At 32.0% G+C, this 144,179-nt stretch overlaps 11 protein-coding genes, 1 long non-coding RNA gene and 1 pseudogene across 14 annotated transcripts; 8 read left to right on the forward strand and 5 right to left on the reverse strand.

Moving 5' to 3' along the window:
- Positions 1-57,251: 57,251 nt before the first annotated feature.
- LOC114712779 (cationic peroxidase 2-like) lies at positions 57,252-59,514 on the forward strand. The gene is made up of 3 exons (XM_028897315.1): positions 57,252-57,692; positions 57,781-57,943; positions 59,012-59,514. Exons 1-3 carry the CDS (start codon positions 57,288-57,290, stop codon positions 59,413-59,415), a joined length of 972 nt encoding a protein of 323 aa, XP_028753148.1. The 5' UTR covers positions 57,252-57,287; the 3' UTR covers positions 59,416-59,514.
- A 2,268-nt stretch (positions 59,515-61,782) lies between these two features.
- Positions 61,783-63,632, reverse strand: LOC114712784 (uncharacterized; annotated as a pseudogene).
- A 1,896-nt stretch (positions 63,633-65,528) lies between these two features.
- LOC114712786 (3-hydroxyacyl-[acyl-carrier-protein] dehydratase FabZ-like) lies at positions 65,529-68,659 on the forward strand. The gene is made up of 4 exons (XM_028897320.1): positions 65,529-65,914; positions 66,012-66,072; positions 66,445-66,589; positions 68,161-68,659. The coding sequence occupies exons 1-4, from the start codon at positions 65,686-65,688 to the stop codon at positions 68,416-68,418; spliced, it is 693 nt and encodes a 230-aa protein (XP_028753153.1). The 5' UTR covers positions 65,529-65,685; the 3' UTR covers positions 68,419-68,659.
- A 2,089-nt stretch (positions 68,660-70,748) lies between these two features.
- On the forward strand, positions 70,749-79,215 carry LOC114712783 (probable protein phosphatase 2C 71). Its single transcript, XM_028897319.1, has 11 exons — positions 70,749-71,198; positions 72,099-73,734; positions 73,853-74,019; positions 74,207-74,337; positions 75,421-75,487; positions 76,159-76,246; positions 76,584-76,753; positions 77,390-77,533; positions 77,676-77,804; positions 78,815-78,968; positions 79,131-79,215. Exons 2-11 carry the CDS (start codon positions 73,335-73,337, stop codon positions 79,178-79,180), a joined length of 1,500 nt encoding a protein of 499 aa, XP_028753152.1. The 5' UTR covers positions 70,749-71,198; positions 72,099-73,334; the 3' UTR covers positions 79,181-79,215.
- Positions 71,120-73,321, forward strand: LOC114712756 (probable protein phosphatase 2C 62). Its single transcript, XM_028897297.1, has 4 exons — positions 71,120-71,198; positions 72,099-72,692; positions 72,781-73,218; positions 73,314-73,321. The coding sequence occupies exons 1-4, from the start codon at positions 71,120-71,122 to the stop codon at positions 73,319-73,321; spliced, it is 1,119 nt and encodes a 372-aa protein (XP_028753130.1).
- A 6,080-nt stretch (positions 79,216-85,295) lies between the features above and the next one.
- LOC114712787 (non-specific lipid-transfer protein-like protein At5g64080) lies at positions 85,296-87,925 on the forward strand. Its single transcript, XM_028897321.1, has 3 exons — positions 85,296-85,710; positions 86,417-86,446; positions 87,538-87,925. The coding sequence occupies exons 1-3, from the start codon at positions 85,374-85,376 to the stop codon at positions 87,747-87,749; spliced, it is 579 nt and encodes a 192-aa protein (XP_028753154.1). The 5' UTR covers positions 85,296-85,373; the 3' UTR covers positions 87,750-87,925.
- An 8,269-nt stretch (positions 87,926-96,194) lies between these two features.
- LOC114712757 (chaperone protein dnaJ 20, chloroplastic-like) lies at positions 96,195-96,749 on the forward strand. Its single transcript, XM_028897298.1, has one exon. The coding sequence runs from the start codon at positions 96,195-96,197 to the stop codon at positions 96,747-96,749; it is 555 nt and encodes a 184-aa protein (XP_028753131.1).
- A 2,050-nt stretch (positions 96,750-98,799) lies between these two features.
- On the forward strand, positions 98,800-99,336 carry LOC114712758 (chaperone protein dnaJ 20, chloroplastic-like). The gene has a single exon (XM_028897299.1). It carries the CDS (start codon positions 98,800-98,802, stop codon positions 99,334-99,336), a length of 537 nt encoding a protein of 178 aa, XP_028753132.1.
- A 1,508-nt stretch (positions 99,337-100,844) lies between these two features.
- On the reverse strand, positions 100,845-105,938 carry LOC114712798 (high affinity sulfate transporter 2-like). Its single transcript, XM_028897340.1, has 14 exons — positions 105,904-105,938; positions 105,377-105,739; positions 105,236-105,284; positions 104,765-104,969; positions 103,985-104,159; positions 103,813-103,878; positions 103,613-103,726; positions 103,407-103,523; positions 103,186-103,312; positions 102,540-102,826; positions 102,266-102,456; positions 101,876-101,961; positions 101,697-101,773; positions 100,845-101,490 (listed from the first exon to the last, which is right to left on the reverse strand). Exons 2-14 carry the CDS (start codon positions 105,713-105,715, stop codon positions 101,350-101,352), a joined length of 1,974 nt encoding a protein of 657 aa, XP_028753173.1. The 5' UTR covers positions 105,716-105,739; positions 105,904-105,938; the 3' UTR covers positions 100,845-101,349.
- A 6,354-nt stretch (positions 105,939-112,292) lies between these two features.
- Positions 112,293-116,474, reverse strand: LOC114712759 (high affinity sulfate transporter 2-like). The gene is made up of 14 exons (XM_028897300.1): positions 116,455-116,474; positions 116,030-116,351; positions 115,894-115,942; positions 115,592-115,796; positions 115,307-115,481; positions 115,142-115,207; positions 114,949-115,062; positions 114,753-114,869; positions 114,532-114,658; positions 114,126-114,412; positions 113,855-114,045; positions 113,365-113,450; positions 113,199-113,275; positions 112,293-112,837 (listed from the first exon to the last, which is right to left on the reverse strand). The coding sequence occupies exons 1-14, from the start codon at positions 116,472-116,474 to the stop codon at positions 112,697-112,699; spliced, it is 1,977 nt and encodes a 658-aa protein (XP_028753133.1). The 3' UTR covers positions 112,293-112,696.
- Positions 116,475-116,597: 123 nt separating this feature from the next.
- On the reverse strand, positions 116,598-117,594 carry LOC114712799 (uncharacterized). Its single transcript, XR_003737280.1, has 3 exons — positions 117,471-117,594; positions 117,256-117,369; positions 116,598-116,630 (listed from the first exon to the last, which is right to left on the reverse strand). It is a non-coding gene; the product is annotated as an uncharacterized LOC114712799 (long non-coding RNA).
- Positions 117,595-132,932: 15,338 nt separating this feature from the next.
- LOC114712815 (F-box/kelch-repeat protein At1g22040-like) lies at positions 132,933-135,783 on the forward strand. 3 transcript variants are annotated; one of them, XM_028897364.1, is made up of 2 exons: positions 132,933-133,124; positions 134,008-135,783. In XM_028897364.1, exon 2 carries the CDS (start codon positions 134,063-134,065, stop codon positions 135,494-135,496), a length of 1,434 nt encoding a protein of 477 aa, XP_028753197.1. In that variant the 5' UTR covers positions 132,933-133,124; positions 134,008-134,062; the 3' UTR covers positions 135,497-135,783. The 3 variants fall into 3 exon arrangements, with proteins under 3 accessions (XP_028753197.1, XP_028753196.1, XP_028753195.1); XM_028897363.1 differs by having other exon boundaries at positions 134,058-135,783; XM_028897362.1 differs by lacking the exon at positions 132,933-133,124 and adding an exon at positions 133,329-133,572 and having other exon boundaries at positions 134,058-135,783.
- A 970-nt stretch (positions 135,784-136,753) lies between these two features.
- On the reverse strand, positions 136,754-141,205 carry LOC114712760 (aminotransferase ALD1, chloroplastic-like). Its single transcript, XM_028897301.1, is given in 11 exon segments — positions 136,754-136,825; positions 136,827-137,048; positions 137,811-138,017; positions 138,320-138,566; positions 138,568-138,635; positions 139,281-139,331; positions 139,656-139,760; positions 139,934-139,996; positions 140,452-140,568; positions 140,978-141,045; positions 141,154-141,205. Coding segments are annotated over 11 exon segments (1,272 nt in total).
- Between the last annotated feature and the right edge of the window lie 2,974 nt (positions 141,206-144,179).

A 144,179-nucleotide genomic window follows, 5' to 3' on the forward strand; every position in this document is an offset into this window, starting at 1 on the left:
TAAGGGTGAGAAAGAAGATGATCACACTGTATCAGTGAAAATGATAACTAAAAAGGCAATAATCTTTAGGCTTAACTATTGAATCATAACAAAAGAATTTGTAATAGCCTTATGATTAATATGATAAAATTATGAACAAATGTTATAATATGACCAAAAGTCATATAGACAAATATGTATCAATTTATTGAAAGTAAATGTTAAAAAAAAAAGGTTGTGAAGCTGAAAAGACCATGTGATATTAAGAAAATATCGAAAGTAATTCTAATACTCGAAGGAAATAAGTTATAAAGAAAGATACCTAAAGTATTTATAAAAATAGAAGAGATACAATCATATGCCTAGAAAGCTATATATATAATGGGTAACTTTTTTAAAATTTATTGTGATTTGTAAGAAACAAATTGTTATAAGAATTTGATATTGTGATATTGATAAGTGTGATATAAAATTAAATAGATCAAATAGATTTAAAGGTTATTAGTTATGTTTTGTTTATTTATATCTTATTAATATGATCTGATTCAATATTAGTTTTGAATATTTTAAATGTCTATAGTACCTCGATCAGTATTGAGAAGTTTTGAACATTGATTTTGATTTTGATTTGTACTTTATTTTTAAAAGTTCATTTTAAATGTTCTTCTACATTTTCGTGTTTTCCCTATGTGTATTGCAAATTAAATATATGATACTCATAGTTATTTGTTATTATGTTAATGATATATTGAAATACAGTTGTCTTTCACATTCCTCTTAAATTATATAGTTTTTGAAGAACTATTCATAATAGCATTAATATGATTCTAGAAAAACTAATACTGATTTTTCTTTATAAATAGACAAATTATTGATAGTGAAAAATATGACCTATACATTTACATCACAACTTTGGTTGTCCAAAGGATGTAAATGTGATAGCATAATTGGATTAAAATCCATAATTATCTAGGAGGAAGTACTTGGGCTTCTAAGTAAAAAGTAGGTTATTATCCTTAGCCTATTGTATGCGAGCAATTGTTTATGAAATATATGAATAAAGAAATTATGTTTGAATGACTCACACTTAAGAGAGAGACTATTAGAATACAAGTATAAGTTGATATTGGATATATTTCTCATATGGCTCAATTAATCTCATTAAAAGGTTTATCGTTGGTAAAGACACATAGAATGGTAAACCAGAAGTTTACTGATCTAATTAGATTTATTATTGGCATGACTTGTTTGACCATCTTGAATCATATGATGCAACAAATCATTGAGGATAATGTATTGATATCCATTAAAGAACCACAAGATTCTTTCTAATAGCCAACACATTTAAAAAATCATATGTGCTATTTGTTCTAAAAAAATTGATTATAAAAATATCACTAGTTATATTTTGTTTGGAATGGATCTCTACATTTCTGAAAATATATTAAATTTATATATATATGGGCCCATTTAGAAGCACATGAGACATACAAGTATTTAGTATTTGATAGATGCATCTATATATAATAGATTCACATTAGTTTGCAACCCGAAGTTTGCAAGATTGTTTAGATAAATATTTTTGGACTATGTGATCCTAAAAACTTGATTTTAAAGATATTAGTGAACTTACATATTAGGCTTTTAATGTTGAAAAGTTTGCTTAACAAATTGATCTAGCAAAATCATTTGTTAATGCCTTCGTGAATAGCTGGATCAATATTCATAAAAACAATTTTTTCATTTTAGTGTTAGCATATTTAATTTAATATATTACAGTACTTATACACATCAAGGCCACAAAATTCTTCCAATAAAATTGATTTTTGGTTAGGAGCCAAATATTTTTCATCTAAAAACTGAAATGTACAATATTTATTCTTGCTAATCCACCACAATGCACATAGATGGATATTTAAAGAAAGTTGAAACATATGTTGTGTAAAAATCTCCTCCTTCTTGTTTATCTCTAAATGAAACAAAATAATGTTCCTAAAAGAAGCAAATGGATTTAGGAGACTTATACTATATAATTAGTTGATTGTTATTTGACAAAGTTTTCTTAACATGAGGGGGAAAAATTAAGTAGCTGGAAAAGAGAATGCATGAAATGCATTATTACTATCAAATATAGATCCTCAAATATATCAATATGGACTAGAAGTTCATCGAACATTGCATTCATGAAATGCTACAAAATATTTTACTCATTTGAATGAAAATTGTTAAATCTCTTATTCTAGCTAAAAATTCTCCAATTAGTATAAAAAAAATGAGACATGCTGAAAGCATGAGAGGTTAATCAATTCTAATATAAATATATTGAATAAAGAGGAGCATACAACTTAAAAGTTATATTGAGGAGGCATGTACTCTAGAAGAGTGTCAAGACATAACTAATTGTAAAACCCCATAAGACATTCAAGTATCTAAAAAAATAAGAAAGAGATCTCAATAAGTTATGTTACAGATCTATCATACAAAGTAGACATAAATTTGGCCAAGAAGAAAAGTAAATGGGAAAAGACGTGATAAAAATATTATTTCGATGTGTGAAAATGGGCTTGCAGTCCAAACACATGAAACATAAAGTTTCTATAGAATATATAAACGTTTATGTGACAATAAAGATTTTCACAAATAATTATGATGAGACATATTACTTTATGGTATATGTAATTTTGCATATCTGAATAGTCTGGTAGTTATAAAACATGTTTGTTACATATTATTATGACCCATGCATAAGGATCATTAAATAGTAAAATTTACATGATAATCCTTCAAAGATCCAAAATATGCTAGGAGCATATACAAGAAAATCTTTCAGTATATGAAATATTATGAAGATTAAAATAATTTCAGTATGTATCATCAATTTTATAGTGTTGGATCAAATATATGAAATTTCCTAAAGGATTTCATTTGCCAAAAGCATACAATTCAAGTTCTTGAGAACAATATTTAATTAAATTAAATAAGTTTCTAAAAGAATTGAAGCCATTAGGGTGTATGTGGTATAACCGACTCAGTAAATATTTGTTCAAGGAATGATACAAAAATGATTTAATTTGCCCATATATTTTTCTGAAAAGTTCTTGAAATGAGTTTGTTATGATTTTTGTTTATATTGATGACATAAATATCATCAAAACTCCTAAAAGCCTCATAAAAGCTATAAATTGCTTACAAGAAAGAATTCGAAATGAAGGACTTGGGAAGAACAAAGTTTTTCTTCGGATTACAAATTGAATACTTGAGAAATGAAAATTTTTATGTGCCAAATAATTGATACAACAAAAGTCTTAAAGTGTTTTTATACAGATAAATCACATCCATTATGCACTTTGGTGGTTGTGAGATCTGTGGAGGTGAATAAAGATCCTTTTAGACCTCGAGAATGTGACGAAGAACTATTTGGTTCAAAAGTACCATATGTTAGTACAATTGGTGTACTTATATATCTTGCTAGTGGCATACGACTTGATATATCATTTGTTGTTAACTTACTGGTAAGATATAGTTCTTCACAAACACAAAGACACTAAAATAAACATTATAAATTCTTTTCTGATCCATATGTTGGTGATTCTAGATAGAGCATCTCATAATATTCAAAAAATGGTGAAATATATATCTAGAAAATCTGTTCAAATAAAAGTATAGCAGATTTGTTTACCAAGTCACTTCTTATTACAATATTTGAAAAGCTTGTTCATGATATCGGATGTCATAGACTGAGGGATATCAATTGATGTTATCAAGAGGGGGAGTTAATACCCACTGTACTCTTTTTTTTCTTGTCTGTGGTTTTTTTTCTCACTGGGTTTTCCTAGCAAGGTTTTTAATGGGGCAGTATCGAATAGTGTATCAATAAATGTGTACTCTTTTTCTTCCGCTAGGTTTTTGTCCCATAGGGTTTTTCCTAGTTAAAGTTTTTTAATGAGGCACATCCTTAGATAATGGACATCCAAGGGGAGTGTTATAAATATTATCAAATGTGGATGTCCATCTCCACTTTTTTCTCAACTTCATCAACTCCCACTACTTCCACTAGGCATTAATCTTCCACTACTCCATTACTCCTTTACTATGCTTTTAATCTTATAACTCACCCCACTCATATTCATGTGATTTATTGTCCATTATCTGTTCTTTAAGTATAAGAGTAACCTGTGTGTAAGACTATGCCTATAAATAGGGCATGCCATTATATTGTGATGGAAGTGAAGCAAGTGAAGGAATACAATATCATGCTCTCATTTATTTGTCTACATCTCTTCTCTAATCTACTTTCTTTGTTGGTTAATTTCATCACACAAATTGATATTTGAGATTTATGATTTATATAATCGAATAGCCATGGGCCATGGATCATTATCGATCAACTCTATTTAGTACCCATTCTTTTCATGAAATTTACAATTCTATTACAAGTTTAACAAAGTTCTATGGTGTAAGGGACTAATTGCAACACATTAACCATTAACCACAATTTAATGGCTATTGACCACAACAAATTAGCAACTATTCGCTCTTTTCATCAAGTTTATAATTCTTTTGCAAGTTTAACAAAGTTTTTGTATAAGAAATTGACTCCAGAACATTAGCCATTAATTAACTACAATCTTATGGCTATTGATCATAGCAATTACTTACTCCTTTTATCCAATGTAATTAATTAACAAGGTTCTGGTGTAAGGGATTGACCATAACACATTGGCCACTGAGCACAATGCAGTGGCTTTTGACGATAACATATAAATAATTATCAATTATTTTCACCAAGTTTACGGTTATGTTACAAGTTTGATCAAGTTTTGATGCAAGGACTGAATACAATTAATATATCAACCTTTAACTTAGTGCAACCTTGTTGCTATAGTTTTTTGATTTAACTAAAACTCATTTTCTGAATTTTAACTTGTTGCAAATTATTCCTATAGTTTAGTCTCTATGCTTCATGAAATATATAATTTTATTTCCTACATATAGACTAATTTTTTAAATGATTAAATTATATAGATTGATATTTAAGTTGTATTGAGCTGTATCAAGTCAAAGTTTATGGCTGAGTTGCAATCAAGCTAAAAGATATACAAGGATTGAGTTGTACCAAAAGCTAAAGTTTGAAGATTGAATTACGAGTCAAAATTATAAGAACTAAAAGACATATATGTTCTAAAAAAATAATTTATTTCAATCTGTGTAAGGATATCATACTTGAGGGTGCTTTCAATAATATTTAATATTGATTTATGTGTGCATTGATATTTATGATTGCATTAAATAACTTATTCCGCCTCAATTCTAACCAATATGATTTTTTTTCATTATTTAACGAAACCAAAATGAAAGGACTCGCCATGCTTTTAGAAATTGAGAATTAGCAATTCCAAAGAGGTGACATTAATTATTAATTAACAAAATACGTAAGCCAAGTAAATCAGAGATTCCTGACAACTATATATACTCCTCCTATCCTAGATATAAGACCTTTATACTAGTGTATATAAGGGTCTTATATTTAAGACCGGAGGAGTATATGTTAATAGACATATAATCATTATTTTTGGCCAAAATTATTAATTTGTGTGTTAATTGACTTAGGTTAACGTCCCTTAACTTTTTATTTGGGCCAGTTTTATATATATATATATATATATAAGGATAAACACATTTGTCCTCTCAAGCTTATGTATAAATAGCCTTTCAGCAAGCTGATTAATCAAGATTTGTAATTAATTATATCGATAAATAGAGTAAATTACATTGACTTCACTCAACTCTACCTCAATTTATGAAAATCTCTCCTCTATTTTTAAAACCTATGCAAGTATATCCTAGAATCAATAGTTAAATAACACTGACCTCCATTCTACTTTTAATATAAATATTGTATTGTTTCAAAATTAATCACAAAAAAATTAATACATTTATTTTAACATTTTAAATAATTTTTAAACTTTAATTACATAAATTGGCTGAAATAATGTTTCAAACATGTATGTAAAAGATTTAATGAAATAGGGATTTTATATGATGATTGATAAGTTAATCAAGATAATTTATGTTTAATTAATTTTAATACAATATAATTAAAAATAATTATTTAAATTTTATATTCATTAATTATTTAAAATTTTAAAGACATTGACAGAGAGAGAGTAGAATATTAGACTACAAGGGTATATTAATAATTTTAAAATTTTCAACAGATTTAAAAATGATAAAATTGATTATTTTAAAATCTCTAATAGCATATTAATGGTGTTAAAAATAGGACTGAAGTGTAAGTTTTGAAAACATGTGGGAGGTCTCTGCGATTAATATTTAATTACTCTACTCTATAAATTACACTATTGATCACAAACTTAGCCATCCTTTCCAAGAGCCATGACAACAAGAAGGTTAATTGGAAGTTTCTCTCGCATGGTTTTCTTTACACTTCTCTTCTTCACTGTTCATTCTGAAGGTATGTATTGTATTTCAGACAAGAATTAACTTTTGGATTTACTCATCAATAAAATTTTCGGTACTGTTTTTATTAATTTAAATATTTTTATTTTTTTTAAAATTTTGGAAGACAACTTTTTAGATTGTTTGGTGCATGATTTCTAAACGCCATTCATATAGTTTGATGCTTAACACTTGACATTATTTTTTCCTCTGTCATTATTTTTCTAGGACTCTATAATGTATGTTCTCATGCCTTCTCAACCTTTCTGTTGATTGAATAAAGTCATCATACTGCCTCTAATTATTAATGCAAGAATTATATAACTAATTTTAAAATATTTAAAAAATTAGTCAAATTAGTTATTTGTAGTAAATATGTAATGATTTTCCTAAACAATCTTCTTTAATCATATAATTAAAACTACTATTGGTAGAAATTCCTTACAATTAATGAAAAATTTTGAGAGAAAAAACTACGACCAAATTTAATACCCAACTAACTCTTATATTAAGGATTGGAAGTAGTATTTCATATTTTCCTTTTTGTTCTTACCTCTAATTACATCACAATCTGAATTCATGTAATATATATATATATATATATATATGGTTTGCAATTATTGATGTAATGCATAATGAATGAACAGGAAAAATATGTTATGAGACAAGAGGGTTTACCTTCTGCTCGGCCATAACATCTTGTCATTCACTCTGTTCCGGTCTCGGGCTCCAATGTTCCAAATATTCAACGCCAAGAAGAGCTTTGTGCAGCTGCCCTTATAGTTGCTAGTGCTAGTATTGAAAAAAATCACAGAGAAATCTAGTTTAAAAAGTTTAATTGAATAAATAGATCTTCTTTATATATAGAGTTATAGGTCTGTTTTTTTGGGAAGTATTTTTAAAGTTACTGTGGGTATCCGATTTTTTGTTGGGGTTCAATATTGTCTTTTTAATTAAAAATTCATGTTAACTATTAAAAAAATGTCGTCAATAGTTAATATTATTTTTAAGAAAAAGGGCAATAATGTTTCTCCTATTTAAAAAAAATTTCGGGCTACTGGCCTCAACTTTTCCATCAATGCTTTCAAGACAAAAAATATTATTAACCCTTGTATATGTCACAATGTGGTATCTATGACCACCTTTGTGACATTTTGTCACATAGAAGATCTATCAGTAATCAGATTCTTGAGCTCAAACTTCTCTGTGATTTTAATTTTCTTTAGCGGTATTATATAAAGGTTGTAAGAATAAAATATTAAGAGTGTCTTTGTTGTGGGTATAAGAATAAAATAAAGAGTGTCTTTGCGTGTTACAACCTTGTATATGTGGTTGTGATTAGTCATCCACTCAGATGTTGGTTTTAGTTTATCTATATGTACTGGTTGTGTTTGTTTGTTATATAAAATAAATGTTTTTTTTTGGGGTATTGTTCAGATTGACTAATTAATAGTACATGTTATGATCGATTATGTGTGTGTGTGTGTGTGTGTGTATGATTTATATTATAGGATTTGGTATATTGGAGGGGGAAATTGTCTTTTTTTTTTTAATATGAAAATGAGATATTTAATATTTACTATAAAGTTATTATTCTATGATAATTATATATTTTACGTTTCGTTTAAAAACATGGGAAAGAAAGTTCTTTAGAAAATTATTTCTCATATTAACTTTATTCTACATATCGAACTCATTATCTATTACATAAAAGCCGCAAACTCATCAGTCACCATCGTTGTCTTGTCTCGTTGACAATTCATTTGGGCCACAATTTGTACATCTGAAAACTTATCATTTGATATCTTGTGGTACAAGTAAAGCAGCTATAAGGTCAGTTTCTTTACACGATCATATCATAAGAATCAATCTTATATTTAATTAATCACAAATTAACAAGGCGGAAGCCACCTTGGTTGAATATATCCAACATTAATTCAGCATGATTAATTAGCAACAAGCAAGTATATATTAGCTACCATGTGTTTATATTTAAGATGTTTTATATGGAATTTGAAAATTAATCAATTAAAATGGATAATATACTCCCCCGATTCTTAATGTAAGACCTATTTAACTAATTTGATTAGATTAAGAAAGTTAAGTAAGTTAGAAGTACTGAAATGATTAAAAAAAAAAATTCATATCTCAAAAGACTATACAATGTCTTACCCTGTATTGAATGGTGCAATATGTTGCTTTTGTAGAGAAGTATTAACTTCGGTAGGATCCTCCAAGACGCCTTGTGGTTGAATAAACCGAACAATATTGTAGTGTATCTGCAGGATGCGGATCGTGTTCACTTGTTCGAGCCTAAAAGAAACAATTCTAAGTTAGTGACCATCAAAACTGACAACAAAAAAAGGATCCGGGGTTTTGCTTTTTTCTACAAAACTACTTTTTCAAAATAATAATAAAAGACTAGAATATACTTGTTTTTGGATATTTTTTGCCAAAAGAGGTCATTAATGTGGGAATGAATATGCAAAAGACTAAAATTAGCTATGATATGCAAATGAAATGATGTTCTCCCTTGGCGATTGAAACTACACCCCCATAACATGTAACATTCAAGAACTTCCCTTCTCCTTTCCCGTGTAGCTCGCTGTGGCAGGCTGTCAAGAATAAGGGGTCGCGTCTTTGTAATGCAACACCTACGAAAATGGTGTTTAACCCGACGAGTGTGCAATAGGAGGCAATGCTCTCTACGTAATACGCCACTACGAATGACACATTTCTCCCTTACAAACGGGCAAAATGTATAAATAGAGGGGATCGGATTTCAGTTGCATGTTCCTTAATTTTGAAAAGCCAAAGGATTCTTTCCAGTAAGGCATGAATTCTGGAGCACTGGGAGATGACCCAACATCTTTCTAACACTCCGGTAAGCCTCTTTAGTCTAATCTAAGCTTCTAACTCTACGAAATCTGGGAAAATCACAAATTCTGAGGCAGCTTAAAACATCACTTTGGGGATTTTACAGAAACACTATATGTTATATATTTTTGAAGGGGGTGGGCTCTTTTTAGTTTCATTTTCCCCTTACTTTTTATTTCCATTTCTGCTGTTTTTTTTATTATATGATCATCTTTATTATTCCTATAAATAATCCTTTTTTGCAAATTTTATTTATTTAATAGTTATATAGTAAAATTCTGTTCACCACAAAATAATTTTCTTTCTAAACATACATAATCCTAGAAATAAAAACTAGGATGTTATGCTAACCCTAAAAAACGATGAGCAGTCAAATGGTTGTTTCAGGGAGGATAGCACAAGGTCTTGAAAGACGAGAGGACATGGACTAATCAAATTGGTGAGTGGTATGTATAACATCCTGAATTTTGAGCCTAGAAGTGTAAGAAATAGTCTAAAATTGGCAAGCTACTAGATTTTTTTTTAATAAAGGTCCTAGAAGTTCTCTGAAATGATAGAAGGATTCTCATGGATCAAATTGCAAAGTGAAGATTTTCTAAGACCAAGAAATAAGGAAGATAGAGACTTTGATGAAATCTCGAAAGTCGAATATGAAAAATTGAGATGAATAGAAGTCAAAGATTATGTTAGGAACTTCAATGAGATTATTTCTAAGGTCAAGTCGGAGTAGGGACCAAATTGCAAAGTTGAAACGTTTCAGGCCAAAAAGGGCAATGAATGAAAGTAGGCCTAAAAATTACAAAAAATCCTAAAAAATGGAAAATGGATTTTAAAGGCCTTTTTAAGAAGGAAAATGGTGAAAGTACTTCTGAGATGAATTTAATAGAATTTCTAAGTTTGTGGCTCATTTTAAGCTATACAACTAGATTTAATTATTTGAGCTATGAGGAGGTCTCAAAAAATTAAGTTAAAATAGGAATTAATTATTTGACAAATTATGTGAGTTTATAACTTTGGTTTGGTTCCTGAAGGTTGATTTTAAAAATATTTAAAACCTAATTATGCCAATTAGGGGCATTTTACGGGAAATTTGAAAAGACATACATATAGGCTGAGTTATGGTTTGAGAATATATATTCTGAGAATTTTTCAAAAATCAAGTTAAGTTTATGGTATGGATGGATAAATTTTTGAAGCTATGGATTGAATAAAATGCTCCAGTAAAATATTAAATAATTATTGTCCCCTAAATAGGAGACAAAATCAAATAAAATATCCAAGTGCAGTTTTAAGGGCACTGAGTTAGCATGCTAAGTTGCCAAAACACATTTATGAAGGTGCTAAGTCATCTTATGAGTCACCGAAAGATGTTTATGGATAGTAGTAAAATCAGAACATAGTATGGGTAGGTTTTAGACAACCCTTCATCTACTCGATACAGTGAAATCTGTACTGCATGACTAAGTGGAGTTGGCTAGCTTGTCAATGGAGCTAACTATTTTCTCTCTTCTCCTATTAGATGCTGCCATATGGAAGCTCTTCTATTGGCTAAAAATTGCAAGTAGGCTTAGGCACTAAGAGGCTTAGCATATGGCATGAAGAGAGACATGTGCAAGTTGTCTTATGAGCTAAGCAAGATCACATGGGGATTAATGTTTCTAGAGGCCAAGACACTTGTCATCTTTGATGGACTTGAGAAGATCATATGGAGGGTGGTTTAAGCAAATGACATGTGTTATGGTAAAGGTAAATTAGGTTAACAAGGTAAATGGTAATTTTGTTATTTTAAATACCCCTCCCCTCCCATTTGTATAGAGTTTTGACCAAAGAGAGAAATAGGGGGAGGAGGCCAAATTCACCAATGGGAGAAGGAAGGAGAAGAAGATCATGAGGTTCCATGTAAGATCAAGCTCTAAGACAATGTATAGTTATGGTTTTCAGTGTAGTTTATCTTGCTATTTGTCTTGTTAAGGTTAGCCATGGTTTTGATAGATTTTGAAGCTTGAAATCCTAGGTGGAGATGCTGTCCAAATCCATTTAAGTAAGGAAAATGACTAATTGATGCTAGAATAATGTTTAAAGACTTAAAAGGAATAATAATCAAGTGATTGTATGATGGAAATTGATTGAAATCAACTTCCCCTAACTCGTGGTATGTTTTGGCCACTATGTGTGTTAGGATTATAGTTTTGATGATAACAAGTCAGAATATCAGGGTTAAGTATTTTGATCGATCAACTAATCGAACAATCAGTTATCGCTAAGATTTCAGATAAATGATCAAGTGTAAATCAGGTCTATAGTAGTCTTTTTGATCGAAGAACTATTCGATGAATAGTTTATCGATAAAGGGATCGATAATCGCTAGTGTAAAAATCACATAAGAGTATGAAAATTATCGATAAGCTGATCGATAATATCAGGTAAGCAATCGAGTTACTGATAAGAAACCGAGTGCATTTATCGATCAAGTTATCGATAAATCAGTCATCAATAACGACTTCGATAAAAGGTAACACTCTCTACTTGTTCTGCACATTAGTTCAGTTACAAATTTATCGATCATATTTTCGATCATTTGTTTATCGATTACGTACTCGAACTTTATGCTCTAACTCTCTGAATGCAGGAGATCAAATTCACTGATAGATCGATAATTTTATTGATCACAAAATTATCGATTACATGATCGATAATCAATGTTCTTTTTAACTCTTACTCAGTTTTGCTACAGCTAAATTATCGATAACATTATCGATAATTTTAACTTGTTTGCTTAAATAAGTTTTTCACATAACGTGTTCGATAAAGAGTCTGAGAATTGACATATTAGCATTAAGTTATGATGAACTAATTTTCGATCAAGTTATCGATCACTGGATTTTCGATAAAATGATCGATCATTCATTTCCCCGAACTTCATGTTTTCACAAAACGTGATCGATAATCATTTTCCTTACCTTACAGGATCAAACTTCTTTCTTCACTATTATCGATCACTTGTTCGAATAGTTAATGATCGATCAGCTGTTCGATCATTTCAAATAGCATGTGTCTTCCTTTGATTATTTACATAACCATGTTTTATCGATAATATTATCTATCATATATTTATCGATAAGATGTTCGATCATCAATGACTGAAGCTTCATTTTAATAACATCTAAATTATCGATAATCTGTTCGGTCAATTATGTGATCGATCACTTGTTCGATCATGCAATGATTTCCTCTTTCTATGAAAATTCTTGGAGCCGATGATCCAACACTTGATCGATAACTTTAGTGATCTATTTCGAAAAGTCTTCATTCCGTTTATCGATAACTTGATCTATCATCAAGTAATCGATCATCTTTTCGATCAAACCAAACCGGAATGACACTCTGTTCTTGTTACTGATAAATGATCTCGTCACAAATCTTGAATGATAAATTAGCCCTCCTTCTGTATTCAAGGTTAAAGCACTCACCACAAAATTCTCACTTGTTCTAAGTTTGATATATGCAGATTAATGAAAACGAGTGCAACGGCTCTTCAATGGGATTACGTAGACTGCGACCTACAGTGTCAGAAACTCAGACGCATTAATGGCGGAGCTGTTAAAACCAGTGAAACACGCAAACGAAGTCACAACGGCTAGAAGCCTTCCGTCTAACGGCTATTTAACGATATCAACTATAAAAGGCGCGAAGAGGCATTAATGAAGCGAATTGAATACCGGAGCTACCATCTGCTATTATTTAGTTACGCATTCAATACTCTGTTTTTCACTTCACTACTGAGCATCAGTGTTTATCATTGAATTCACTCTGTAAGAGAGCCATTCACTACTTTCATTAAAAACTTGAGAGACACTCAAGAGTGTGGACTCTTGAGAGGGGTTGTATCCTTACGGGAGTAAGGGGGAGTGATTGAGCGATTCAATTACTGTACCGAGGCACCAAGAGCCCTGTCGATCTTGGAAGATAGTGAAATACTCAGAGGTGTTCTGGGGACTGGAAGTAGGTCACGTGGTTGAGACCGAACCAGTATAAATCTTGTGTCCCTTCTCTGCGGTTAAATTTCTCCTTACTCTGACTCTCTGTTTCATTCAATACTTGCACGCTTTTAATTCTTAAATTTTTGTAACTCACCCAATTCACCCCCCTCTTGGGTGAGATTGATTCTAACAATGTGTTCTTAAGAATAGGGTTGGATTTTGATGATTTTGATACTTTCAATGAGTTTAGAATGAAAAATTATATAGGATTATATGGGGAAAAAAAAGTGTTTGGAAGCCTTAAAATTGAAAATAGAATTTGAACCCTAAATCCTAAGCAATTTGGCCAAACTGGTTCAAATATGGAGGAGTTTGACTTTGATAATTTTGAGCTAGAAAATTGATTCTGCATGCAAAATTGTATGGAAATAGCATATAAAATTGATTTTAGAAAGATTGAAAATCAAGCTTAAAAGTTCGAAGTCGATGTAGTTTAAAAAGAGCAAAGTGTTGATATCAATTGTAACCATGGCTCTACTGAGTGAATCTCATTGTGTGTTAATGTATTTACGGCCACAAGATATCACGGAAGATGAATAAAAACGTTGAGCAAGCAACCTAAATGGTTGGAAGCAAGAGAAAGCAAAGAAAAAGCTTAAAAATACAAAGTAGGTATGAAGTTGGGATAAAATGTTTGCTATTACGATTCCCCAAAATGTCACTCTCCCTTAACCAACCCTAATAGGTATGATGTGTAAGCAAAGAAGAATGCATGAAAAGAATTAATTATTCATTCTTAATGCAAGGGGATAAATTGTCCCTAAATGAGCTATGAATTTGTGATAAAATGAAATCGAGCCAAATGATTGAATTTGCCCATGAAATTTGGTAAGCAATTAGAGAACATCCTAAGCTTTAAAATGATATTAGATCACTTAGAATGGATGTCAGGGCTAAAACGTATAAATATTCAAAGTTAGAGTAGAGAAACTAGAAAATACAGTTTCTGCCAATTTGAATGGTAAACTTCCATGAATTAATTGTATGAATTGAGAAGGATTAAGCTCATATTTATTTATTTTTCCTTGTAGAGAAGTAAAAGAGCTTTAAATAGAAAATTGAATCATCTCAATAGAATTTTCTCATGATTAGTTATGAATTTTCAAAATTGGATCAAAAATCTAAAATTTATAGTGAATAGTAACCTAAGGACTTATATGTTAATTTTCAATTTATGGGCTTGAAACATAATCCACTTGAACTGTAATACTTCTGAAGGTGTACTAAAGGGGTAAATAGAAGGATCTTTCATTTTGGAATCACAGCAAAAGTTCTCGCTTACTGTAGTATGTTTGGATTATGTGGTAAGTTTGTTATAAGAAAAGGCTTAAACAAAGTACTAGTTCAAGTAAAGGTTTAAGTAAAGGTTTAGGTAAACCCAGTATGAGAGACACATCTAGCTAAGTAAGTAATGAGTTACTAGGATTAGTCTATCTAAAGCTAAGAGGTTGAGGTGATGTCTTTAGAAAAATTATGTATTGCGAAATGTCAAGAGATTGTAGTAAATACCTAGTGAGTAACAGGGTAAAAAGGATAATAATAAGATCGTAATGGAAAGTACCGTGAGAGATAGGCAATCAGAGTTTAAGGATAAGAGACTCTCCCTTGAGAGAGGAATAATTCGGGCTGAGTAAGTAGATTGTTTTAGCTAAGCTTTAGGTGATTTATATTAGATGCCTAACTGGAATACTATACAATAGAGATGTTTGAATGATTTATACCTTCTATGTAATATGGTCAGTTTATGATGACCAATGTATGACCATAGGAATGAATGGTCAAAAAATAAGAGAAGTTACAAAGTGTAAGAGTCAGATAGTATCCTTAAAGGATAAAGATGAAGAGAAATAGATGAGAAATGTTATAGATGATGGTTGTAATAGGAACTGGTATAGATGGAAGAGTATTTTTCCAATGACACCTAGAGGTACAGTAACATTGGGCCTGAAGAGCACCCTTTATGTCCTTGAGACATCTATGAGGAGACTATAGCACTCAAGCCAATAAGAAATATAAGAGATAAGATTTCTATAGATGAATATCACTACCTAAATAATTAAAGGACTCAGGTAGAGAGGCTCTCTCTAATAGAGATATGATAAAGGTAGAATGTGCCATGACAAAGATTAAGGAAGTAGAAGGTCTTGGCCATAGAATACTTCTCTAAAAATTAGGGAGTGGTCCTCTGACTTAGAGTTCATGCTGCTTTGCCAAGAGAGTTGTCCTCTGAAGGAAAGAAAGAGAAACAACTATGACGGAGTTAAAACAACACAAATTTCTACCTATTTTCTTTCTATTTTGATGCAAATTTGATGAAGGGAAAAGGTTGGAATTATGCCTTTTGTTCAGGGCAAAATTGGAAGGAAATGAATAAATAAATAATTTATATTCTTTCACATAGGTGATTAGGTGGCATATGAGATGTCCTATTCAAGAAGGCAACATTGAATGGGAATGACACCTAAAGGGATTCAGTTGGAAAAATCATAAGGGGATTATGAGTAACCTGACGCCATGTGTTAAGTAGGGTAAATGGTAACTTGGAAGACTTACCGGGAGGCATTTTATAAATACCCTACTCCCTCCCACATGGCCAAAATTTTTAGCCATCTTAAGAGCAAGGGGAGGAGAGGAAATCCGAGCCAAGGAAAAAGAAGGATGAGGAAAAGAAGATCAAGCCAAACCTGGGTGAAATCTAGTGCTAATCAAGGTAAGAGCATGGATTTTCTCCTAGTGTATGATGCTTTATGAATTAATGATTTTAAATATGGTTTTGATGGATTTTGGAGGTTTAAAACCCTAAGAGAGATACTGTCCAAATGTGTTTAAGCCCTGCAAAAGATTGTTTGATTTAAGATTAATGATTAAGAGGAAGAAAGGAGTTGTAATCAAGTTGTTTTGTGATGAAATTGAAAAAAAATCTAACTTTTCTTATTTGTGCAATATTTTGGCCAGACCTAAGGTTCTTTATAGAGTTGGATTTTGATGATTTTGATGCTTTCAATGTGTTTAAAATGAAAAATTATGTGAGGTAAAGGTAAGAAAGCAAGTTTGGAAGTATTAGAATTGAAAATGAAAATTTTTCCTAAAATCCTATAGTGTTCAGCCAAGTAGAGTTCATGGCAAAGGAGTTGAACTTTGTTTGATTGGAGCCTCGAAATTGATTCTACATACAAAATTATATGAAAATAGCATGTGAAATTAATTTTAGATAAATTAAAAATCAAGCTCAAAAGTTAGAAGTCAATGTGACTTAAAGAGAGCAAAATGTTGATATTGATTGTGAATATGGCTCTAATATTAAGTGAATGGCATTGTGTGTTAATGTATCTAGGGCCTTGAGACACCAAGGAAGATGAATGGAAAAGGCTAAGCAAGCAACTTGAATGGTTAGAGGCTAAGGGATAACAAAGAAAAGGCTTAAAGATACAAGGTAGTAAATTTACCCTTATTGTATACCTAAGATGTATGCCTGTGTGTTGATGTTGCTTGATGATGACTTAGAATTTGAAAGATTGAATGCTTCTCTATTTTTTGTTTCTTTCATGGCTACATGTGAATGAAGCATTGAGTTTTAGAACATGTCATTTTATAAGCATCAAAGCATACAACCAAGCATATCATACGCTTAGCATTTACCTTCCATGCATATGGGTAATATTTGCTGCTAGGATTCTTCCAAATCTCATCCTACCTTAACTAATCATAATAGGTATGATGTGCTAGGGAAGAAGAATGCATAAAGAAAAGCAAAGAAAGAAGAGAAGGAAGTGATATTTATGCTTATATAGTTAATGTGAGACTTTTATGATGATATATATATGGATATCCCTTTCAATACTATGCATGTTAAATAATGATGATGGCATATATAATTGGCTATGATGACGTATGAAAATAGCTAGTGCAATGATGGGATGATAGCATGCATGAAAGGAATTAATTATGCACGGTTAATGCAAGTTAGAGGGATAAAATATCCCTAAATGAGCCACGAATTTGTGATAGAGTGGAAGTGAGGCAAACGATTGAATCTGCCTGTGAAATTTAGCAAGCTTATAGTACATATATTTAGCTTTAAAACAAGTGGTAGACTATTTAAAATGGATATGTGTATTAAGAGATATAATTTCTCAAAATTACGCCCCAAAAATTGGACCAGTTTGAACTATAAAGTTTCACGAATTAACTGTAGAATTGAGAAGGGTTAAGCTCATTTATATTTTTTTCCGGGTAGAATTTCATCGTAGATGGGTTGGTGCTTTGGCTATCAACATATAGATTAGGTACTTTATCATTCTTATTTTGTCATTCAATGTTATTGGTTTTAATCTATTTTTTTTTTATATGAAAGCACTTATACCATGACGTGTTAATAGACTTTGAGAGAGTGCGATTCTCATTTATCAACCCTATTTGCTAGGTCAATGTTAAGGGGAAAAGGACATTGATTTTCAATTTTTAAACTTGGTTTTGATGGAGTTTGATGGTTAAAAATCCTAAGGATTAGTGCTGCACAAATTGTTTCTTGATGGTTTATGATTGATGTTAAGTTCATACATGGATTAAAGGATAGGAAATGGTTGTTACCTTGCAAATTTTGTGTAACTAAACTTACCCAAAACTCATCAATATAAACATATAATTTATTTCACATTATAATTCAGCAAATGTTAAAAATAAATTAATAAAGAGAATTTATAATCAAACCCCTAACATAAAATACAATTGGTTAAATTAAGCATAAAATAATATGGCATTAAATAAATTTTAAACAAAACATTTAAAAAAGCGGGCTAGCCATCGGACCACGGGTTAGGGAGGGTAGACAAAGAGGAGCCATGCCATGATAGGATCCTGTTTTGCTTATCCAAACCATCACTTTTTTTTTTTTAATCTTTGTTTAGGCATAAGCTTGAGGCGCTAAAAAAATGTTTTTGAGACTAATGGAAATGGCAAGGTCATATTTATATTTTATTGCATCTTTTGTTGGGCCATTACATGGAACCACAATATCTCACTTTCATTTTGTTAATATGATGTTGTAAGATAGAAAAAACACAAAGTAAGAAGATTATTCCGCTCGTGCAGTTAACAAGGGTGTTGGCAAGTACAAATCTTCAGACTGTCTTGACACATGCCTTTTGCTTGTGCTTCGTACTCACCTTTATAGTGACTATCGCACTGATCATTATTCACTACTACAAAAAGATCCATTTTCGTCTGTTCTGGAGGCCTTTTTTCATCTGTTTAAAGGGGAGCGTAGATAAAGGAAACGTAGATAGAAGTTAGATATTCATCTGTTTTGTAACAGATGAATATGCAAGGCACATATTTGTCTGTTCAGGCACCATATTCATCTAGTGTGCCATACCAGACAAATATGTGGCACCATATTCGTCTGTTTTGGTGAGAACAGACGAAAATAGTGGCCTTTTTTTTATAAAAAAAAATGTAATTATTTGCACCGTCAGTTTTTACTATAACTTGTAATTCTAAAGTGTATAAAACAAAACCAAAACAAAGCAACAATAGTAGTAATTCAGCAAAACCAAATTATGTTACACTTTCCATACAAATCATAATTTTAAGAGTAACAACAATAACATCTAAATTAGCTTAGTTTAAAAACAAAAACACCTTAATTCAGTCACATAACATAAGAAAGTTTAAAACTAGAAAATCTAATGACATCCTAACTTTTTTAATTAGATATTTTAACTTTTAGAATCCCAAACTTTTCTAAAATATAACATGAAGATTAAACATTGAGGATACTTAATTAACTATCATATTCCAATAGATTCTCTCTTGGACGTTTTCACAAACACCTTATGTGCATTAATATTTAAACAAGTTTAATATGCTTTTAATCTTAATATACTTTTCCAATCACTATCATTACTTTCCAAAAGCTATTGTTCACCAACACTAAATTTAAAGAGAAAATTTTCAACACCAAAACACCCAAACAATCACTTTTAACAAACATATAATAGGCTCATATAGCCAAAACATTCAACACTAAATCACAAAACTTCCCTTGCTTCTTGCAAAGCTAAAATGGTGGAAAAAGAAGAAGAGAGTGTTGTTAAATACACAAGAGAAGAGAGGAGGAGCTATCCGCCATCAAAAAGAGAGGCTGACCGTGGAGTCCATTGTGTCGTTGAGCTTTAGCATCGCTAAGAAAAAGAAGAGAAGAGGAGCTATTGTCGGTCAAGAAGGAGAAGATAGAAGAACACTGGTTATCGTATGAGAAGAGAGGAAGAGGAAAAAGAGGAAGCTTGCGGTGAAGGAGAAGAGGAGGAAAAGAGAAATCGCTGCTAGGATTTATTTTGATTTGATAAAAAAAATGGCACTGTGTTTTGAAAATTCAAAATTTAAAGTAAAAAGTTTTTCGTCTACATACTCGTCTGTTACAGCACAATAGACGAGTATGAATCACACATACTCGTCTGTTAGACCATAACAGACGAGTATGAACACACATACTCGTTTGTTAGAGTGTAACAGACGAGTATGTGTGTACATACTCGTCTATTCTGCTATAACAGACGAGTATAGTGGCCTTTTTTCTTTTGTTTTGAAAAACATACAAATATAAGAGATGAAAATAACTTTTTTTGTAGTAGTGATTACAATCTTCCATATAGCTACGAGCCTCACAAATTTTCCTTGGCTGTCCCATTGCTTCCTTACTACCTGCGACATGCACAAAATTTTTATTTAATTTGCTGGCTTGAAACATTTATTTGAATAAGAAAACCAATCCCTTTGACAATGGATTTATAGACTTCTAACCTCAAGCCATATGTGCCTATCCATCTAATTCATCAAAAACAGAAAAAAGCCCTCTGCTTTTTCGTACGCATACCTGATATGAGAAGAAGGAGAAGGAATGCTTGAATAATAGGAAATACTTTGGTACTCTTCATGATTTCAAATTCTTGATTTCCTCACTTTTAGTTTCTGTTGTATGTTTATGACCGTCACTACAAAAAATTGAACTTTCAGTGACGACTTTCAGCGGCGACAAAAGAAGTCACCGCTGAAAGTCAGGTCCTTTTGAGTGATAGTTACGACGGTGACTTTTTATTGTCACCGCTGTAGCTGCAACTTTCAGTGGCGACAAAAGTTGTCGCCGCTGAATGTCTTTTTAGCGGCGACTTTTAGTCACCGCTGAATCTTCTTCCAGTGGCAACAATTTATATCACCACTGAAGTAGCTTTCAGTGGCGACATTTTGTCGCCGCTAAATCTCCTTTCAGCGGCGACACATTGTGTCGCCACTGAAGCATGCTTTCAGCGGCAACTTTGAATCTTTTTTCAGCGGCGACACTTTGTGTCGCCACTGAAGCATGAAAAGTCGCCGCTGAAAGTTTTTGTACATTTTTTTTATTTTAAATTTTTTGTAAAAAGTTTATATTATAATCTTTTATTTGTGTAATTAACTAACTTTGATAATTAATGTTTTTTTATGTATTTTTGTGTTAGAGAGAGACTAAAAGGAAGATAATGTGGTGTTTGAGAGACAAAAGGGAGAGGAAGAAAGTTTGGAGTTTGTATAAAACGCATATACCATATCCAAATATTTGAGAGATGGAATAGAAAAACATTGTGCATGGGAGAGAAATGAGATGGAGGTATGCATGAGAAAGTAAGCAAGTTTGAGTGATGGGAAAAGTAGTGAAGGATAAAGTGTGTGTGAGAGGTAGATGTAAATATTATTGGAAGAGAGATAGTGTGTGTGTGTGTGAGAGAGAGAGAGAGAGAGACGGATATTATAATTGAAAGAGATAACATAATTAAATATATGAGAGAGATTATTATAATTAAATTAGTGTGAGCATACTTAATTGACATAATCATATTTGATGATGAACATATGTATGAGAGGATTGAGAAATAAAATTATTGAAGGAGATAATATAATTAATTAAAAATGTGTGAGAGATATAGATAATAAAATCATGTATATAGTTAATTAAATATTATTACTATTTATATTTTTTATTTAAAATGTGATTAATTAAATTTTGTATAACATATACGATTGCATATTATATGTATATATATTTTCTGTTGGCTAATGGCTTCAATCAAATTCGTTGTCCTGGCTGGCCAGGTCTATTTATTCTAATCTGGAGGTCCTGTGTTTGAATCTAACAAATCCCCATTTTTGATTTTTCACACTTTCATTTTGGCTCAAAAAGGTTAAAAAAAATTTGTCATCTGGCTGGTTCGAACAGGGGACCTGGTGGAAGTTAATATCCCCCCCGGCCAATGAAGCCACGTGCGTATTTCGCAAGGGTGGCGAATTGTTTTTATATATAAACTTTCTCAGTTTGAAACCCAAAACAATTTAACCTGCCCCAATCTTCTGAAAATTTTACCTTTCCCTCTCGATCCCCAGCGCCGCGCAGCAAAAGCTTTGAGTGTCTGACTTAGCTTCCAACGTCCATCTTTGTGTTTATTCCATCACTTCCAGCGTTCTTTCTTGCTGTCATCCTTGTAAGTGTGCCGATCTTCTTCTTCGCTTTTGAAGTCTTTTGGTGCTGTAATTTTTTTTCCTTCTTCGCTATCAATATACTGGTTTAATCATAGTTTAAACGCACACCAATCAATATGCTCGTGCTTTTCCTGCTACATGTTATTGGTCTTGATCAGTTGCTGTTTTACACGGTTAGGGAAAAACATTGCTGTTTTACCATACCAAAACGCCAGCCTTTTCTTGTTTGTCTTGCGTCCCCTTATGTCGTCCTATCAGGTTAGATCTCTTCAGCATTCCAAAACAATTTAAAACCTACCAATTTTTTTTAATTGAACAATTTTTTTTTAGTTAAAGACATAAAAACACTTTGATGGTTATATAAATCTTATTATTTAATATATTATATTTGTGTGTTAATTACTTTATTTTTATTAAACCTTTTGATAATATTTATCAAGAATATAAATAAAATTTTTTGCATAATTAATATATTATAAAAATAATTAAAATCACAAAAAAAGGGTAATCAGCGGCGACATTAGGTTGCCATTGAAAATATAATCAGCGGCGACACTATTGTCGTCGCTGAAAAAGGATTCAGCGACAACAAAAGTGTCGCCGCTAAAAAAGGATTTAGTGGCGACAAAAGAGTCGCCGCTGAAGCCACAATCAGCGGCGACATTAGTCGCCGCCGATTCTCATGTTTCAGTGGCGACACTTTCCGGGTGGCAAACTCATCACCTTTCAGCGGCGATGAAAAGTCGCCGCTGAAACGACTTTCAGCGGCAACTATTTTTGTCGCCGCTGATAAGTTTCAGCCACTGCCGCTACGGCAACGACCTGGTGGCGACAAAATGTCGCCGCTGAAGGTCAAATTTTTCGTAGTGCGTGTTGGGTTGTATTTATAATGCTTGGTGGTGGACCTTTATTGATAGGCAGCCCAATCTTAATTGCTTATTTAACAAGTTCATTGTATCTCTATGAGTTCAATGTACCCTTACTACACTTTCAAAAGCATTCATGTGTAGAAAGAAAAAAAATAAATAGCCAAGACTTTACAACAAATGCATTTATTAGGTTGATTTATGAATACTATAATTAGAATCCTTGAGTTCAATGTATCCACAGGTAATGGAAAATTGTATAAGATAATAGTGCTTTCACCACTCAGATATTGAAGCTCATAGTAAAAAGGGTACTCTAAAAAACCGAGCACATATTCTTTTTACAAAAAATATTGTATTTATTTTTTTAATTAATGCAAATTAGTTATCTAGCTCCCCTGTTTTGAAAAGAAGATAAGTCGCCTGAAATCACAAGTGTCTTTAACCCACATCGGCTCTTTAGACTTCAGCAAAGTAAATGTCCAAAATGATATAGTCAAGTTGTGATATTGGAGAGTAATCCTCAAAAAGGACATAACAAAATACTCACCAAGTTGGCTAGTCCACGTCCTTTCGTCCTTCAAGACCATGTTCCATCCTCCTCAAAACAACAACTACAACAAAAAAGAGCTTTAATAACGCCATTTTACGGTGATTAAATGAAAAAACATTGTGAGAAAAAGACAGTGATAATCTTATAATTATTTGATGGTAAGCATTACTTTTCATGGGGGCTACTTAAAAAATTGCCATGAGCCTTCCACTAAAAAAATGGAAGATGACATTTGGATTTACCATAATGTTTGTAAAAGTGCCATGGTAAGTTCTTTTAATGGTAGTTATTTCTTAAAAAGCCACCGTTATTATAAAGAATTTTTTTTTTAAGAAAAAACTCTGCACAATTTCTTCTTATTTTTTCATAGTCACTGTGGTTCCCCCTCCTCTACCCCACCACTCAAACTCCCTCCTAAGGTGTTTTTCGGTCAAACCCAACCATTCTCTATCAATTTTAGCTGGTCGTTCATCATGTTCCATTGCCGTGGTGGTCTCACCATTCATACGCCTCTTTTCGTGTTTTTCCTTGTCTCCTACACTGTGAGTTTGCGTTTCATTTTTTCTAATTATTTTAGATGTTTGATGATAGAAATTTGTTAGATATCAAATAGGTTTATTGATTTTATATTTGGGACGTTTTACATTGTTTGTTTTGAATATCCTACATGCCTGGAGGGTTGGTTTGTGACATTAGAATATGAAAACTACAATTGCTTCCTATACACGATATTAGTTACATGTTGAAACCTTCATAGTTGATTAATTTTCTAGTTTACAATTTTTTTTGATAATTTATTTATATTTATTTTAAATTTTTGTCAAATTTTTTTATGAATAATTTGTTGAGTGTTTGGCCAATTTTTTTCCGACTATGAACTTTGATTGATAATGAAGTGTTGTTTAAAATTTTATGGCAAATGGATATCATTTGTACTCATGTTTTGAATTTAGAAGTTTTAGCTTTCATTCAAAAAAAAAGAAATTTTAACTCTGAGAATCTTTATTTATTGCTTTGAGATAGTTTTTTTTTTATTAGTCATAATTGTTCAAATTTTCCTTTTATTTGTTCTTTATATTGTTAGTTGGTTGATTGGTTGATTTGTCCATCATATAAATTATTTGAGATTCTTTATATTTAATTTAAGGGGAAACTCTACCAAAATTTTTATAAAATAAAAGAAGCATTCTTTTTAATTTGTAATTAAGTATTAGTCAATTTTATTTATTGACTAACACTTAATTAGTTGATTTATTTGAATATTCGAATTAAGTGTCTAGAATTGAGCTTGACAATTATACTCCCTGACTACATAGAAAAATGGATTGTAGTTGGATAAAAGCTAGGAGAATTAGCAAAGAATATGAAGATAAGGTTGAAAAGTTTTTTTGAGTTTGCTCAGAAAAATACTTCTAACAAAAGTGATGACTTGTATTGTTGTCCTTATATCGAGTGCTTAGACAATAGGCGGTGAAGTATTCCCCAGCTGAGAGAGCATCTTATCCACAATAGGATAAATTTAAAGTACACAAATTGCATATAGCATGATGAAATTAGAAAGAGTTCCATGATTGGAAACGAGAAGGTTGTGAATGATGACTTTATTGATAGAATTTCATATACGTTCTGTGATATAAGGTCCGAGTCTTTTGCATAGTTCTTTCTAACATGTGAAAGCTTGCGTAGTGATTCAAATATGCCTTTGTACCAAGGTGTAAAGATGATTACACAAGGTTAACAACCGTGTTAAAATTGATGAACTTGAAGGTAATAAATGGTTGGACTGATGTTAGTTTCACGAAATTGCTTGAGTTCTTGAGTGATATGCTTTCTAAAGGGAATTCACTTCCAAAAAGAACATACGAGGCAAAGAAAATTTTGTATCCGATAGATTTAGAATATAAGAAGATACTTGCTTACCTTAATGATTGTATATTGTTTAGAAATGAGTATGAAGGGTTAAATAAGTACCCTAAATGTGGCACTTCAAAATATAAAGAAGAAAGACGGTCGTGATTGTGATGAGATGACCAAAGGTCCTTCTTTAAAGGTATTGTGGTGTCTTCCAATAATACCACAGTTTAAGTGTTTGATTGCTAATGCTACAAAGGTAAAGAACTTGAGATGGCATTCAAATTACAAAATATATGGTGGAAAACTTCATTAGTCAGTGGATTCTCCTCAATAGAATGTAATAGATCAAAAATTTTCTCAATTTGATAGTGAGCCAAGAAACCTTGGGCTTTGTCCAGACAGGATCAATCCATATGATAATCTCAGTAGCACATGTATTGCTTGGTCAATTCTTCTTGTGATTTAAAACTTGCCTTCTTAGTTATGTATAAAAAGATAGCTTATCATGTTGTTTTTGATGATCTCGAGGCCAATACAGTTAAGAAACCATATCGATGTGTATTTGGCACCTATGATTGAGGACTTAAAGAAACTATGGGAGGAAGGTGTTGATGTGTTCGATGCATATAAACAAGAGAGCTTCAAACTACACATCATGATCTTCATAATGATAAATGACTTCCCGATATATGAAAATTTGTCAGGATACAATGTTAAGGGGTATAAAGCATGTCTGATATGTGATGAAGGCACTCACTATGCAACTCAAACATGGAAAGAAGATGGTCCACCTTATTCACATGTGTCTTAGTCAATACTACCCTTACTGCCAGTTGAATAAGGCATTTAATGACTCACAATTATATCAAATCGCTCCAATACCATTAATTGGGAAAGAAGTTTATCAATAGGTGGAGGAAGTTAATGTCATCTTCGGTACAGAAAAAAACAAACTATAAGTGAGAGGAATATATTAGAGAAGAGGTCTATCTTCTTTGATCTTCCATATTAGTGGAGTCTTGAAGGGAGACACAGTTTAGATGTCATACATGTGGAGAAAAAGGTATGTGAAAGCTTTTTTGGTATGATTTTGCACATAATTGGAAAGGCCTAGGATAGAATCAATGCAAGGTGGGACTTGGTTGAAATTGAAATAAGAAAACTACTACACCCACAAGAAAGAGAGGGTAAGAGGGCTTATTTACATTTAGTAATATACACATTGTTAAAAGAAGAGACCACAAGCTTGCGTAGTTGTTTGAATGGTATTAAGGTGCCACAAGGTTATTCTTTTAGTTTTAAAAGGCTTGTTTTATTGTAAGATTTGAGGATAACAGGGATGAAACCTTACTATTGCCACATGTTGTTGCAACAATTACTACTAGTGACTATTCAAGGCATTATAAAAAATGATATGAGAAGTACTATTATGAAACATTGTATGTTTATCAATGCTATTTACAACAAGGTGATGGATCTTGCTGAGTTGGATGAATTAGAAAATAAAGGTTATATTATCCTCTCCCAATTGAAGATATACTTTCCTCTAGCGTTTTTTGACATTATGGTGCATTTGATAGCTTACATTATGCAGAAGATAAGACTTTGTGACTCTATGTGTTTAAGGTAGATGTACCCAATTGATACCCACATGAAAATCCTAAAAGAGTACTTTAAGAATCCTTATCGACCTGAGACATCAATTGTTGAGAGATATGTAGGGTAAAAAGGTTAAACTTCCTTAATCTCGACAAGATCATGTAAGAAGCAAGCGAACACGAGGTGTCATAGTGAAGTCCATGTCTTATAAAGTTGTGATGTAAACATATCTATACATCTTAAACAATATGGATGAAGTTTTTCCTTACTTGGATGCTCAAAAGAATATGCTAAAGAACATAAACCCAAAAAAAGAACCATACGTAACTAGCTGGTGAGAATAACAAGTCATTTGTAGAGTGGTTCAAGCAAGAAATGTTAAAAGATGGCAATTCTTTTGAGACAATACAAAGGCTAGATATAAGGCCTCATTTTGAGGTTGTGTACTGGTGGCACAGATATGACATAAATGGTTATTTAGTTTACACAAAAGCTTAAGATGATAAGAGTAATATATAGAATAGCAGGGTGATAAGAGTAACCGAAGTTATATATTTTGTTAATTCAGAAGATAAAAACCTAACACTACGTCTATATCCTATTATGGAGTAATAGAAGAGATATGGGAGGTTCGCTATACCAAGTTTAGAGTTCCCGTTTTCAAATGTAAGTGGGTTAATAGTAATGTTGTGCAAGTAGGTGAAAAATTTGGATTTGTTTCGGTTAATTCTGAGGGGATTGGATACAGAGATGAGCTATTTATTTTTGCAAGTCAAGAGAACCAAGTGTTTTGTCACTGATCTAGCAAAGAATAATTGTCCATCGTGCTCCAAGATAAAAGGCAAGTGGTTGGTATAGATAACAGTGACTCAGAGTTCAATCTCAACGAAACCCCTCCTTTCACAACTACTCAACCTAAAATAGCTGAAAATTTGATTTAGTAGATGATGAATATGTTGTTAGGGATGATCATTATGAAGGAATTTGGGAGGACAATAATTATTATTAATAAGGCCTAAATCAAGAGTTTAATCCATTAAATTTATTTCATGTTTTTTTATAGCATTATTTCATGTTTATTATTTATTATTTTTACATTATTTAGTCATTACTTTTCTTTTTCTTTTTCTTTTATTTGTTGGTTGTTTTTTGAATAGAAAATGAACAGATCTGGTCAGCAAGGTTTTGGTCAATAGGGTTCTAGTGACAACATTTTCTCTACTGGGTAAGAAAAGTAGTAGAAGGCTGACTCGTATGAAAAAGCAAGCTTTGCGTGATGATGCTATACAGCCCACTATGATAACAGTACAATTCAATGATGATTTGAAGGGAATAGGTTCTAAAGTGCCTTAGTTGAATAGTTACATGGGTTATCTAGTTCGTAATAATATTAGCATGGAATATACTAATTGGAGGTTGATGGACCAAGATGTGAAGGACAAGCTTTAGGAAGATATTTTGGTATATTATGAATTTCATCTTCCTTTATTTATTTCAATTATAATGATTATTTACTTCTAATTTTATTATATTTTATTGCTACCACAGAGGAGATAACACATCATATATTAAAGCAAGCAGATGAACAGTATCCATGCTTGTAAAGAAGTACCTCTGTGGAAAAAGAATGGGTGAGCATCCTAAAGATCGATTCCCATTCATTAGTGAGGAGGCATGGGAGAAGTTTGTTAAGCAGCAGGAAGACGCTACATTTCATATTTCATTTTTTCAAACTTATTTTTTGATGAATTTATATTTTAATTGACTAAATTAATTATATTGATTTTGTGTCATTGTCATAGGCACTGGATAGGAAGAATAAACAAATTTTACAAAAAGTGTGTACACATATATCATGTCTCATGGGGGTTGCAGCAGCATGGAAAAGGGTATGATGGAGGAACAACTGTAAATTACATAAAAGTAGCTACTTCATACCTTATTGAAGTCTTTCCACCCATCCATCGTCCTTCTTGCCAAGAAAAATGAAAGGCGATGAGGGTTAAGAGGGGCTAGTACATCACTCTAGAGATTGCTGCTATTGGAAAGAGGATTATAAGTGATATAAAACATTTTATTTCATTAAGTACCCTTTTAGTTATCTTAAATTGAATTTGTTACTTTTATGTTGTAGGATACACTTAAGAAGCAAGAACATAAAGTAAATGTGCAAAAGATACATGAAGAGTTTGATGCCAATTTTCAACAAGCTATGATGATAATGGGCACAACTCGATCTTTTTAAGGTTCGTTTAATCTGTTGAAGTTTATTTAATTTGTCTTAAGTAACTTCTTTTTATGTTTCAGGGTTTACCTATGGTTAAAAGTGAGAAGGGTAGTAATAATCTGATGCTATATCTGACACCATCTAACTTGACCCTGACCTTGACCATACCTAAGACAATAGTCTACCATGTGCCCTCTATGTAGACATTGATAACCCTTGCCTCATCATTGCTAGTCAAGCATTCAAGGGTACAATAATAAATGGAAAAAAAATTCCAAAGGATCAAATGAGGGTGATGGTGGATAAAGTTTGTAATGGTAAGGATGGTATACTAGTGACCAACCCTATTGATAAGGTTTGATTACTAGTCCAAGTTAAAGGAAGTTTCATTCTATGGCTCAAAGAACTTGTTGGAAAACCAATAATAATGACGAAGAAAGTGACAATGAAGAAGGTGACAAAAAAACAAAGTTCCTATTCTCAAACCCCTTGATGCTGATATTGCAATTAGATTCAAAAGTTTAGCATTGCTTTATTCTATGGCGCAAGAAATGGAGTAGCCATTTTGTTTTCAAAATGCTGCCAGGGATTGCGGGTTTAGAGCTAACATATGACTTCTCCATTGATAAGAAGGACCTTATTAAGTTCCTAAACTTTAAGGAACTGGATGCAGTCTTCATACAGCTAGTCATTTTGTAAGTTACAATACCCTTTTCTTATTTTATGTTATACTTATGCACATCCTAACTTGTTTTCTTATTTGAACAACAGTGAGTTGGCCACATCTACATAGAGAAAGGAAATAAAGGCACATATGGCTTCATGTGTCCTTAAAAAGTACAGGGAATATCAAATAGTCTGGAAGTGAGGTCGATCTACATGATGACCACATTGATCTAGGCCAGGAAGAAAATATTTTGTACCTTACATTGAAGGGTTAGTATACTACTATATTTCAGACACACAGAGGTTATATATATAGAATTATACTTAACATGATTTGTATTTTTTAGTTTTCATTAGACTCTTCTTGTTCTTTCAAATATCCTTCTGTTTACCATTTTTAGTACGCATTCAAAAGCATTACGGTTTAAGCGGATCATGAAATAAGCTCATAGATTGAAATTTTGAAATTTAATTCTGAGGTTACTATTCACTGATAAATTCTAGATTTTCAGTCTAAGTTTGATAATTCATAAGTATTTATAAAGAAATTGTATTGATATGGTACAAGTGTCTATTTAATGCTCTTTCAAATCTCTACAAGAAAAAAATATAAATATGAGCTTAACTACTCTCAATTTGTATAGTTAATTCATGAAAATTTACTGTTTAAACTAGTAAAAATTATACTTTCTAATTTCTTTGCCCTAATTTTGAGCAATCATATCTCCTAGCGTACACATCATTTTAAGCAATCTACTACTCTTTAAATTTTATGATGTGCTCTAATTGCTCATCCAATTTCATGGGCAAATTCAATCATCTGCCTTCCACTCTATCACATATCACTACAAAAAAACATGCTTTTAGTGACGGAATTTTTTATTTAGCGACGGATTAGCGACAGAAATGGATCAGCGACGAAATTTGTTCCGTCACTAATTCCTTTGTCGCTAATTGATTAGCGACGAAATTGAAATTCCGTCGCTAAATAACGACAGATTAGCGACGAATTTTCTGTTGCTCATTACCGGACCACCTCCATGTGTCGCTGCCACCTCACCTCCGCCTACCATGTGTGCGCCACGTGTCACACCTCTGCCTACCACATGTGCCTGCCACCTCTCCTTTGCCTGCCACATGTGTGCCACGTGTCACCACCACATAATTCTATTCTCAAAGTGACTGCTCTATGGCTTGAACCCAGGACCTCCTCCGTGCACACGTGCGGCTTTACCAATTGAGCTGCAATAAACCTGTTGACTTATTATGTAAAATTAAATATATATATTATATTATTTTGCACAAACAATTATATATACATATATATTATTAAAAACTAAAAATATACTATATGATAATTTTAATCATAACTATTTTGATGAAAAAATAATTTTTAAATATTTGTTTTACTATTTTTTTATAATGTTTTATTTTTTAAAAAATATTTTTAATATAATTTTAATTTCTAACGACACTAATTTTGAATTTTAAATCATAAATAATTTTTTATAAATATTTTTTAAATTTATTTTTTAATTAACATTGATAAGATATACAATTTAATTATATATATATTATATTACATTATATTACATTATGTATATGTGTTTTATATATTTGAAGAAAATCATTTACAATTAGTCAAAAAATCTTGTTATTCAAAAAATAACTACTATAATAAAATCTAATAAATTATTCTATATAAAAAATTAAATGATTTAAATAGATTATGATAAACAGTATTCTCCTACTTGTATATATATTCCATGTAATTTATTTTCTTAAAATTTGTGACGGAATTTGCGACAGAAACAAATTCCGTCGCTAATTTCTAACGGAATTTCCGTCGCTAATTTTTTTGACGGATTAGCGACAGAATTTTCTGATGAAAAAAGATTCCGTCACTAATTCCATCGCTAAATATTTATTGACAAATTTTCTGACGGATTAGCGATGAAATTTAGCGACGGACAGAAATTCCGTCGCTAATATTAGTGACGAAAAAATTCCGTCGCTAATCCGTTGAAAAAATTAGCAAAGGAATTTTTGTCCAATTCTGTCAGAAATTAGCGACGGAATTTGTTTCTGTTGCAAATTCAGTCGCTAATTTTCGACGGAATTTTTTTCCGTCGCTAATCAGCTGCTTTTTTATAGTGTATTTAGGCCTCATTTAGGGATAATTTATCCCCTTTACTTGCATTAAAAATGCATAAATAATTATTTCTTTGCAAACAATCATTCTATCAATCCATTGACTATTTCCATACATTAACTTGTTCAATTATACATACCAATATCATCAATCCTCATTTCCTAACATTAATGCATGTTCAATCATACATTAACATAAGAGAGAATTCATTACATAACAAAATATAATATATTATTTCTCTATTTATAAGAAATATGATATGTTTTTTCTAAAATACTATAATCATCTTTCTTAATATCCTTCCTCCCTTTCCTACTTGATTATGGTTGAAGGAGTATCAATAAAGGTAATTTAGGGGGGAAAATTGATAGATGGCTACACAGGGATGTGGATAAGGAAGAAATCAAAGTAGCAATTTTTGACATGGGGGCCTTCAAAGCTCTTGGACCGGATGGGATTCAAGCTTTCTTTTTCAGGAGTACTGGAGTTTACTAGGAGGGTAGATTTGTCAGATGGTAAAAAACATTTTCAATGATCCGCAGAGGGTAAAAAGCATGATAAGATAAACCTAGTCCTGATTCCTAAACTTGAGAAGTCGGTTTGTATCAAGGATTTTAGACCTATTTATTGTGCAAAATGAGCTATAAGATTATTACTAAAATCATTAGTAGAAGATTAAAGTTGATAATAAGAAAAGTCATTGGCCACCACCAATATAGTTTTATCACTAGGAGGCAAAGCAGCGATAATATCATTATAGTGTAGGAAGTGGTTCATGCAATGGAAACAAAGAGAGGGCAAAACATATGTGTTACAGTTAAAGTTGACCTAAAGAAAGCATACAACAGCCTGGAATGGGATTTTATCTATGAAACGCTCAGGAATGTGGGATTGGAGGAAAGACTATGTGTCTTAATCATGACTTGCATAAGCACATCTTCTTTCAAAGTACTTTGGAAGGGGGAAGAAACAAAAGAATTCAAGCCGTCTAGAGGAATTAGACAAGAGGATTTAGTTTCTTTGTACATCTTCACTCTTTGTATGAAAAGATTAAGCCACATTGTTAAAGATTCAATTAGAGAAGGTAATTAGACTCCAATAGGGATTAATATAAGGGGACATCAATACAAGGGGATCTCAAATTTCATACCTCTTTTTTATTGACAATTTGATCTTGTTTGGTGATGCTTTCTCTACACAGACTGCCACCATGGTGGATTATATGGACAAATTTTATAAAGAATCAAGTCAAAAGATGAACAGAGCTAAAATAAAAATGTGTTTTTCTAGAAATGTGCACAACTCGAAAGCCCTCCAAATGAGCCAACAAATAGGAGTGGGATTCACAAGCGATGTGGGAAAGTATCTGGGAATACCTCTCATTCATAGAAGAGCTTCTTATGCTACTTTTGCACCCATCATTCAGAAAGGTAAAGGTCACCTATCCGGCTGGAAAAAGAAGACACTAACCCTAGTGGGAAGAGCTATCCTAATCCAGTGTGTCCTTTTAGCTCTCTCAGCTTATTATATGCAAAAAATCCTGTTGCCCTAATGCTTATTGAATGATTTAGAAAAAGGAGAGCCAAAGCCTCCTTTGGGGGGTAATGATGAAACCAGGAAATTGCACTTGGTGGCCTGGGATTAGATTGTGGAAGGGAAAAAAAGAAGGAGGTTTGGGAATAGAGAACTTGAAGATATAAAATGAGGCTTTTATCATGAAGCTTTATTAGAAAATCCTTTAGGATATGGATGCCCTTTGGGTTAAAGTCTTGAAGGCAAAGTCTGCTTGTGGAGAACTTCCAATCCCCACCATTCAAAAGAAAAGGAATTTTTCTCTTACTTGGTAAGCCATTTGTACAATGTGGAAGACCTTTGAAAAAGGGTTAGGAAATAAGATTGGTAATGGTAGATCCACCTATTTCTAGTTAGATAACTGGTTTAAAATGAATGTGCCCCTTATACAACTAGTACTAGGAAGAGAATATCTTATTGATAGAAGCGATAAAGTGGCAGATTATGTCAATTAAATATGAGACTAGGATAGAAGGAAACTTAGTCACTAGTTCTCTTATGACATCATTGAGAGTATTACTCGTGCACACCCACCCGGAGAGGATCAAGGAGAGATAAAATTTTATGAAAACTATTCATTGATGGCTTTTTTTACTGTGAGATCTGCCTATAATTTCATTTTTACAAGTACGTAGGGCGTACAAACAGTATTTGGAGACCCATATAGAGATGGCAAGGACTAAAGAAGATAAAAACTCTCTTGTGGCTCTTATCACATGGGAGAGTACACATAACTCACTTACCGAAAAGGAGAGGTCTTTTTGAGAATGCTTCTTGTCCCTTTGGCTACTAGGAAGATGAGGATTTGATACATTTGTTTTGAGACTGTTATAATACAGCTAAGTGTTCGAGATCTGTGGTTGCACTTGAGAAGTGGAGCACTTTCTTCTTCTTGCAAAGCTCAAGCTGGGTAAAATGGAGTCTTTAAAATGAGGTGGGAAGGTATCATATGAAAAGAATTGAACGTTCTATTTGGGTACATATGTTAGGACATTTAGGTCTCTCGCTGTGAGAAACTCTTTGACTCAACAAGCACAATCCACAATGAAAATGCAAATAACAATTTCTTTGATACTGGCACGGATCTTGATCTAGCTCAGAGATGTGATTTCTACTCTAACCAAAGAAGGAGATTAGAAGGTCAAAGCAACATTCAGGAACATTCCTATCACTTAGAAGTGGATAGATATGTCCTACAGAATGGTCAAATCGATTGTGGAGGAATCTTAAGGTCAAAGCATTAGGGATTGGACATGTGGCTTCCAATGCAAACTCATTTTAGTTCCCCCTTCATTGACAGGGCTTTTTTGGCATCCTTTATGGTTTGAACATATTTCTAAATAAAGGGTGTAATAGTATTATAGTGTATTCTGACTGTATTGAAGCAATAAATCTGATCATGAGAAGGTATGACATTGATCATCCTTTTAGAGACCTCATTAAGGATACTAGATTGTTAGCGTATAGGAATTAGCAGGTTAGCTTTATGCATAGGGATAGGGATAGGCTCAGCTGACTTTCGAGCTAGGATTTCTCATCAGATGGGGAATATTTTTTATATTCTTGATCACTCTCCGCCAGGATGCCTTGAGATGGATTTTGATGAAGATTTTGATATGTGCTTGTTTTGGGGGGTTTTTTTCGCCTTTTATAAATTCCAGTATTTATTCAAAAAAATTGATAAATATGTTTTACATTTAGGACTAAGGTCAACTCAATAATTAGGTTCTATATTAAGGACTAGAGAAGTAATTTAAAAAACAAATACTTGCATCAAATTCTTTATATTTATTAGATCAACTTTTCCAATCATACATGACCATGTGTCATATTTTTTTAGTGTGAACTTTATAATTTAATGATAATATTTTTTAATCTAACCCCACAAATTAAAAGCCAAAACTAATAGAAGGATCAATTACACGTCCAGCTCGATCCATTGCATTGCCCAGCTCATAATTTGATTTTAATTTAATCACTTATAAGTTTAAATTTAATCACAAAACCGAATGAAGTATATGCTTCGCATGACTACCAAAAGAAGCATAAATAGTGTGCACATATAATGAAGAAATAATGGTGTTGTACTACCTCTGATCAGCCAGGTAGAGATTTAATTTGATCCTAAATATAAGATCTCAATCTACTTGTCTCTTATATTTATTCATTTTTTCCCAAAATAGGTCCCATGGTGATGGCACATGTGAAATGGTTTCCATTCTAATATACATGATTAATAAGAATATTTTAAAAAAGATAACACTCAATTATTACAAATAACTAACTTAACTAATTTTTTTAATATTCACAAATTAGTTAGAGGTAATAATTAGTCATCTAATTTTTATATTAAAAATATGAGGTAATAATTAATTAAAAATTTGAAGGCTGTAGTCTAGTAACATGAATATCTTTTATAAGTGAGAGGCAGTGAGTTTGATCTCATCTGTAATTTCATGTACTAATATTTTTGGATTAAACTAGCGAGTTTGGTGGCATTTTTATAACTATATTGATGTAATGTACAATGAATAAAATAGTAATAAAACCGAACTAAAAGACTGCTTCATGTTAAGACCATTTTACCCTGCTTTTATGCTCATTGAGTCATTGTTAGATGCTCTATGCTGGTTTTGGATAACAATGTCTTTAATATTCGGCTTATCGAATCTGACCCGATATTTGTTATACACATAATAGAATTTAGGGTTTAGGTTTTAAGTTACAATTCAAAACATGTTGCATCAAGTCAAAATGTGTTTAGCTATATTTATGACCTGAAGCTTACAATTCTATCACTTGTTTAGCAAAGTTTTGTGGTGTAAGGGACTTATTACAGCACATTAACCATTAACTACAATTTAATGGCTATTGATCATAACAAATTAGTCGTTACTCTCTCTTTGCACCAAGTTTATAGTTATGTTACAAGTATAACAAAGTTCTTGTGTAAGGAACTGATTACAAAACAATTAGCCCTTAACTACAACTTATGGCCATTGATTATAATTAGATTAGAAATTACCCCCTCCTTTTTATGATGTTTAATTAACAAAGTTCTGGTACAAGGGATTGATCACAACATATTAGCCATTAACTATTAGATTGATTTTTTTTGTTGATAAACTATAATAAAAAAAATTAAAAACCAGTGAAAACTAAGAATCACTAGTAAACGTTAGGAAGAAGCTCAGAATTTTCAATCCCATAGCACCGTTCAGTACTGATTTCGCTAGATCATCTGCTATGGCATTTCTCTCATGACTGATAACTTGCATCTCAACTTTCCAATCCCATCCAAGCATCATCCTAATTTCTTGAATGATCGCCCAGTCATCATGAAGGTTATGCTCCCCATGCTTGATTAGTTGAATGGCATCAGAATAGTCGCTGCAAAGAATAATATCTCTTTCACTAAGGTCCCGAGCCCTCTTGAGTCCTATTAAAAAAACCCCACAACTCAGCTGTCAGGTTATCCCCTTGCTCCAACTTCAACATAAATCCTTCAATCAGATCATCTCCTTGAAACTTTAGAATACCCCCACACGCTGCCTTACTTTAGAACTCTGAGTATGCATCATCCACTTCCACCACCATCTTACCAATCATTGGTATGTCTACTATAGGGGTCAGAAGCTCCTTGGAGGTTTTAATATTCACACCTTAAAGCCTCGTAGCAGTAGAATTCATACAATTCAAAATCGCTCGGGCTCTAGCGCATATCAAACTTATAAACAGTCTCAATTTTAGAATGAGTGTAGTCATTCCTTGCTCTCCAAAGGAGCCAATAAATAATAAGAAATGAGCTCTTCCAATCACCTTCCAACATGCCCACCTTATTTCTAAGATTGAAATACAACCAGTCTTGTAGGTTTGAAGAGAAGAATTTGTTGTGGAATTGTTACTTAGTGATGCATTCCTAGAAGCGCTTAATCTCAAGACAATCTCTTAATGCATGAAGTTTGTCTTCAATAACATGCTTACATTTATCATAGAGACCATTAGGATGAAGACTACTCTTTAGCTTACATTTGTTGGTGATGAGACGTTGGTGGTGCATAAGCCAAGTGAAGGTTTTACATTGTTAAGGAACTTTTGTCTTCCAAATGTTTCTCCAGTTGATATTATCAAAAATTAAAGGAGGATTCAACAATAAATACGTTGACTTGGTAGTGAAAATGCCACTGTTGTGAAATTTCTAACAAGCAATACTGTTGCCATAGCAATCCTTTGTCTCTTGCAAGCCCTCTTTTAGAGATTTCCAATTGTTTTTTTATTCCTCTCCAAGTGTTAGAGCTAGCTCTCTAAGGGTTGATTTGAGGGAAAAGATCATTGGCACATCTATACTTGTTCCGGATAAGCTTGACCCAAAGAGCATCCCTCTTAGTCACAAGTTCCCAATTGAATTTCATTATAAAGGCTCAATTTTGTTGTTTAATGTACCTCATTCCTAGTCCTCTATGATTCTTATCCATGCAAACCCTATTCCAAGAAATAAGGTGCATTCTTTTCTGATTATCAAAGGAACCCCATAAAAAGTTTTCTTTTTGTTCAATCAACTTCCAAGTACTGTTTGGAAGATAAACCGTTTGCATAGCATATGATGGCATAGCATTTATAACTAAGTTTACCAATGTACCTCTTCTAGCAAGAGAGAAACTGTTAGTTTTCCAACCACTAAACAGACCTTTAATTTTATCAACGATGTACTAGTAAGTCTGGTTGGAAACTCTCTCATGGTGGAGAGGAACACCAAATATTTCCCCAGATCTGCCATTTGAGTAAAACCCAACTCATGGCTTAGTTGGGTAGCCCTATTATGGTTGACATTTTTGGAGAAGAACACTCAAGTTTTTCCTTGGTTGACTTTTTGGCTGGAGGCCTCACAAAACTGCTTCAAGCATTTCTTGATTATTTCTACCTATTCAAGACTTGCTTCTGCAAAAATCATCATCAAAAAATAAATGATACAGGAGGACCATAATTACCTAATTTAATTGCTTTCCAGCTATCAGCATTCATCTTCTCTTGAATGATACGAGCAAGCTTCTCCATGCAGAGAACAAATAAGTACAAAGAGAGGGGATCTCTTTGGCGAAGACCCTTGGAAGGCTTAAAGATATCAGCTTTATCTCCTTCCCACAGGATTTGCATAGAAGGTGAGGAGATACAAGAATATATAACTTTGATAATAGTCTTTGGTAATTTTAGCTCCTAAAGGCAATGAAGAACAAACTTCCAACAAATGCGATCATAGGCTTTCTCCAAGTCAATTTTGATAGCCATAAACACTCTTTTGCCATTCATATTTCTCATAGAATGGATGACTTCCTGGGTAACAATGATGTTATTAGAACTTGTTCTGCCTGGCACAAAGCTACACTGATTAGGCAAGATGATATTAGCAGGAAGCTCTTCATTCTATTCACCACCATCTTTTTAATGACTTTATAGATCACATTACAGAGATTTATTGGTTTAAAGTCCCTAATAGTTTTTTTATGTTCTTTTTTCGAGATAAGCACAATAAAGGTATGGTTTAAATCTTCAATAACAATTAGATTAGCAAACACTTTTTTCACCAGATTGATAACAGAACCGCCAACTTAATTCTGTTGGTTTTGGAAGAAAAGAGCATTAAGCCCATCCAGCCCTGGAGATTTAAGGTTGCCCATACTAAAGAGAACAAATTTAATTTCTTCCTCGTTAACCTCTCTAGCAAGTTGCTCGCAATGAATATTATCAATAACAGGATAAGAGATAATGTTGGTGCAAGGCGAGTCAATAGTTCCTTCATCTTGGAAGAGATTAACGAAAACATCTGTTGTCACCTTTTTAATTACCATAGTGTCATCTGTCCAATTTCCATCATCTTGTTTGATACCTTCAATTCTATTCCACCTTCTTTGCTCATTAGCTCTAACATGGAAGTATTTAGAGTTCTTATCACCTAAGTTGTACCATTCACATTTTGCTTTTTAAGCCCACAACAACTCTTCCTGAATAATAACTTCTTTAAGTTCTAGCTGAAGTTTCCTTTGAAGTTGCTCTAAGGATGAAGAGTGGCCAGAAGAAGATAAAGTTTTAGAAATATCTTCCAGCCTTCCCATCAATAAGCTTTTTTCCTTCTAAGATGTCCACACACAGTCTTGCTCTAAGAAATGAGCTCATTAGTGAAGCATGCAACATTCTCGTTCCACTTGATATTCGAATCCTAGTTTTCTTTAACTAACCTGCTGATGTCATCATGGAGAATCCAAGGTGCATTAAAATGAAAGGGATGAATATAAGAGTTCTTAGAAGATATACCATGATGAAGCTGAAGAAGCATGGGCCGGTGATTAGATTTGAACCAAGGGAGATTTTTGACAATAGCATCAATATAAATTTCTCTTGCTTTAGAGTTAGAAAGCACCCTGTCAATTCTACTTTCACACCCTTCCCACTCCTAAGGAAAGAAAGGACCAGAGTATCCCATATCTATAATTTCCATTTGTTCAACCCAAGTGCTAAAATCCCTATCTGCTAGTGTTATTCTAGTGGTAGACGACCTCTGCTCGTTAGAGAAGAGAGTAGTGTTAAAGTCGCCCCCTATAAACCAAGCCCATTGGTTCTCGGGGTTGATACTGGTAAGCTTACTCCAAAAAGAGTGCCATATACTAGGGGTAGGACTGGCATAAACTGAAGTAATATAAAATTTCTCGTCGTTATTCTGTGCTATTGCATGAATAAATTGATCGTTGACTTCAAGCACTGTAAAAGAGAAAGTCGTATTCATCCAGGAGACCCATATTCCACCTGTAACTCTAGGAGCATCCATAATTTCAAAATGTTAAAACCCAAGCTTATTAAAAAGCTGGCGAGCCTTTTCACCACCCAACTTCAAAGAGCGCACAAAAGTCAACTTTATAACTTTTTTTTTTTAATTTCTCCAATGAGCCCCGGAAAAACCTTAGACCCCATATCCTAACAATTCCAAAAGATGCAATTCATGGGGCTAATGTTTGGGGGGGTATTCATGGTTATAGACCCATGATTAGAAAGAAGAGAATCAGCCATGTTATGATTTAAATCAACAGGAAGTGTAGGAGTGCTCAAGATAAGTTCTATAAATGTGTTCATATATGCTGTATGAGCATTGGAGGAGTTGAGGCTTGATGATGGCACAACTTCCATACTAGAGTGGGACTCATGTTGGAAGGACAAACAAGAGGTGTTTAAAAGGTCCTTATCCTTGCTTAATTCAGAACCTTCCTCACTAGCAACTTGGAGAACTTCAAAGGGATTTTTTACGGGCCAAAAATATGTGCTTTTGTAGACTACAGGACGCGATGTCATCTTGGGGTTTTTCTGTTTCAAATTTTGACTCTTTTCCTTACTAAATTTTGTAACCTTATTTTTGGAAGAATTATTCTAGTCAATCGAGACCCACTTCAAATTAGATATTAAGCCCTTCCCAAAAAATTTGGGATTGCTATTGTTTGCCTACAAGATCTTCCTGCTATCCTTTTGAACCAGGATTTCCTAATTTGTAGCTCCATGAATCTCGCTCATCTAATTAGAGTTGGCATTCTTATAAGAGAGATGATCCTGGTGATTTCTTCTAAATCCCATTTTGCCATTGTTTCCTAATCTCTTGCCTTCTAATCGTTGCACCAAATTCCAGACTCCCATCCTCTCCGTCTTCGTCTCAGCCTCATTGCTGAAGGAGATTCTTGCCATCATGATTTTGATCGGTCTTTTTGGTATACCACTCTCTGACACATTATGATCTGTTTCAAGAGGGATATTAGAATTTTCCTTTGGATTGAAATTCAAGTCCATGGTGACTTTCACATTAGCTTGTTGTAAAATCTTCTTTTTGTTAATCACCATGATTGTAACTACCTCCGGACAGGCATCTCTATAGTGTCCATGTTTTCCACAATAGAAACATATCAAATGCAAACCTTCATACTCTAAGATACGTGATTTTCTTAAAAAACATGATGGACGATTTCAGCCTCTTTTTAAGATCCAACTCAATGTAGATTCGTGCAAACCTTCCTCTCTCACTTGTGTATGTCATTGTGTCAACCTTTAGGGTCCAGCCAACGAGTTTGCTGATCCTTCCCAGGCTTTCCATATTAAAGAACTCTAATAGAGGAAGTGGTATATGTACCTATGCTGCAATCTTATTTTGGACTTTAGCTTCCCAAGGGTCAAAATTTGGCCTCTACCTCTACACAATTGGATAATGGTCAGCGATCATCCACGATCCTTCTTGGTATATGGTATTCATATCACCTTCATCATCAAAGGAGACAAAAAAGTAGCCATTATCTAAATCCGTCGTATTGAAATGATGTTCTGTTTTCCATAATCACACCAGATTAGATTTCATCAGACATAATGGTATAGATTTGCCAAGTAGCTTGATGATAAGGGACTTTCTCCAGGGTGCACACCACCTTTCATATTCCTCTCAAGTGACCTTCAGTATTGGGCAATCATCATCCTCCTCCTCAACATTTTCCTAGGTTTGATCGGCCATTCTGTTAATGAAATAGCATTTTAAACTTTCTAGATAATCATTCCAAGCATCGTCAAAGACCCTGCTTCCCTTCTTGTCACTTGAAGTAGCAGCACTTGTTGTTCCCATAAGTTTGTCTTTAAAAGATTCAGTTTTCTCTTGGTTCTCTTGGTTCCTAGATCCTACTTGATCCTCATTGCTCACTTTCATGTATTTCTTTCGTCGTCATTTAGACAGATCACTGTCTTCTTGTGCGCTTCCATTGCCGCCACCACTTTCAGAGAGAGCGTTCGTCATCAATTGTTTGTTTAACATTAAGATAACAGATTGAAAATTATCCATTGTTTTTACTAACTTGACAATTATGTTACAAGTTTGAAAAAGTTTTGACATAAGGGACCAACTACAATCAATATATAAATTATAATTTGGTGCAACTCACTCATTATAGTTTTTATTCATTTGGAACTCGTTATTCATTGTAATTCAATCTCTGTGCCATCTAAAACTTTATTTCCCACATGCTTCATGAAATGTATAATTTTATTTTCTAAAATATAGGGACTAATATTTTAAATAGTTAAATTATAAGGATTGACTTACATCAATTCAAAATTCACGACCACTTTAGAATTGAGTTAAAATAACAAGGACTAAATTGCATCAAGGTAAAATCTAAGAATTGAATTACAACGGTATCAAAACTTTATGGGCCAAAAGACTTATTTTCTCAAAAAAATTTGTAATAATTTATTTCAATGCGTGCACAAGAACAGCGTATTTGAGGGTGAAAGAGCCCTATTCTTCTTCTTTTTTCCCGTTTTAATATTTGATATTTGTATTGACATTTATTATTGTAATAAATAATTTATTCCGTCCCAACTATAACCAATAGGATTTTTTTTTCATTATTTAATGAAGCCAACTTAATTATCACTTTTAGGCCTTGGATACTCGGCATGACTTTAGATACTGAGAAATAGAACTTCCAAAGATGTGACATTAATTATTAATTAATAAAAAAGTCATCTCAAATAAATCGGAAATTCCTGACAACTAGCTGTGCATATTATCAATATCATATACGTAATCAGTGTGTTTGGTCAAAATCAATAATCTGTGTGTTAGTTTGAGCCAGTTGAATATATTTAAAAGGATGAACACGTTTGACCTCTCAAGCTTGTGTATAAACAGCCTTCAAAATACATAATTAACCAAGATTTGTAATAATTAATTGATGGATAGAGTAAAATATATTGGCATTCGATCAAGTTTTCCTTAATTATGAAAACCTCTCTTTTATTTTTAAAACCTACACAAGCATCTCCGACAGTCAATAGTTACATAACACATACCTCCATGCTACTTTTAATATGAATATTGTATTTTTTTTTCAAAACAATTTAGGTTACAAAAAATTTAATACATATGTCTTAACATTTTAATCTTATTTTAAATTTTAATTACAAAAATTGGATAAAATAGTATATCAAATACTTATGTAAAAAAGTTTAATGAAATAGGGATTTGATATAATGATTGATTAGTTAATCAATATAATATATGTTTAATTTTCTTCACATTTTATCAATTTTAACACAATATTTTTAAAAAAATACTTATTAAAATTTTTGTTAATTAATTATTTAAAGTTGCTTAAATTTTAGAGAGAGCAGAAAATTAGACTCTGAGCGTACATTAATAATTTTAAAACTTTCAACAGATTCACAAATAATAAAAATAAGTATTTTAAAATCTCTAATAGAATATTATTAATAGTGTTAAAAATTGGAATAAAATGTTGGTTTGGAAAACATGTGGAACGTCTATGTAATTTTAATCAAATAAAATCGATGTACTCTCATATGAGAGAGCTAGATATAACCTACAATTAATGTGTCATAAACAATCTTCATTGGAATAACTCAATAAAAAATGATTACAATTAATATTTAATTACTCTATAAAGTACACACTTAATCACAAACATAACCATCCCTTCCAAGAGCCATGGCAATAAGAAGAAGACTAATTCAAATTTTCTGTTATGTGCTTTTCTTCACACTCATCTTCAGTATTGCTTCTGAAGGTATGTATCGTATTTCAAACAAGAATTAACTTTTGAATTTGCTCATCAATAAGTTTTTCAGTACTACTGTTCTTATTAATTTAAGTGTTTTTATTTTTTTAATTTTGGAAATAAACCCTTTTTTTGGATCGTTTGATGCATGATTTCTAAAGTCCATCCATATAGTTTGATGTTTCGCACTTTTCTAAAACATTTTATAGTTTCATTCGCACTTTTCTAAAACATTTTATAGTTTCATGCTTTCTCAGCTTTTTGCCGATTAAATAAAAGTTATCATATTTCACATTCCCTTTGTTCTCTTTTCCTCCAATATATATATATATATATATGGTTTGTAATTATTGATGCTCTGAAACTTATCATATAAACTGCTCGGTTGTTATGAGATTTTTTTTACAAATATATTCATTCCTTGGACCTTATTGCTATTCTCCCTAATATATGTATATTTATATATATATATATATATAGATGGTTTGTAATAATTGATGTAATGTATAATGGATGAACAGGCACAGCACTCACATCATCATCAAGAAAGACATGTTATGAGACAAGAACATTTTACTCTGCTCTAGTGCAAATTCTTGCAGGTCGCTCTGTGCCGGTTTTGGAGAAGTTTGTTCCGATCATAAAAAGAACAGAAACATTACGTGCCGCTGCCCTTATCCATGTAGTGTTTAAACAAAAAACAGAATTCACAGAGAAATCTTAGGTAAAAAGTTTGATAAAATTAATATCCTCTTTATATTTATATACATATATAGATAGATAGAGAGAGAGAGTGTGTGTGTGTGTGTGTGTGTGTGTGTGAAGGTTCATTTTTGCTCTCAAATTATTTATAAGGGTGTCGTGGGTATCTGGAAATTTTTTTGTTTTGCTCAATATCATCTCGAAAGTGTTAAAAAATGAACAATGTCATATATTTTGTTTAAAAACTAATGTTAATATTGTTAAAATATTAATATTGGCTATTAACATTCTTGATGAAAAAAGCGACAGTGCACCCTTTTTAACAATTTCAAGGTAATACCAAACCTAAAAATTTTTGGATACCCATATAACTCTTTTGTGAAAACTTTCAGAGTGGAAATTACCCTCAGCCCCATATATATAAGATCTATCAGTACTCAAATTCTTCACCTCAAACTTCTCTCTGATTTTAATTCCCTTAATAGTATTAATTATATTATGATTGTGAGAATAAAATATTAAGAGTGTCATTGTGTGTGTGTGTGTTTACGGCCTTATGCACAAGGCTGTGTTTTAGTTTATTTATCTGTACTGGTTGTGTTTGTGATAATAAAAATGTTTTGGTTTTTTTTTTTCTTTTGGTATTAGTGTTTGTGATTGGCTAATAGCATATATTATTATCAATATTATATATATTGGTGATTGATACTATTTGCATTGGATTTCTTATATTATAGAGAATGTGAATTATATTGTTCATTCAATGCATATAAAAAAAATTAGAGATGTTTCATTTATTTAATATTGATATTAGTGGTTGTTGATATTGTTTTTAAAAAAGTATATCTTTAAAGGCGTTTTATAACTCTTATTGTTAATATACATGAGAATCTTATTAGTCGTCATCAAGTCGTTACCATAGTTACTATCACTGATACTTTGCAGCGGCGATAAAGTTAAGTTGTTGCCAAAAATAGGAACCAATTTGGCTGCTTATCTGAAAGATGAGCACTCAAAATTTATCTCCTGTGAACTATTTAGATCTGATCTGAATGGTCTAAATTTAATTTTTTTAACTAATTACTTTTATATAACAAAAATTATTTTCTAAAGAAGTGATGGTTAAAAGATCACTTTTATTTTTGATTCTATACACATTAAAGTAATTCTTTTAAAAAATAAAGAGAAAAAAAGTAAATCTAGACCATCTAGATCTCATATGGATGGTCCAGATAGGATGAGTTTTGGTCCTCATCTTAAACGCGTTCCCTGAAAATATAGTTAGCACTGAAAGAATTTCCATTTTTTTTGGTAGTGTCGTACTTTACTCACATATGAGAAAGATAGCTTTAACCTGCAATTAATGTGTCATAAACAATCTTCATGGGAATACCTCATTAGAAAATAATTGCAATTAATATTTAATTACCCTATGAATTACACACTTAATCATGAGCTAATTAACCATCCCTTCCAAGAGCCATGGCAACAACAAGAAAGCTAATTGGGTGTTTATGTAATGTGCTTTTCTTTACACTCATCTTCATTATTGCTTCTGAAGGTATATATTGTATTTCAAACAAAAACTAACTTTTGAATTTGCTCATCAATAAGTTTTTCAATACTGTTCTTATTCATTTAAATGGTTTTATTTTTTTTTTCTAAATTTTGGAAGAAAACTTCTAGATCGTTTGATGCCTGATTTCTAAACTCCGTTCATATAGTTCGATGCTTCACACTTTTCTAAACCTTTTTATAGTCTCATGCTTTCTCAACATTTTGTTGATTGAATAAAAGTTATTGTATTTCATATTCTCTTGTTTACCTTTCTTCCGATTAGATCACAATCTGAATCCATGTAATATACAGGTAGAATTACCGTGGGATTCCCCAAAAAAAAAAAAACTAAAATATCTTAATAAAAGTGAGCAACTGAAATATGTTATCAATTCTAGCTCTGAAGCTTGTCATAATAAACTGCTTAACAATATATATATGGTCTGTAATTATTGATGTAATGTATAATGAATGAACAGGCACAACACTCACATAATCTGGAAAAACATGTGCTATGAAACAAAAACATTTTATACCTACTCGATTGCAAAATCTTGTAAGTTGCTCTGTGCTGGTTTTGGAGAACTTTGTCCCAACCATGAAAATAACAGAACCATTTCGTGCCGCTGCTCTTATCGTTGCCAAGTTGCTATTCGTATTTTGAAAAAAATCACAGAGAAATGGCGGGTAAAAAGTTTGATTTATTTAATAGATAGCTTTGTGTGTGTGTGTGCCTGTGTGTGTGTATCTGTATATGTATATAGGGCCTAGGATCATTTTTGTCCTAGAAGTATTCGTGAAGGCGCCGTGGATATCCAGAAGGTTTTTTTTTTTCTTTTTTTAAGCTCAATGTAATTCGAAAGTGTTAAGAAAAAAGAACAATGTCATCTGTTCTATTAAAATAATAATAATAATAATAATAACGTCCATTGTTAAGATACTAATATGTTAACATTCCACCCTTTTTTAATACTTTCGAGATAATATTGAATTTAAAAAGTTCTGGATTTCCATAGCTTCTTTGTGAACATTTTCAGGATAAAAATATCCCTCAGCCGTTTTATATATATATATATATATATATATATATATATGAGATCTATCATTAATCAAATTGTTCACCTCAAGCTTCTCTGATTTTAATTTCCCTTAATGGCATTATATTAAGGTTGTAAGAATAAGATATTAAGAATAAGTTTGTGTGTGTGTTTACGACCTTACATACACGGTTGTGGTCAGTCATTTATTCTAATGTTGGTTTTAGTTTATCTATTTGTACTGCTTGTGTTTGTCATAGTAAAAATGTATTTTTAATGGTATTGACGTTTAAGATAGGCTAATAGTATATGTTATTATCAATTATATATATTGGTGATTGATATTATTTGTATATGATTGTGTATTATAGGGAATATGAATTATACTATTCATTCAATGTTTATAAAAAATTAGACTTCTTTTTACCTAATATTGATATTGGTGGTGGCTGTTGATATGAAGAATATGACATAGTGATCTATTAATGTTTTCCTTTACAGAAAGTATCATCTTTAAAGGCGGTTCATCAAATTGGTATATAAACCCTTTCCTAATAAGAAAATTTTATTAGTAAGCGATTTACGAGTGTTTCTATTAGTGCATTTAATTAAGTTTGGAGATATACCCTAATTCTGATGAGCTCTAAAGATATAACTCGCCAAAATTTTCTATTACAAGGAAAAAGGAGTTTTGTCTGTTGAAAATGTGATCCATAAAAATAATATACATGCAAATGATCGCATAAAAATAAAAATGGTTTTTTGACATTTTATTATATTTATTTGTTAATTAACGCAAGTTCATTAAGATGGAACTAATTTCAATACTTATAACAAAGATGAGTACCATGATGCTCATTGATGTAGTGAAATCTAAACCATAAAAAATTAGTTTTAATGGTTTAGATTTAAAATTTTCAACTAGTGATTTTTAAATATTTTTTTAAAAACCTTACAGTTAGGAGATTACTTTTATTTTGGATTATGTACCTATTAAAAAAATATTTTTTTTAAAAAAAGATATTAAATATTAAATCTCGACCATTTGTATTAAATTTGAATGGTTGAGATTCGATGAATATCATGGTACTCATCACTGCAATGAGTATCACCATTGAGATTTTTATTAGCAATATGACAAATAATTATTTAATCAAGTCGCATTCATATTCATATTTAATCGAATCATTTAAAAAGTGATTTAAAGAACTGTAAATTAATGCTAATGATGTTTTCTTCATCATCATCATTATCACCTAATGGATCAAAAGGAATCATGTCGCACTAATTCATACTCTATATATAACATTCTAAATTTTTATTCTAAAATTTTGAATAATTAGGATATAAATTTAATATTGGGATTATTTGAAATTTTAGAGCGTTCAAACTGATATTTAATTTGACGTTTATAGGTTAAATAATCTAATGGCCATTGTTCAAAACAGATTAACGATATTTATAACCCATTCTCCTCATGAAATTAACGATTCTATTACAAGTTAAAGTTTTATAGTTTAAGGGACTGATTACAACACTCTGGCCAAAAAAAAAAAAACAAAGAAACAACAATTTAATGGCTAAATTAGCGATTACTCGCTCTTTTCATTAAGTTTACGAGTATGGCACAAGTTTAACAAAGTTCTTGTATAAGTAACTGACTACAAAACTTTTAGCCATTACCTACAATCTTATGGCTATTGATCATAATAGATTAGCAATTACATACTCTTCTTACCATGTTTAATTAACTAAGTTCTGGCGTAAGTGATGGACTTACCACACTTTGGTCATTACCTACAATCCAAGGCTATTGAAGATAACATATTAATAATCATCCATTCTTTTCATCAAATTCACCCTTATGTTAAGTTTGATAGGGTTTTGATCTAAGGGACTGGCTACGATTAATACATTAAACTACAACCCGGTAAAACTCAGTTGCCATAGTTTTAACTTAGTTTGACTTATTTTCTGAACTTTAACTTACTACAATTCGATCTATAATTTTAATCATTTAAAACTTTATTCCCTATGCTTCATTGAATATGTGATTTTATTTTCTAAAGTATAGAAACTAACATTTTAAATGATTAAATTATATGGATTGAGCTGCATTAAGTCAGAATTTACGACTGACTTGCAATCAAGTTAAAAATATAAGGATTGAGTTATATCAAATTAAATTTTAAAAATTAAATTACACGTCAGTTAAAACTGTTAGAACCAAAAGACTAATTTTCTCAAAAGACTGTAATGTTTTTATTTCAGTGTGTGTGTGAGAACATCATATTTGAGGGCGCAAGAGCCCTATTCTTTTTTATTATTTGATATTGATTGATGTTTTCATTGATATTTATCATTGTAATAAATAATTTATTGTGCCCCAATTATAACCAATACATATAAGTCGTTTGTAACACATTCTCATACACCAAGAAATACATTAAATTAACAAAAATTGTGCTTTTACCCTTATTAAAGTTTTTTCCTCTCTCATACATTTACAAATTTTTTTTTTGATGAGTATTTACAAATTATTCTTATATCTTTCCCTTCTCTCTCTTTTTCCAATAACAATTAAATAAGAATAAAATTAAAAAAAGTATTAAATATATTACAAGTCACTCATATTTGGGAATTGGCATTTTTTTTGGGCCAACTAGTTAATGAAACCAAATTAATTAGTACTTTTAGGCCTTAGATATAATGAAAGAACTCCGCATGACTTTAGATATTGAGAATTAGAAATTCCAAAGAGGTAAGATTAATTATTAATTGACAAAAAATGTAAGTCAGATAAATGGGAAATTCCTGACAACTAATAAACTATATATAGTAGTATTATCATAGTTATATAATCAGTGTGTTTGCCCAAAATTAATAATTTTGTGTATTAGTTGTCTTAGGTTAACAGCCCTTAACTTTTGATTTGAGCCAGTTCTATGTACTTAAAAGGATAAGCACGTTCGAACTCTCAAGCTTATGTATAAAATAAAATTAAATAGCCTTTCATCAAGGTGACTAATCATGATTTGTAATTAATTATATTGATAAATAAAATAAAATACATATGAAAATCTCTCTTTTATTTTTAAAAACCTACACCAGCATCTCCTATAATCAATACCAATAATTACATAATAACACAGACCTCCATGCTATTTTCAATATAAATATTGTATTATTGTTTAAAAAATAATTTAGGTTTAAACATTTTAATACATATATTTTAACATTTTTAATCATATTTTGAGCTGTAATTACATAAATTGGCTAAAATATTATTTCAAACACGCACGTAAAAAAAAGTTTAATGAAATAGGGATTTAATCTAATGATTGATAAGTCGTTCAATGTAATCTATGTTTAATTAATTTTAACGCATTATTTTTTTTAAAAAATACCTATTTAAATTTTCTGTTAATTAAAATTTTCAAATGGACCTACTGGAGTATAGTAATAATTTTCAAATTTTCGGCAGATGTAAAAATAATAAAATTAATTATTTTAAAATCTCTAATGAAATATTGTTAATGGTGTTAATAATAGGACTAAGGCGCAGGTTTTGAGAACATGAGGGACGTCTCTGCAATTACTATTTAATTACTCTATAAATTAAACACTTAATCACAAACTTAACCATCCCTTCCTAGCCATGGCAACAAGAAGGCTAATTGCAAGTTCCTATGGTGTGCTTTTCTTTACACTACTCATCTTCGCTATTCTTCCTCGAAGTGTGTATTGTATTTCAAACAAGAAATTATTAACTTCTGAATTTACTCATCAATGAGTTTTTCTGTACTCCTATTATTAATTTAAATGTTTTTATATTTTTAGTTTTGGGGGAAAAAACTTTGTAGATCGTCTAATGCATGATTTCTAAACGCCATTCATATATATATATATATATATATATAGTTCGGACTCTGTAAATATATAGTCTCATGCTTTCTCAACCTTTTTGTTGATTAAATCAAAGCCATCTACCACCTTCTCCATCGGTCTTAAATATAAAATCCACTTTGCAATACAAATTAAAGTGGATTTTATATTCACGTTCCCTTTTTCTTTCTTCCCCCTAATTAATTACATCACAATCTGAATTCATGATATATGTATATACGTGTGGTTTGTAATAATTGATGTAATGTTTAATGAATGAACAGGCACAACACTCACATCATCATCAGGAAAAACATGTTACAAATCGAGATACTTTTTCACCTGTCTGATTGCATCATCTTGTAATTTGCTCCATGCTGGCTCCGGACCAGTTTGTCCCCCACATGGAAGGAACGTAACCGCTTTGTGCAATTGCCCTTATCCTTGCTAATATTAGCATTTTTAAAATTAAAAAAATACAGAGAAATCTAGGTGAAAAGTTTGATCAAGTTAATAGATCTTTTTTCATATATAGAATTAAGGGTCATTTTTGTTTTGGAAGTATTTGTGAAGGTGTTCGTGGATATGAAATATTTTTCGCTGAATGTCGCTTTTTTAGTTAAAAAAACTAAAAAGAGAAATATTGCTCCTTTTTTGTTATTACTTGAGGGTTGACATTGACCAAAAAAAAACAAACCTATGAATATTTACAGCTCTTCCCAAATACTTTCAGAACAAAAACGACTCTAAACTCTTGTATATGACTTGTATATTTATCGCATTGACCTCAAATTTCTCTGTGATTTTAATTTCCTTATATTAAGGTTTTGAAAGAATAAAGTAGAGAGTGTCTTTGTGTGTGTGTGTGTGTGTGTTACAACCTTATATATATGGCCCCCGTGGTCAGTCATTCAATTTTATGTTGGTTTTAATTCACCTATCTGTAATGGTTGCGTTTGTTATAAACTTATTATAATAAACATGTTTTTCTTTTTGGCAGTATTGATGTTTAAGATTGACTAATAGATCGATTTTATACATGTACCCCTCAGCTTCTTAATATAAATTGCAATTAACTAACTTGAGTAGATTATGAATATTAGTTAAATTAGTTAATATGATAAATTTTTTCTAAAACACTATAAGCATTTTTCTTAATTTCTTCATCGCTAGTTTCCTTTCCTACTTGATTATTGTTGAAAGAATATTAATGAAATTAATCTGAAAAAAAATTGATAAACATGTGAAATAAGTCTTATATATAGGATCAATATGAACTCACTAATTACGTTAAAAACTGAAGGCGTATATGTATATATTGGTGGTTGATATTATTTGTATATTGTAGAGAGTATGAATCATGCTATACTCATTCAATGCTTATAAATGATACGGTCTATTAGAGATGTTTTATTTATTTAAGATTGATATTATCGATTGGTTAATGTTGATATTGAGTAATGACATTTTTAAAAAAAAGTATCATTAATTAAGGTGGTTGCGGTCAAACTGGTAACGATATGAACCCACATTTAAATCTTATCAGGGAGTGAATTATAATTATAAGTATTTTTATAAGATGAATAATGTAGTTTATTGCGGATTTTATAGCATTATTTTATATAGTTGTTGGGACGCCTTCACATGGAGCATTTGATTTATTTAATAATTGCCTAATTAAGCTAGCTGTCTTACTCTTTCCTCACTAAATTAATTTTCTGAATTTAACTGACCCCACAAAACTAAGAATGAGTGTGTGCGCGCGTGTGTATTCCAGCTCGATGGCATTGGTATTCACAAGGCGGAGCTTATAATTTGATTTTAATTTAGTCACTCACTCCCTCCCGATACCTATCCATTTCTACTTAATATAAGAGTTAATTAACTAATTTGAGTAGATTAAGAAAACTAGTTAAATTAGTTATTTGTAATAAATAGGTTTCATCTTTTCTAAAATATCCTTATTAATTAAATATATTAATTAGAACTACCAAGGACTACCTTGAGAAAAATTGGATAAATATAAGGATAAAGTGGATCGATGTTTTATATTTATAACTAAAATAAAAGCCAAACAAGTTCTTATATTAAGAACCGAAGGTAATATAAGATATTTTTTTGCCGTTTTTATAAGATGTTTTGATACTTTCAATTTCAATGAGTGTTAAATATTTTTTTAATAGATCTCATTTTTAATAAAGATAGTGAGGGAGTAGAAATTAATACTTATCTGGTCTTATTATAAGTCACTGTCAACATATTTTATATAGATAAATAAATACTTTAAACTTTATTAATTCTAAATTAAAATTCAACAACTTTCAAACTTTATCCTTATTTAATATACATTATTTCTCATAAAAACAAAGTCAAAACAATAATAAATAAAGAGTAAAATTGTATACTCATATGAAAATTTTCTCTTTCCATTAAAAAGAGGACTAAAAATTTTCTTCTATTTCTATTTTATAAATACGACCAGATGAGTATGATGTTAGAGTTTAATATGATTAATAAAATAATATTAAAAATCACTTGAATTTTATTCAATACTTTTAAGCGTTTTTATTGATGCGTATAAATGAGCTAATAATGCCTTATAAAACATATAGAAGAGAGTATAATTTTTAATTTGTTCACAGGACCAAAGGGAGTACATGCTTGGCATGACTACCAAAAGAAGCATAGAGAACAATTCATGGTGTTGTGATTAAAATTTTGAAGGCGCAAGTCAATAGTCTTGTAGCCTCGTTAGTAGCACGAATATTTCCTACAAGTTGGAGGTCGTCACGGGTTTTAACTTCATATGTTAATGTTTTTGGATTAATCTAAGTTCATTTAATCTAATTAAGTACATTAGAATGAAGAATCAGTGTACTTAAGAATTAAAGAGCCCCCTGAATCTCGTAGTCGCCCCTACACAACACAATAATTCTTGCAAGTGGTGATCATTCGTGGCGGTGGTGGTCGAAAATGAAAGTGATGAAACAGAAAAAAATAACAAAAGAAAAGAGAGGAGATAATGTAAAAGATAGGGTTTGGAAAATTTCAATTCCTGCCAAATAAATTTGTGTTTTATATATAATTAAGTATGTGAGTGAGGGAATCAAAAACAAGAGAAAATTATCTCTATAGATCTCATCTAAAAAAAATTAAATACAGAAAGTCTTAAGAAATTAATTTTTTTTCTTGACACAACTCAACTTGTAAGTATTATAGTTTGATTTGTAAACATAAATTTTTTGGGCCTATTTGAGACTTCTTTCAAGATAAAAATGGCTCAAATAGAGGATCACATGGGAAAAAGCAGAGCTATGACACACAGTTTTGTATACATATTTATTTTCTCTATTTCTTTTAATTTATTCTCAATTCATGGTGAAATTTAATTTGTAATTGTAAAAGACTAATAATCCAAACGATTTCCCACTTTATAAGTTTGCAATCCACTTATTAAATCATAACGTGACTTGTTATCTTGGCTAATCAGTATAAAATGAAATAATGCTATTCTGAAATTTGATTCAAACATGGCATGAAGGTCATATCGGACAATGAATCCAAACAAATAACAAAAATTTTCAAGGAAAGAGTGGACAATTCAATATACTCATATCATCAATATTAATATATACTCATATCATCAATATTAATATATATTTGAACTGTACACATAACTTATCTTACACTCTGTACAATTTTGGGTCCTGTTTGAACTAATGTGAGCAAAAGCGACTTTTATCACAGCTAACTTTCGCACACTGATGCAATTAGATAAAAGTTAATTAATGTAATGTAATTTGTATTTGAACAGATTTCAATTAAGAAAGTCAATTATATTTGACAAAAATTTGTTTGTCTGATTTTGGTCAAAAGTGAGTTTTAGAAGTTTAAATATATGTAAAAAAAAAAAAATTAAAAGCACGTCAGAAATCAGAAAAAGTTGCTTCAACTTCATAGTAGCTTTTGGACAAAAATTTAATTGCTTCCAAAATCATACCAAACATTTGTTTTTTACCATTATTTAACCAGAAATTTTTTTTTTGTCCTGACTGACTCCTAAGTCTTATTAACAATATTATCCAAACAGGCACTTACACTTATATCTAGTTTGAACAAAACTAAGGGTTTGTTTGGAAGCACACATTCACATATATTGAACTACTTTCACGTACACACCTTGTATTCTAAAAATCACAATTAAAAAGCTATTTCAAATAAGTCCTAGAGAGTAAAGATGCGAGAAAGTACACTGAATATAATAAGAGTCCCCATGCATAATGCAGCCAAACCCCGCATGCGTGCGTAGGAGAATTATTCGCACTTCACTTCTGTACAAACCTGTGAGCCCAAGTTTCTATCCTAATTTCATGGTTATCTCATTCCCTCACCACCGACCATCCATCCATCATTTTCCCTCCTTTTCCATGTCCACAAACCCACACACAAACCCTAAATCATCATATAATTTTAATAAATATTATTTATTTTACCGATAGAGATATTAGATTTAGCGAAAAAGAACTAATTTCTCACACTATGTACAATGAATCAAGGTTTGAATCATCATTAAAACCCATCAAATCTTAATAAATTTTCATTATCCACATTTAATGTCCCTAGTTATGTCTTGGACCAAATTGTCTCCAATAACATATATCTATGCGTTAGGGGAAAAAACAATTTTCAACTTTAACTGTTGTAGCTGAAAGCTGTGTGGCGTGTAAGTTCTATAATTAGATGATGTGAACCAATTTAGCTGCAAGCTGGGGCATGTAAATTTTTTAGTTAATTGATATGAGTACCCAGAAGAGTAATTAAAGTCACATATAGTCTTGCTTTAACAATATAATCAGATCTCTAACCAATAATATGATTTGAGTTTACATATATTAATGATGCAACCTGTTATGCTAAATGCTATTAAACTCCACTTGATCCATCACTGTCCCTGTTTGTCTTCAAATCAACTTTGACTTCTTCAAACCTTTATAATCTTTCCATGAACATGCACATGTTGGGACGCTGTTCTCTATTGTCCCCTTTTTGTTTTCTTTCCTTTTTTCCGGAAAAAAATAAGTCGTATAGATTTAAAAAATTGGCATCCGAGACTATCCAGTCATATATATAATTCAACATTATTTTTAGTTTCTAAAGTAAAATATTATACAGTAAAATAGTGACAATTTTATTTAAGAAAACCGCTCAACATATATAGCTACTGATGATGATACCAAAAGGGTTATATATGTTCGAGTACATATAAATGCAAAAAAAAAAAACTTTTAAAAGAATATAATTACCCTTAATTGGTGGGCACTTAATAATGCTTAAATCTAATTGGATATTACCAAATATCAATACTAGTCTGGTCATTATATAAGATCCAGTTGACTTATTTACTACAAATTAGTCTATATCTCCTGTTCTAATTGTAACACTCACTTTGTAGTATAATTTATACCATTAAATGGGTCTTACATTTTAGAAATTAAGGAGCATAATATAATGGTACACATAAGTTTTCCTCCGGTCCTAAATATAAGACCCTTTTTGTAGTGTAATTTACACTACAAAGGGGTCTTATATTTAGAACCGGAGGAATATTTTGAAGAAATCATATAATATATGCTACTCCTCCGGTCCTAATTATAAGACCCAATTGACTTATTTGAGAAGATTAAGGAAGTAAATTAAGTTGGTTATTTATAATAAATAAGTGTTGTTATTCCTAAAATATCCTTGCTAATTAAGTATATTGGCTAAAACTATCATTATTAGAAGGATTATCTTGGAAAAAAATGCATAAATATAAGAGAGAAAATGGATTGGGTCTTATAATTAGGACCAAATAAAAAGTCAAATTGGGTCTTATAATAAGGACCGGAGGAGTATAATTAAATAATTTAGTAACTTTTTTAATTTTTTCAAATTAGTTAATGAGTCATACAAGTGACTGTAAAGTAATGTCTCCTTCATTTATAAAAGACCTGAATCCCGCCTATATCGCACTAGGTTTTGGAAACATTAGCCGCCTTCTCTTACTCATTGCTTATCTCTATCAAGTTCTGACCCCACAAATTAAAGCCCCAAAAAACTCTATAAATTATAACCCCAAATTCACCAATCTCATCTCATATAATTGAGTTCCAGATTAAAATAATGGAGGCTGGTTTCTTCAACGACTTAAGGTTTTTGTTAGTGTTTTACATGGTTCTAGCTTTGCTTGTGACTGTGCATGGCCAAGGGACACGTCTAGGGTTTTACTCAACCTCTTGCCCTAGAGCTGAGTCAATTGTGAGATCTACTGTTCAAGCTCATGTCAAGTCTGATCCTTCTCTAGCTGCTGGCTTACTGAGGATGCACTTCCATGATTGCTTCGTCCGAGGCTGCGACGCATCGGTCCTTGTGGCCGGTGCAGGGACAGAGAGAACGGCCGGGGCGAACGGCGGGTTGAGGGGGTTTGAGGTCATTGAAGAAGCCAAGACGCAGCTGGAGGCTGCATGCCCCGGTGTTGTGTCTTGTGCTGACATACTTGCCCTTGCTGCTCGCGATTCTGTTGTTGTGGTAAGAACTGAATTTAGTTTAAATATACATTTGTGTGTAGTGTACGCAGGTGAGTGGATAAGAATGATATGGTTGGGAATAAATGCAGAGTGGAGGGGTAAGATGGGAAGTTCCTACAGGTAGAAGAGATGGTAGAGTATCGAAGGCTTCAGATGTGGATAACTTGCCGGGCCCTTCAGATTCTGTTGATGTTCAGAAGAAGAAGTTCGCTGATAAGGGCCTCAACGCTCAAGACCTTGTCACTCTTGTTGGTAATTCACTTCTCTCTCTCTCTCTCTCTCTCATGATATACAAAATATAAAATAGATGTATTATTATTCATAATTCTTGAAAACTATATATATATATATATATATATATATATTATTACTGTGTTTATGCTATGACAAGTTATATCATGCACAAATCAGGTAACTCAATTTTTTTAACTTCATATAGTTCGTAAACAAATGTGTTTGGGTAATATTAATTTGTTAAAAACTTGTATTGCTCACAAGTGACATAATATGTCTGAATTCACCAGTGATCGTTCAAGAGAAATGATTTAGATCTATCATTAAGATTTAATTTCAATAGTTCTCATCATTGGATTTTTTTTAATTTTTGATTTCATAGGTTAAATATTAAAAGATTAGCAATTAAAATATTATTTTTATTTTATGTTTTACACATGTTCAAATAAACATATTATAACATAAATAACAAAATAAAATAAAATTTAATTAAACTGTCCATATGAATGAGATACTTATATCAATTGATAAGCATTATTTCCTTATTTTTACAATAAATAAATTTTTAATATTGTATTGTAGGAATTTTTTTTTTAATGAGAACAAGTAGAAATGTAGAGACTCTATGGATTCCAACTCCTTTATTTATTTTTGTCCCTTATTTGACCACACTGTGGCGTAATTAAAATCCAAATTACTTGGTTTTCCGTGATGAGCCGCCCATGGTTTCTTTTCTAATTTGATTATCTTTATAAATTTCAATGTTTGGCATGTGATCAACTACTAGCAATTCATACTAATAATTTAATCATGTTAAAAAATTATTAATAATCAATTACAAAATTCTACTCAATTCGTGTTATATATCCCCATTGAATCTTGAGAATAAAGATGGGGCATTCACAAGATCCACATATTATAATTGGGCATTAGCCTGCCCTTTTGTTTTTGTCTTTATCTCTACAAACAAACCTATCTCTTTATTTTGTAATTTGGGAATGTGTAAGATATTGGAACATTCTGGCTTCAAATCGTAACCAATTCATTTCTTAATATTTGAATAAATATATTTATATGTATATATAGGAGGGCATACCATCGGAACTACAGCCTGCTTGTTCTTCAGCAACAGACTCTACAACTTTGGTGGAAATGGGGGTCCTGACCCTTCCATCAACCCTTCCTTCCTGCCTCAGCTCCGAGCACTTTGCCCTGAGAACGGTGACGGCATGAACCGGGTGGCGCTCGATTTCAGAAGCCAGAACCGGTTCGACACATCTTACTTCAATAATCTGAGGAAAGGACGGGGAATTTTGCAGTCTGATCAAGAACTGTGGAGTGATGCTTCCACAAAGCCCTTTGTTCAGAGGTACTCGGGAAAGACTGTATTCAATGTGGAGTTTGGCAAAGCCATGGTGAAAATGAGCAACATTGAGGTCAAAACTGGTCGTGATGGTGAAATAAGAAAGAAATGTTCTGCTTTCAACTAGACCAGCTTAAGTGTGGGTTCTCTCCAAACGAAAGAATCTTAATTAACTTATTTGTGTCCAAATAAAATAATGGCAAAGTAAAATGCCAATTTAGTATTTAATAGTTAAATATTTTTTTCTTTAAACCCAGAAAAACAAATTATAATGATCACACCAGCACCTTGTGATGAACAAGCAATGTCCTTTGAACTGTAGCAGGAAGGGCGAAGACCACTATGATCCAGGGTTAGTGTTCCCACGCCGTCCTCTGGGGATTCGGATAATATTTTTATTTTTTCATTAGTTAGAAAATAAGTAAAATCTTTCAAAAACTTCATAAAGTTATTGATTTTTATGAATCGCATGAGAAAATAAATCATAACAAAAATGAATAAAAAATTACAAATACATTATTAAGATCACTTCAAGGCATAAAGCCTCTTGACCATATTGAAATATTTAATAATTTGAAGGCCATAAGGTCAATTCACTTATTCTACAAGAACACATGCAGTACCACCATACAGTCAGCTTGGCAAGTCTCATTAGTTAATTTCTGATGCGATCGTACAAAGATGAAGTATGCATCCATGGCAGGCACGATGTAAGGTCTCTAAACTTGAATATCGTGAACTGCTTCAAGTTTCTCGACTTTCAAACACAAGATAACACCAGTCAATTTGATAAAACCGGAACATAACACCATGATATGTAACAAACAATTTGTGATGCACCTGCTAACACAGACTAAACTCCATTTATACCTTCAACAGCTAGGCCAATTTTATAGGATTCTAATCCAGTAGTGGGCTCCAGAAGTCACCCAGCATTTACACAGCATCATGGGACAGAAGAGTTTGAAGTTTGAAGGGAAAACTATGAAGTACTAACGTGCAAGAAGAAAAGTTGAGCCGCCAAACTTATATATATATATATATATATATAGAGAGAGAGAGAGAGAGAGAGACTAAACATGGTAAATCTCCACACAAGTGTTGTATTCAAGTCCTGATTCTTAAAACTTTCACTTCTAAAGAAAAACACAGTAGACATCATTATATATTTGAAATACCATTCATCATGATCTTCTAAAACGAATGACTGAAAAAATGAATCGTAAAATTCAAAATGCTCATGTTGAAAAGAATTCACTCTAAATCCAGGTTGAAAAATTTAGCTATTTATTCTAACGCCTATAAGCATCTCATTAGTGTCTTGTGTTGATGTTGGTCTCCAGCACACTACCAGGCCAAAAAACAAGTGCGTTAGGGCTTTGCATAAAGAGCAACATATCACAGGGTAGAAACTAGACTCTGCCATTGAAGCTACTGCTGTCAGCATACAAACAGCGGTTGCACAGATTACTCATTCAAACTGGAAAATTCTAGACCAAAAAGAGCAGTATAAAACGGAATTCAGTCAGTCTAGGGTGAATTGGTCTTCACGGTGTCTTCTGCCTTGTTCTAACGACAATAACTTTGTAAACATCATATTTTATAATGATCTTGCCAGTATCCAACAAACAATTAAAGTTCACAAGGGATTCTCAAAACCTAAAGTGAAGAGTCTGAAGGTGCTAAACCATCAAAACAAAAACCATAGACTGTAGAACTGATTATCAGTAACATCTAGGGTTCAGATATAGGTTGGGGTCATCCTGTAAACGCACAATTGTGAATTATTATTAACACTGAATGAGCAAACTCACCTCATTCATAGATCTATCCTAGGTCACAGACTATAATCTTCAGAGGCCGAGGACTGAGGATAACAATGCTGGTTTTGGTGAGCTGTGACAAATAAACCATTTGATAAATATCTTCACCTTGGTATCTTGAATGGCAAAAGGAATCCAAAATGCCTGTGTTTGGCACACCGGGATCAAAATGCTAGGAGCCATTGGATAACATAACTTTGGATAGTATTTCATACCACGAAGACAAAAAAATTGAGGGAATCTTGCGCCCTAAGTTACTAAGCTTCATAAACTTCTATAGAATGCCATTCACATCCTTCATAAGACAATTGGAAATTGTCATAACAAACATGAGAATCTTAGATACCATATTATCCTCTTGTACTACGATATCGACGACACCAGAGAAAATAAATGGCTCCTAATAGGAGCAATAATGGATATAACACAAAAAAACCAGAAATTTAAGAGAATCAAGATCCTGATCAGCAAAATGAATTTCTAAAATGACCAAGTCAATTATGGAGTTTAAATAAGGAGGAGGCAAAAAAGACTTCATCTTTACCAGACAACCAGTATTATATAGGACTTGCAAACATCGCTCCGTGTATTCCAAGATAACATCTGAACTCCAAACAGGTTACTAAAACCCAGAAAAACAATCATCAGCAAAACCAATCTAAAGCAAATTATGAATCATAAGCAACGCCCCATTTAATGTACTCAATCAATACAGAGTACAACAATTCAAATAAAGTAAAGCAACATATAGAATTGCACTAAGAATGTGCAATAAAATCAAGCAAAGGACACCAATGAAGCAAATGATAGCAAATAAGTCAAGACTAAAGAACAACGTCAAAACATCTAAATATTCATTCGGGATAAAGAGGAAAAAATATGTAACTTAAAAAGGCACAAACTATCGGTCTATGATACAAGCCTGAATTCTTACAGTATGAAGCCTAGAGAAAACACTCTCGATCCGCTACTGATTTACTCACTATACAGCAATCATCATCTTCTTCACAAGCACATTTTGTGCCTTTCCCCCAATCACTTTGAGACCAAAAGAATTTCAGGTTTCTTCGCTTTGCTGGGTGTGTTAGCATTTGATGACGCATTTGCAGTTGCAGCCACTGCCTTGGCAGACTCCCGAGCCCTCTTATCGAGCTGTATGAGACTCCTTGAAGCCAGAATTGCCTGCGGCACCAAATCATGAGAGGCCCTCGCGTATAAACATCTTACTGCAACTGAGGCAGAATCCTTGACCTCCTGAGAGTTCAATGGGGCCAACAAGCAGTGCCCCAGGATTCTCAACACTGGCTGCAAAAGCTCCCAAGGAAGTGGAATTCTGGCCCCTTTGGAAGATTCAGTAGCAAAATCATACCTCTGAATAGCCAAATTTTCCATCTCTTTCGTGACTTCCTCTTCAATTTCATCCTCCTCCTCCTTCAAATCCAGGCCATTGGAAAGCCCGTTAGCGTTAATTTCCTCCCCACCATCAAACTCTCCCTTACAGGGACAATCCTGCCCAGCCCAACCAGCAGCAAATTGGCAAAATTCAAGCTTAGACCAACCAGGCATCTGGGAGATCTGCTTGTAGTAACAATCCAGCGCGACCCCAACAATGCAAGCCCTTTTGGTCGATTTCACCGCAACCATAGGCTCAAGCGGAGCAGACATAACCCCAACGGAAGGCCTCGTTTGGTTAACCCCATTACCACCAGGTTTCTTCATCGGCGTGGTAAATAGAAGGCTGCGACAGATCCGGAATTGTAACCACAACAGGTTTTCCCCCACGAGATTTGGTCTCAGAAGCATAGAGAGCCAAGAGAACAGCCTCGAAGCCAGACAGAGAAGGAAGCGAAGTTGAATCGGAAGAGGAATTGTGGATTCGAGTGAGGTAGAGACCACAGAGAAGGGGCAGATACGAAAGAACGACGAGGCGGAGATGTGGGTCAGAGGAAAGGAAGGTATCGTAAAGCCAGTGGCAGAGGGGATCGGAACCGGCGCCAGATTCAGGGGAATAGAGAGAATCAGCGACGGCGGAGTAGGCAACGGGGGAGGAGAGGAGAGAGAGGGCAGGGCGGTCAGAATCGGCGAGGGTCATGAGAGAATCAGAGGAAGAAGGAGGTAGGATGTTGGCGAGGGCATGGATGCGAGAGCGGGCCTTGGAAATAGATTCCCACCAGGAGTGCATTGGGTCGTCGGCGGCGGTAGCCGTGGTAGTGGTGGTGGTGAGGGAGGCAGATGGAGTATCCCTGAGGGGATTAGGGGTGGAGGAGGAATTGGAGGAAGAGGGGGAAGAATTGTGGTTATTGAGGTGGAAATTCATGGCGGAGGAAAGGAATTCCACCTCCTCACTCACCGAGAAGGGAAGAAGGAAAGATAAAGAAGGATTCCTTGGAAGAAGATCTTTTTGACTGGTTGACTATAGCATGTATATAGAGAGAGTGACACAAGTGCCAACGGCAAGTCGGAGACGCAGTTGGAGGAAGGAGGAGGTCAGGAGGCGAAAGAGGAAAACGCCAAAAGCAGAACTCAGAGAAGGAGAGAGAGAATGAGACGAGGAGTCCGTATTTGGTATTCTGGGCCGGATAGGAAGCTGGCAATGGGCCCCCTTGCTGTTATAGCATTGTAGACTTGTAGCTATGTTTGTTGGGTTAGGTAATGTATTGCTATTTTAAATTTTAATTATGTTCGCATGGTGTTGCTAATGAAGCTGGCAAAGAAAAAATGGTATTGCTAATGAAGTGCTGCTCTGGTACTCTTCCGGTCCTAATTATAAGACCTAATTGACTTATTTGAGGAGATTAAGGAAGTAAGTTAAGTTGGTTATTTATAATAAATAAGTGTTGTTATTCCTAAAATATCCTTGCTAATTAAGTATATTGGTTAAAACTATTATTATTAGAAGGATTATCTTGGAAAAAATGCATAAATATAAAAGAAAAAATAGATTGGGTCTTATAATTAGGACCAAATAAAAAGTCAAATTGGGTCTTATAATAAGGACCGGAAGAGTATTATTTATAGAGTAAAAAAATTTTTTTGTTTCTCTTTATAGAACAGAAAGAAAATTTTTATATAAACATATATCTTTACTCTTTTATTTATTATTGTGTTGATTTTATTCTCATGAGATATATTATATATTAAATAAAGATAAAGTTGAAAAGTTATTAAATTTTAAATTAGAATTAATAAAGTTTAAGATTTTTATTAGTCTGTATGAAACATGTTAGAAATGACTTATAAATAAGACCAAAAGAGTATTGAAATGTCTGTTTTAACAATGGCATTGCTAATAAAATGCAGTGAATAAATACATTAAAGTCCTGAATCACTGAAAATTAAAAACTACTCCTCTGGTTCTATTTATAAGACAAAGAGAGAAGAGTTTTTTATCATATTTATAAGTCATTTCATTAAATTTTTATCATAAATATACTATATTGTTCTTCATTTATTATCATGTATATAGTTATTTTTTTTTTTGAAAAATATATATATTAAACAAGGGTAAAGTTGAAAATTTGCTATATTTTAATGAAGAGTTAATACAATTTAAGGTTTTTTTTAGTCTATATGAAATATGTTAGAAGTGCTTTATAAATAAGATTAGAGAAGTAACTCTTTTTTTTGTATTATAATGTCAATATAATTTAGTGGCTCGATAATTATCATTAATTTTAGGCGTTGAGAGTCATCGGGGAGAGATTCTGAACTTCTTTTTTGAGTAGGGAGGAATATCTCTATTTAATTCTTTCTCCATTTCCTCTCTATTTATTATTTTTACCACTGGATCAACATCCACAGATTTAATATATTATGATATTATTATAATATTAATTAAATAAAAAAATATATAAGCAGTCAGAAATTAATATGGATACATTAATTTTATAGATTTTTATTAAAACATTTTACAATTTTTTTGTCTTTTTATCCAGTGTTGTCTGATTTTAAAATTATTTATATATATTTTTATTATTTAATGTTATAATATTGTTATACTATATTAAATCTCAATCATCATTGGTTATTAATCTAATAGTAAAGATAATAAATAGAGGAAAGTGGAGAGAAAGTTAAATAGAGACGTTTTTTCTTGCTTTTTTGAGTGGGGGCATTTGTGTTAATTTCAATGAAATTTGAAAATCTTATTTTGGAATCTCACACTTTTCACAACCTCTTTAGTCCTCAGTACTTTCGAATTTTCTTTTTTTTCCTAATTATTATGTTTAACTGGCCATCTGTTTGGGGAAAAGATTTTTAGGTAATTTTTTTCTTTGTTTTTTTTTCCACCTCTTAAATGACCCATGGCCAATGGAACATTTTTGTCAATGTCGGATCCTGAATAACCGACCCGTCTAGCTGAACTGCCGTCACCTAATCTGCCCTTCTCCTTCATTTTCTTCGGCTGAGAAATTAAAGAAGCGACAGTGAAATCTCCGTCCGAAGGCAGACACTTGTTTTGGGTTCTCTTTGTTTCTCTCGCCCTTCCTTCCTTCCCTTTTGATAAATGCAGCTACACCTATAACACTTCCAAGACCCAAGCAAGCAAGCACTCTCGGTGAAGAAGCTCAACAATGGCAAGTTCTGCTTTGTCTAACGCCTTTCTCTCTCCTACTTGCCCAAATTCTCACTCTTCCACTTCGCATCGTCCCAGATGCTCAGCTCTCAGATTTTCGAACCCGGGATCTCTGTCTGTTGGGGCCAGCCCTCTGAGAGTGACGGCGGCTAAAAGACGATTCACGACGTTTTGTTCTTCGGATGCTGCAAATGTTCCAAAAGAAGATGATAAACCCATCGAATTAAGTAGGCATTCTCTTTCTTTTCTGCTTTCAGGAATGAACTGACTCCTTCACTTTCTCATCTTGCTGATCAACTTGTTTTCTGTGTTCTGCTGCTTCAGAGTATCCAGCATTTCCGACGGTATTGGATATCAACCAGATTCGTGACATTTTGCCCCACAGGTGACCGAAATCTTTGGTTTTCTGACATTCTTTTGTTGTTGATCTTTTATACTACAGCCATATTTTGGCTATCCAAACAAACTTTTGTATATCACTTTAAACGAAAAGCTTTAACTTGTTGTCATAGTCAAACAATATTTGATTCTCTAAAGATTGCACAGTATTATTCTAGTAACTATAGAATGATGTCATTGGAACGAAATCGTACTCATTAGTATCAAGGTAACAGAGAGAACATCCGAAGGACTTGGCTGATACCGGTCATATTTGAGGATCAAACTGGGTTTGGTCTTATTTTTTGTTAGAGCCAGTAAGCCAGTCTTGTTGTTTCTTGCACCTGATTGTTCTTTGTTTTCTGTGGTTGTGCTTTAGGTTTCCGTTTCTTCTAGTTGATAGAGTGATCGAATACAATCCAGGAGTTTCTGCCGTGGCTATAAAGAATGTAACAATAAATGACAACTTTTTCCCCGGCCATTTCCCAGAAAGGCCGATTATGCCTGGTGTTCTCATGGTTGAGGTAAAAATCATGCTGGCGATGATTCTTTACTTGCATATCTATTTTTATTGGTATTTCTCACATTTTTTATTTGTTATATTAGCTGCATGTTAACATATGGTAATTTAAGTATGCACATCCTTAGTTGTATGCCCAATCGAAGGTGTTCAATCAATTGAAAAAAATGGTATGCCTAGTCACAATCGTCAGTTTATTTGGGTTTTGTAAAAGTACATTTCTGAGATTAGTCGGAGAAGATATATTAGTTTGTATTTGTATAGCATTCAAGGTTACGGTATCCACTTGACTTATGATCTTGGATTTGAATATATATATGGAGTTATAGATTGATTATTTGATATTAGATACCCTCATTTGAATGAGTTCATGTTCATTTATTCTCTATTGGTTGTGAAAATCATATTTACGGCTAACAAAAAAAGAAGATATCGTATCATTAATGATATCTTTGCATCATCTCTTTTCCGCTGCAACAAAGGGGCAAAAAAAACAAAAGGAAAAAAGAAAAATCTTTGCATCATAAGCATGCAATGATGGATGTACTTAATGATTGAAACATAGTGTGCCCCTGGCATTAGTCGTAGAAAGCTAATATCACAATTATATCTTGATTGACTACAGCAATGTAACCTTGAATTTTTTTTTTTTTTTTTTAAACTGGATATTGAAAATCAGTTATCTGTAAACCTGTTGATCTTTTGAATTGAATACCAGCGTTTATCACTTCTTAGTTAGCTGATATGTTGAAAACCCTTTTTGTTTTTTTTTTTTTCCTGCCCCCTATCTAGGGTGAGATGGTAATAGAAATCACTCTGGGATCTTCTCCTAAAAGATTATGCCACTAGTATGTGGTTCTGTGGCATGGTATGAGAACAGATTTCTTTGAAACTGCAACTAGTTCTTGGTCATACTCAAGATCCTATATTTTGGACTCAATAAATGCAGTACAATGTTGGAAACAACAGCCAATAAGCCCTACAAGTGTCTTTCAACCAACACAAGAATTGTGAGGTTTCATTTCAAATAAAGAAATTAAGTTCAAAACTTGCAAACAACAAAATCAGTCTTAATGGTAAACCCATGAAAATTTACTTTGGAGGTCCCGGAAACCCAAGTTCAAAACTTGGAACTTGCAAACTAGGAAAGCTCACCTTTCTGCAAATTGATGAAAAAGCCAGTTCTATGGGATTACCTCTTAGCGAGCTTTGCAGAAAATGCAGATTTCATTGGCGAATTATGCTGGAAAGTGTACTTTACATGTCTCTATGTGTTAACACGATCTATCTTTTGTAAATCAGTCCATTTAATATTGTTATTTATTTATTTATTTATTTATTTATTTTTGATGTCCTCAGATAGACATCTCGTGATATAATTAGAGTTTAAATTTAAGCAGCATTCTTTATTAAGAACATCTTCCACCATTGTCCACATTATAACTATATCTCTTGCTTGCACATCTGATAGGAGTGTTGGAAAAAAACAAAGAAAAAGGAGAAGTTCTTTTCGTAGAACACTCTATGTAATATGCTTTGAAACAGGTAATTAAGGTGAGTGGTATTTTAATGCAGGCAATGGCTCAAGTTGGTGGCTTGGTCATGTTGCAACCTGAAGTAGGAGGTTCTCGTGAAAATTTCTTTTTTGCTGGAATAGACAAAGTCCGGTTTAGGAAGCCAGTGATTGCAGGAGATACCTTGGTTATGAGAATGACACTTGTTAAGCTGCAAAAGCGATTTGGGATAGCAAAGATGGAAGGGAAGGCTTATGTTGGAGGTGAAGTTGTATGTGAGGGCGAGTTCTTGATGGCTACTGGGAGGGGGAGCGAATAAATAAAGATACACTGCCCACTAAACTTGGATCTAATTTTGTTGAGGCTCTTGTGCAACTCTTCGGATTGAACCTTTCATTTCCATGTATCGTCTGAAAATTTTGTGCTTTTTAGGTATTATCATGGTTGTTTAATGCTAGATTATCCTTCACATGAACAATTGGACTAGTCTAGACAGGGTTGATGGAAGAACATAATTGCACTTAACTTTCAATTCTCTTATTCTGAGTTACTTCAACGTATTCATCGTGGCAAAAAGTTATCTGGACACTTTGTTTTTCCATCTTGGTTGGAACTGTAATCCTCATTGACCCTTGTGCGTGCAGTGGGAAGAACTTGGATATACTTTTTCGCTTTGGTTTGCCATCAAATTCTTTGATCTGAGATCGACATTTTTAAATATTTTTCAAAGAATCAATTATGTTGCCATTTTGTAAATGATGTCCACGCTCTATGTCTATTGGCAAGTCTAATAGAAAACATAAAAAAAAAAAAAGAATTACAATAGGATCTTAGAAACGAAAAATAATCATTAACAGGCTCTAATAATAACTTAAGTAACCTGTAACGATGAAATTAATGTAATAAAAAGACAAAATGTCAGTCTCTACATACAAATAATCTAATGTCATCTAGATTCTTAAAAGGGTAATCAGGATCAGATTCTCCGGTTACGAGATTGATTGCCTCTACTAACGACCTGAACGAGATTGAATCTCTAACCTCTCATTTACTGGGAAGCTTTTATATCATTATGATATTGGGTGATTAGAGTCTAAACGTGTGCCTGGTAGAGCATTTTGGGAGTGGTACCGCTGGTTGAGGCTTAAACTAATGTTTTGATTCTCGATACACCAAATGTGCACCAAGTGAGCTTTTGATGCAAAAGCAGCATTGCCTCAAAAGCCAAAATTTTTTGCCTTCATCCCATTTACCGCCGAGAGAGAAAATAAGATAGCGAGAATAGATAAAATTTCTTCAAAATACCCAATAATTTGATGCTTATAAAAAATATTTAGAGGATAAAAAAAATCAAATAGTAAATTCTAGGAAAACTTATAAAAAGTCACTTTTTATGAATTTTATACATGTAAGGTACTAGTACTATGCAAATTTTGTACATACAAAGTAATAATGTTCAGTACTCTGATTTAAGTCTTTCTCATCAATTAACTTTTTAATGAGGGACTTTTTTCTAATTTTTTATAAAGGTGTAATTTTATTCCTTATCTTATTTCTCAATTGCATCAAAAAAAATATCATGGGTAAAATTACATTTAAAAAAGTTCATGGATAAAATTGTGCAAAACAAAAATCATAGGTAAAAATGCACTACTAAAAAGATCAAAATACTGGATGCACCTAAAAAATAAGATCCAAGCTACAATTTCACATTTTCCCTTATAGTTTTAATATCTTTCGTAGAATTATCACATCATATGCTTATGATATCAATATGTATTATTTCATCAAGTTCTTTTTTTTTTATTTTATATCTGGCCTTACTTTTTTTATTAATTATCTAAACATGTCTCAATTTGTCAAATTGGCTTTGCTATAAAAGTCAATCCAAATATAAATCACGTTATACTCATTAGTTTTTGACTTAACTTATAAAAATAAAATAAAATAAAAGTCACTTTTCTTGCCACTAATCTAAATCTTATCTGCAACTTTCTTCTTGGATCAATTCAATTGTTCCAGGAGTTGACTAAGTTGAAATGATTGCTTTTGTTTTACAGGCCAAGAGCACTAAGGGGCGTGCTCCCTTGTCCAGTCTCAAAGTAACCATGGGATGCAAAGCACTTTCATAAAATATTATGGTGTTAAGGCTGATGATTTGACGAAATGCATTGGGATCAGCACTAATCCACCTGTGACACTTCTCATTTTAATTCACTTGGTATTGGTTCCCCAAAAAAAAAATTCTCATTTTAATTTTGTTTTCAATAAAGTTTTTAAGAAAAATTAAAAACAAATAAAATAAAAAGGATATCCACTTACTCACCCATCAATCTATATTTATGTTTCCAAAAACTATACTACTTTTGATTTATTTATAAGATCTTATTTGTAGTTTGTAAATGAGATCTTATAAATAAGATCGGAGGTAGTATTTTCTAATTTTATAATATAAGCTATTCTTCTGTTTAAATAAGTGAATTATTTTATTTATTAAAATTTGACTAATCTTAAAATATTAATCCTCATAGAGAGAGAGAGAGAGATAATCAAATGCAATAAAATAATAACCATGCATTCTAGGAGATTCAATTCAATTATACCAACCACTCGTCCCCTGCCGAACAGAGAATCACGGCATCCAATAATAGTTCCTCTGTTTCTCTCCTTGCTCTGCCTTATCCACGCCACCGGATACTCTTTCAGGCTTTCGCTTTCTTTCGATTATCGTCTTCTTCATCGTCACTCTTACTTTCACTCTTCTTATCACTCTCTCTACCTTCCATTTCTGAAAACATTCCTACCTACAAACCTTGACATACTCATGCATTGCAATTTGAAGTAAAATTCTAATGGCACATCTCTTCTCTGGCTCTCTTAAATCTCAGCCTTCGAGCTTCTGTTGCTTCCATTGTCTGTTCATTTCTTGCCGAAATGTTTCGCCAAAATCCTCACAAAGACTTCAATTCTGTAATGCAATTCCATGTTTTGCCAAGGGGCGGGTGACCCACCATGCGCACATGATTTCCAAATCAAATGAACCCTCAGGTTCCTCATCAAATTCTGTTTCTGAGGATTTTGATATTGTCTCTGCAACTGGTATGCTTTCTTACCTCTCAAGATTCTCACTTTCTTCTTGAGCCTACGTTGAATTCTGATTGTGTTGGTATTTTGTATTTCCAAAAGCACATTTTTGTTTTAATTTCCCCCTACATATCAGCTCTTCAGAGAATACTTTTGTTACGTTAAACTTGTTTATAAAGATGGGTGAAATCCTGTGATCGTTATGTTCCTAAATCCTAGTTGGGGATGCTTAAGTGACAAGTTGCTATCATGACATTTTTTTTTATACATTTAATGTTAACATTAGCTTCACATTAGGGCATGTTATTATTAACTACTCCCTCGGTTCCTTTTTAGAAACAACTGCCAAAGTCACGTGGTTCAAAATGTTTGCTAAATTTAATTAAAAGTAATAAATATGTAATATATATTTCCAATTTTTCCCTTGTTTAATAAAAAGAGTACGAGGTAATGAGTGGAAATTTATTGCAGAGAGATAATAAATAGCATATATTTAATGGGGTAAAAATGAAAAGACAAATTTAAAATTTCAGACAACAAGGATTTGATTCTTATATTTAAAACACTATATGAGAGAGATGGGTCCTTATAATAAGGAACGGGGGAAGTATTAACATGCTTAACATAAATGAAACAACCACCGTGATGAAATTGAGAACTTGTACATCAAGGAAAAGACATTAATTCACTATTCAATACTCTGTTTGATTAGTGGCAAAGTTTGTAATGCCTCTGCAACTTTTTTATGTCCTTTCCTATATTGTTATTTACGGCTTATTCCAGCCCAAGGTTCCTCTTTTTAGTTCCTATTTTGGTATGACATTATAGATAGATTCATCTTACTTAAGCTAATATCTTCTTTTAGTAGTGTTGCCCAAGTCATGTGATTAACTTTAGCTTCTGGACATTTGGCAGAGTGTTCTGATGGTAGTATTATATACCGGTTTGGAAATGTCAGTGAGATAATGGAAAATATGGTTGATGCGGACCAAGAGCAAGTCACTCAAAAATATCCTGAGGAAGGAGGAAATATTAGTACTGGGACTCTGTTGAGTGAAGATGTTGAAAAGTTGGAACTAGCAGGTGATTCTGATGAAAGCCATAGAACTGGGAGTAATAATGCAGAAGCTGGTCATAGTTTAAGTGAGCAGATTGATTCTTTCTCTGTGATAGACCTGAGAAATAGCTCAACAGTGTTGAGTGATGATGTTGATAAGGAGTCTCAGCCGCCAGCAAATGAAAGTAAAGTTGATATCTCGCTAGAAAACAGTAAGCATCTAGAGTTTGATTTAGTAGAGGAGGGAAAACATGACAATTATCATGAAGATGTTCCTTCTGAGGTTCAAGATGTTCCAACTGCGTCTGAAGAAAATTCTGAAGTTAATAGTCACACAGGAGTGGTGGTTCCAACAGTTAGTCCAGAGTCTGGTATTTCTCCTGATTTAGTTGAGGAAGAAAAACATGAAAATGACCATGAAGATGTTGTTTCTGATGCTCCAGATGTCCCAAGTGCATCTAAGAAAATTCTGAAGCTAATACTCACACTGGAGTGGTGGTTCCGACAGTTACTCCAGAGTCTAGTGGGCCTCTGATTTAGTTGAGGAGGAAAAACATGAAAATGACCATGAAGATATTGTTTCTGAGGTTCAAGATGTCCCAGGCGTGTCTGAAGAAAATTCTGAAATTAATAGTAACACTGGAGTGGTGGGTTCAATAGTTACTTTGGAGTCTGGTGTGTCTCCTGATTCAATTGAGAAGGAAAAACATGAATATGATCATGAAGACGTTGTTTCTAAGGTTCAAGACATCCCAGGCGTGTCTGAAGAAATTTCTGAAGTTAATGGTCAAGGAGTGGTGGTTCCAACAGTCACTCCTGAGTCTGGTGTGTCTGCTGATTTAGCTGAGGTTGAAAAGCATGAAAGTGAGCATGAAGATGTTGTTTCTGATGTTCAAGATGCCTCAAGTGTGTCTGAAGAAAACTCTGAAGTTAATGGTTCTGCAGGATTGGTGGCTCCACCAGTTACTCCAGATTCTGGTGTGTCTCCTGACTTAGTAGAGGAGGAAAAACATGAAAATCATGACGATGATGTTGCTTCTGAGGTTCAAGATATTGAGAGTTTGTCTGCGGAGAGATCTGAAGTTGATAGTCGCATGGGAGTGGTGGTTCCCACAGTTACTCCAGAGTCTGGTTTTTCTCCTGCTTTAGTTAAGGAGGAAAAACATAAAAATTATCGTGAAGATCTTGTTTTTGATGTTCAAGACATGTCAAGTATGTCTGAAGAAAATTCTGAAGTTAATAGTCACACAGGAGTGGTGGATGCAACAGTTGCTCCAGATGCTGTTGTGTCTCCTGATTTAGTAGAGGTGGAAGCGGATGAAAAATATATTGAGGATATTACTACTGGGGCTCAAGATGTCCAGATTGTGTCTGGGGAGAGTTCTGAAGTAAAAATTCACATGGGAGTGGGGGTTCCAACAGTTACCCCAGAGTCTAGTGTTTCTCCTGATTTCAGTATCAGTGCTCCTGGAATAGTTGAAGACAAATATGAAGGTAATATTGCAACTTGTTTGTTGTCTTTTCAACGTGAATTAGCCATTGAAGTTTTTAATATATATTGTTCTCTTTGTCAGGTAGAAGGCTAACATTGAAGTTGCTCAATTCTCTACAGCTAACGAGGGTAATGTTGCAGAGACAGCAACAGACAACCTGACTGCCGATGCCAAGACTGATGTGGCTGAAATCATGCCAGGGTTAACTTCTTTAGATTCCGACCCTGTTCTTGATGAGGAAACAAGTCATCATATTGTTGTCGAATCTGTTGATGCAAATGAAAAGGTGAACACGGCATTGCTTTTTCTTATTCCCTACTTTTTCTGTGGTTGTGTTTGCTGAGTTTATTTATATGTCCAACTCTTCTAATCTTTACTGCTGAAATGTGAAAACACTTTGGTTAATCATTCCTTTGTACTTAATTTAATTGCTACACTTTCTAATCTGATACCTGTTCTAATGTTTTTTGTAGTTAGATGATTTGGCTCCATCCTTCAAATCGGTAGATGAAATAGTTATGGATGAAACAAGAAAAAGTGATTACGAAGGTCCATCCAATGCTTGTGTGCCAGAGATACATTCAACTGAGACAGTTCTTGATGAGTAAGTGTGCCAACTTCTTTCCTGCCCTGCAAGAACTTCCTGAATTCAGTGTCTTTTGTTTATTCAATTCTGTAATCCCTCCATGGATATTTTCTACGCTTCTTCTTTCCTGGAAGCCCTTTATTGAGAGAATCCAAATTAATGGAGGCTGTTAAGTGCGTCTTTTGGGCAGCAAACCCTGGATAATAGCTTGGGAATTATCTTAGAGGGGAGAGGGACGCATGGAGGCTATTTAGGGAAAATTCCAGAGGAGTTCAGAGGGGATGCCTTGGAGACAGCTTGGAAAAATGTTACCTGAATAAATCCTTCAAAGAGCTAGGTTCTATTTCTTCCTTTTTCTTTGTTGACTCAGAGATAGGACCCTGGGGTTTCCATTGCATACAAATCCTGATGCTCTTTCTCCTCCCTCCTTATGTTGCTTCTCTTTTTTTTCACATTGTTCCATCCCTTGTTCTTCCTTCTCAGCTTCAGGTTGCTTCCTAGCTGGAGAAATTTGTGTATCCAACCTTTTGTTGATTTCTTGTTAGGTGATCTCTCTTTGAATTGGGATCTCTTTAACATTTAGCTTAAAGATAAGTTGAAATGCTGGAAAAGTTTCAGAAGACTGTGGCCCTTTGTATCTGCAATTAGCATAGGCAATAGACATGGAGAAAGTCTATCACGTTTGAGCATAAACAGAAAATTACTATTGTATACTGTATGCACAATATTAATTATCATTCTTTTTTACACAAGTAGCCAAAATTATTTCTACGGGAGAAACTTGTCCTTTTCACCTGAAAATAATGGTTTCTGAGTATATTTATCTAGTTCTTGAATTTTTCAATAAAGGAATTATGATTTTAAAAACTTCTGCCTAGTGTTAGCCTAGTGTTACAAAAGTGTAGATTGTGCAAGTTGTATATAGCCATGTGGTTAGGAAAGAAACTCAATCCCAGTGGCTATATTATAATGAAAAGTGAAAACAGGAACTGAAACCGTTTTATATGCAAATTTCAAGGTTTGATGCTTTACAAGCCATTCAGAGTTTGTAAAGGACATCTTCTGCATGGTTTGTCATGCTAGTCACTTTTATGTATGCAGGGAGAAAACATTGACTACGGGACTTTTCCTAACTTCAGGTGTTGCTTCCTTGCCACATCCATCTAAGGTACCTTTCACATAGTTTAAAAACTCTGACTCTCACTGCAAAGTCAGTAGGGCTAAGAATGAAAGCACTCAAACAAGTGTGCAAGTGGTGGGAGTTTTTTATCCTAATTAAACCTAAATAATTTTGGAATGAATGAATTGTTCAAGTCATTCCTTTTAAATTTTTCATGGAATAATAATGGTTTTCTTCTCCGTTAATTATTAATCATTTGTTGTCATTATTGTCATTGCTGTGTTTGGTTTTATTTACTTTTTTCTTTTCATGTGATTGGGTGACGTTGAGCCTTTGTTTTTTTTGGGTGGAAATCATGTGACTAAGTTAATGCCCATGCATTCCAGCAATAATCTTGTGTATATTCTGCTCCTGTATGATGAACAAAATGCAACTGGCATTTGAGAAGTGATGATACTTGAACCCTTATATTTTGTTTGTGGCCATGGATCAACATATAACCAGTGGGGATTTTCCTAAATGCAACAGATTTAGAACTAATGCGTCTTTTTTTTTTTTTGCTGACATAATGCAACTAATATTTTAATGATTCCTTCTTGTGCTAACCAAGATACAATGGAATGTGAGATAACAATGTACCAAATGCTTCTTTAGAGGCGATCTTTGATTTGAGTCATCAGGAACAGATAACAAATAAGCCAACTAAGAACAACTTCCAGGCATTGGCAGGTCGAGAGGATGCTTATTTCTTTGCTTGCAAGAATTGGCTAGGTGTGGCTGATGGACTTGGTCAGTGGTCATTTGAAGGTAATCCTTTTTCTATACTTAAAAGTGAATCAAGCATCATATATTTCTTGTTCACTTCATCACATTTTGTGGGAATGTCTAATTTGGTTCAGAATTTATGAGATGTACGTTACCTATAGCTGACCATAAACCCCAACTCAATTGCAGGATGGATATCCTTGAATTTCTGTCTGTTCTTTTTTTCTTTTTTTTTTTAAAACAATTTCTGAGCTTCGTTTGCTGTTGCCATGTTGGTGGAATGAACAAGATTTGTCTTAAATTTCATAAAATCCTTCCCAAACTTTGCGATTATGTGCTATATTGTAGGCGATTGCTTAATCTGCAGAAAATTTTGCAGGAAGTAGTAATGGACACTATCCTAGAGAACTCATGGAAAAGTGTGAAAATGTCGTGTCAAATTACCAAAGCATTTCTGTTGTTAAACCTGAAGAAGTTCTTAAAAGAAGTGCTGGAGAAACAGGATGTTATGGATCATCTACGGCGTTGGTTGCTCACTTTGATGGTCAGGTAAACTATCAGCTGTTTTCCCAGTATTTGAAGCTACATTCAAGTGTTAAACTAGTTAAGGCGTGACTTTAAGTGAGGACGGACTGTGTTCCTGATTAGGATACCGCTCATGCTCGTTGCCCTTTAAACTCCTTGTGTCCTTTGGGTGACTGAAAAGGCCACCCTGTGAAAATTTTATGTTTATGTGGTTACAATATATTGTAAGCGTGAGGGTTAGGGTGTTGCTCCTGGCAATCTTAGGAAGGAGGTATGTGGAAGGGATGGTTCCTAATAGGCTAGAATTTATTGTTGATGAATATTTATTGCATACTTGAGATTGCCAAAATGCTTTTATGTGACCGTGTTAGTGTCTAACTTGATATCATCTTGCCATGTTCTTGTACATTCCTTGTATTGATAATATAAAATGAGGTTCATTTAATCATGTGAGATCCATTATTTCGTCTTAAGCACATTCAAGTGTTCAACTTGTTCAAATATCCATTATATTAATGTTTCAAAGACAACCATGTCATTGCTTTTGGGCTATCTAGTGCTTAGCTAAATCAAAAAGAGAGAGAGAGAGAGTGAAGAAGCGTATAATCCATCTGCAGAGCAGTTCTGAAAATTGAATTAAATCCTGAAAATCATGTGCAGACCCTCCATGCTGCCAACGTTGGAGACACAGGATTTATCATTCTCAGAAACGGTGCTGTCTTTAAAAAGTCAACTCCCGCTGTTCATGAATTCAATTTTCCGTTACAGATAGTTAGAGGTGACGATCCCTCAGAAATTATTGAGGTGCGTAATCCATCTTGTAGCATCTTCACTTTAACTGATTTTTCCGTAAAGGACAACAAATGTTTCCAACCTGTATTTATTTTTCTTTGGCCTGCATGGATTATATACAACATGTAGCAGCTAAAAGTGAAATGTGTTTCAGGGGTACAAGGTTGATCTAAGCGAAGGTGATGTGATTGTTACTGCCACTGATGGCCTTTTTGACAATCTTTATGAGCAAGAGATAGCTAAATTTGTATCCAAATCTCTGCAAAGTGGCTTAAAACCTCAGGTTATTTATCTCTACGCTTCTTTTGTTTTAGTATATATCTGTCTTTATTGCTTCTGTCTACCATTCAGTAGTAAAGAAATTCATCATATGAAGAAATTCTCGAGATGTGGCATTGCAATACTTTGTGTTTAATATCTATGAAGCATGCGCAATGCAATCGTTAAGCTGTACTTTGATAAGAATATTCAGATGGGTAGAGAAGATAGTTGGAGTTGTTTGACTAAGTTTGCTGTATATACCAATGCACCAAGGGGTGAGGAGGATAAGTTTATTGGTTAATGAACATTCTCTCTCTCTTCTCTTTCATCTCTGTCCTTTCCTTTCCATGCTGTAATCGGTGTTTGTGAACTTTAAAATGCATATCTGGTATGTCTACATCTTACATATTTCTGCTGAAAGTTCAGTTTAAATATACATATCAGGTCTAATTTTTCCTGAAGTTTCAATTATCAAGACACACAAGAACTTAAAAACTGAGTATTGAAAATGTGGCTGACATGCTTGTGCAACTTTCAGATGATTTCTGGGTCTATCTATTTGTTATGCATCAGTGGGTCTGGCTAATAAATGAGTCCTTTTAAAAATAAGGTGCTTGACATGGTTATGCATGACCCAGTGATTTCTTGGCTACACATTTTTGTACACTGGCAGGTCTCGATGATAAACGAATCCCATCGAAAAACATCAATTCAAATTTTCTACATTCAGAAAAAATAAAACTTTGTGATGCTTTTGTGAGGGGGGGGGGGGTAATAATGAAATATGGATTCCACTCGCAGCTGCATTCTGGTATTATTGTCCTCCAAATTCATAAATGTAAAGGATCTAATCTAAAAACATATGCATGATATGCTTATGGAATCTCTTGATGGTTTCTTGGTTAACCCGTTTTCTTCTACACATGGCTAGCTCTAAGCTAAGAATACTTTTCCTGGAAATTGCATCATTACATATAATAATAGTGTTGCTTAGCTTATCTCAAGTGTTTGATCAATGGAGGTGAATTTCAGGAAATAGCAGAGTTCTTGGCGATGAAGGCACAAGAGGTTGGGAGATCAGCATGCACAAGAAGTCCATTTGCTGATGCAGCCCAAGCCGCTGGCTATGTTGGATGTACTGGTGGCAAGCTTGATCATGTCACTGTTATTGTTTCCTTTGTCCAAGGTAGATCTTCCTCACCTTCTTAGAGTTGCTGCCATATATACTCACTAGTATCATATGTATATATACAAATAGTTATTATGTAAATTTGGCCTCACACTCATCTGAGTTGCATTGTAGAAAGAAATAAAAGAAAAATGAACGTCCTAGTTATGACTATTTCAGGCGTAGGTGTGTGTGTTCATAGAGTGGCAATTATGCAGAATAACGTGTGAAACTTATCAAATAAAAGGCTGACAACCGTTGGAAAGATAGTATAGTGTGGCGTGCAGGGAAATATATTATTAATGCGAAAAGGAATCTCCACACCTCTTTACTTTTTTGTTTGGGTGGTGGATCATTATGAGAGAAAAGCATGGTTCCACTGAAAAAGGCATCAGTTTTTATGCCTAATTCAGAATGCCTTGTACCATTAGCATTTTTTTAACGGGCAGAATCAATACTGCTCTATCTTAATACTTTTAATACGCTATTGAGTCAAAAAATAATAATAATAGTAATTCTAGATGCTTATAGCTTCTTTGTTAATACTAGGCTTTCAAGTTAAAACCACCATTAGTCCTAAAAAATTTTATCTTTTGATTGGAAGTGTTTGGAGAAAAACCAAATTATGATTATAAAAATAATTTTATAGTATATAAAGTAAATATGTAAAAAAATTTATCTTTATTTTACGAAAAAATGTTTTTAAAAAGTATTTTGGGGATGTATAAACACTTCCTTAGCGTGGCATTCAAACTTCAACCTCCATCGGACTTATCTTTTGACCATGTAGAAGGCATGAAATATTAAATGTATATTAATTTCAAAAGTTCAATGACCAAAGTCCTCTCAAGTCTCAACATAAGGCCGTGTAAAAGAATTCCTGAAAAGAGGGGGGGGGGGGGTTGCCAATCATCACTCATGCACTTGACTACTTGAGAATGCTAGTGCCGAAAGCAAGAAGCTTTTAAAATATAAGTTACTATTATATGACCGTTTGAAATTAATATCAATGTATCCATATGAGTTCACATCAAATTATTGGCATTCCAATTCATCTGACGAAATTCGTTTTAGAGATCCACTTTAGTTCAAATAATTAGCCATGCTTTTTGGGTATTCCTCCAGTCTTTAATATAAGACCTATTTAACTAATTTGATTAGATTAAGGAAGTTAGATAAGTTAGTTAATTATAAGAAATGTGACACGTTTTTCCTAAAATACCATAATCATCTTTCTTAATACCCTTTCTTTCTCTTTTACTTGATTATGGTTGAGGGAGTATCTATAGGGGTAATTTAGAGAAAATTGATAAATATGAGAAATGGGTCTTATATTTAGGATCAAAACTAACTCAACAATTGGGTCCTATATTAAGGACCGGAAGAGTATTTATGTTCTGTGTTTTTCCTTTTAACATGCTTCATTTAACGAAAAGAACTTACACACATCGTATCCACAGAGGAATTGAACTCGCAGATGGACTTAAAGAAGGCATTTTTTGTTATTTGGCCAAAAGGTTCTGAGTGATATTTATATTCATGATTATGCAAAAACATAACTAGTATTAAATGTGAGCAGGGTTGAGATTAATATTAATATATATACACACACAATACAAAAATTTTCATAAAATTTCGGGAAATACAAAAATGCATAACACTTATATAATACTAATATAAGAGCTACTTAATTAATTTGGATAAATAAAAATATAAAACAAATTAGTAATTAATTATAACAAGTGTGACATGATTTCATTAAAATATCCTTGCATAACATTAGATTACACACGCGCGCGCGCGCACACATATATATATATATATATCAGTTCATAAGTTATATAAATTAACTTGGAAAGAATTATAAATTACGAGAGAAGAAATAAATTAAAGTCTTATATTTAGACTTGGTCCATAAGCAACTCTTATATTATGGAGCACAGGCAATATGACATAAAATAAGAAGAGGGTTAGTGAATAAAATGATTGATTGCATGTACATATAGAGGGGGAAAGCATGATGAGGAATGTTGCACTTTTGGCGAAGATGGTGGAATCGCTTCCATAATTGATTGTCACTCATCATTCTGCTTCTCTTCACCAACGTGATTTGTGATTCCCTCCTCTCTCTTTCTTCTTTTTTTCTCATTTTAGTCATCGGATCACAGTCTACTTAAACAATTTTTGGGTTAATTATACAAAAAGTCCCTCGACTTTATGTTATATATGAATCATTTTATTGTTTTTTAAAACTTTACAATAAACATCCTTAAACTTCCAACGATTAATTTTGATATCTTCTTAAATTTTTATTTTGACATGCATATAATCCCCTTAAACTTTGACTCATATGTGGATAAACCTATTATACTTTAAGCCATTTGTAGATGAATAATGAACAAAACTAATAATATAAAAATGAATTTTAATTTTTACATATGACATAAAGGTCAAGAAAATTTTTTTTTTAATAGACTTACTCTTAAGATAAAAGCCAATATCTCTCATATTCTAACTAGTTTTTTTTTTTTTGAATTACTCTCGAGGCTACACTTAATAAAGATAAATGCATGTTTTAGAGAAAAACAAAACTTAAACAAAATAATTTTTCAAAATACAAATAAAAATAACAACGGTTATTTGTCAACTGAGGTTGTGGTCAACTAGGGTCTCTAATTTCTTTTATCAAGAAATTAATTTCTTCAAATATTTTGTTTAAAGTTGACCAAGGACCATACTTTTAAATTTTATTATAAGGATTTATTCATTGATGATAGAATTATTACCAGGATGTTGATTTGAGTTAACAACAAATTTAGGGCCCAAAATATATGTTTTCTCTTCATCCAGAATAACATATTTAATAATGATATAATAAAAACTACTCATCTGGTTCTTAATATAAGACTCATTTAACTAATTTGATTAGATTAAGGAAGTTAGATAAGTTAGTTGATTATAAGAAATGTGACATGTTTTTTCTAAAAAAAATATAATCATCTTTCTTAACGTCCCCTCTTCCTCTTCTACTTAATTATGGTTGAGAGAGTATCTATAGGGGTAATTTAGAGAAAATTGATAAATATAATAAATGAGTCTTATATTTAGGACTAAAACCAACTCAACAATTGGGTCCTATATTAATGATCGGAGGAGTAATTAAAAAAGTAGCTTTAAAAAAAAAAAGGACAAAAAGGTGACGCTGTGTGCAACTTAATTATCGTGATTTTTCTTTTCACCAACCAAACGCAAACCTTTAAAGCTAAATTTACGCTCTGATTAACTGACCTTTTTTTGTTTTGGCCAAATCTGATTAACTGAGTTTGGAACGTTAGAACTAAGGACTATTCAGGAAAAAGGATTTAATGAGGTGTTTTTAAATTCTAACGTCTCTCATATGATTATGATATGTTAATAATTAAGACATACCCATCCATTGGATTTGATTGGGTGTTTAACTTTAATTTTTTGCTTTTTTTCTCTCTTCAAATCTTCATCTCTTAAAATATATAAGTTTATCGAATGAACTCAACTGTTATATGATTTTTTTTTTTAAAAAAAAGTTTACCCTTTAATTTAGTCCTACAAAAAATACACATAATTAAAGGGGGAAAACCTCATTGACGACTAAATATTGATGGAGCTGATTTTTTTTTATTTTTTGGGCTTAGTTTGGTTCCAACAGCATTTTAGCATTTGGTAAATTTTCGTATCATTGGGTCGGACTAAAGTGATATAGCCAGGACACCTCAACACAAATATATAGGATTGAAGTACAAATTTGTTCCAGAAGTCTTTATTTAGAAGTATTGAGCATTTAAAAAACATTTTGGATATAAATTTACCCTAAAAATTTGAAATCGTGACAATACTATTTTCTATCATTAAAAAACTAACATTTACAGTTAAAATAATTACGTCACTGTTAACATGATTAATAACTCAATCTTTCAGAGTTTTCACACTGATCACCTGAAACTAATCACAAGTATATCTTCAAGTTTATTTAGGTTAAATTTCTTATATTTATTATATGAATTTTTTCAATCACAAATGATCATGTATTTTATTTTTAAATATTATTATTAAACTATAAATTTATAGGGAAAATTAGTTTGGAAGTACCTATACTTTTTTCTAAATTTTAATTTGGCACCTATATTTTTTTTGTCTTCCTTAAATTTTTAATTTTGCTCTATCAACATTGTTAATCCTTGCACAAAGACTATCAATACTAACAAGAGCTAATGTTATTAAAAAAGCAAAATTGAATTATTTAAGTAGGAGAAAAAACACATAGGTACTGGATTAAAAAAAGAAAAAGAAAGAAGAAAGAAAGCATAGGTACTTTCTAATATAACTTTTCCTAAATTCACGTAAAAAAAAAAAAAAGAACACATAATCATATGTAATTGGAGAATTTGGTGTTAGTATTTTCTTTTCACATATTGTTTTAGTGTTACAATGAAATGAATATTCTAATATGGTTAGCTATGATAACACATCAAATGGGATTGAAATTGTCAAAACCATTAAAACATTGTCAATGTAACATCAAAAGTTCGATCCTAACAAACAACTTACAAATAATACTTATTTGGAACATTAAAAAAAGCTTCTTCTTCTTTTTTTTTAATTTAAATCTGCCTCGTGTATTATTGCAGGCAATATGAATAAATAGCATCGTCTATAGATTGTGATGACAACAAAAATAATTTTTAAAAAAAATACTATGCTCTTAATACTCATAGGATAAGAAGACCTAAAAAAGCCTACCTTCATTCCATTTTTCCAAAAGAAATACTCCTCCGGTTCTTAATATAGGACCCAATTGTTGAGTTAATTTTGATTCTAAATATAAGATCTATTTCTCATATTTATCGATTTTCTCTAAATTACCTCTATAGATACTTCCTCAACCATAATCAAGTAAAAGAAGGAGAGAATGTATTAAAAAAGATAATTATAGTATTTGAGGAAAAATATGTCATATTTCTTATAATTAAATAACTTACTTAACTTTCTTAATCCAATCAAATTAGTTAAATAAGTCTTATATTAAGAATCGGAGGAGTAATATAGTAATACCTGGCTATAAAAGTCATAAATGTGGATGGAAGATCACATATCACTTTTGGGCATCTATAAAGGACGGTTATCAATTGAAGAATTAGTCTTCCAATCTTATATACGTTTGAACTTTTGAATTAACTAAAATATTTATCAAAAGAGACAATAGAGAATAAAGGATTAGATCCCACTTTGTATGGTTTATCTTTTTTTTTTTTTTGAAGGAATATTAAACATCTTTTAGCTGAGAAAAACTTTAAAATAGGTTTTTTTTTTTTAGAATTTTAGTTCCAAACTCTTTTGGACCCAAAAAAAGTAATTATAATAATTTTTTTACTATTTAGTTCTGCCTTAAAATATTTTTCACTGAAGTGTATTTGAGAAAAAAAAAAGGATAATATCAGGCAGTACCGCAATTTCAAACATTTCAGTTCATGAGTGATTAAAGAAAAAGGAGTATTATACCTTCGAAAATATTGGTATCAATATAAAATGAATAATAAAACACATAATTCATAATAAATTACCATTATTATAACACATAAAAGGTCATTAGATTCAAGTTTCCATACTTATTGAGACGTAAATTATATTTAAATGAATTAATTAATTTTTTAAATTTAAAAACATCCATATCATTCTCTTAGGTTCACAGGATGAGAACACAATTTTGCAGAATTACTCTCCCACAATTTTAAATTTAGTATTTATATCTTTTTGCTTCTTAATTAAATTTTAATGGAATTTTTTAATTTTATTTTGTTAGTACCGTTAACTTTTATACATAATTTAAAAGTGTTAGCAGAGCAAAATTATAAAGACGAACGATACTAACTAAGAAGAATTAAATAATTTAATTAAGACAGAAAAATACAAAAATTAAAAATTAAAAATTAAAAATTAAAAATCAAGTAAAACTAGTTCCGGCGAAATTGTTTTCTTTTTAGAGGATTAATAATAATAATTGAGCGTGATATTTTTAAAGTCATTAAAACGAAACAGTTTAATTTTAAAATAAATTAAACTAGTCACCTTGTATTTCGATGCTCCTAACTGAATTTCTTTTTATTTTATTTATCTTTTCTCTTATTTTCTTTTTTGATAATTAATATTTCATAAAATTATTATTATCATATCGTCATGATCTAATTAAAAAGGAAAAAAAAAAGAAATAAAAATCTGGATGGTTGCCACCTTTTCATATTCAAACCCATGATTCGCCCACTTCCCTATTTAACAGCCTCCCATTCCCACATTTTCTCACACCTTTTCACTCCATTTCCTTTCTGACGCCTCTTTCTTCTTCCTCTCTTCTCGCCCATTGATTCACTTCCTTCTTCTCCACAACTAACAATGGCGTTATCGAAAGTTTCTTTGATTCTCTGCGTTCTCGCTATCTTTGCGGTTTCTTCCGATTCCGCTAGCGATGCTCAGGCGCCGTCAGTGGATTGTTCAAACCTCGTCTTAACCATGGCCGATTGTCTTTCCTTCGTCTCCAATGGAAGCACCGTCAACAAGCCAGAGGGAAATTGCTGCTCCGGCTTGAAGACTGTGCTTAAGACCGACGCTGGTTGCCTCTGTGAGGCCTTCAGAAGCAGTGCTCAGTTGGGCGTTGTGTTGAATGTTACCAAGGCCGTTACTCTTCCTGCTGCTTGCAAAGTCTCTGCTCCTTCCGCTGCTAACTGTGCATGTAAACAATTCTTCTTTTCTTCTGCTTAATCATGCTCTGTTTTTTTTTTTTTTTGGCGTCCCTGATTTTGTTTCTTTGCTTTCTGATCTTGTGATAATGACACAGAAAAATGTGATTCATCTTTGCATATTCTTTTTACTTCAAATGGGGAATAATCCGGATTGGGGAAACTATCCTTGTGTTTACAGTGTTTTAGTACTGTTTTTCTTTTGAAAGAAGCTTTTCGATTTTTTGCGTATCGGAGAAAGGCCTTTGGCTGTTCTGCTTTTAATTTGACCGTTTGAACGCATTGATCTGGATTTCTAACCCCTTTCCTCTAAAGTTGACATCGATGATAAACACTGTACAACAAAATATGCATTGCTCAGACTGCGATCCTAAAATTCCCTGTAGAAAGCAGAGAAACAACAAACCTCATCTGGGACCCGCGTTGAAGCGCAATTAGTGGATTTTCTTGACGCCGATCAAGTAGTTTGTTTTTTTGACCTTGAAAGCCGATCAAGTAGTGAGACTATGAAACCTTAGTGAATAAAATATTACAGGGTTAGATTTAATTATTGAACTTGAGCCAGCTATATTTTTTTCTAGATGTTGGTGTTTCATGTCATGGCCCCACTTGATTTAATTTCTGTGATTTTGATCTGGTGTTTTCTACATTTCTAGATTCATACAAGATCTAAATTGCTGTTTTTCCCCTTTTGTGCAGTGTCTGAAACTCCTGCCGCTGCACCAGGTGGTAAGTTTCTCAAGTCTTAACATAGAACATGCTGTTTTCCCCCAGTTTTAGATTAGTCCCAGATAATGATAAACTCATTTGAGATTTTCTGGATTTTCGTCTTCAATTGCCTTCCATATTCTGAATAAATTCCATTGAAAAATAGTTAATGATTTAATCATTATATATTTTATACATACTTGTGTATGTATTTGGTGGCCCTCGGAGTTGATATGCTCAACAGATAATCCAAAATTCTAATGCTTGCGTCTACCTAATCCAAGTGGGTCCATAAGTAAATGTAGGTGATTAGACTCTATCTTTCTTTGCATATGAAGAAGCATTTCATTTTCCATACAGCACATATCATCTCACTTTACAATATCTTCAATTTCTTTGTTAATTAATAACAAAATGCAACTAGCATGATTAAGGAACAGTCAAATCAACAGCATTCATGCCCTTCATTTCTCCCAAATAATTAATTGACATGCTCCCCACAACGTTGTCCCTTTCCCTCTTGGTGGGGATATTTACAGCTATCAATGCCATAATTTAATGTAAAGTTTGAAACATCTTTGACCATACATTTAAAAGTTTCCCAAAAAGTACTCCAAATTCACTGAATCAATCATTAGAGTGCATGTTAGCAAATTTGCAATTTTTTATGAGTGATACTTTCATACATATCTTATTTACTAATTTGGCTTATCTTTTATATATTGTCTATTTAAGAATCTCTATTCTGATTCTCAATTCAAGATTTCTATTTTCTTCAATTATAAGAATGACATCGAATGTACCCAGAGAGAATTAAGGGAAAAAGATAAGTGGCCCCGGCACATACTACCCTTCTATCACTCACAGCTATTACAGAGGAATCAGAAAGATGGATGTAAATTGTAAAGTGAAAAAGTCACTTTAATCCATAGTCATTTCTTTCCTCTAATGTTTCCCTCTCTGAATATATGATTTCATAACTGTGAAAAGATCTATGATCACTCACAGTTTACAAAGATGGATATGAACTGTAAAGAGAAAATGTGACTTTCATCTGTTTTCTCTTTTTAAAGATTTAGGGCATGTTTGTGTTAATGATTTGTGTGATTCAGGAGGCCTGACATCTCCGGTATCATCTCCACCATCTGGTACGAGTGGTGGAGAAGCACCTGAAGCATCTGGATCTGGTGGGGAGACAGCAAATGAGATATCTCCAGCACCATCACCATCCCCAGGCAACACTTCTGCGGCATCTTCTCTGTTTCATCCATCTTTGCTTCTTGCTGCTTCATCATGTGTAGCCATTTTCTCTGCCTTCTTCTGAGCTCCCTTCTTACTTTGAGAGACTAGAGAGAGATTATATATTTTGGTTGCCTTTCTTTCTTTCTTTTTTGAATTCATTTTCCATTTTGGAGAAGATCTTATCATTTATAACTTCCGTGTGTTGTGACTTTTTAGCATTAGATTAAAATTCATTCTCAGAGAGACTTGGACTTCCTATTTTGGCGTTTTACCGTCACCATCACCATCATCAAAACTTTCACGAACAAGTAATGATAACAACAACTACTATTATATCTTAACATGTATATATTATCTTATGTGCCTATGTATTTCTAAACTAATTTAGTTATTGACAAATATATATAATTTACGAAGATGATATTATATTTTTTATAGTTAGTTAATTTATTTAATCTAATTAAATTAGTTTAGTAACTCATATATATATATATATATTAAACACAGGAGAGGGTATAATGATTTAAAAGGTTTTAGATGGTTGTGCTTATTTTTTTAATAGTTGAAGGACCAATCGAACCTAAACAGGACATCTGAGATCATGAAAGCGAGGCAACAATTATAATTATTGAGATGTTATAGAACACCAATACTGAAATTTCTCCGACTATGAGATGTGAACCCCAACAAGGAAAAACACACAAAAGATTGGGTGTGTTCTGGGACCACCAGTCCCTCCCCACGCCATCATTGCCCACCGCTTAGGCTGAGTCAAAAAGTGTACAGAGTTTGTTTGGATTTACATTCGTAAAAGTAGTTTTCATCCCCACTGATTTTGGCAAATTAAAATTAGGAAAAATTTCATTTAAGGACTGGATTTGAAAATTTATATTAGACAGTTCCCAAAATATTCTGAAATATCACTGTAGGATCAAGGGGTCAAATTGAAATTAAAATTAAGAGTAAAATTATAATAATACCCCTCACTTTTATTTTTTAAAAAAATAAATATTAATAGTCGTCGGAGTTCCGGCCACCAGAGGTCGGAGGTTGTGAATTCTATTATATTATTTGTAAATGGTCAAATTTTTATCATAAATTGTTGAATTTTACTTGTAAATTGTCAAATTTCACTTGTTTACTTACACTCAAACATTTATATTTTGGGTTATGAATTCTCGTGTGTTTCTTGTAAATAGCCAAATTTGAGTTGTAAATCCATAAATTTTTATTATAAATCTTGAAATTTTACTTGCTCATTTGCACTTAAGCACTTGCATTTGGGGTTGTAAATTCTATTATATTATTTGTAAATTACCAAATTTTTGTTAAAAATTGCTAAATTTTACTTGTAAACTTTCAAATTTCACTTGTTCACTTATACTTAGATACTTGTGTTTGTTTTGTTATATATATTTTTATTTGCATTGTATGATTAAATGGCTTGCTTGTCTTGGTGGTTACATCTCTTTTGGTGTGTCTAGGAGTTATGGGCTCCAACCTCCGGCGGCGGCCACCTAAGCACTGGTGGCCGGAACTCCCGTGACCATTAATATTTATTTTTAAAAAAAATAATAATGAGGGGTATTATTGTAATCTTACTCTTAATTTTAATTTCAGTTTGGTCGCTTGGTCCTATAGTGATATTTCAAAATGTTTTGGGGCTGTCTGATATAAATTCTCAACTGCGATCCTTAAATGAAATTTTCCCTTAAAATTAAGGTAAAAGTTAATAAGTCTAATGGGACTTATGGTTGACTAGATTTTTGTGAAAAAACAATTTGACAAAAGTCTATTTAAATGATACATTGAAAAGTCATTTTAAAATATTTAGAAAAGAACAAAGTCAGTTACCCATATAACTATATCACACATTATTTTGAATCTAAATTATAAATTTTTCCTTAATTATAATTTAAAATATGAAACATTTTAATTTTATGAGACATGAGATGACCATGATGATATAGTGATTTTCTAAATTTATTTTATATTTTGTATTTTATATGAGTGTTAAGGTGTATCTAACACTTCAATCTTTTTTATGGTACAGTTAGTATTCTAATTTTATTTTTTTTAAGAGCATCCAGCACCTTAATTTTATTTTTAGTGCATTCAATTCTAATCATTAAGGTGTTGAATGCAATTAAAAAAATATATCATGCTAATCACAAATATTTATATTAAAAATAATTTAAGGTTTACATTAAAACCTATAATTCAAGGTTTATATTAAACTTTGGTAAAAAAAATTATGTTGACATTTTCTGTGAGTGTAGTTAAAAATAATTGATAAGTTTGAAATCAATATATCAATATAAAAATTCTAATAAACTGCACTCTTTTCAATTCTAAATATCTCTTGAATATTTTATAATATAATGTTTTGTTTAAAACTTTTTAGTTAATCAATAAAACTTCACTAACTAAATAATTAATAACTTGTATTGGAAGTAATTTTAAGATTTTATAAGAACTACCTAATTTTAAGAAATTTTTTTAATTTACATAAAAAATTTAATTAGTCATGAAAAATTTTAAAATATGGAAAATAAGACTTTTGTTTCTCATATTATGTATACACAATGCAGAGGATTGGAGGGGGGAAAAGATTGTAACGCATAGCATTTATTATTTACATCCAGTATATTCCAAATGACAATGGCTTTAATTCCAAATTTTGAAAATTAAATTTAATAAAAAAAAATTAAGGGCAATAATAAAAGCGAAAGTGTGAAATGATTGCGAATTGTTATGTTATGTTGTGCTGTCTCTCCTTTTATGCGCATGCATCACAAATATTTCTCCCCTGCTTTCCCCATCATTTACAATCACACATTATTATTCTTTTTCTTCTTCCACTTTTTTTTTTTACGGTTTTTTTAATCTTTATATCATCTTGTACTATTTTCAATTATTTAATGCTTTAATGACAAGTCACAATGCCACTCATCATGTTTGAATAAGATTCTGGATTTAAGTTTAATATCATTTGAATGAAGTTTTAACTTACAGTTGACATGTTTCTATACGCTATATAAATCAATCCGTATATTTTATTTTATCAGGATTTTTTTCTTTTAATGAAGATTTTGGAACATAACACAACATGGGCATTGAATTGGGTTTTTGTTTCAACATGGATGCACAATGGTTTTTAACTGATTTAGTATTGATAATAATGAGTAATTTAGGTTCATATATGTGTGTGTGTGTGTGTGTGTGTGTTCAATTAATTTGAGCAAAATTGAATGTCATCTTCTGGCATATCAATGATCCCATCAAATGTGAAAAGAAGAAAGTGAGAAAAGTAGGGAAGCTTCTCAGTGTTCACATTGAAGTTGTTGAGAACCAGCAAGTTCACTGCACAATCAAATTTCAAATGCCTTATTTTAATTTTAATTTTGGCGCATGAAGTTTCTTTAAACTAGACAATTTATGCAAAACCACGATACCTTTTTTTTTCTTTTGCTATTTTTCTCCAATAATTTTATAAAACAGTGACACAAAAATATCCTCAAATATGCAATTTTAAAATAAGATTATGAAATGAGATGATTTCTCTAAAGTCTTCTTTGGCGTTAAATTTTATTACGAGATGACAATACTGACCTTATGTCCAAAAAAGAAATAGTGAGAATGGATGATTTTGAAACAAATAACCACTTTATTTTAAGAAATACTCCTTTGGTCCTATTTATAAAGCAAAGAGAGAAGTTTTTTTTGTCTTATTTATAAGTCACTTTATTAAATTTTTATCATAAATGTATTACATTGTTATTCATTTATTATGAGGTAGATAGTTTTTTTTTAAAAGGTGTATATATTAAATAAGGGTAAAGTTGAAAAGTTGCTATATTTTAATGAAGAGTTAATGCAGTTTAAGATTTTTTTTAGTTTATGTGAAATATGTTAAAAGTGCCTTATAAACAGAACCAGAAAAGTAACAGCTTTAACTACGATAACAAAAACTTAAGCAGTGACCATTAGTATTTTGAAAAGCTAGGTTTGGGTTTTAGATATTAATAGTAAATTGAAGAAACAATTTTCATTATATAAAATGATAACTAAACGATAGACAGTGACAACGTTGATGTCTCAGTAACCATGCATGGTGCAAGGAGTTTTTACCCTTTTTCTTTACAAAAGGATAATATAGTCATCTCACAATAATATAGTCCTAATATGATATTTGTAAATTTTAGAGGCATTTTTATGTTATTCTTCCCAATTCGTTTATTTATCTTTCCCGAACCGTGATTGACGCTTCCTTATAAAGCTGTATTATTCTGTAAGATGAATTTTCTTGCAATTTCTTTTTTTTTTTTTTTGGGATCTCAAGAATATCTATCGCCGTTAGTTGATTATATTCCAACTTTTTAATATAACAAATTAAAATGCTTACACATAATATTATTAAAAAAATAATATTCTTTTTAATTCTTATTATAAAGATATCTTGCATCTATGTTTTGTAATATAATATGTTTTGTCTAAAATGATTTTTCATATAATGCCTCTGATTAATTATAAATTTCTCTAACTAATTAACCAAACTTCTCTGTTGAATTTTATTAAAAAATAATTTTGAAATTGTACAAAATGACCTAAGTTTTTTAATTAGTTTTTTTTAATGTATAGTTGATTGAAACTTATGAAAAAGAGAGAGGAAAAACTACTTATGAGGACTCTGAGTGGATGTTTTGGAAATGAATCATCAAAACACCAAAGTTTATAAGAAGGTTGTGTTTTGTTTTATGCTTTATCAAGAGACAAAATTGCAACCTTATTCATGAAAATTTAAATGAAAAATGATAAAATGAATCTCTATTCAATTTATAATTAATTAATTTTGATTGTTAGTCCCATATTTGACTGAGTTTAAGTCGACTTTTATGGTTGATTCCTAATACTTTTGTTTTCCCAAAGAATAATCACACATTAGAGGCTCTTGGTTTTTGTTTGGTGTTGACGTTAACCACCCCCAAAAAACAAGTTTTGGGCCTACACTAAGCCCAGTTTAAAGATTCCCTCATGAATTGAAATTCCCCACAGTAAATAAATAAATAATTTATTTTCATCATTGTGGTGGTTTCTACCTGATTAAAGAACTTCTCTCACCCTACCTTAATATAAGATATAAATAATTAATTTACATTTACCAATTAATTTAATTATTTATAATAAATGTATATTAATTTTTTACAATATAATTTTTAATCATATGCATGGTAGCTATGAAAACTCCTTTGCCAGAATACTCTAGGGGACCAAAGTTATAAATTTGAGAGAGAAGTCTTATACTACCTCCAATCTTAAATGTAAGAGCTAGTTGACTAATTTGGGTAGATTAAGAAAATAAGTTAAGTTAGTTATTTGTTATAAATAGGTGTTGCATCTTCTAAAATATACTTACTAATCAAGTGTCTTAACTAGAATTATTATTATTAGAAGGACTACCTTGAAAAAAAATGAATAAATATGAGAGATAAAGTAGATTCTTATATTTAGGATCAAAATAAAAGTCAAATGAGATCTTATATTAAAGAGTGGAGGTAATATTAAGAACCTAAGCATATCCCTATTTAGCTTCTATACTTGGAACTAGAGGTAGGGTATATCATGACTCACTTATATAATACAGAACCATATTGTCATTAAAAACAATGACACAGTACGACATTTTAATCTAAAATCTTAATTCAAATGGTGGGTTTATAAATTCTTTAACTTATATATCTTGTTTTAAATCTAACCCTAACAGACGTGGAACCTTTATTTCTTTTTATACTACCTTCAATCCTAATTATAAAATCTCGTTTGTAGTCTACAAATAAAATCTTATAATTAGAATAAGAGGTAGTATCAGGTTCGTTTACATTTCACATTACTTTCAACCTTTTTCCTATCGGAATTAGTGAAGATGAAGCGTTTGGTGAGAATATAAAATTATGGAGAATATATGGAATATTTAAATCGGGATCGGGTTTTCTGCGGAAAAAAAATTGAAACCAAATACTACCTCCGGTCCTAATTATAAGAGCCAGTTGACTAATTTGAGAAAATTAAGAAAGTAAGTTGAATTAGTTATTTGTCCTAAATAGGTGTTGTCTTTCCTAAAATATCTTTACTAATCAAGTGTATTGACTAAAACTATAATTATTAGAAGGACTATATTGGAAAAAATTGAGTAAATATGAGAGACAAAGTGGATTGAGGTCTTATATTTAGAATCAAAATAAAAGTCAAATAGGGTCTTATATTAAGGACCGGAAGTAGTATTAAATTAAAGCATACTCTTCTAGTACTAAATGTAGGGGTTAGCTATTAGGGATTTGATTTGGCCTTCAATTATAAGACATTAATCTATTTTATCTCTTATAGTTATTATTTTTTCTGATTAGTTTATTTAACTCATAAACTGACATATAATGTTACGTTTAGATATTTTCAAGAGATTATGTCATATTCCAAATTAATTAAGATTTTACATTACGGATTAGAGGAGTATTAATTTTAGAAATATTAAAAATATTCCGTGAACCAATCTACCATAGGCGTTGAAAAGTGAGGACAAAGGAATAATCCAAATAGCAAGAACTCCATAATGTTTTATATATAATGTCCTTACTAGCAAGCACAAACGTATTATATTTAGGGCATAGCTTGTTTATTACTGCTCAAATTATAAATATAAAACTCATTTTGTAGTATAAATTACACTATAAAAAGAATCTTATATTTAGGATAAGAAGAGTATTAATTTACCACATCACTTAATTTATTAGTTATTTAGCTTAAACTAGTTGATTAGTGATGAAAACTTTTATATTCTTCAGAATTTCCCTTAAATAAGTTACAAAAGTAATAAGTATTTTCCTTCTATGAGTAGATATCTGGTTAGGGTTGCGTTTCTGTAAATGATTTGTAAATATTATTTTACACTTTATAGAAGATTTTGCATTAAGAAACTCTCTCTGTAATTGTGTATTCCAAAAATAGCAGATAACAAAAACTTTTGAAATATAATTAGATTTAAATTTTGCCTATCGAAATTCTAAATTATAATTCTCCTCCGGCTATTAATATTGGAAATACAATTCAGAGCTTTGCCTCCATATAAACATGGAGTGCGTAATAACACAATTCAGACATAAAAAAATACACCACACGGAATTGCCAACCAGATTGACCTTTTTGCATGTAATGACACAAAATACTTATTATAAATTATACATATGCATAAACATAATATAAATATATATTCTCTATAATACTAAATATAAGAGCTAATTGAAAGGTTAAGTTACTGTGATATTAAATGTAAAACCTCAATTAACTTTATCTCTCAAATTTATATTTTTTCCTTTAAATTCTTCCTAGTGATGTACATATTAAGGGGATATTTCTTCAAGAGGGTAGTGTCTAATGGAAATTATTGAAATGAATATTTTAGAAAAATTATCACACATTTTTTAATTTATAAGTAATTAATTAAACTAATTTTCTTAATTTCTGCTAATTAGTTATATAGCTCCTTTGATTTAGGATTGCAACTTGGAAGGAATATATATATATATATATATATATATAGACAAATTAAAATAAGCAAGGAAAGATAAAGATATTGCAGGATGAGGATAGATATGATTGGTCTACGGAAGGAATGAACAAACAGTAAAATAAGAAGGGAATAGCTGACCTATTTGACTGATATGGCCAATGTGTTAGTTGGTCAATATGATTTTTTATTAAGAGGCTATATAAATACATATACATTTTCTTATTGTCTGCCGGCAGATAATTTCAAATTAATTAGATTCAGAAGGCTTGATTTTTTCTATGGATGTTGGTTAAGGTAAGAACATATATTTAGTTACATACCCAATTAATCCAATTATAGTGAACTTATATATATATATATATATATGTTTGTGTATATCTTCCGCTTCTTTTGAAGCCATATGCTACCAAAATATTTGAATCTCTCTCAGTGTGTGGGAGGCCACTGGCCACTTGTGTGTGTGTGTGTGTGTGTGTGTTTGTGTGTGTGTGTGTTACAAATAATCTATTAAGCAAAGAATTAAAGGTACACAAATGCACGCCCATTTGTTGTTGTTGAAGACTAGGGTTTATGTGTTTTATCAATGTTCTTCTTATTAATTAATTAATAACTAATTTGAAGATAATTACGTTGATTGATTGTGGAAACATTCAACGTTTTATTGTGTGCACATCAACAAGAAAATGCATATCTCGATGCATACCAAGAAGAAAACGCGTATATATATAGATCAAACAAATTCAATACCCTTGGTTTGTCAACCAATAGTTATATATTTATATATTTATTCAATAATAAATTGTAGTTATTCTCTTAAAGTTCAAAGAAATATTAATTTAAGGCCCCCTAAAAAGGTGTCACTGAGAGTTGGGGTTAGGTTCCTTGACCCATTTATCGATATAAATAGGTGTAAAACACCATACCTTTGTCGTCGAGATTTGGGAGTCCAATTTCAAAGTAACAATGGAAGTTTTATCCTTCAGATCATCCCTAATTTTTCCCTATAGGCCCTCCCATGGCCTTAATCCACTCTCAAAAAATTTGCAAAGCCAAAAGCTTCATCCTTCGCATGTTTCATGCAGAGCAAGAAAGTTAGCTATTGAGGTAGAAGAAACAACTTCTGTCGATTTTTACAAGATGCTATCTCTGAATCCGAAGAGTGCAACCAAAGATGAGATAAAGAAGGCATATAGATCCATGGCACTTCAATACCACCCAGACACGTGCTTAGATCCTTTGAGGAAGGAGAAATGTACGAGGATGTTTGTACAGCTCCATGCAGCTTATGAGACATTATCAGACCCAGTGCTCCGAGAAGAGTATGATTATGAGCTTGACTTGATGACAAGCAAGAGGAATAAGAATAAGAGTGTTAATGGCGGTGATGAAAGATGGAGAAGAAGGTGGGAAGAGCAATTAGTTGAGTTGAAGAGAAGGTCTAATACAAGAATGGCTCAAAAGGAAGGATCATCATGGGGAAGTAGAATGAGGGCTCAAAACATGAAAAATCATAAATAATTAATTCGTTTATTATTATATGTATATTATTGTTTATGTATCTTGTTTTGTTTAATGATATATGATTTGTAGGACATGATTCATTTATCATTTCAAGTGTGACTTTTAACACAGTGGAATTAAATTAATTCATTCTCAGGTCGGACTATCTTTGGGCTTTGTACTTACCTGCGTCTTCTTTTTACTTGCCCAATTCAAATCCTCAACAACCCACACATTGTCATGCCTCTCAAGTTCAATTCTTTACATTTGATCTTTTAAATTTGTACTGTGGGAGTTACACTTTGTATATGATAATGTGAAGTATAAATTCCAAAAAAGAAGTTAGGAAGAATCACAATTAGGTCCCAAAAAAGAAAAATAATTACAAAACAAGTCTTCAAAGTTGTTATTATTTTCTACTCTAAAACTTATCATTATAGGTTGCTTAGGTTGTTATTGGGATTTTTTAGTAATCATTTCTCTCCTCCTTCAAAACTTATTGTAATTCTCCCAAAAAGTTATCTAGACTAAGGAGCATGGCCCTAAACTCCAACTACAAGGGCCGGACTTAAGAAAATGAATAAAATCAAGGGAACAATATGGCTTTTTGATTCAAAGTATTTAAATTTTGTCTATATAATGGTTGCACTTCTTCTCCAATAAGCTATTAGTTGAGATGTGAAACAGTCTTACTCCCATAAGAAAGAGAATACAAGTTTAAATTCTTAGAAATACACTTATAGAATAGCTTTAACTTTAGCATCTCTGGTCCGACAGAGACTAGTCTCAAATCCAAAATGATTTGAACAAACTCTGAGTTCACACATAAAAAAAAAAATTGCACTTCTTCTCCACTGCATAATAATAATCATCATCTTGGTACTTATGCAATTTAAGGCTTTAAACTCAATGGAAAGTAAAGGGTACAGCAACAATTTTTTAAAAAAAAATTGAGACAAAATTCATCCTTTAGTCTGTCAAAATTACAAAAGATATCTTCAAAACAAAACAAAAAAAAATTCAAATTGGATGGTCCTCTTTTAAGAAACGGTTGATATATATTACAAGTAAGGAAACGCACCGCATGAACTGAATCAAAATCTAGTTTAATATTAAAGCTTATTGACACATGTGCATTGACCAAAATCTGTTCGCATGCATTATGGAGAGAAAAGGAGAGAGAGACAGAGAGCTAAAAATAATCTGGGAATTAATGATGAAGGCACTGTATAAGGATATACGATTCATATAATAAGGACGAAATGAAGAAGCAATAACATGGAAGCAGCCGACCTATTTGACTGCTATAACCAATGTGCATGCATGTACGTCCATATATGTCTATGATTCTTGATCAGAAGGCTACATTTTATTATCTGAATCTGATATAACTAATTTTTTTTAACGAACTGCCGGCAGATAATTCAAATTCACATATACAGATAATATACACGAGTCGTCTTCGTCTTCTTCTGGAGCCATTTGCTACCAAAACATTTGAATATAGATAGCAGGCCATTTCTTAATTTAGCTATGAAATGTTGTCGTACGTCCTCGTCGTTGTTTGTTAAGGTTTTTTTTCATGCGTTTCAATAAAACATGTGGATGTGTCCTTAGGTTGCTGCGTGCTCTAAATGCAAAGATTGTTAGGGCTTGTCTGTTTTAACAAATTTTCTTCTTAATTAATTAACATAAGTCTGCTTTTGGAGCTAATCACATTGATGATTAGGTGTTGAAACATTCCATGTTTTATTTTGTGTACTTTCATGGTGGACAGACAGCCAATGAGAAAATATCTCGATATATACCAAGAAGAAAACGCGCGCGTGTGTGTATAAAACAATTCAAAACCCTAGTTTCGTCAACCATAATTCTTTTTTCTATTTAGGAAAATATATTATAGTTATTTGCTCAAAGTGGAAGGAAATATTAATTTAAGGTTCTCATAAATGTGTCCTTGTGACTTCGCAGTAGTTTCCTTGCCCCATTTACAGATATATAAATAGTTGTGAAATACTATACGTTTTACTAGCTCCTCCAGATTTGGTAGTCAAATATCAAAGCAAAAATGGATGTTTTATCCTTGAGTTCAGTCCTATTTCCCAATAGGTCCTCTCATGGCCTTAATCCTCTCTCAAAAAAGTCACAAAGCCAAGGGCTTAGTGTTTCATGTGGAGCTAGAAAGCTAGGTATTGAGGTTGAAGAGACAACTCCCGAAAACTTTTACAAGATACTATCTTTGAATCCTAAAACTGCAACAAAAGACGAAATAAAGAAGGCTTATAGATCGATGGCACTTCAGTACCACCCAGACATATGCCGAGACCCTTCAAGGAAGGAGAAGTGTACGAGGATTTTTGTGCAACTCCATGCAGCTTATGAGACATTATTGGATCCAGTGCTTCGAGAAGAGTATGATTATGAACTCGGCTTGATCACAAAAAAGAGTAATAACAAGAGTGTTAACGGAGGTGAAAGATGGAGAAGAAGGTGGGAAGAGCAAGTGGCTGAGTTGAAGAGAAGGTCTGATGTAAGCATGTCTCAAAAGGAAAAATCATCATGGGCTAGTAGAGTTAGGGCTCAAAACATGGAAAAACATAACTGATCATCAATTCATTGATATTATATACATGTGTAATTAAGAATGTTTCTCTTCCATGTATTTAATTTAATGTTAACTTGTTTGTGCAAATCATACATTCTTGGGGTCGACATGATTCTGATTGCACGTAAGCATATCATTAGCTGTGTTGGAATGAAAAGCATATGTGTGTTTTAAATGTTTTTAGAGGGTATTTTGTGTAACTAACAAAAATTTTGCATGTATTTGCTTGTATACTGCTACATAAATTTGCATGCATGATTGTTCACCAACAAAAACTTTGCATGTTATTCTTATTTAATAAGGGGAATGAAATTTTCATTCATCATATATGAAAGAGACTAGAAAGACAAGAATGTTGTTGCTATGCGTAAATACTTTTTTTATTGGAGGCCGCAATCCTGTTCGAGATACTACTAGATACTAAATGTGATCATCTCTCCTAATAAAAATTATTCGAACTTTAATTCGCTACATTGTGAGGAAAAATAAGGTTGTTTTATTGATCACAATATTGTTGGTGATTGCACTTTCCTGATAATCAAGAATTTATCATTGAAAAACACTATATAATTGAACTACTCTTACCTGACGAAATGAAATTGTTATGGGTTTAATAGTATTTGGCGAGCCCTGTGAATGACCTCCTTCCCTTAATATTATACACTTAGAGACCTCCCGATATAAAAATGTTGGTTAATTTTGGGATTGAAGTTTATAAAATTATATAATAAAAGACAATTAAAAAACCATAACTGATATTTAAATACTGAATAAAAGCCCATTCTGAAGCTTATTAATTGGGATACAGAGATAGTCAGAAAGCGATGATTGGTGCCTTGAGATAGCACAGCGTGTAAATAAATTTTTCGTTTGATATATGACTGAAAAATCAAAGATGTCTTTACCTCTCTTTTTTTATCCCCAAACAGATGAATAGGTTGAACGCTACAGGGAAGAAACGAACACCCAGTAAAATAAAAGGGAAATTGCAGACCTATTTAATTTGACTGATACAACCAATGTGGTTTATTTTCTATGATTCGTTATTGAAAGGCTATATTTTATGCATTTTCCACCAAAAGATATGACTATAGCAGGCCACTTCTTAATTATATGCAAATAATCCAGAGATTTAATTTAGCTATGAAATATGTTTATATACACATACAGACACCATTGTTGTTGTCGTCCTCCTCCTCATCGTCGGTATAAGGTTTTCGTGTGTTCGAATAAAACACATGAATGTGTCGTGAAGCTGCTGCCTTACATGTGATGGCCATATAAATATATAAATATATATATATATATATATATTATATTCCAGTCATTATAGGGTTCGTTGGCCTAATTAAAATGCAAAATGTCAATTTGTGTGAGATGCAAGCTTTTCCCTTCTAAAGTAGTTTAAGCTATTGTAAGCGAATTTTCCATTTTGTTATTAAAGCCCTTCGCCCTTGAATCAAATGCTAATATGTAGCACAAGCTCATTAAACTTAGTAATTGAGATGAATCATTTCCATTGATAGTTTCATTTATCGGACTGCTAGCATTCGGAATTTACCATCAACTATTGGGACATAATTTGGTTCTTCTGAATTTGAAGATAATACAACAATATCACTAGCACGCCTGGAGTTCCTTGATACATATGGCTTCCACCAAATGAGATGAATACAAACTCTGAGCCAGATCATAAAAAGGGGAAGGGGGAATTCCCAGGCTTTCTTCTCCTACAACTGAACAAATTTTCATAACACTTGACACCTGATCTTCCTTTGAGCCCATGAATGGACCATTAATTGACTGCACACAAAATTTGGAAAAAGAAAGGGAAATTGCAAAAGAAGACTACGATATAGGCCACACGGGAAGGAAGGACCCGGACTATGTGGCTAACCAAGTAATCTTTAAACACTAATTACAGTTCATATCAACAAACAATGTGCCATTGACAACTTCTGAATGGGTACGGTTCATAGGAATATATATATATATATTTATATATTAAACCTATCAAACTTCTTCAGCTTTGGAACCAAAAGTTGCAACAGCATCACCCACCGATAGAAATATCTTGTCTTCCCCAATCATGTCTACTAACTTGGATGCATAGAGCTTCTCCATTACAATTGGCCCAGGATTTGCCAAGACAAGCTGTGAGATTGCCAGATAGAGAGATTAATGATGTCACGATAAACTCAATTTGAAGATTGTTTTCTCACATAAACTACGCTTAGGCTTGAATCATGAGTTATTAATTAGTAAAGGTCATAGGCTTGCCCAACGCATTTTATGTATCTCCTAGTCTTGCATTTGATCTAATACGAAAAGGTTGAATTTTGTGAACATGCATGTGTTACCTGGACCTCTCTCTTTTGAAGGCTCTTGTACAAATCTTCAACGGCATGGATGCCACTAGTGTCAATGTTAATAACAGCTGCAGGAATATAGTTGCATATATATATTTATATAAGAATAGGAACGTTTTGGTGATTAATAATCAATGTCAAGGTCAAATCATTTAACAGGAAAGCCTTACGTGACATTTCAACAATGAGGTGCTGTATTGTGGGACAACTACTTTCTTTCCTTTGCTCATCTTCATCTTGCAGCCATCTCAGAATTCTGCAAGTTTTGATTGAAAACTAAAGCATGATCTTGGAGGGTCTAGAAAATCAGATTATACGTGGTACTCATTGAGAAATCATTGGATTTCTTAAGGTATCCCTCCCCATATTTATTGGTAATATAACTAGCTGTTAGAAACTTACAGCTCATCATAGCTCTTAAATCTACAGAATTGTAACTTGTAATTACTTTTAGAAACTATGAAGAACGCTTTTTCCCCCCTTTTAGTTTTACAGAATTAAGGTTTGGACATTGAACATAAGACTTCGTTTAGTTAATAACCTTAACTATTAGACCATACCTGTCCTTGATATAGTTAGAGTTTGAGAAGTAGATTGCAGAGTCAACTCTAATAATTAGCATTCCGGGAATCTGTGCGGCATGTGGGTATTGATGAATGTTCCTGTACACCTTGGTCCCTGGAAGCTTCCCAAGTATCACAGTCCTTGGCCTTGTCACTTGTAAAAGGATTTTGGCAAATGATATGGCCACCTGCAAGACATGAGTTCATAAAATAATGCGGGCAAGATATTAATTAAACACCATAATTTTAATTTTTTTCGATTTCTTTTTACCGCGATGAGAAGGCCAATCTCAACATTCTTGAAAATCACACCAAAGAAAGCTCCCATGCAGGCTAGGAAATCAAATTTGTCAATTTTCCATAGCAGAACAACTGCATCGATATCAACAAGGCCCACCACAGCAGCTATTATAATAGAAGCAAGCACTGCATTTGGGGTGTACTTAAATAATGGTGTAATGAACACCAACGTTAATAACACCACGATGGCCATAACAATGTTTGATACAGCAGTGTGACAGCCAGCCATGTAGTTTACCGCTGATCGTGAAAAGGATCCTGCATGAGCAATAATATAGAAATGCTCTCAAGTTCCATTCAATATTAGGAAGGTCTCCTTTCATAGGAGAGGCTTAAACATTATATTGCCTCCAATTCCTAATACCAAAGCTAGTTGAAAAGTTATATTTGGTCTTAAATATAAGATTTTAATCCACTTTATCCCTTGTATGTATTATTTTTCCTCAAAACCGATACAATCTAATGCTATGAAGGGGTACTCTAGGAAAATCAGATTATCTTTGTTATAGTTGAATAATTTATCTTTCTTAATTTAACCAAATCAGTTAAGTAGCTCTTATATTAAAGATCAAAGAAAGTATTAGATAACATAGAGCTTTTGCTTTTCTGTTGTTCACCTGTGGCTACATAGCAAGATGTAAGTGAACCAACAATATTCATTGTTCCCATTGCCACCATTTCTTTGTTACCATCCAACGGATAATCTTTCATAGCAGCAAATGTTCTCCCAATTGCCACAGCTTCCTACAATTCAACAAAGTTGGCTTCAAATTTGTTAAAGAAAGTCTTGTGGAAGCTAGGAATAATCACTTGTCATCTGTAGAATGAGCATATTTACCGTGAGGGCAATCAAACCGGCTATCACACCGACTCTAATACCAGGGCCAAGATATTTTCCGCTGAAAATGAGTTCTCTAGCAGATGATGGATTCACTCCCTTCTCTATGTGTGTCACCTGAAATGATAGCATATTATGACGTCTAAAGTTTATAACTTTATTTTCCTTAAACTATGATAAGAAAAAGTCAATTTGATGATACTCACAATTGCAACACCATTCTTGTCAGCACGAGTAATGTAGACAAAAAAAGTGGACAGTATAACAGACACCAAAGGAGCAAGTGCAGAAGCCCAAAATAGTTTCTTATTCTTTTTAGCCTGTCATTTGCAAAGTAACAGTTCAGATAAATAGTAATGGAAAACTATAATTTATGGAGAGGGAAATAAATGGCATGCTTGCTTACCAGATACTTAGTTGCAAGGAGGAAAGCCAAGAATGCTAATCCAATTACTATTGTCTGCCAATTCCACTGGAAGAATAGAAGAAATTATAAACACAATATTTGTGAGCTTTTACTTATCTTTTCCCTGAACATATATACCCAGAGAAAGCAAAATTAAAACTGTATTAGGTACCCCATGGTGCACGTTAGTCCAAACTGAGCGCATGACAGAGATTATGTCAGTCTTCTTGGTAAAATTCTTTATGCCAAGCAATCCTTTAAACTGCTGTAGGGCTATAGTAACTGCAGCTCCAGCCATGAATCCCACAATGGCAGCGTGAGATAAGAAGTCAATCAAGAAACCGAGCCTGCAACGAAGTTGTCATCGATGTTAAACAGCCTAGCCGGGCTCTTAAATTGAAGTGATTCTGCTATTGTTGTGTTTCTTCTAACCTCTATATGCAGTCACGAAAATGCATTTTTAACAGATGCCAGATATACTACGTCGGGTCTTTAATTTAGGAGCTAGTTGACTAATAATATGAGTAGATTAAAAAAATTAGTTAAATTAATTATTTAGAATAAATATATGTTGTCTTTCTTAAAATATTCTTGTCAATCACGTGCATTAGCTAGAACTACTATGGTGAAACCTTCAATATGTATAACTACTACAAGGAATGTATAAATATGAGAGATATGGTGGATTAGGGTGTTATGCTTAAGACTAAATTAAAAGTCAAACTAGCTCTTATACTAATGATTAGAGGTAGTATTATTTCACACTAGTTCCTCACCACCGAAAAGGGACGAAAAACAAAGGGCTCGTGTGAGTAGGCATAATAAAGATGTTAATATTCTGAATCTTCATCTAAAAGTTCAAACTTTAGAATTGATTTTTTTGTTTCCCACTAGAATTCAGACATCAAAAAAGAATGTATTTGGGTTATAATATGCTGTGGCAAGGGTGTACCTGAGAAATCCAAGTGCCAGTTGAGTGATTCCTGCGAAAAAGGTGGCAGTAAATGCAAGACGAAGATAGTCATGACTTCTGTAGTCACTAATCTCATCTGTCAGCATAGTTCCAAGCAAAAGGGACACCACAGCCACTGGTCCTATGGCTATATCTCTTGAGCTTCCCATGAAAGCATAGACCAGAGGAGCCACAAAGCTGGTGTCTGCACAAATTGATTGAAAGTTCATCACATGGCCACAAAGCAAAGACCGATGTCTACATAAAAAGCTAAACAACAAGTCTTATCCTACTAGATAAAGTCAGCTCTACATAGATTACACGATATTATTGTGCTTCATTAACAATCAAATTTTTAAACAAATTATTAACCAAAATATCCTGCTCGATAACTTTATTAAAAGTTATCTCTTCAGTTACAAGAAAAATTATTAAAATGCTATTGAAAAGAAAAAAAATCAAAATACTTACACAGTCCATACTGTGGTTTCAAATTTGCAAGCTTTGCATATGCAATATCCTGTATTACATTCATAAGTGAGTCACGACCCAAGAGAAATTAAACAAGCATGCCAGCGTATTAATAACATCCTAAAGGAGCACTATACTTACCTGAGGAATACAGAGACTTGCAATGGTAACTCCAGCAACGAGATCTCCTTTAAATTTACTAATATTATACCCTTTTCCCCATTCAAGAATTGGGAAAACTGCTTGGAGTCCAAGAACAAACTTTTTTGATCCAGGCTGGTCCTTAAAGTGGCTTAAGGGCTTGTCTGCAAAGAAAGTCTCCATCACAGAATCTTTGATCTCTCTGAGAAGATTTTGCTTAGGAGGGGCTCCCACTTTGTGAATACATGGCAAAGTCCTGTCATGTCGACGAGAAGAATGCCCACTTCTGATTTCCTGTGTGACCTGTTCCACGGCCTCATCGCTAACACGGTTACTCATTGAGCCCAGAAACTAAGGTCCAATCTGCAAATAACTCACAAAAATATGAAGACAATTAACTTGCTATAAAAACTTTGATTTAGAGTTAAGTTTAGCTTCGGTTCGTAAAGGAATCATGCAAGGGGCTCAATCGCAAGTAGACAAGAATATAGTGAAATATGTGAATAAAAAAGACATAGTAAAAGTACCAGATGACGAATAGTAGAGAACCCAGCAACGAACTTGCACTCTAGTGCACAAGGTTCTTGCTCATTATATAGAGACGGGGATGGGATGGGATCAACATGGAATTTCAGTCTCTATTTAGTTTGATGTGAAAGTGTTAATCTTATAAAATAATTTATCAGTTTCATTCTATTGATGAGCCATTGGGAATATATAACGAGGTTAGAATAGGCAAATCAATTTTTTATTGTCAGCTTGCTGCGCATTGCAAAAGTCAAAAATCAAGTTGATCATACGTTGAGAGAGAGAGAGAGAGAAGAATTTTACTTTGGATTTTCCTGGTAACTAAAGTTCTAATCAAACCAAAAACAGTTGACTTTAAAGCCAGACTAGGTAGGTTCCTGTAACCTGACAAATTTTTTGAGGCTCTCTATTGTTATTTGAATTAGGGTTGAGTTGCATCTAATATATATTCAAGTATTTTCTCAAGTATATCCAGTATTTTTAAATATTTTGTTATGCATTTAGAATTTTAAAATATTTTTTCAAGTGCGTCGAGCACCATGAAATATTTTAAGATGCTAGGTGGACCTGGAAAAATTTTAGAACTGAATACATTACAAAATCTTTTAAAGTATTGGATGTACTCGAGAAAATACTTCAAGTACTAGATCTGCCACAACCGTATGAGTTATCATCTTTATCATTCTATAAATAGATTTGGAAAAAAATAAAATGTTCAGCTACAGTTTGGAATCTTGCTTGAATTTAATTCACGACAAATAATACCATGCATCATCCAAAGTTTGACAATCACAGTCTAACACAAAGCCATCGGTGACTTTTCAGTTAACAGATTCGTTTTATAAGATCTAAATTTTTAAATTGTTTTGATCTTTTTTTCATAAGATTTAATTTGGATTGTGTGAATATCAAATTCATTTTTATCAAATTTATCCCTAATTCATTGCATTTTTTTTTCTCATACATTATTTTTCATTTTGTTTCTCGTTATTTCTCTCTCTCTCTCTCTCATATGCTCTCTTGTAAATAAGGGTATACTTAGAACCAAAAGAAAAACCATATTACTTAATATTTATTACATTTAACTAATATTAAAAGATTTCTTAAAACAACACAATTTGGTTACTTAAATCTCATAAAAAGAACTAAAAGGAGTACCAATTCTGATTATATGAACATAGAAGCACCGAGCATATATGGAACGTCATAAATAAAAATATAATTCATTTATGATGACCTAGATAGCGAAAGCCAACAAAAATTGATTCAGTTGGTAAGACTTAACTCATAATTCACAATACCGTGAATTCAAATGTCGCCCATAGTATAAGGTTCTAAGTACTTTTGTAACCGCATTTTGAATTTAGAAACATGCCCTCGCCTCATAAACTCTGGAGGGACAACTCATCTAAATCAGTAATGGTTAATTATACGCAAACAAAGAGAATTTGTATTATAATCGTAATCGTGCCATAAGTTTCTGAGCCACGCAGGTTTGCCTTGGTGTTTAATTAAATGATTATATATATATACTCCTCCGGTCCTTAATGCATGACTTAATTATTGAGTTGATTTTGGTCCTAAATATAAAACCTGTTTATTATATTTATCAATTTTTTCTAAATTATCCTTGTGGATACTCCCTCAACCATAATCAGGTAAAAGAAGGAGAAGGGATATCAAGAAAGATGATTATAGTGTTTTAGAAAAAACATGTCATTTTTCTTATAATTAACTAACTTACCTAACTTCTTTAATCTAATCAAATTAGATAAATAGGTTTTATATTAAATATCATAGGAGTATCAAACTAAAACCAAAAATGAAAATGGGTACAGTACCAGAGGTAGTATTTAATGGCGATACGAATGAGGACCGTGATTCCATCCGAATTCATCAGACCCAAATGCGTTGAATTCATTCAAATTCCTAGTTTTGAATTTTCATGATAAGGCTCCACTTGATTGAATTAGAATAACTATATACTCCTATCGTCTTATTTATAAGATAAAGAGAGAAAGTTTTTCATAGTTAATATCCGTATAGTATTTCGCAATAAGAAATTAGCCGCTGAAATTATAATTAACTTTGATATAGTTGACATATCAATTAGTAATAATATGAATTCTAATTAAAATTGACCACAATTTTAATTTCTTGATGATAAAATTACAAAAATTTGGACTCAAGCCCCTAATACAATTATAAGGGAGAATTATAATTAAGTCTCAAAGAAGAGAAATAATTACTAAAAGTCTCATAACAATATGAGCAGCCTGTAATAACAAGTTCTGGAATAAAGAATCACAATTTTTGGAATTTATTTTATAATTTTTTTCTTATCTTGGGACCTCACTGTAATTCACCCCAATTGTGAAAGACCAAGAACTATATTTTAACATGCATTATTGATCTGTAATTCTGTATAACTTACGTTGACTCGAAGCAAAAATACACACACTCGTAATAAATTTAAGTGACACTAATTTATTATGACCAATTATTGAATCTTAGTTTTGACTTCTCTCATATTAATAGTGAAAAATGAAATAATAATAATAAATAGGATGTTGATTCTTGAATAATTGCCAACAGAATCAATCGAACTAATAGCTTGTATTGTTGGCAAAAAAAGGAACAAGTTTCGGTAGTTATCAAAGAGCGATGAGCACTCTAAGCTCATCATATCAAAATCACTCAGATTTAATTTAGATGGTTCAGATTTAATTTTTTTAATTTTAAATAAAAAATTTTCAAAAATAAATAGTTAAGATACCATCTTGTTTTAGATTCTATGCTTATTAAAATAATTATTTTAAAAAAATAAAAAATTAAATCTGGACCATCCATGTCAAATCTGAATAGTCTAAATATGATGAGTTTAAAGTGTTTATCACTCTATTGAGCACCGAAACTGGTTCCATAAGGAAAAAAACTAATAGCCTATATTAATTCATTTTAAATTTTTTGGCAAACATTCATTTTCCTAGTGACATTAAAACTTGACGTATTATTATTTGTCTAGTAGTATAAAAAAATCAATTTTTTTATTACTAGACAACTTTATTTATTAACAACACACTCGTCCAACAACGTGTTTGCCTTTTCATGTAGCTCTTCCTTTTTTTCCAGAACTTTTTTTTTTTCTGTGTGAGCGCAAGTGAAAGTTGAATTTTAATTTGTTTTCTCTTAATATCAATAATTTCCAGCTTTTGTAATAACCTTCGCGGCCCAAAAAGTATTCTACAAACTTCAATTCAAGTTATAAATTACATTTCATTAATTTGAGTAGGTGACATATGTTTGCCTGTGAACAATATACGATTTTCTATATTTCTATGTTTTACTATATTGTTAATTTCATGTTATAACTAAACCAACTTAATTACATTGGATAATATACCTAAAATTCAGATCTATATTTCCCCAGGGAATTATCAAAATTTTAATGCACAGCAAATATTTCAATTCACCTTGTTTCTTTAATTTATAATATAAATGAATAAAAGAGATGCTTTATGAAAATTTTTTATTAAAAAAATACTTTACAAAAATCAATACATATTTTTTTAGAAATAACTTAATTAATTTTTTAATCTTTCTAAATCAGTTATCAAGTTCTTATGTTTAGGATCGAAAGTAGTTTTCAAAAAATTGTAGTGATGATGATAAATTTGGATCTAGTTTCTCTTCTCATCCCGTGTGGACTTGCATTTTGATTTTTCTATAGTTTTGATGACTTTGTGATTGTATACTAGTTATTTATGGCTTGTGTTTTTGTTTTCTAATTTTAAAATGATATATATGTTATTAAATTAAAATCGAGCTTTATAAAAATTAATAAGAGGGGGGGAAAACAAACAATTCTATGTCATTATATATACAAGAAAGAACAAAACAAGATAAACAAAAAAAAATATAGAATATGATTACAAGATGGACAGTGCTATAAAGCTTAGCGTATATTATTTATAACTGTGAAATAATATTCACGTAAATGTCATTTTCATGACGACAAAGCTAAATTTTATATTAAGAAAATATATATTTTGTTCATTTTTTAACTATTAGTAGATGATATCAACATAATAAGGTAAAAATAAAAATTATTCAATTTGTATTTAATATATTTTATTAAATTGATGTGATACGAAAAATAATTAGAAATTTTCATAATGAACTGTGTATGGGAAATTATTTTAAGTGTAAACCTGAATTATAATGATTTCATGAACATGATAAAGGGATTGTTTTTATAAAAAGAAAACTAATATTTGCCATGAACAAAATACCTAATGAAAGATCTGGCGACTGAAGACTGAAGACACTTATATATTTCAAAAAATTACCCATAAGTCCTAAATAAGAAAATTAAATGCAAAATATTCCTAAAAATTTATATTTATAAGTCAATTATTTACGGATAATAATTTACAGTTCCAAGCCAAATTTTGATATTTACAAGTTTTTTTGCCAAATGTTTTCAAGGTGAGAGTTGTGTTATTTTACAAATCAAATTCCTAAAACTTATTTAAAAAAATCAAATTTTTTACTATTTTTATCTAATTTTATATATGTGTGATATTTCACATATCTGTGTCTGACTAAATTATAACTGAGTCAGAATTATAGGAACTGAATCACACCGAGTTAAAGTGTAGGAACTGAGTTACAAACGAGTTAAAACTATAAGGACTAAAAAATTAATTTTTTCTAAAAATTATATACTTGAGATCTCTCTCTCACACATGTGAAAGGATATACACACATATATATAAAGAAATATTTTAAAAAAATAAATGATTTTTTGGCACAATAAATGAATCTGAATGAATCTTCTAATTTTAACTACATTTTGTCTTTGGCTGTATTGTGCTTGCGTGTGAGTTTCTTTGTATGGAAAGCAATAGCGCATAAACAAAGAACATAATTAGAATTTAATTAGAAAAATTCGAGGTCAACGATATCATTTTATATAGGAATTATGTTAAACTACTTTCTACGGATAAGAGAGATTCTCATGAATGAACCTGGACGTAATTTAGGGAATAATTCATTGTCTTCATTTTTTAATGCATATAATAATTTATTACAAGCGTGGGGTTAAACTATTAATTACTTGTCAGTTTGACTAATGACACAGTCTTTAATCTCTTCTAGAATTATGATAAACAAATGCTTTTTATATACAATCCCATATGTACATTGATAGGCCGGTATTGATTGAGTTAATAAACAAAGCTAGGCAAGGTTCTCAATTCTCATACTTAGGGTTTATTCGTGAAAAAAAAATTTCAAACTGATATACTGTAAGAGATTTGTTTAATAATTTGTTAATAAAATATGTAAACACATAATTAAAAATGTTTACATTTCATAAGCTAAATTATGAAGAGGGAATATTGGAATAGTATTAAAGTTTTGGACAATACTTACACCAAGTTGATCATATCTATTATGTCAAGTTCTCTAATTATATACTACCTCCGGTTCTAAATATAAGAGCTAGTTGACTAATTTGAGTAGATTAAGGAAACAAGTTAAGTTAGTAATTTGTAATGAATAAGTGTTGTCTTTCTAAAAATATCTTTACTAATCAAGTTTGTTTGTTAGAACTATCATTATTAAAAGAATTATCTTGAAAAAAAATGAATAAATATGAGAGACAAAGTGGATTGGAATTTTATATTTAGGACCAAAAAAAATTTAAACGAGGTCTTATATTAAGGACTGGAGGTAGTATAATCATGTGTCCTATTTTTAAAACATTATTATTTAATTATAAACTCATATGAAAAAATAGAACACATGATCATGTATAATTAGAGAACTTGATATAATGGATATAAAGAATTTGAATTAGGTATTTTCCTAAATTTTTAGTAGAAAAAAATATATATCAAAATAATATAATAATGCTATTTAAAAATTTGATAACCAAAATATTTGATAATTTGGTTTATTCTGAGGCTTATTTAAAATATTACGCCTTATAATGATAGTATATTATAAAATTTAAATATGATATATATTAAAAAAATAATTCACATGTATCATAATAACATTTTTAGTGAATATATGTCTATATCATAAAATTAAAATAAAGCGGACAGAAACCAAACAATTTCTAATTCAATAATGCAAATACATCCTATAATTTTCCATTACATGGCATATATGTAAATTCAGCAAGATACTTATGCCTCGATATCAATTTAATAACAATCAGTTTCTAAAACATTTTACTAAAAGATGAACTACGTACAGATATTAGCCAAAGAGTTAAGACAGGCTTGGCTGAATCACAATTTGGATGGTGACTGCTTCATCAGCCCTATAGTGAATTTAATGGCCGAATAATGCACATGCGTGGTCAGGAAAGTACCAATGACATAAATTAATAATTTATTAAATCAGACAGTGAATCTCGAAGGGAGAAAAGCCCAAGAAAATGAAAACAACTTCCCAAACCTTTCTTCTGATTTTTTTTTTTTTTTAGTTGCATCAAAGCTCATCCCATATTTGCCACTTGAACAGAACATATTTACACATGACCTTGAATCATGATCTTCCTTTAACCTCCTTGAATCAACCATTGGAAAGTGAAAGGGAGACAAGCCTAGCCGATAATATAACAACACAATTAGAAGAATCTGAAGCATGCCAAGTAGGAAAATAATGGCCCGGACTATTATTGGCCCAGTAACCTGGACACATGGCCTACGTACAGCTCATCACAACCACCAGTTCACAACTTATGAACTGGTTCTTATATGGACAATTATCAACTTATCAAACTTGATCAGCCTTTGAACCATAAGTTGCAACAGCATCACCTACTGATAGAAATATCTTGTCTTCCCCAATCATGTCCATTAACTTGGATGCATAGAGCTTCTCCGTTACAATTGGCCCGGGATTTGACAAGATGAGCTGTAAGAATGCCAGAGATATGAATAATATCACAACCAGATATGGCAAAGATTGTTTATTCGCATTGTTAGGCTTGAATAAAGGGTTATTAGTAAAGAACAGGCACAACATATTTATATGTGCCTCCTGGGCTTGATCCTTGATCTAATAACAATTTAATTAATTCATCCTAAAACTCAAGCTATTGAATGACAAACCTAGAGATAGTGTTATCTAATCATTTAAAGTGCATAAGATCATTATAGATAGAGTTAAGCAGTTAAATCTTCAAGAACAGAAAGTTATCTTCTCCGGAAGAGTTTTGCAGAGAAAATTTTGCAGTGATGATGAAAAGATGTTTAATTATCTGATCATGTATTACCTGGACCCCTCTCTTTTGTAGGCTCTTGTATAGATCTTCGAAGGCGTGGATGCCACTAGTGTCAATGTCAGTAACAGCTGCAGGATTATAGTTTCGTGAATGATGATGTTTTGTAGATCAATAATCGATATGAAGATTAAATAATAATCTAAAGGCAAATCCTTACGTGACATTTCAACAATCAGATATTCTATTGTGGGAAAACTACTTTCTTTCCTGCTTTCATCTTCATCTTGCAGCCATCTCAGAATTCTGCAAATTGTGATTGGATCATATCCATCAGGTAGGCATGATATTGAAGGGTCTAGCAATTTAAAGATTATGCATAGTAAATCTCAAGTGAAAATCATTGGATTTCTTGAGTTTACGCTGTCTATATATTCATTGGCAGTAATCGTTTGAAATCAACAGCTCATAGTTCCAATATCTACATCATTGTGACTAGATACGTTTTTAAATCATGTAGAACACTAATTTTTCTTTGTTTTTTCCGAAATGAAACTTGGACTTTTAAACCAAGATTCCATATATATATATATATATATATATATAGTTAAAACCCTTAACCGTTAAACCACACCTAGTGGCTTGTAGATCCCTCATTTCTCCATGATGACACACATTATATGGGAATAGCTAGAAGTGAAATCAATCACCTGTCCTTGATATAATTAGAGTTTGAGAAGTAGATTGCAGAGTCAACTCTAATAATTAGCATTCCGGGGATCTGTGTAGCACTTGGGTATTGATAGATGTTCCTGTATACCTTGGTCCCTGGAAGCTTCCCAAGTGCTACTGTCCTCGGCCTTGTCACTTGTAAAAGGATTTTAGCAAAGGATATGACCACCTGCAAAACATGAGTTCATAAAAAGCTTGCGTGATATTGAATGTCATAGTTTTAAAATTTTTCTTTTGATTTCCTTTTACCGCGATAAGAAGGCCAATCTCAACATTTTTGAAAATCACGCCAAAGAAGGCTCCCATGCAGGCTAGAAAATCAAACTTGTCAATCTTCCATAGCAGAACGACTGCATCAATGTCAATGAGGCCTATCACAGCTACTATTATAATAGAAGCAAGCACTGCATTTGGGGTGTACTTAAACAGTGGTGTAATGAACACTAAGGTTAACAACACAACGATGGACATAACGATGTTTGATACAGCAGTTTGACAGCCAGCCATGTAGTTCACTGCTGAGCGTGAAAAAGATCCTGAATATAGACAAGAAATGGCATCAAGATCGCAGCTATTCAACATAAAGGTCTTCTTAATATGAGAACTATACATTAGATAATATAAAGCTTTTTCCTTTTGCCTTCCGCTTTTGTACCTGTAGATACATAACAAGATGTCAGTGAACCAATAAGATTCATTGTTCCCATGGCCACCATTTCTCTGTTACCATCAACTGAATAATCTTTCATGGCAGCAAATGTTCTCCCAATTGCCACAGCTTCCTACAACCCCACAAAGTTCGTTTCAAATTTGTTAACAGAACAAGAGATTCCAATTGAGGTGAGGAATCACTAGCCATATGCAGCATTAGCTTACTGTGAGTGCAATCAAACCAGCTATCACGCCAATCTGAATACCAGGGCCAAGATATTTTCCACTGAAAAAAATATCACCGGCAGATATTGGATTCACTCCCTTCTCTATGTGTGTCACCTGAAATAGCATATTTTGAGTTCTAAAGTTCACAACTCTGTGTAATCTATGATAGAAAACTCAGTTCAGTGCTACTCACAATTGCAACGCCTTCCTTGTCAGCACGGGTGATATAAACAAAAAAGGTGGACACTATAACAGACGCCAAAGGAGCAAGTGCAGATAGCCAAAACATTTTCTTACTCTTTTTAGCCTGTCCATTAAAAAATTATATTTCAGAAAATTGTAATGGAGGAATTTATGGAAAGGATATTCATTGGTGCCATTCTCACCAGGTACTTGGCTGTAAGGAGGAAAGCCAAGAATGCTAACCCAATGACTATCGTCTGCCAATTCCACTGCAAGAATAGACGAGATTACAAATGTAATGCCTGTGAGCTTTTGTTTACTTTTTCCGTCTATGCCAAGAGAAATCAAAACTAAAACTTCATTAGTACCCCATGGTGCACGTTAGTCCAAACTGAGCGCATGACAGAAATTATGTCACTTTTCTTGGTGAAGTTTTTTATGCCAAGCAATCCTTTAAGCTGTTGCAAGGCTATAGTAATGGCAGCTCCGGCCATGAATCCCACAATGGCAGCGTGAGACAAGAAGTCAATGAGGAAACCAAGCCTGCGAAGTTAAGTTCAAACTTTCAGACCTGGAGTGGTTTTTACACTAATATTGAGACAGGGCAGGAAAGAAGATTGCATTTTGGACCACATACTGCGCCAAGGGTGTACCTGAGAAATCCAAGTGCCATTTGGGTGATTCCAGCGAAAAAGGTGGCAGTGAATGCAAGACGAAGATAGTCATGACTTTCAAAGTCACTAATCTGATCCGTCAGCATAGTTCCGAGCAAAAGGGATACCACAGCCACTGGTCCTATGGCTATATCTCTTGAGCTTCCCATAAAAGCATAGATAAGAGGAGCCACAAAGCTGGAGTCTGCGCATAATTGATACAAAGTTAATCACATAAAGCCACGAAGCTTAGATGTCTACCTGATGAACTCAATTGTTACTAAGAAAATCAAGATACTTACAGAGTCCATACTGTGGTTTCAAATTTGCAAGCTTTGCATATGCAATATCCTGTATTGCATTATTAGTGAGTCATGATCCAAAAGAAAAAAGCATGCATACCCGGTATTAATAATATCCTAAAAGAGCGCCACTTACCTGAGGAATACAGAGACTTGCAATGGTAAGTCCAGCAACGAGATCCCCTTTAAATTTACCAAGATCGTAACCTCTTCCCCATTGAAGGATGGGGAAAACTGCTTGCAGGCCAAGAACCAACTTTCTCGATGCAGGTTGGCCCTTAAAGTGGCTTAAGGGCTTGTCTGCGAAGAAAGTTTCCATTGCAGTTTCTTTGATCTCTTTGAGAACATTTTGCTTAGGAGGAGTACCCACCTTGTGGATATGTGGCAAAGCCCTGTCATGTCGACGAGAGGAATGCCCACTTCTGATTTCCTCTGTAACCCTTTCTATCACCTCATCGCTGACGGTGACTCATTATTGCCAAAGACTAGCAATAACCTGCAAATCACGATTATGACAAGTAGCTGGCCGTTAGTGGAAATCTCTGATACCCAGTGACCTGCTATAAAAGCTTTAGAGTCATGTTTTGTCGCGACAAGTTTAGCTTACTTTCATAAAGGAATCATATAAGGACCTCGATCTCAATTGGACAAGAATACAGTGAAATAAATGAATCAAAAGGCACATTTAAATTACCAGATGATGAACAGTAGAGTAACCAACTAGTTCGCCCTATATCCTGCAAAAAGTCCTTGCTCATCAATTCATTATATAGAGGCGGGGATGGGATGTAATGGATTTATTCAGTCCATACGTGGTTTGACATGCAGGTGTTAATATCATAAAATAAATCATCATTGTCACTCTACTTATCAATAATTGGAACAAAATGACGTTCGTTTGAATAGGCAAATCAATCTTTTAATAGCTTGCGTATTGCAAAGTGAAAAACCAGGCTGATCATACATTAAGACTTAAACTGACGAGAAAGAGAGATGAGGCAGGAGAAGAAAGTGAAAATCTAAAGATTCACAGACCAAGGAGAGTATTATTCCCAATGAGGTAGATTTGTCTGCTTCCAAATTGGTAGTTTCTTTCTTTTGGCCATTGGGTGATTGTAGTTGGTGCAGAGAAAAGTGGCAAGACAACGAACAAGACAAAAAAATAAGAGGGGCAACCAAAAGTAAAAGGAATAATTTAACTTTGGATTATCCTGGTAATTCAAGTTCACACGAAAAGAGATTTAAATAACTTCATTTAGTCTCTTTCAAAGTGATGCGGAAATGATTGATTATTGTGACATTTTCCATGTGCCATTATTTTTCAGCCATTCTGTCAGCAAATTCTTAACAGCTTATCCTTACCTGTGAATTATGAACCTGGAGGAGGATATTTCAGCAAAATACAGGTATGAATTCCCAGCACTGTTAGTCCCATCCATCCTCATCGACTCCCAATAACCATTCCCTAAAGTAATCCTAAACAGTTGAGAGTAAAACCAGTTTAGATCCAACCGACAATATATCAAATAACACAAAGCATTCATGCATCAACGATTCATCCAAAGTTAAACACTCACAGAGTCAGTGACGCAAAATCAACAATCGGCGATTCATCTATCAACTGCAGGACCAAGTAGGATCATATATAGCGAAGAAAAATCAATTCGTGATTAATGAAACAGCGACATGAACAGTAATGTAGTATAACATGTAACGGAAACAGAAGTTTAAATTATTATACTGTAATCGTAATCGTACCAAAGCTTATATAGTTTGTTGGCCTTGGTGATTGACTGATTATTAAACTAAAGTAAAAAATTAAGAAAAGGGTACGGAGAGGTATTTGATAAAACTACGAATACGAATGGAACCGTAAGTCCGTCCAAGTTCATCAAATCTCGAACTGTTGAGAAATGATCCAAATCCATTCGTAGTTTTGAATTTTCGTGATAAGCATAACGCCGCGCAAAAATAGGATATGCTATAAATATATATATATATATATATATATATTTCATGTGATAAGCTGCTTGCGTTTGAAGATATACGCCCTGTTTACATGATTAAAATCACTTATAAGCATGTTTTATATAAATTGAGATAAAACTCCTCTCATATATCTACTTTTTATTCCGTAAATCATTATTAAAAAATTATTTATAAGTTATTACAAACGTGCCCATAAGTGATTATAAATAATCAATTATTATCTTCTATCCTAAACATATGACTTCGTTTGTGGTTTAAAAAAAATCTTATAATTAAAATTAGAGATAGTATTTTATTTCAAAAATACATTTTTTTATCAATTTTGAATGATGAAGGGATATAGAGATTGGAGAGTGTATATGCTTTTTAAATTTATAGGAATTACTCCATCTGCCTCTAATTATATGAAGAAGTTGTGGTTTTTTCATTTATAATTTATCATATGAGACAGGAATAACGTGTTTGCCTTGTCACGAGGTCGCTTTCTTTCTTTCCTTTTTTTCGTTTTCGGGGGCTCTTCCTTAGATGTGGGTGTAGTACGTGGGACGGTGGGGGAGAGTTGAGTGTTCGTTTATTTCTGTTTTTTTTTTATTTTCTTGTTCTCAAAACTTTATAATAATAATTAAATGAGAAATTATCCCTCTTAAGAGAATTATATACAAAAAAGTCCATTGAAATCATGAGTTGTCAATATCTATCGCATTAATTATTAATCGTTACACTATAAGTTGTTAACGATTACACTTTCAGTTGTTAATGTATATTTTTTATTAAAAAAAAAAGATAAAAAATTTGGTCATTAAACAAATTCAATTTATTACAATGAGATTCCTTGAAACTTCATATTAATTTGATGATTTTAAGAGATCTTTTTATATTTAATTCTCTTAGAACCTTATTGCAATTTTTTCTATCTTTTTTAAAATAAGTTTTGATAATAAAAAATAAAAAGTATATATTTAGATAAATATTTGGAAAAAATCATATTTCAAAAAAAAATTAAAAAAATGACATATTGCAAATAGGTGACGAGCAGTGGGTGAGAAGATAAAAATATTTATCCAATTTTCTTAAAAAATACAAAATACAAAATAAGAAAATATTTAAAAATTGTTTTGGCTTTTAAGTTTTTAAAACCATATTATTTTTGTAAGGCAACTAATTAAAAATAAATTATCAAATGAGTTTTTTTTTCTAATTAAAAATTATTTTTAAAATAAGAAATCAAACAAGTCCTTAGATGCCAAGAGTTTTTTTTTTTAACTTTTAGTAAAATAACATAAAATTTTAAGCACGAAATTATCATTGATGCGTCCCTCTTTCACTTCTCAATCTATGCTATTTTTTTTTAAGGGATGAGACCCATGACTAGTAATTAAATTTTTTACTTAGAACTTCTCTCCTTTCTTTTTCTCCATTTCTACCAACAATTTTAAGGGTGGGTTTGTACTTTGCTGCATTCTAATTTACTGCTCCAATATTTGAAAATTTTAATTCACGTCGTTTATAAATTATTTTTAAGAGAGTTATGTATTTATATAGAAAGTATGTACTTATATAAAATTAAAAAGACATTTTAAAGAGAGTTATCCGCTATATTAATAAAAACTAAATTACACGATGGTGTCTTACATTTTATATATTGAAATCATTAACTAAACCAACTTTTATTTGATATTGTATATAAATCGCACATGACATTGGCATATCCAATATTGATATGGATAACTTCCGTTGACTTGCGGCAAATATAAATAAAATCTAAATGACATGAATTTATTATGACTAATAATTGGAGCCCAGCTTTGACTATCCTATTAATAATGAGAAATAATAATAATAAAAGATAGGATGTTGATCCTTGAATAACTAATAATAGCGTATATACTAATAAAAATTAAATTACACGATTTTTGACTTTTGGATAATATGATTTAGCATTTTTTTAATTCTATATTAAAATCAATTAATTAAGCCAACTTATCGTTGATATTATACGTAAATCCCACATATCCATGATTGATCTGTATAACTTCCGTTCACTTATAGCAAATATTTTTTTTAAAAAAAGCCTTAGTGGCGTGAATTTATTATGAGCAATAATAATTGAAGTTCAGTTTTGACTCTCGCATTATTAATAATGGAAAAAATAATGAGGTCGCAAATTTGAACCCTTGGCAAATACTCTTTTAGTCCTATATTTACAGGACAGAAGCAAAAATAAATTTTTATTCTATTTATAGCATAAAAATAGAAATTTTTCACATAAATATACAATTTTATCCTTTATTTATTGTTATATTAATACATAAGAATAAATAGAATTAGAAAGTTGAATTTATAATGAGAATTAATAAAATTTAAAGTTTTTTTTTTATCTGTCACATGGGTAATATGATCATTGTATAAATTATGAAAGAATGATAAAATTAAATAATAATAATAATAATAATAATAATAATAATAATAAACCGGAAGTTTTTCTTTTGATATTAACTCACAACTTCATGTTTAGGAAAGTCTTAAAGAGATACTTAACGTTATTTGCACTACATGACCTGACAATATTATATAGGAAGTTTATTGGATAACTATTACTTTTCCGATCCTAAATATAAGACTCTTTTTATAGTGTAAATTATATTACAAAGGGCATATTATATTTAGGACCGAAGGAGTAGTAGGACATGATCAAACTAATAGCATTTCTTTTTTGCCAACAGACTAATAGCATACACACACATATATTAATTCATTTTAAATTGAACAATTAATGCACGAACCCATAATACGTTTTTCATTATTGTAATTGAAAATGAAAGACCTAATTAAAATCAAACTTGACGCATTATTTGTCCAACATCAATATATATATATATATATATATTATATCTTGATGACACACTACATCCAAACACGTGTAATTGCCTTATCATGAGGACCGTCCTAATCTGTTTTTTTTTTTTTTTCCTTTTTTTTTTTGTGAGAGTAGCTCTTCCTTATTATTTGCAAGTGCATATGAAAGAGTATAGACAAATTTTAAATTTCTTTTCTCTCCACCAAAGATTTTGAGGATTTGTAATAACCTCACCAACAAAAAAAAAATGTATTTTTTATTAACCTTAGTTGGTGCCTATTTGCATGGGAATAAACAAACAAAAAAATTATAATACTTAAAAAAACAAAACAAAGATATCCTGTTTTTGACTTTTATAATTAATTGTTTAGCTTTGCTCAAAAAAAATAATTAATTGTTTAGCGTTTTAGTTGTGGCTAATGTTTAGGTTTTGCTTATTTTCATTTAATAATAATATGTCATTTTTTCGTGGAGAAAACAATTATATGCTGTTATTGTTGCGGGAAGGAACGAAACAAAATAAACAAACATAAATTTTTTTGATGACAAAATATAGACAACGCTATATATATTTATATATTTAACGTGTCAACATATATATATATATATATATTATTCACAACTGTACGTAAAATGTGATTTTCATGTCGAGAGAGAAATCTTAAATTTTATAATTGTTATGCAATTTCTCTGCATCATCATGGAAATTATTTAAAATAAATAATAATTAAATAAATAGAGAGCCTATTATTATTATTATTATTATTATTATTATTATTATTATTATTATTATTATTATGAGGCATAACATTGTGAATTTGTGATAGAGTGCCCGTTTGGATTAGAAACTATACGGTAATGATTGTTTTGGATGTAATAATATATCAATTTTAATATTGAATATTAAAATTACAATGAGCTGTAGCATTATTTCACAGTCATACGAACCTTGTTTATGAGAGTTTATATATAATACACAAGAACCTATATAATAAAAGATTAATATTTGTTCAATCTGACACACAAAAAAAAGAACTCTTTTGAATCCATGTTTTTGTTGTTCGCTATCATTATGTATGAAGTTAATAAATCTGAGCGACTACCCGAAAATATTTACAAATTTTTATAGTTAATCGTGTAAATTTGAATGAAAATGACTTTTTCTTGTCGTGCACATGCGTCTTTCTCCTAGAGTTAGCAGTGGCAATATTTTTTTTTCTAGCTGATTAAAATTTTAGTTCTTTATTGAAAAATTAGTTTCTTCTCCAAAATCCAATTCTTATTTTCTGAATTGTTTTTATGGAACCGAAGAATTGAATCGGTGAAAAGAGTTACTCTATCACAACGTAGGGAACAATGTTTGAAATATTCACATTTAATGCCCAATAGTATTTCGAACAAAATTGTTTCTAATAAAAGGATGCCCGTGTAAAGGAAAAAAATGATAATACAAATAAAATTTAAAAATCTACATTGGTGTCTATTGTTTTTAAAAAAGTTTAATTAATGCCTTTTAGAAAACTATTAAATATGAAAGGATTAAAAAATGATTTAAGAACACAAGAAAATGAATAAATTTGAATGGAATTACTTTTTTCTGTGGACGTATTGCTCCTTCTTTTGTGTGTTGTTGGTCACTTGGTCATGGGGGAAAAAATATAAATTAAATAAAGAGACGTCCTTAGAACAATTCAAGTTCAACGATATCATTTTATATGGAAGAATTACGTCATATTACTTCGTTCCATCGATAAGAGGGAATCTCTTGAAGCTCTATTTGAAATCACATTCCAAATTACTTATAAGGATATTTTATTTAAGTTGGGATAAAAAATTTCTTATATACTAATTTTTTATTTCATAAATTATGATTAAAAAAATTATTTATAAATCATTTTAAATGAGTCCTGAATTAATCAGAATGGCAATTAAGGGATCATCAATGGAGAATTACAATGACATCTTAAAAAAGAAAAATAATTATAATATAAATTTTAGAAGTTGTCATTGTTATTCTGAAACTTATTATTATAAGCTGCTTACTTTGCTACTAGGATTTTAATAATTATTTTTTCTTTCTTGGATCTCATTGTAATTGTCCTAAACATCAATTCATAACCTTTTTTTTCCTTTTAATATAGAGAAATAATAGTACCAGGGGTATTAAAGGAAAAAAGATACATTATCTGTTAGTGTGATTATCTTCTTTTCATTTATTTTTTTCATTCGTACGACCACTAATTCGGCCGTACCAACTGCCAATTAGTTGAATTGCTATATAACCCTTAATAACCCATATTTTAATATCGATAGGCTTCAATTGATAATCGATAAAGAAGCTAACCATGCTTATTAAACTTATGAGTTTAAATAAATCTATAAAAAAATGTAAAATGATGTCATAAACTCATAAGAGTTTAATTCATCGATAAACAAGCTAACCAGGGAATATCATAATTTGACTTCTTCATAAGTTCAATCAAGAGTTTATGTATTTTACTTATAATATAGTATTATTGTATAATTTAAAGTCACTACATCAAAACAATAATTCACCTAAAATATACCATAACAGTTTTTGGTAAGAGAATTAAAAATATATCATAACATTAAAAAACACGAGGTGTATAATATAATTTCTATAATTTTCTATCACGTGGCATATATGTCTATATTTAAATTTATCTTAATATTCCTTTGTTTTTGTCACAATGTTTTTGGTACACGACGTGTATAATATCTATAAGAAAGAGGATGTAACATTCAAATTATATGACAAGTGATATGGGCTCTAAATTCAAAATTAAGACCATCACGGGAGTCACAAGTTATATCTCTCGCATGGTAGTGTCAGGATTGTCATTAATACTACCTGTAGTTTTAATTATATGAGCTCAATGACTAATTTGAAAAAATTAAAAAAATAATTAAGTTAGTTATTTGTAATAATATGTGTTATTTTTTCTAAAATATCCTTATTAATCAAGTACATTAGCTAGAAGCCTAGAACTACTTCTATTAGAAGGAGTACTTTGAAGAAAAATGAATAAATATGATAGATAAAATGGATGGGATCTTATATTTATGATCAAAATAAAAATCAATTGAGGTCTTACATTAATATATGAGGTAGTAAGAAAATATCAATACTAATTATTGTGTGTGTGTGTGAAAAAATCATTTTGTGGTACTTCTTATAATTTTGTTTAGTTCTGATATCAGTCCATAGATTAGGTTGTTTATCAACTCATTTGGATTAAAATATTTAGTCCTTGTGACACTTAAGAGCTCCTTTGATTTTATTCATATTACCATAATAATGATGATGGTAATTCTAATAAAATTATCCTTTTGCCAAGAACATATAGCTCAATTGGTCCCCCATGAGTCCATACCTCATATTGTCATATAGAAGTAGGTGTGTGTGAGCCCCCTCAATTATGGGGGAGAGGGGATTTCAAATTGTCTATGTAAAAAAAAATTATTACATTATCATTAAAATATTTTCAGATGGGTGGCCTGGCTTTGACACAAACCATGGCAATCATCATTGTCAAAACTCAATTCGGATTGGTTAGTAGCTGATCCAATCAACCAACTATATTGGAAACTAATTGGCTCGAGATTAACCTGTCAACCCCACAAGTTGGACGTGTTGATCATATTTGATTTTATATAGTTTTTTTACTTGGCTTGAATTGACGTTGTTTTGAGTTTAAAAAATGAAGCTGGATGGAAAATTTACTCCCAAATCTTGCAGAAGAAACATACGAAAATACACAAAATACATTGTAGTCCCAAGTTTCTAAATCATATAGAAATTTTCACATGCAAGTACAAAAATGCTATTGATTTTTTTTTTTTAAAAAAAAAACCCCCTCAACTATGAGTTACTGGAATTGTCCGATACCAATCTTGGAAGCGCCGGCACAAGAGCAACCATCGTTGGTTGCTGGCTGGTTATTGAAGCTCTGATGCGAACAAGTAAATTACTATATCTGATTCTAAATATAAAAGCTAGTTAATTAATTTGAGCAGATTAAATAAATAAGTTATGTCAGTTATTTATAATAAATAAATGTTATCTTTATTAAAATATCGGTGCTAATCAAGTATATTAGTTAGAATTACTATTATTAAAAAGACTACCTTTAAAAAATAGATTATATGAAAGGCAAAGTGGATTGGGGTCTTATACTAAGGACCAAAATAAAAATCAAATGAGATCTTATATTAAAGACTGAAAGTAATATTATTGGAGCCTTCATTGCTGTCTGATGATTAGTGACTATAACTCGAATGTTTAATGTTCAGCAACGACAAACATTGTAGGGGGGAAAAATCAAGGTCATTTCGTAGCTTGCCTCTAAGAGCTTATTTATGCTATGCCATAGAGGGAGGGGTGCAATATTGCCATGTAACTTGTGGTCGTGGACTTCATAGGACTCTAATGTAATTATGTTTCTTTTAAGGCGCTTGGCAGTAATTTTTCCAAGGAAGAAAGTCAACGAGGGCATATTGGTCTTTCTGTATTTTAAATAAAAAAATAAATTTTTCTGCATAATTCTCCTTCTTTAAATCTTGCTGAGGCGGCTAACAGAGATACTACTACCGATTCTAAATACAAAAGCTAGTCGACTAATTTAAGTATATTAAGAAAATAAGTTAAGTTAATTGTTTATAATAAATAGGTGTTGTCTTTTCTAAAATATCTTTATTAATCAAATTTATTGGTAAGAATTATCATTATTAGAAGGACTTTCTTGAAAAAAATAAATAAATGTAAGAGATAAAGTGGATTGAGATCTTATATTTAGGATCAAAATAAAAATCAAACGAAAGTTTTATATTAAAAATCCGAATTACTATTGTCAAACTTTTAAGTTTGACACATGCTCTTAATCCAACTTGGAACAATTATTAAACAAAATTTTTAAGTTGCGTTGCATTTACTATATAAAATGTTTGCGCGAGAAATATTTTCTTGTCCAAGAAAGAAGGCACGACCAGTTTAAATTGAAGAAAATTGAACACGAAGCTTAACCAGAGTATGATTTTTTTTTTTTTAATAAGTCAACCAGAGTATGATTATCACATGGTATATATCCAAACAACTTAAATTTCAGGGCTATATCAAAAGTAAATTTAAGTTAATACCCCCAATCTAATTATAATCCATAAATTTATAGGGAAATTGCAAAAAAAGACCTTATAATTGCAAAAACGCAGATAGGGACCCTTGACAACTTTACTTTGGATTTTGACAATTTCAGGATATATTATTCTTATCAAAACCTAAAGTGAAGTTGTCAAGGGTCCCTATTTACATTTTTATAATTTCAAAGTCTTTTTTTGCAATTTTTCCTAAATTTATTAGAAAATTTATTTTGTTTCAAATATAAAACAATTTTGGTGGCTGTTTATTCAGTGTGCATTATTATTAGGTGAGGAAACTTTCAACGTCTTATTTAGTGCACCTTCACCGTGTATATATACCAAAAGTTGGCAATATACGTGTGTGTGTGTGTGTAACAACTCAAAACCTAGTGCTTTTTGTTGTAGTGTAGAGTACGATTAGTTTAGATTTAGCTTAGATATGATTATGACGTAAATATTTTGTAAGATTGAGCTGTTAAGAGTATTGGGCTCAATTTAATTTAATTTAATCTCCTACTACTGTGCATATTTAAGCAATATCAAACTAATAGATTTAAGTCTAGCGTTCTTTCACGATCTCGCGAATTAATATTCAAATTTTTGCCTAGAGAGATGTCTATCTTTAATATCTGACAGTAGCCTGAGAAAAAAGAAAACGACAAAATTGATGTAAATAAATGTGTAATACTGCAAATTGACATGATGTTGTGGTATAGTTAATAATAATATTATTAAAAATTACTTGAGTTTTAAATTTGTCATAAATTTAATGTTTTTAATTATTTCTATTAGTACTTTGAAAATGTTAGAAGTGAGTTATAATAAAAACTAGAGGGAGAAAATTGTATTTGATTCCCAAGGATATTAGACTGAATTGTAATTTCGTCAGAAATTGTAATTTTAGTAAAACAGGACATTAACAGATTAACTAACTAATGAGATAATTAATATACAAGTCCTTATAGTTTCAACCAGTTTTTAATCAGGTTCTTGTAATTTTTCTTAATCAGGTTCTTATTGTTTTATCGTATTTTTAATTAGGTCCTTGTAGTTTTTATTCTTTATTCTGTAAATAATAAATTATTATAATAATCTGATGTTAATATTCTCTTAAATTTTTAGTTAAACATATGTAATATTTATTTTTCAATTATATTATAATTATAAAATTGAAATTATAATAATAAAATTTTCTATAATTATTATATAATTATAAATAATTTATAGTTAAGTATAATTGATTATTTTGATTAATTATTAATTAATAAATGATTATATTAATTATTTTGTCCAATTATATAATTATTAATTTAAAAATAAAATTAATTTTAAAGAAAAAAATTAATAAAAAATTACAAAGGACGTAATTAAAAAATAATTGGAACTATAAGGACCTAATAAAAAAAATAGAGGGACCTAATTAAAAACACGTGAAAATAAAAAGATATGATTAAAAAAAATTTATAGGAACATGATTAAAAATCAGATAAAACTATAAGGACCTAGAGATTAATTATCTCTAACTAATTACATTAATGTTTTCATATATAGCTCTGCATATACGCACACACAATAACCCACATTTAAATATTAATGGACTTTTTTTGTTCGATAGACGTCAACGGATTGGAGTTGATAAATACCTTTTGTATTTCAACTAATATTGTTTTTAGTTTTATTCGTGAACTTAAATAATCTCATAAAAATGTAAACTTCTAGTGTAAAATCGTATTATCAATTTATATAGAGTTTATATACTTATATTTATCATAAATAAATTGTTAAAAAATAAAAACACATAATTAAAAAAGCTTATAATTTATTATTTATATATTATGTTCAATTAATTTATTAGAATCAACTTAGAAAAACAAGCATGTTATATTTTTGAAGTGACAAAAGTAAGCTAAACATTTAAGAGGGAGACCGGAATAGTATTCAAATTCTTTTTTAGGGGGAAAAAAAACACACATACACACATATATCATATGAAATTAGTATAATTATACAGTTTAAAAAACTAATAAACGAGAGATTTGATAATTAGACTTATCCACAAGTTTATTTCTTATATATAGTATATTATATAATTTAAATTGAATATATGTGTGTATTAAACAATAATTCACCTACAATATATCATGTCATGAAAATAAAGTAGATGCAAGTCAAACAATTTCCAATTCCAAATATATCCTCTAATTTTGTAGGGTTAAAGTGCATCTAACATCTTGAAATATTTTCTCAAATACATTCAATACCTCAAAATATTTTGTGATGCATCTAGTATCCTGAAATATTTTTTAGGGGCATCCAACACCTTAAAGTATTTTTTTTACTTTGGCGCGAGATGCACCAAAAACTATTTTTCGGTTCTAAGCACACCTAAAAAGATAATTTTAGATGCTAAATGTACTAAAAAAATATTTTAAACTGCTGAGCGTACTTAAAAAAATATTTCAGGGTATTAAATGCATCACAAAATACTTCAAGATACTTGATACATCCGGAAAAAGATTTTAGGGTGTTGGATGCATCTTAACTCAATTTTCCAATAAATGGCAAGACATGTTGTTAGAATATGGAAAACAGAAGTAGAAATAGGAGAAAGGGAAAGAGAGAGAAGAAGAAAAACTCTAAAACCAGAATATGTAATTTTAGAAAAGAGAGAAGAAGAATGAAAGAAATAGAGAGGGAAAAAAAAAGAAAGGAAGGGATAGAGAAAAGGGAGACCAGAACCAGAATCTAGTTCCAGGAAAACAGGAGAGAAAGTTAGGAAACTGTATAATCATTCATTCATCCATGTTATTAATAGAATACATGTCTAATAACGTTAACTGACATTATCTTAAAATAACTGATATAGAGCATTTGTAAAACTGACATTAACTTAAAATAACTGACATAAGACACTTATGATGGCTAAAACAAAATCACATAATAGACATAAAACATAATACTAGTAAAGGGTGCTAGTTCCTATGACATGTGTGTATTTAAATTTAAATGAATATAGATTATTCTAATTTTAAGAACGGTCATATAATATATCAAAAGAAAATATTATTACATATATACGTATTTTCGCAAAATCAGCTTTTTGTATATATTGCTAAAACTATTATAATGGTTGTGAGAATTATGAAAAAAGAAATATTGAGTCTCTTTCAAAATAACCGCAAGGTAATTAATAAGTGATTATGAACTATATAATCCCCATGATTGTTAAACCTCTGAGTTAATTAGTTGAATTAATGCTTTTAGGTTGTGAAAATTAGTTATAACTTGTTTCTCTTTTATTGAATTGTGCTTAACCCAGGATATTTGAATGAGTTCTCGTGCCTTGACAATGCTGAGCAATTTGACATTTACTCCCGAATACTCTTCCGGTCATAAATATAAGATCCTTATATACACTAGTATAAGGATCTTATATTTAAGATCGGAGGAATAATAAAGAGTTGGACAGCCTCAATTTTTTGATATGTACACAAACACACACATATATATTCTTTCTAAGAAAAACTTTATCCAATAAGATTGAGGAAAAATTCTAAAAATATACCTTTAAAATTTCAAAATTGCAATTTAGGAATAACTATAAAAATATGTTATCATTTTCTTTTCAAATATTGTCAATTATTATTAACACGTAGTAAATAAGAAGATTTGAAATTTTAAAATTCACAAGTATTTTTTTTGAGATTGTCTCTAAAATTTAAGCTTAGAGAGAATGACACGTAAATCTGTCTTAAGGACTTAAATTCAATTAAATCCCTCAAATTATTAAAATATAATTTTAAATCATAGAGAACTTCAATGGAATTGAAAAACTAAAGTATATTTAGTAAGATGGTTAAATGACATTTTTGTCTTCAAACTGTTTTTACAGGAACATTGAATATTGTAATTAGACATGTATGTAGGCCATAAACTACCATTTAACAAATGTTTACTTTATTTTAATGGTACGAGTAATATTGCGATTTTTTCAAAATTTAAAGGTAACATTACACCATTTAATAGTTTAGAATATCCAAAGTTTATGCGAAAATAGTTGAAGAGCCAAAAAAAAAAAATCACACTCCTCCGCCATCTTTGTTGCCAGCGCCAGAGCCACCATCAATAACCACTGCTTGTAACCGCCGGCTGAGGAAGCTCCGACATAGGCCACTGGCATATTTAAGGGGCAATGGCGTGGGCCTTAGTAGTTGGACCAAGAACTGACTCTTAACACCTTTGGGATGCAAAAAAATTTTGCAGAGCCAAGCCCAAACATGAAACATGTTCCTTGTGTTTAACCCGCCATAAGAATATTAACAAGAGTTAATCTAGTTAATAAGAAGTCAGCTCATAACCCGCAAGGCCGTGAATTCGAATCCCACTATAGATGTGAAAACCTTATTGGTAGGCGATCTGTAAGTACCTCTATAAGCGTTCTCTGGGCCAAGAGGCATGCCCTGGTCTTGGTAAGCACTCGGGACTCAACTCACTTAAACTTTTTTTGTACAAAAAAAAACCTGCCATAAAAATAAAAGTTCAAAATTAACAAAAATAAATAATTAAATTTTTTGATTTTATAATATCTGTTCACAGAAAAAGCGTCAAAACTTTTAGATTATTCTAATATCTTAATATTTCAAGGGAATTTGAATGTTGTCTTGTAGCAATATTTTTATCATTAAAAACCAAGAATTTGAAATCTAAAGTTCATGCCATTTTAGTTCATATTTTAGAATTATTTTTAATATTTCCGTACGGTTGGCAGTTGGGGCATATGTTTAAGATTTGAGTTTTTTATTTCGTCAAAAAGAAAATTATGGTAGGTAAAGATCAACTCACAGTGTCGCGAATTAGCATTTAACTTGTGTCTAGCAAATTCATTTGATGATCTTGAAAAAAATTAGTGAATCCATAACCTAACTCACCAAACTGGTAGATAAGCAAACTAGCTTACCAAAATCAACGTATTTTGATGACTCTATCAAATGAAGCATCAAAAGATATATATATATATATATATATATATATATGATCTGGATTATATTTATAAAGTACAGAATATATATAATCTTTGAGAATATTACTATTTACTGTATTTAAATGTGTTATGAATTACTAGTTTGATTGGGAATATTCATACCAGCTAAGATCAACTAGAACAAATTGCTTGCTGTTGAAACGGGCCTATAGATGTTGGGCCTAATGGGTTTTATTATTTTAAGGAAAAATTGAGAAGCAGCAAACAGTAGATTCTAAATTCTGATTTTTCCTAAAAGATTCACCAATATCCGATTACTTTTAATAGGAAGATACCTCTAACTAACAAAAAAAAATTGTGAACAACGGATTTTTTATAAGATAAAAAATAAAAAATGAATTGTTTTGATTAAATTTGAATGCCTTTGCTCATCTGACTGCACTTCATCATTTACCTGAATAACGAATTCTTACTCAAGGTAATGGCTTTTATAACAATTTTTGGAAGTAAGTGAGGTTTTTTTTTTTTGCCAGAGAAAAGTAAATGAAATTTGGTATATATTTTCCAAATTAAATTAACTGTCCTAATATATGGAAGCTGCATTAAACTTCAACTACATCTAGCAAAATGGAAATCTAGCTACATTTAAAGCTATGCTAGATGGATGTAGGTTTGAGAATAATAAATATTAGACTAAAGTCTATGTTTCAAAATTAGAAAATTTGTGTAATTAATTTCAATTAAATTTAAGAAAAACCTATGTAGATACTTTATAATCAATGATAAAAAAAATGATTTTATTTCTTCCTCGTTTCAATTAGCTTTCTAAATCATCGCCCCAGTTTTCTTCTAGCGTTTCAAAAGTATATCCTCTTAATATTAGTCCCCAAGTAATTTCTTTTCTTGCTCGTCAATGGTTCATTATTTTGGCAAAAATCAATGAGGTCTCAAAACTCAAAAGAGTCACAAACATTTACCTCATGAAACATTTTGAAGGGTGGAAAAAAAAAAATATTTGGAGAACCAAAAAAAAAAAAGAAGTTTAATTTTTTGGGAGGACCCGATTTCAAAATAATTTTTTATACACTAAATTGAGAAACTTTATCTATATAGATCGAATTAATTAATTTTGAAAATTAATTAATTGATTTGCTCAAAATCTTCAGCTTGGGTTTGCTTTGACTTAAAGATCCACATTTGGTTCCAAAATTTTACATCATCGCGCTAATTAATTAAATAAATATCTGGAAAATAAAATTCCAAGGTTATATGTTAATCTAGAGTATTCTAGAAGATGGTGACATTATTGATAGATTCTATACAATTAAAAAAAAATTAAAGCAACCAATTAATTAATAACTTAATTACTGTAATATGCTTCGCTATTGGCATAAAGCAAGGGACACCTTATAATATATCTGTATCTTAGAAAATAATTACAGGCATATTGACTTGATCATTAAAAATGCATTGTCTTGATGACTTTTCAGAATATAAATTATTATTGTGATATGTAACCACATCCCCCCCAAACTTTTTTTTTTTGGGCATCTACTAATAAAACCCTGTAATTCAAAGCTTTGCACATGGAAGTAAAGCATAAAATTTAAAAAATTATTAGAATATAACTTAATCTTTTAAATATTATTTATATATAAATTAAGTTGTAAAATATTTATTATGATAATGAACTTATGCTTCGTTAACAATATAATATGTTAATTAAAAATAAAAAGATCTCCTATATGTTTCTTTCTTTTGGTCACCAAAGTTCAAAGAAATTATTAAATCTTCATTAATTTAAAATTTATTTAATTATTTATTGAGCCAGGCGAGCACTGTGGCGTAGCTATTTGACGTGGGCTCGCTGATGTCATCATCAGCTCACTTATAGACCAATAAAAAGCGAGGAAAAATGCCAGCTGACACAAACAAATCGCAATCGTCCGTTAAACCCACAGGACGCACTATCTCAACGGTCCAGATCTCGCCAGAATCTGCGACTTAAGAGACACGGTACGGTTTCTAGTGTACTCTGTTCACACGTAGATCAGACGGACAGACAAACAGACAAGCGCAGGGTTCTGTTAATTAAATCAATCGGAGAGACTTTCGAGGAATTTCTGCGTACTTGCTGAGATTGTGTTCCCTTTTCTTCCTCCAGAGGAATTGCCCCTGTGGAGCGAGCACGATGGGTTATCTTAATTACTAGTTTTTCTATTAGTTTCGAGGTGATTCCTCAATCAGGTGCGTGATTGACTTCGGGGTCTTTTTCTATTGTAATTGACTTATAAAATTTGGGTTTTGGGTTGATGACTTAATGTATCAGTGTTTCCATTGGGACTTATCTGTTTGGTTCTAAGATGATTGCATCGTAAATTTCTGGGTTAGGTTGAGGTTTCTGTGCTGTGAGTACTTCTAATTTAATTTTTATCTGTTTCTCAATTGCGCTTTATTTCTTATTTTTTTAATTTTTTTGAGTATCTCTGGGAAATTCAGGTCTCAATTAACTAAATTTTTATGTGGAATTTCTAGAGCTTTGCTTCAGCACCGTTACTGTCCCTGTGGGTAGAAATGGTCTTACATTTGAACCTTGGGCTTTGTTTCTATAAAAAGACTTATCCATTGGAGAAACGGAGAACAAATTCAAAATTATTTGGAGCTGTTGTTTTGGAAATGAAAAATGACTATGCTGGTAACTTGTGATTGCTCGCTTGTTACTTGATTGTGATTAGTCTGATTTGTGTCTCCATTTTTGGTTATTTGTGGTCTAGGATGAAATAGTGTTGTATATGATGTTAACGTAGAAGAATTCACGCATATATTGCTTTTTTGATGTTATAGTAAATTGCTTCTAGTAACATGCTAAAATTTTGTGTGTGTCTGTGTGTGTGCATACAAGGCACCAACTGAAGACTGAATCCATATCGGTGATCTGTGTTTTCATTACTCTTAGTCTCTTCTATATGTAGGACTTAAAATTTTGCATGGGAGTTTTGGCGTTCTCTTTACGTTTCTTTGCTTTGCTGAAAGGCTTTTGATTATTGAGATGAATCCATAGATCGATTTTATCACGGTGTTTTCTTTTCTTGTGGTGGGAAATGAGTAGACTTATGATGTTTATGAACAGAATTACCATGGAAGCTTGATGTGACGAATTTTGATTTCCTGTTGAAGCAGTTTTAATGGGGAATATACTGAGTCTGAACAGTTCCACTTCCAAGAGTGAATGGAGTGATCCCCGCGATACCTTGCAAGGTGAAGCTTGCAAGAGACAGAGGTTGTCATCAAGCTTTAGCGAGGACAACTCAAGACTGATTCCCGCCCTTCCTGATGAGATATCACTCCAGATTCTGGCCAGAGTTCCTCGCATTACTTACTTAAATCTCAAGTTTGTTTCTCGTGCTTGGAAGGAGGCTCTTGTGAGTTCCGAACTATTTGCTCTGAGAAAAGAACTTGGGACGGCGGAGGAATGGCTCTACATGTTAACCAAAGTCAGTGATGATAAGCTGCTATGGCGTGCCTTGGACCCGCTTTCGGGAAGATGGCAGAGGTTGCCACCAATGCCAAATGTTGCCTTTGAAGATGAAACAAAGGGTTTGACTGCCCTAAAAATGTTGCGCAGGGTTGGATCAGGTATTAGAATTGCTGACGTCATAATGAGCTGGCTTGGGAGGCGAGATGCCCTAGATCGGATGCCATTTTGTGGTTGCTCAATTGAAGCTGTTGATGGTTGCATCTATGCTCTAGGAGGATTTTTTAAAGCCTCAGCATTGAAATCTGTTTGGCGATATGATCCTGTGAAAAATTCTTGGAGTGAGGCTAGTCCAATGTCAGTTGGTAGGGCCTATTGTAAGACAGGTATATTGAATGGCAAGCTTTATGTTGTTGGAGGAGTTACCAGGGGTCCTGGTGGACTTAGCCCTCTTCAATCTGCAGAAGTATATGATCCTCATACTGGTGTGTGGTCTGAATTGCCAAGCATGCCTTTTGCAAAGGCTCAAGTGCTACCGACTGCATTTCTGGCTGACCTGCTTAAGCCTATTGCCACAGGAATGACATCATACAAGGGAAAGTTATTTGTTCCTCAGAGTTTGTATTGCTGGCCATTTTTTGTCGATGTTGGTGGAGAAGCTTATGATCCAGATATGAATTCATGGTTTGAAATGCCAAGTGGTATGGGTGAGGGTTGGCCGGCAAGGCAAGCTGGTACAAAACTTAGCGTTACTGTTAATGGTGACTTGTATGCCCTGGATCCTTCAAATTCTTTAGACAGTGTAAAGATCAAGTTATATGACCATGAAGATGATGCTTGGAAAATTGTTGCTGGAGATGTTCCAATTCATGATTTTACAGATTCAGAATCTCCCTATCTTTTGGCTAGTTTACTTGGAAAACTCCTAGTGATAACTAAAGATGCCAATCACAATATCACAGTGTTGCAGGCTGACCTGCAAAATGACACATCGTCCTCCCAATCTTTATTGCCACCACCAGATGATTCACTTGGTGAACAAGCTGCTCCGTCCGAGGAATCTGAGGGTGAGCTTTGGAGGGTTCTTGCTACTAGGAGTGGTAGATCCACTGAACTAGTAAGCTGCCAATCCCTTAAAGTTTGATTGTGGATAATACTTAGATAATATTTTAGGTGTTTGTTATCAAATTCTCCAATCAAGGTATAATACAATATTTTTTGGGAAACTATATGAAGCAGAGTTTTGAAAGGAGTCTATGCTTTATGTTTTTATTGGAGAATCAAATAGTGAGCATCTTAAAATTGTAACTAGGTTTTGTCCTTTGATTATCTGAGATAGTACTTCTGCGTAGGTTGGTGTGATTTGCTGATAAAGCCAAAAGCTTTATGTGGTTAATAAAAATTTCAAATTGCAAAATTTAGGAGTGATCATTATGATGTTACCATTCTGGTTATTCTTGTATACTTAGAAATCTCAAAATTGGAGCAAAATAAGAACCGGATAGTTCAAAATTGAACTTCTAACATCCTACCTTACATGTGCATGTTTATTGTCATCAAAGAAGGGACGTTTGATTATTTTAAATCTCTTATTTTCTTGTATGATTCAAGTAGTAATATTCATAAAGCAGCGACAAACTTCCAGAGAACTCTTATGAGCCGTTGTTGTGGTGGTTGGTTACTTTTACCTAATGAAAAAAAAAATAAAAAATGAAGAAGTTGAAGGCCAAGTTATGGAATACTTGGCACATTTTTGCTTTTAAAGACCAATTTTTTTGTGCAAGGAGCAAGTGTCTTCCTATTAGAGATAATCCTGTTTGAAACATTGTCGAGCATTAAATGTAAGCTTCTCTTCTAGCGGTGATTCGAACCTTAGTTCACTATGTTGTGAGGGACTAACTTTTTGCGCTAGATCCAATCCCTGTTGGTTCTGAGAATGGTCAGGTTCAAAAAAATAAATAAATAAAGAGATAATATACCCGTAAATTACTCTAGAGTCAACGACAAAAACATTTTCCAACTTGTATCTGCCGTGTATACTCTCTCACCTACAAAGCACATGAAATCATTAAAAAAAAACGTGTTTTCTGATATTTTAGACATTATTTTTTTGGTCAAAATCTGTTGGACAAACTTTCACAAAATATCTTTTGACATATGGTAGAAACAGCCCTACAAAATAGTTTTATTTTAAGACAATAAACTCTTAAAAACTAACAATCGTTTGCTTGTCTTCAGCCTTCAGATTTGAGTTTTGACAGAGAAGCAATATCATATAAGTGCAAGTATGATCTCAGATAATCTACTGCATAAAGCTAAACAGATATGATATATTACTGATAAATACAGAAAATATAGTTCACGCATGAAGCTGATAGAAGTGAGGCATGAGTTAAAACTTCTAACAGAAAAGGTGTTTCAGTAGCTGTGAGGCCTCAGTGATGGTCTCTCTGTGGCCAAAAGCACTAATTCTTAATAAACTCTTCACCACCTGGACCAAAACCACTGCCTGGGACTGTGATTATGTGTGTCTTCTCAAGAATTTCAGCAAACACATCCCAAGATTTTGAGCCAGGAAAATGGACCCAAATATGGGGTGCATTTTCACCACCATAAACTGTCAAACCAAGTGAAGCCAAAGAATCTAACAGTATTCTTGCATTCTCCATGTAATAAAGGGTGCGGAGCCTGACAGCCTGAAATGTTTTCAAAAGAATAATCACCAAAAGGACACTGTGGCTTACTATTTTCTCTTCAGGACTGTCAAAGGCCATATCAGTGCAAAAACATAAAGCCTGTGACCCAAAGAGGGGGCCAAAAAGGAATAACCTCTAGGCTCCATCTTATGGGAACAGACCAGAGTCTTACTCATGCCGAAATTTCATCTAATCATGAAGAATGAGGATGGCTAGGATTGTACTCTTGATCACTTGATCGTAGATACTCAGATATCAAAATTTGTTTTTAACTCGAGACTTACCAAAAGCCCACAAACAGTTTTTTATTATAATCTACAAAACGTAAAATTCAAATACTGTTCCTAAATGATAGATTATCAGACGTCCTTCCCTAGAGGGTGCTTCCTGCTTAACAAGCAACAATGGGTGACATACAAGAACTCAAAATCTGTTCTGCGGCCTCAGAACTCAGAAGCTATTGTTATATTGCCAACAAAACCCATCCTTTATGAAAATGGGTCAGGTAAATTATATTTTTTCTCATGAAGACTAATGGAATCTTAAAGCTTCAATCAACCTGAGACAAATTTAACAGTATAATCAATGAATATGGAAGCTGAGCTGAAATGCTGTAAAAACTTCAATCAAAACGACACCTCAATGGCAGAATAGCATGCTAGATTCTGAATTGTGCATTAAATAAGGAATATAAGCATGAAACTTAACAAAAAGGCATGGATGCCTTCACATGCAGGTGTCCCTTTGGGAACTTTAGCTAACCTTGAAGCCCTCTGGTGAGAGACATGCTACTCCACCAGCCTGGGCGATGTTGGATGCTCCGTTAAAACAAGTGCACATTATGCGATCAAAATCATGTAAAACAGGAAATCCATTAGCATAGAAGAGTTCTTCAGGGACTACTGTCCAACCAAGGAGGACACCTGTGAATCCAGCAAACTTGGAGAAGGATGAAACTTCAATTGCAACCTAAATTCATGAACAAAACAGGACTGAACAAGCTATTAAGGATATAAGAATGCGATGAAAATTTCAGTTTAAAATAATGATCTGTACAAGCCTGAGCATCCCCTAAATAATATTTGATCATTTTGTCTTCATAAGAAGGTATAAGTAGATCTTATGAACTACCACTCAGCCCGGTGATTGACTTATCTCTTAATTAATTAGCCAGATGTGATTCTTTTGGACTCTAGAAATGGGTGCACAAGTCGATTCTGAAAACAGCATTAGGCAAAATAAAACCCTGCTGGACAAATGAGCAAGATTACCTCTCTGGCACCAGGAATTTCATAGATTGATTTTGGACTACCATCAGTCATAAAAGCTGAATATGCAGAGTCAAAGACAATGATTGATCCATTCACTTTGGCAAAATCCACAAGTTGCTCTGGTTGCTTCCTTGTCGCTGCATGACCTGTGGGATTGTTCGGAGAACAAAAGAAAATAATTTCTGCCCTTGGAACAGAAGATAGATCAGGGAAGAAGTTTGTTTGAGGCCCGCATTTCATGTACTCTGTTTTTGTACTGGCCAGCTTTAGCTAGAAATTCGCCAGTCTGACCAATTATGACGCTTAGGATGTAGGCCTGTCCAACAAGAAATTGCAAGGTTAGAACGCTTTCAATCTGGTGAGAAGACCTGTACACTCAGTTTGAGAAGCTACTTATAGAGAGAAGACAAAGACAAGAATTAATCCAATTAAAATGCAATAACACAAAAAGGACCATAAAATGCTCATAAAGTGCATTAGCAGCAAAACATCCAGATATGTTTCTGGGATATTTCTCCCGTAACCATACTTTCTAGTTTCTTTCCACTATTCCCTCTTTTTGCATTTTAGTTTGTTTCAACTTTCGAGGAATTTGAGTCAAGAAAGAGTGCAACATGCATTAAAGGACATTTTTGACAGCATTCTGCTATTACATTCATAATCAAGGAATGAAAAACCTTTTTTTCTGGAAGGTCCGGACATGAACTCCTACATCGTGAATACATTTAAATTTCAGAACCTGCAACATGTGTTCACTGAAGAAAATATTGCTTGAGCAATGGTGGTCCCCAACTCTTTGTACACCAGTGAGCGAAACCAACTTCAAGGGAAAGGGAAAACAAGTAATGACCACATGAAATCCATCACTTGTTATTATACGAAACTTAATGATGGTTGGTGACATGTAGATGATACAGGTAATGTTAAAATTTAGTCATAAATCACTTAGAGATAACTGTACCGGAAAGGATGGGTCCTGTATAGCTCTCTTTACAATCGAGCCCAGAAGCAGCTGCAAGGAATGAAACAAATCACAATTCAGTTATCTGTGTTGAAGTGAGAAATACATGATAGAATTAACTTACAATGAGGGTTGGCATTCTCACATGAAAGTTATTTTGTGAGTAAAAATTAACTGACATTTGAGAAGGAAAGAGGAAGAAAAAACTTGAAAATAACAAAGCTCTATGTGATGGGTCCAAGCGCACTATAGCTTAAGGAAGGAAAAGTAAGAAGAAAGAATTGGGTCAACCAGGTCTAATCGTGATGGGAGGGACAAATGATATGGGAGTTAGTGTGTAGGTTCCGTTAATATGAAACAGTACTGATCAAATACCTGAAGACGAGTAATGTCGCACTGAGCCCCATCTGAGACAAAAACCTCAACAGGCTTTATCCCTAGATCTTTGTGGAATACATCAGCAATTGCTTTCCTTAAGGCCTGCCATATATTTGTCAGAAAATGTTACTTGCATGACACATCAATATAATAATTAGCTAAATCAGGAACTGAGGTCCACATCAGAAGGGAAAAATCTTCAGAGGTTTTGAACCAAAGTCTTCCATAACAGCAAAACAATTTTCTTCGAATTGCTGAAACGAGCAACCAGATACCTTTTCACCTTGCTCAGGTCCATATCCTTTATAACCTTCCATTGTTGAAAGGCCATGCACAAACTGCATGAAACCATGAGTTAACATTTTTCTTTGACAATATGTAGAGAAAGTGTGGTTAGACTTTTCAAGAATTAGATGAATCTATTTCTCTAGAGGTTATAATATCTTATCAAATTTTGAACCAATGGTGGTTCCCAACAAGATACCAATAATTATTATACTCCTCCTAAGCTTGATCTAATCCTTGTTCTCAACTTAAACACAGACACAAACAGCAGTGTGCATGCATAAAATTACAGGCAGATGCTTGCATCTGATCCAAGAATTAACTTTTTGCCAACAATACCAGGAGAGGAATTTTTCAAATAAGCAGTCTACAGAAAAATAACTATCTATCTTGTAAACCTCTTTCATAACAGAAGTTGGCAGGAGCACAAAATTCCTTAAAGCCACTTTCCAGGTGCATATTCATATACCGACCCAACAGAAACAACAAAGGCAATTTAATCACCTACATCGATCGTGCTTGATGTAATAACTGTTGGCAGGGGCTTTGTAGTACCACCAATTCCTAGGTCTATTACTTTTTCATGTGGATACTTTTCTTTGTGCATGAGCTCGTGTCTGTCAATCTGATGCAACGAAGATTTTAATTAGAGAAAACATCATAAAATTCTATGACTTCTTATGAGAGAGAGAGGAAATAAATGAGAGTCATTTCTGACTAGCGGATAGAATTAATACTTCCAGAATTACATGAGAAGAGATTAAAGATTTCAAAATGCCAAAGTTATTTGGTCAGACAATGTCACGACCCTTAACCAATGCATCATATAAGTTCAGAAAAGAAACAAGGTGCTCAAATGAGCTGTTAACTGATGCCCAGAATCTTAGGTGTCATTTATAGTAATAACCATGGATAAAGAGAAGGTTAATCTGTTCAAATGGAAAGGTAAAAGAAAATTTTATAAGCAATATTAAGATGAGACAGACACTAATTTAGATAAAATATCAAGAAATATAATTACTATTGAAAAACACCTCTGGAAACAAATAGCCATGTTGCAGTTTCTCCATGTTTACATTCCGGGGTACCTTGGTGCAGTTTCCTGAATATGACAATCATAATGGAAAGTTTAAAGATAAAGGACCACAATGAAAGGATAAATCTGCGGAAACTAAAAGTCTGAACTAAACAAGAATGAGTTATAGGATACCAAGTCTCACTGCTTGGTTTCTCAAGCTGCATGAGATCCTGTAAATTATCATTGGATAAATATATTGAATATTGTTCAAAACCATGTAAATGAAGATCACAATAATAGAAAAGACAACTAAGTATACAGGTTTTTGTCATTATCATCAAATTTGATTTTACCTTGATGTGGCCATCTTGGATGGGAAAATTTTTGTACTAAACATGACACTGCCAGTTGACATCTTGTATATTTTAGGCCTGATTTAAGTTCTTCAACAAGAAACTCATCGTTCTTCAACAAGAAACTCATCTAAAACTTTGGTTCTTATATATACTAACAGGTCAACCGACATGCTAAGAAAGTCTACTGAAATGTATGTAAATTTCCCCTTTGCACACCTCCACCTAATTTCCATCATTTTTCTGTGTCTTTCCTTTAATTTTCTTCAAACAAGAAGCACCCATCCATCAGTTTCAGATTAAAGAAAGCATCTGTGAGAACATCTCATTTGACAGCTTCTCCTTTCTTTGACCATTCCAAACACTATATTAGTCTCCCTCTGTTTTTCCCCATATAATTGGGCGTACAGATACACTGGTATCTAATATCGTATTATCTCCGATCCTAAATATAAGAGCTGGTTGACTAATTTGAGTAGATTAAGGAAATAAGTTAAGTTAGCTGTTTGTAATAAATAAGTGTTGTCTTTCCTAAAATATCCTTGCTAATCAAATTTATTGGCTAAAACTATCATTATTAGAAGGACTATCTTGAAAAAAAAATGAATAAATATAAGAGACAAAGTGGATTGGGTCTTATATTTAGGACTAAAATAAAAGTCAAACAAGATCTTATATTAAAGACCGGAAGTAGTATATATGAATTTGGTAGAAGAATGATGGTGCTAATTAAGTTTTTACGATGTTATCTGAGCAATTAACAACAATAATCGATGCTCTTTTTGTTGACAGAAATAAAAATTATGCCTTTAATTCGTTATATTATGGACTTTTAAGTTTGTGAAGTTAGTTAGATTTCATTCCACATAATTATATTCACAACCCTGCTAATTGCAAAACATGATACTAATGTAGTTTCATGATGAGAGGGAAAAAAAAAATCCATATACTACCTCCGGTCCTAAACGTAAGAATTAGTTAACTAATTTGAGTAAATTAAAAAAAATAAGTTAAGTTATTTGTAATAAATATATGTTGTCTTTTCTAAAATATCCTTACTAATCAAATTTATTGGTTAGAACTATCATTATTAGAAGGATTATCTTGAAAAAAATAAATAAATATAAGAGGCAAAGTAGATTGGGATCTTATATTTAGAACCAAAATAAAAGTCAAATAAGGTCTTATATTAAGGACTGGAAGTAGTATTTAGCAGTAGATGAATGTTATATGAATTCCACATCTCATTAAGCTACATCAACAATGGATGTGCATACACTGTATAATCTGCCTAATTTGACAGTGAGTTTAGCGTTGAAGAGAAAATTATAGCCGTTGTCTTTTTGTGGAATACCATCGAGAAGGATAAGATAAAAATCATATAATCAAACTTTCTAAAGGACATATATACATAAATACATATATATATATATCCTTTGAAAAGTCGAACTTTTCTTAGGTCCCATCTTGTTTCAAAAGAATATGGATCACAAAATTGAATAAAATTTGTAATTTGACGTATGTGTGGAATTTCAGAGGAGCTTGTGTTATACTACTAACTATTCTGGAAAGGAGAAAAGATGTAAACATCCATGCATTTAAAAAAAGCCATGCCATCTTCTTTCCAAGTGACTATTGGCTGACATTTTTGCACACACGAGCATCTGTGGAAAGGCTTAACCCACTTTGACCATTCAATACAAGACAGATTCTTATGTTGGATCATTAAAAAACCTAGGACACAGGAAACTACACAGAAAACGACCCATGACAAAAAAGTTTATATTACCAAATCGCAACCGACCTTCAACAGAGGAAATGTGTGAACAGGAGAAGTTGAGAAGCGCCTGATCATGAAATTCAGAAGCTAAAACCTTCATTATGAATATTATTATCGTTGGTTGTTACTCCCTATGTTTCTTATTATAAGAGACATTTGATACTTATGGCATGTTCTTATATATAAAAGACACTTAAAAGTTGTCTCTATTTTTTTGTGTTGATTTCCTATTTTACACATATTTATTGTCTCCAACTCACACTCTCTCTCCTTCCTACTTCTCTTTCTTTTAATAATTTACCATTTTTCTCTCTCATGTTCTCCCTCCTTATTAATGAGGATATCTTTGGAAAAAAAATTATACTTTTTACACATTGATTGTTCTTAACTAATTTTAACTGTTTTTTTTATCAATGTAATTCGGTTATTCGTCTCTTATAATAAAGAACGGAGGGAGTAAAATCTATCATTGGGTGGGAAAAAAGTAATCGCATTGTTAGCTCGTCGTGATAGTTCTTCAATGATTCAAACAAAACTATTTATTAAAATAAAACTTGCATAGAAAATCATCAGTCAACTAAAAATACTCAGATAAAAACAAAACGATGCAAAGTTTTTCCAATCGTATCCATTTTTCTTCATTTGATAGCAATGTGAAATAAAGTGACGGCATATATGAATTAGAGAAGATTATCCTGAAAGTGATTCAAAATATGCGGACGTATTCTAAAGGTGAAGTACTCCTGGGGGAAAAAAAAAAAAAGAGCCTATTCGAATTGACCAGAATAGACAATTCGTTATGCGTTCCGGTTCTGGTCGAGGACTGTTCTTTCTTTGACGTCAACGCCGGCAATGGCTGGCGTTCTTCCATATAGTCTTCTCCTAGTGAGCACCGCAGCCATTGGCGGCGGCAGCCACGTACGGCGGATGGATGCATCAAAATATCACATTACATGCACTTTGTAGTTTGTGGTAATACTCTTCTTTCTTTCCGCTAAAGTTAATTTTAGTTCTAAATATGTTATTTATTTTTTATATTTATTAATTTTTTTTAAATTACATACTCTCTCAATTATAATCAAGTA

The sequence above is a fragment of the Neltuma alba genome, unplaced genomic scaffold (assembly GCF_004799145.2).
Source record: "Neltuma alba isolate B1F8T4 unplaced genomic scaffold, ASM479914v2 tig00011396_pilon, whole genome shotgun sequence".
In the NCBI taxonomy this organism is placed as follows: domain Eukaryota; kingdom Viridiplantae; phylum Streptophyta; class Magnoliopsida; order Fabales; family Fabaceae; genus Neltuma; species Neltuma alba.

Bases quoted from the DNA above. Each gene is read 5' to 3' on its own strand.
- LOC114712786 (XM_028897320.1), top strand. From the start codon at position 65,686: ATGGCAAGTTCTGCTTTGTCTAACGCCTTTCTCTCTCCTACTTGCCCA. The intron at 65,915-66,011 runs GTAGGCATTCTC...CTGCTGCTTCAG, and splicing joins TGATAAACCCATCGAATTAA to AGTATCCAGCATTTCCGACG. The intron at 66,073-66,444 runs GTGACCGAAATC...GTTGTGCTTTAG, and splicing joins CGTGACATTTTGCCCCACAG to GTTTCCGTTTCTTCTAGTTG.
- LOC114712757 (XM_028897298.1), top strand. From the start codon at position 96,195: ATGGAAGTTTTATCCTTCAGATCATCCCTAATTTTTCCCTATAGGCCC.
- LOC114712759 (XM_028897300.1), bottom strand. From the start codon at position 116,474: ATGACTCTAAAGCTTTTATA. The intron at 114,659-114,752 runs GTAAGCTAATGC...GTGGGGTTGTAG, and splicing joins CTGGTTTGATTGCACTCACA to GAAGCTGTGGCAATTGGGAG. The intron at 114,413-114,531 runs GTACAAAAGCGG...GTCTATATTCAG, and splicing joins ATCTTGTTATGTATCTACAG to GATCTTTTTCACGCTCAGCA.
- LOC114712758 (XM_028897299.1), top strand. From the start codon at position 98,800: ATGGATGTTTTATCCTTGAGTTCAGTCCTATTTCCCAATAGGTCCTCT.
- LOC114712787 (XM_028897321.1), top strand. From the start codon at position 85,374: ATGGCGTTATCGAAAGTTTCTTTGATTCTCTGCGTTCTCGCTATCTTT. The intron at 85,711-86,416 runs GTAAACAATTCT...CCTTTTGTGCAG, and splicing joins TTCCGCTGCTAACTGTGCAT to TGTCTGAAACTCCTGCCGCT. The intron at 86,447-87,537 runs GTAAGTTTCTCA...TGTGTGATTCAG, and splicing joins TCCTGCCGCTGCACCAGGTG to GAGGCCTGACATCTCCGGTA.
- LOC114712798 (XM_028897340.1), bottom strand. From the start codon at position 105,715: ATGAGTAACCGTGTTAGCGATGAGGCCGTGGAACAGGTCACACAGGAA. The intron at 103,727-103,812 runs GTAAGCAAGCAT...TGCAAATGACAG, and splicing joins TCCTTGCAACTAAGTATCTG to GCTAAAAAGAATAAGAAACT. The intron at 102,827-103,185 runs GTGAACAACAGA...TTGCTCATGCAG, and splicing joins ATCTTGCTATGTAGCCACAG to GATCCTTTTCACGATCAGCG.
- LOC114712783 (XM_028897319.1), top strand. From the start codon at position 73,335: ATGGGAGTGGTGGTTCCCACAGTTACTCCAGAGTCTGGTTTTTCTCCT. The intron at 76,754-77,389 runs GTAAACTATCAG...AATCATGTGCAG, and splicing joins TTGCTCACTTTGATGGTCAG to ACCCTCCATGCTGCCAACGT. The intron at 78,969-79,130 runs GTAGATCTTCCT...TGACTATTTCAG, and splicing joins TATTGTTTCCTTTGTCCAAG to GCGTAGGTGTGTGTGTTCAT.
- LOC114712756 (XM_028897297.1), top strand. From the start codon at position 71,120: ATGATTTCCAAATCAAATGAACCCTCAGGTTCCTCATCAAATTCTGTT. The intron at 71,199-72,098 runs GTATGCTTTCTT...GACATTTGGCAG, and splicing joins TGATATTGTCTCTGCAACTG to AGTGTTCTGATGGTAGTATT. The intron at 72,693-72,780 runs GTGCATCTAAGA...CCTCTGATTTAG, and splicing joins TGATGCTCCAGATGTCCCAA to TTGAGGAGGAAAAACATGAA.
- LOC114712815 (XM_028897362.1), top strand. From the start codon at position 133,452: ATGGTCTTACATTTGAACCTTGGGCTTTGTTTCTATAAAAAGACTTAT. The intron at 133,573-134,057 runs GTAACTTGTGAT...CTGTTGAAGCAG, and splicing joins AATGAAAAATGACTATGCTG to TTTTAATGGGGAATATACTG.
- LOC114712779 (XM_028897315.1), top strand. From the start codon at position 57,288: ATGGAGGCTGGTTTCTTCAACGACTTAAGGTTTTTGTTAGTGTTTTAC. The intron at 57,693-57,780 runs GTAAGAACTGAA...GAATAAATGCAG, and splicing joins CTCGCGATTCTGTTGTTGTG to AGTGGAGGGGTAAGATGGGA. The intron at 57,944-59,011 runs GTAATTCACTTC...ATGTATATATAG, and splicing joins AGACCTTGTCACTCTTGTTG to GAGGGCATACCATCGGAACT.